The sequence below is a fragment of the Channa argus genome, chromosome 15, assembly GCF_033026475.1.
Source record: "Channa argus isolate prfri chromosome 15, Channa argus male v1.0, whole genome shotgun sequence".
Lineage (NCBI taxonomy): Eukaryota > Metazoa > Chordata > Actinopteri > Anabantiformes > Channidae > Channa > Channa argus.
Genome location: NC_090211.1, coordinates 2,657,501 through 2,768,739, shown reverse-complemented (window position 1 = coordinate 2,768,739; position 111,239 = coordinate 2,657,501). Strand labels below are relative to the sequence as shown.

At 39.2% G+C, this 111,239-nt stretch overlaps 4 protein-coding genes and 1 long non-coding RNA gene across 10 annotated transcripts; 2 read left to right on the top strand and 3 right to left on the bottom strand.

Moving 5' to 3' along the window:
- Positions 1-202: 202 nt before the first annotated feature.
- cpt1a2b (carnitine palmitoyltransferase 1A2b) lies at positions 203-45,853 on the bottom strand. Of its 2 annotated transcripts, none has more exons than XM_067476868.1 (19): positions 45,694-45,853; positions 38,518-38,660; positions 36,404-36,543; positions 31,652-31,829; positions 31,323-31,424; positions 30,988-31,125; positions 30,343-30,420; positions 29,850-29,957; positions 26,627-26,714; positions 26,167-26,362; positions 23,728-23,916; positions 16,942-17,047; positions 15,483-15,599; positions 9,880-10,044; positions 8,993-9,121; positions 7,059-7,214; positions 4,240-4,353; positions 3,961-4,053; positions 203-2,891 (listed from the first exon to the last, which is right to left on the bottom strand). In XM_067476868.1, the coding sequence occupies exons 2-19, from the start codon at positions 38,656-38,658 to the stop codon at positions 2,763-2,765; spliced, it is 2,367 nt and encodes a 788-aa protein (XP_067332969.1). In that variant the 5' UTR covers positions 38,659-38,660; positions 45,694-45,853; the 3' UTR covers positions 203-2,762. The 2 variants fall into 2 exon arrangements, with proteins under 2 accessions (XP_067332969.1, XP_067332970.1); XM_067476869.1 differs by having other exon boundaries at positions 29,850-29,924.
- A 2,608-nt stretch (positions 45,854-48,461) lies between these two features.
- brsk1b (BR serine/threonine kinase 1b) lies at positions 48,462-75,327 on the bottom strand. Of its 5 annotated transcripts, none has more exons than XM_067477821.1 (20): positions 73,980-75,326; positions 73,521-73,615; positions 70,938-71,023; positions 70,487-70,627; positions 68,518-68,634; positions 68,138-68,171; positions 67,843-67,911; positions 67,168-67,314; positions 62,515-62,546; positions 62,113-62,277; positions 60,535-60,632; positions 60,230-60,380; positions 60,038-60,098; positions 57,616-58,222; positions 57,206-57,254; positions 55,265-55,388; positions 55,066-55,167; positions 53,033-53,141; positions 51,381-51,470; positions 48,462-51,003 (listed from the first exon to the last, which is right to left on the bottom strand). In XM_067477821.1, the coding sequence occupies exons 1-20, from the start codon at positions 74,065-74,067 to the stop codon at positions 50,783-50,785; spliced, it is 2,586 nt and encodes an 861-aa protein (XP_067333922.1). In that variant the 5' UTR covers positions 74,068-75,326; the 3' UTR covers positions 48,462-50,782. The 5 variants fall into 5 exon arrangements, with proteins under 5 accessions (XP_067333922.1, XP_067333925.1, XP_067333923.1 ...); XM_067477824.1 differs by having other exon boundaries at positions 57,616-57,886; positions 73,980-75,324; XM_067477822.1 differs by lacking the exon at positions 73,980-75,326 and adding an exon at positions 73,775-73,932.
- A 3,971-nt stretch (positions 75,328-79,298) lies between these two features.
- On the bottom strand, positions 79,299-88,551 carry LOC137100439 (uncharacterized). Its single transcript, XR_010910901.1, has 4 exons — positions 88,379-88,551; positions 86,505-86,653; positions 81,353-81,463; positions 79,299-79,658 (listed from the first exon to the last, which is right to left on the bottom strand). It is a non-coding gene; the product is annotated as an uncharacterized lncRNA (long non-coding RNA).
- Positions 88,552-89,827: 1,276 nt separating this feature from the next.
- prl (prolactin) lies at positions 89,828-93,884 on the top strand. Its single transcript, XM_067478273.1, has 5 exons — positions 89,828-89,986; positions 91,348-91,460; positions 92,089-92,196; positions 92,583-92,765; positions 92,881-93,884. Exons 1-5 carry the CDS (start codon positions 89,944-89,946, stop codon positions 93,070-93,072), a joined length of 639 nt encoding a protein of 212 aa, XP_067334374.1. The 5' UTR covers positions 89,828-89,943; the 3' UTR covers positions 93,073-93,884.
- A 2,856-nt stretch (positions 93,885-96,740) lies between these two features.
- LOC137100437 (dual specificity protein phosphatase 3-like) lies at positions 96,741-101,942 on the top strand. Its single transcript, XM_067478271.1, has 3 exons — positions 96,741-97,030; positions 99,053-99,285; positions 100,027-101,942. The coding sequence occupies exons 1-3, from the start codon at positions 96,855-96,857 to the stop codon at positions 100,233-100,235; spliced, it is 618 nt and encodes a 205-aa protein (XP_067334372.1). The 5' UTR covers positions 96,741-96,854; the 3' UTR covers positions 100,236-101,942.
- Positions 101,943-111,239: the final 9,297 nt, after the last annotated feature.

Below are 111,239 nucleotides of genomic sequence, written 5' to 3'. Positions count from 1 at the left end.
ACCTGTCAGCACAAAGTGATTGAAATCAGTTCCACTTATACAATGTTTGTGTTGTGTATAGCTGCACACTGCTCAGAGGGACCATGACCCCCCTGGTTCTCCATGACTTCATTGAGACCACCGGTTGTAATGTTGTGGCTGATTGACGCATTGTATAACCAAAATATAAATAAGAGATATAGTGTACAAAATACGGATACACTGTGAGTCAGCAAGTATTTATTATTTTACATAACATACAGTACAATCATCATCTGTAAATGCCCTTCTCTCCAAAAGGTTTACAATAGAAACCAACAACAATATTAACTATAAAGCGTGCAATCAGTAATTTAAAATTCATAATACCCATAAATTCAAACTCAATTTAATAGTAAAACCATGTTACATACACTGTACAGTATTATAAACAAAATGTATATCAAAATAAAATAAGATAATGCTGATGTCTGTTAATTGTAAACCTGCTGTTAAATGCTAGCTTTTCTGCTTTTTGAGTCCAGCGAAACTTATTCCAGCATATATTACTTGATAAATTGTGCACAGTAGATTATGGTCAGACACTAAAAATATCGAACTGGTGGAGGTGTTTAAATTCCCAGCTGATACAAATGGAAAATAAATTACATCCATATAAAAACGGATGCACTTGACCGAAACTCATATCTGAATTGCAACTACAGAGTAATTTACCAACAATGTTCAAAGTTATTTTAGTTATTTTTTTAAATCACATTAGTCATTTTTCACCACCTCATTATGACAAACTAGTTAAACTGGTTGTTGTCCATACTACTTACAGTTACTCCAGGAATTTGTGATTGCATCAAATTATTTAACACCTCCCCTGTGAATTCTGCACAACGTTGCAATTTAAAAACAGAAAGACGTTGCAAGAAGCATCACAATGTTATGAAATCGGGCATTTTAGAACACACCAATAAAAGTAGCATGTATATGCATGTTCTGTGCTTTTGTGCAAAGAAGGAAACACTAAAAGGTATACTGAAGGACTACTGGCATAAAATCATAAACAAAGGAGTGTCATCCACTACTTCTAATCAAGAATATGTGTCATAACAAGTTATAAATGCCTTCACAGATACAGTATCATTAGCCCTTATTATCTCATGTACTTATTGGCTTAGCTGAACAGCCGATCTATTTCACAGATGGGAGAAAGTGTTGGGACACGCCACAAAACTACTCACTGACATCCTGACATTAGCCAACAGATAATGGTCAGCTTGGTGTGTCACAGCACTTACACAGTGAGTTTTTAGTTTTTAGTTATATTTGTTTTTAAAAAATTCCACTAGCAACATCAGTGAATGTGTAATGGATGCAGTAGGGATGACTTAACCTGGAAGTTAGAATCTTTCTGGTTCTCTCAGCAAAAATTTAAAGGTTTTATTACATGGGCAATAAAAGGCTAGTGTCAGGCTATAAACAAACTACACCACAGCTGCATGACTTGAACATCTAAATGTCCAATTTGTTATTTGATTTAGTGCACTTAGCTCTTCTAACAAGAGCTCTTCTCCTTCTTGACCTCATTTTAACTACAGACCTTATTTCAGGCATTGAACCAAAAAGTGATTCAAAAAACCTACAGATTTTGTGACGTGGCAAGTAGAAGTGCGAATAAGGGAAATCACTTCTTTCTTAGGATTCATTCCTATGATTCACAATTCACAGTTACATGTGTTGGTGCTGGACTGAGCTACACTGGGCTCCGTATATAAACGTGTTATTATCACTATAGGTGCTACCACTGTCTATTAGTCTCTTAATAACAGCAATCTTCTCTCAAAAAATACATTAGTTTAATATTACTTAATGCTGTAAATGACTTGCCCAGATATCCGGTGATAGATAAAACTTACTGGAAATAACTGAAGTTGGATCTCTCAACGATTAGGACGCCACGAACACTACCGGGTGTTTCTGTTGTAACTAACTCTTTTTGCTTCAGTGAAATTTATTTAGACTGTTTCAGTCTTATCCACCTTCTTATACTGTCTCATTTCCTTAAGCTTTTCAAATTTTTAATAGAGTCCTACATGCTCAAAGACAGAGACTGAGAGACTGTGTATTCTTTCTGCCTACTTTCAGGGAGTTTCATCTCTTTCTCTACTTCCTTCCTAAGTGGTGACCAGTGCTCCTTTCTACTTGCAAACTGCCCATCACAGTTTTCATATTCTCAGAGAAAGTAAGGATCATAATCATTTTTGCTTTATTTTACCGTCTATCCTATGACACGTGGCTTGTAAAATTAAAATTATAAACTGAAGTCAGCATTTTAGTACAGAACAGCCCTTAAATATATGTGGGTGCTTGTTTAAGTGGAGATGCTTTGGTGTTTCTAATGCAAGAAGCCGCATCATACCATTCAAGTGTGGCAACACTGAAGAAAAAGCTTTTTGTTTTTTTTGTTTTTTGCTGAGCTGCAGTTGAAACAATTGAAAGTAGTGCTTCAGTTTGTGGTGTTCTTCTGTATGGGGGTTTGAATGGCATTACAATATGATACTGGTTTTTTTTTTTAAATGATGGGAGACAAAAATAAAGAGCCTCTTCTCAGATGAAGTGGGCTGAGACTTTCCTTGGATTTGACTGGTCCATAGATGAATGGCTTGTGTCATATTGTACAGTGGGTTATAGTTTTGACATCTGTTTTAGACAATGACTTCCTCATGAATTCTAAACACGCATAAGTCCTTAGGCAACTATTTCTCAACACACTGAGATGTTTCAGCCGTACTTTACTGAAACTTCTTCAAGGGGGCATGGGCTGTGCCTGTGTCGGGCAAGGAGGTTGTGGAGTTAGCAGAGAGGAGAGTCATGATGTCTTGCAGAGCTTTACTTATCTGAGCTCCAAACCTGTGGGAATCCTAAAATGAAAAAAAAAAAAAAAATCAATCATGGAGAAGAATGAGCACGTAATAAGGGAAGAGCGGACACAAAAAGTGTGGTTACAGATTAAAAACATTACAGACGAGTAGAGAGATGACAGGATGTGGAAAGAGAGAAGTGGTAAAACTGCAGTTTGGATGATCATTGCACATCCTTACTAGCTACTAGTACAGTACAACATGCAGTTGGATTTATCCTTCATGTTTGCTTTGTCACACCTTCCTCTGCATTCATGTTTTTACTTGCAGTTCTTAGAAGAAGCACTTAAAGTGTCAGACTGATTTACAGTCATGCAGCTATCTAACACTGGGTTGTTACAACATACAGCTACAAAGTGGTAGAATGTGAATCATTCTCAATATAAACCTGATACATAACGAAAGATGCACACATGACGTACACTTAATCTACAATTAAAGGGTTAAAAAAAGTTAATTGAAACTAAACTCAGTTTTTCTGCACCTCCCCCTTCAGAAGGCATTTCCTCAATCACTCAAGCTGTTACTGAGGCTCCTCATAGATTTCTGATGCATCTGAACTTTGTAAACTGAAGAGAGTGATAGGAGCTAATAGCCAGCCATAATAGATGCAGTCTTAACGTTTTTAAATGCATTTTTCTCAGCAAAGGTCAGAGCACGAAACCAAAGTCGACTTAGTAGAAATGGTACAACATGTGAAACAGATGCAAATAACCCATGGCTTACTACAAAGGACTACATTGCTTTTATTCTAGAGAAGCTGGAAATTACTGCTCCACTTTTTTTCCCCTCTGTTGTTCATTCAGTAAGCTCTGGGACCATTATTCTGCACACATTTGTAACCCAGAGACCCTTCCTGCCACAGCCCTCCCAAATTTTAATGGGCTTGGGACCAGCGCACAGACATTAGCTGTCTTGCACAATCTTAATGGCTGGGGTTTGACATGCAGCCATGAGGAGCCAGAGCTCGAACCTCTGACGCTATGGTCGATAGGCAGCTCCTCTACCAACTGATCCACTGCAGCCATAATGGCACTTAAATAAAAAACAGATAAGAAATATGACTTACAGTCTCACTGCAGGAATGTTTGGATGACACGTGGAAGTTGATCATATCCTCACCCACAATGATGTATGAAACCCCATAACCATCATCAGCAACCTAACACAGAGATCATGAGATTAGTATTACACCCCTCACACCCCACTGTACTTGTATGCCTCAGTGTGTATGTGTGTTTACGACCACACACATGCTTCTAACATAGGAGAACATACACCTAGTATTTGCAGTTAGCCCATAGCCCTATATTTGCAGTTTGTGATGTGAAGCGTGCATGTTACTAACAGGTCCAAACCCTCCACCCAGCGATATGTAGTCGGGGTGGTTCTTCAGGTCAAACAGCTCCATCTGCTGAACTGGAGTCTGACTAGTGGAGAGACGCCAAGGTTCTGACAAAACCTGTGAGTAAGAAAGAAATAGAGTAGACAATGACGCAGAACATGGGATATAGTTCTGCCCTGCAGGCAGTGTTCACAATAATCATCACAACACACATGTATAATTCACTTTTCATCTTCAGTGATAATAAAGAGTTTGTGGTTGTCATGTATTTGGAGCAATTAAACTGTCAGTTTTTTCCCATGTACTGTTGGCGTTAGTTACACTTACATTCAGGGTTTACTGACATGATTACATCACAATGTCCTTGTGCTGTGACTCCCTCATAATTTGATCTCCTTTTTTGCAGCCATTATTACAACATGGACCAAAGTGAATCTGCATGACTGGCTCTTCAGGTGGATTTTTAGGTGTTACAGAGTCACTACAGTAATTGTTTGATATGTGTACAGGAAAGAAGAAAACAAATTGCATTGCAACAACAGCAGGACTTAATGTATATAACATGCTAGAACAGGTGAGGGATTTCTGTTAGTTTTTTAGTTTCTAGCAGAATTGCCCAAAGTATGAATGGAAACTTTATCAATCAGAAGAAGACACAAGAAATTTGTTTTGGTCTCCCACCACCAGTTACTGTCCATATTATTAAGACTATACAAGATTCTGCTTATAAACAGAGTGTCTATATGTGGGTGCTACTTTATTATGGAGCACACATAGACTTCATGTGTAACAAAGTACAACACACTGTAGCACACACAAGGCTTCTAAGACAAACTCCCAACCAAGGAAACTAACCTTTAACCCGTCTTAAAAGGAGGGAGAGGGGAGGTCTCCTCCCTTCCTAGATACTTTCCGTTTCAAGCACTTGAACTTTGTTTTTCTGTCACGTAAATGCCCATGTAAATAGAACCCCTGACTCTTATCAGTGTAAATTGTCAACACTCTTTTCAAATTAAACACTAAAGAATATCCAAGTGAACCCACAAGATTCAAGTCTTTTACACCACCTATTCTGCTATAAAACAAAAATGGTCATAAAATTATAACATAATTGCAGACAACCAAGAGCACATTTTTGGAAGAAACTCACACTAGCAAGCAGGTCTCAACCCTTTAGAAGTGATGTCACCACTGGAGCCATTGCAGCCTGTAATTTAAGTCACCAAAGTCACTGGCCCAGCAGAAATAAACCACTGGCTCTGCACGGCAATGTATAAGTGTTCATGCCGCCTGTTTTAGTTGTTCCTGACTGCATTTTCCCATTTTTACTACTTTTTAATTATGTTTTTTTTTATATTTTCCTAATGCCTTAAGTAACAACCTTGCAACAGGCTTGCTTTGAGAATTTGGACCTGTTTTGTCGCAGCAGAATTGCTCTTTTTATTCTGCTACATGGTCCTCACTCAACAACACCACATTGTTTATTCCAGGGATCAGCTGTTATCCAGATGAAGGGTCTTCCAGCTGTAAAGCGAGTAAAGGGAATACTGGGTTGTGTGCTTCATGGCTTCACATTGGTCTCCATTAAGGCGTTCCAGACTTTTTCAGGCTGACAGAGATAAGCAGTAAGCCCAAAGGTTCGCTGTTTTTGTTAAAAACATGATGCAACTCTGGTCACACTACAATCAAGGACATCGAACGGTTAGCTGTTGGTCTCAGACCTTATTATTTACCCTTTGAATTCTCACATTATATTTTAGTCATTGTTTACATTTCCCTGGCTACTAACCCGACTTCGGCACGTGATGTCAAAACACTACTATAGTTGGACTGCAGATCAAATACCCGAGTACCCTTATAATCTCGGGTTAATTTATCCTGTCTCCATTGACAAAACACTCCCCAAATTGATCCAGTATGTGACCTGTAAGAAAAAGGGAGGAGAGGAACCTTGACTCAGCTCTCCCCCTCTCGCCCCCCTGGGATGAGTCATCGAATCAATACTTTGCAGTCACTGATCTCTTAGATCACGTCTACATAAAATGTCGTCCACCTGAGTGCTTCTACCTCCAGTCTTCTATGTCACTATGTTCCTGCCTCTTCTGGAAGAAAGTATTTACAACAGCCCTTTCCATCCTCTTTGCATATCTACCACCATCTTTCCTTCTGCCTGTCCTGAAGACCAGGACCTACATGTCCATTGAAATCGGCATCAATCACACCAATGTACAGACAAAGACAGCAAGTTCTTAGTGAAGATAGAAAGGACCTAAGACCGAAAATGTCAGCATATTTTAGGTATAATTGTGACTCAGATGGACACACAAAATCCTGTGTGGGAAATACTGGGCATGATAAAGGAAATGCAAGAGACAGAAGGGACTAAAGCTTTCAAATCCTGTCAGATGGAGAAGAAACTGCTGTCTGAGAAAAAAGCAAAGCAGAACTGAAAGTGTGCTCCCCACTTGAGATGGTAGATAGTTGTCACATGTGTTAAAGAGGAAAGATAAAGATTTCTTCGCAGCTCTACAGAGAGTCCAGGAGTTAAAGCGCATGTTAAAAATCCTCATACTGAACACTGAGACACTGAGTTTAAATTTGCCAATGATCTTGTTTCCTATGAGGGAAAACAGGAATCAGTCTAAATGAATGCATCAACTCCAGGAGATATTTGATCAGGTCAGGCAATATTGCTGTGAGTGTTGTGAAGACTGTTGTAATTGTTAATGCAGATTTTAGTGCTGATTTTACACAATTTTCAATGATATTCAAAAATTATCTGCACAATATGTAACTGACACACAACAAAACCAAATGTTTACCTCTTTAAGGAAGGGTGACTCAACTCCCAGGTATTTAGAGACCACGTATAGGCAGAACAGGTGTCTGTCAATTCCAGCTCCGGTCATAGCCATTCGATAAAGGTTTTGGTGTCTCTCTGAAGCTAGTCGGAAGAGGCTCCTGCATTGCTCCTCTGCCTGTTAAACCAAATCATTCTTTCACTAAATCCTTAGGAAAAGAAAAAACCCTCTAGAGGTCTCCAGTCTATTTTAGGGCCAACACAGAGAGACATGCAGAGACACACAACCATTCACACTCACATTCATACGTATAGACAATTTGGAGTCATTGATTAATCTAACATGCACCGAAGTACCCAGAGGAAACCCATGCAAGCACGGGGAGAACATGCCCTCCACAAAGAAATGCTGTGGGCGGCCGGGGACACAAATCCCCAACCTCCTAGCTGCGAGGCAGTAGCACTAACCACGAAATGTACATTTAGTTGGTGCACAGCTTGTTTCAACACAAATTAATTAAAGTTAATTTATGAAGGACGTATGCAAACTATTGCACTTTTGTAATGTTTACTGTTTTACTATAACCTTTTTATATACACTTCTGGGCCTTATTTTTACTCACTTCCGATAAAGAACAATTTTACTAGCTGATGGTGCATTGTTATTATGTTACTGTAGGTTTAGGGTCAGTTTGAATCTCCTTACACTGAAATGGCATGTAACCTTTTTATGCAACTGTAAGTACAGTAGGTAATCTAATATCGTTTATGCAATACGTTTTGTAAGACTTTAATAAACATTTTCTTCCATGTGTTCTGGGCATGTGCAGTTTTAATGTCACAGAGTGCATGACCGAGTTCACGAGTTGCAGCGAGTTTAAGCATGTCAGTAATAAAAGGACAGAAAGAACTCAACCCTGTAGAACAGGCTTTCTGATTTAGAGAAAGCATATGATGATTTAGATGTATTTAATGGGATTATGAGAAAATTTATGCATTGTAAATGACTGGTCTAATGAACTTTATGTATGAGTGTGTTTAATACCAACAAAACAGGCAAAGCATGTTTATATTTTCGAAACGGCTGAATATGGCGCAATAATTATTTTTTATTTCAATTATTTTGTTTTCATTAATGTTGGAAGCCAAAATCATAATTTAAGCTGAAACATTGCTGAGAGCTGAAACATTGCTGAGAGGTTGTAAAACTCATGTGGCACCAGCTCTTAGTTTTACTAGAGAAGGTGTCTCACTCTGAGTTGTAGCAATTTTCCATCAGAGTGAAAACCCTCATAACATCTTAGGGTTTACAATCAGTGGAATAACAGTAGCTAGTGCCTGATGATTGCACTTGGTGATAATAAATGACCAGCACCAGTGGTGATCAGCAGCGGTAAGAGCAAGTAATTTAAAGCCTACACTGAGCTTTGGTAATAAGAGAAGAGAACATGCAGATAACTTGTCACAGACACCCACTCAAGAACATAGAAAGACAATTTAAGCAGTAGCAGAGGTAGAATAAGACAAAATTTGCCTGTGCATTATTATCAATGGTGTAACAAATAAAGACACATGCACACTGAAGTTTAATGGGAAGCAGACGCCTCCCTCTACTATGGGCATTACTATAGGTTGCACTACTTTATCTAAAGTAAATGTTTTCCACAAAACACAACACAAAGCACGACTCAATTACTGTGCTCACTTCACAAGAAAGCAATTTAACCTAAACATGATTAATAATTTTACAACCTATTGAAATCATATTTAAGACCTTTTGTGAGTTTTTGGAGGTTTTAAAACATTTTAGGGCCTTCAGATTATTGAAGTTTATAGCTTGCAAGGATCAGCAAGAACCCTGTAAAATTTAATCAAATCCCAAATTTCTATGGCACAAAATAATACTTTTTTTAAAAGTCATATCATTAGGCGTTAAAATGGGTGAGAATGAGTTACCTTTCCACTTTCTAGAGCTTTTACAAAGGCAGAGCTTTCGTTGGAGCAGGATCGTACAGTTTCTGTTCGGCCCTCCCTGAACAGACGAGTCATTGATGCCTCATAGGTCAGGCAGAAGCCACCACGATCCTGGAGTAAGAGAAGAGGGACGGTAGCAGTTTGAGTGCAAGACGAAAGCATTGCAGTTCAATATATTATTTCAAGTTTAGCTAATTATGAAGCCTAACTCAATAACAGTCTGCAAATGCACTTATGATAAGAAGTTCCTATGTTGCGTTAATGCACCATAAAAAATCTAAGGACATAATAGAGAATAAAACATTAAAACTATTTACAATTCAGTGTTAGAAAAGCTGGATTAAAAATGTATTTGATATGTATTTGATTCATATGCAAGCCTCCAGAGATAGTCCTCACTTAAAAGGTTAAATGTCTCATTTGTTGTTTTCTGAATAATAACCAAATGGCAAATATAACACTTTACATAATGAAACTGTATTGGAACTATCTAAGCATTCCATTGCCCGTTCCTTGGCTTCAATGAATGATTATTATCTTAATGATAACAAGACATGCTTAAGTTGTGATGGAGCCATTAAACACACCTTTGGATGCATATTGTTGAGTGATGCTGCCCTTGAGGGAGGGAACTCCCTCAAACTGTGGATAAACATGACTGCAGTGATGGTAGTCAAGACTTTTTTCAACTTTCAAAGTTAAAGTCCTATTTTCTACAAAGGCTTTTATTAACGGATTAGTTAGTTTAAGACTGATCTTAAATTCCATAAATAAAGTATTGAATATATTTGTGCTACAATCGCACCTCTACATATTCGCCTCCAGGCTACTGTGTGTTTGTTTTGGCCGTGTGCGTGACTAAATGTTACCCTGTAGTATGCCAGCTGTAAGCCAATCTGAATAAATGCATCAGGGCTGATGCGGAGCTTCTTGATCTGTCCTTTTCCAAACTCTCTGAAGGGGAACACATGACAGTCCACGTCATCTGCCAGTGCCTGTGCAACAGCCAGGGAGCTGCAAATCTGAGCCTGAACCTGACAGGAAAAAAAAAAAACTTCAAAAATGGAATAAAGTTGGTAATAAAATTTTTATGCTAAAGTCAAAAGCATTGTGATAAGATGTCATCACTGTGTTTGTGCCCGTGGCAACATCAGCATGTTAGTACTAGAGCATTAGCCTTACAACGAATGTTAGCTACACACATATTCACAGTAATCATTTCTCTATTGTTTGTATGTCTTGTCTGACAGCTACACAATAGAGCATCAACCGTACTGTAGTAGAGCAACAGGCAAACACATGTTTTGACATTTTTGTTTGTTTAACCAATACTTAGCAAAAGGGAGGACATTATCCAAAGAATTTAGAGCCAGGAGACAGCAACCAGCAGAGTAAACAGGAAAAAGATTAAGAGCACTCTCTCACTCACAGTAATGTATATTTACTTCATAGACAACAGACTGTTTTTATATTTCATATACTATGAACTCCATTGTCCCCTTCTGCTTTCAAACTCATGAGCGTGTGTGTTTCTATGTTGAACTTAACGAAATTAACAAATTAGTTTTTTCAGACAAAAAACAAAATCTAACTAACTGTTGCTAACTGATGCAACAATCTAACAAACACAGGGCAGACTCCTCTTTCTCTTTTTGGATCACTTTAATTAGTCCAGAGCATTTACCTATGAATTGAATTAAGGCTTTCATAAATGCACAGTAAGATTTTGTTAATGTGGGTATGTTAATCCAATTACAAATAACTGATGAAACTGTGCTTTGGATGTCAGAAGCAACTCCTGCTATAGTTTCATACAGAAATCTTAATTTTGTTGCCCCACTTTATAACTGTTTGGTTTAATGGTTGGTTGCCAGGCCACTTTTCATCCTCTCAACTATTGTTCTTTAATACAATGCTCATGATTTCAGTGACCTGGCATTTTTGTTGTTGTTGTTGTTATTGCTTCAGGGTGTGACTGGCTATTTTTTCAGTTTAGAAAAACAGACCCAATCCCTGTTTTCCACTTTCTCTTTCAGAGACAAACACAATATTCTTTTGTGAATAGTCCGAATAGCTCCCATTGTCCTGCAGTGAAACTGGGGGACTTTTCCTGGTGGAAATAACCTTCAAGCTTAAATCATTTAAAAGTTGTTTGGTTACTTATTAATGTCACAGATTAATGTTTGTATTAACTGATACAATTGTGAACCAGAGAGAGGTGTCGCATTGAAATAAGTGGAAGGAATAAGTGGCAGTGGGAATGTTCCCCACACTGAGTGTAACCATCTAGGCAAACATTTTTGCATAATGAGACTGGTTTAAATTTTTTGGTTGCAAAACTTAAAAGGGTTCTTTTGCAACTTGCTCATCTAGTTATGCCTGAACATTTCACTTTACATATGGCTTTTTCAGATTGTATTTAACTTATTGCACTTTTATTCAGATTATTCTTAAAAAAAAAAAAGAGGGAAGTTAACCATGTTAGTCGATGCTTTTATACTCTAAAGAAGTGACACACCTCACGTATGTGAACCATACTCTGTCCCCAGACATCACATGTTGAACCACTTTAACCAGACCTAGTAACTTTTTTACATTGTTACAACATTTTGTAAATCAGTTTAATTTAGGTTGAATTTTATTTTGAAGAGTACAACAACACACAGCTTCAAGTGGTGCCATATCAAGTTACCCCCTTTTCACCCCTTTTTGACTTTAGCACGAGGAAGACAACATGCACCTAACTTAGAAAAATAAGAACGGCTAAGGCTGAATGTCGGACATTTAACTAGATATCAAATACATATTTCTTCACTGAATTAGCCAGTAAAGCAGTCGGCTTAATTTGCAAGGAACATATTGTTTGTCTTGTTTTTTTGAGTTTACACTTTTTCTTCCAGGTAACGACCAGTGCGATGTACTATGTGCATTTCTGTTACAATGCTGAATTATGCAGTTTTTAAAATCCAGAACCTATATTATGCTTAGGTAAATGTTAATTTGAAAACCTGTAAATCTGCTTCTCCATTAATAAAGATACTTAAAAAAAAAATGTTTTTATATAAATGAATTAGTGTTTACATTTTCTTAAAATCAATAGGTAACGAAATGAGAGATTTCTCTATTAAAATGGCAACAAGTACACATAACGTCCCTTTTAACCCTGGCAGACTAATTAATATACAGATATACATAGATTCTGTAATTTTTTTGCGAAAATGTGAACGCGTAAGTGGGCAGAACACCACCCATGTTACAAGAGAGGTAAAGATTGATCGTGATTAAGAGGCCATTACATTTAAAACCAGGCAGAGTACAGCTTTACCCAAAGCCATTCGATAGACAAATTAATGTTGATAATCTCTGATGTTGATGATGACGACAATTAAACTTACACTTACAGTGCCACTTTTCTTACAATGCCACAATTTTATTATTTTTGTTCTTTTTATGGGTCAATTCATAAAAAAAAAAATGAATAAGCAATAGGGCAAATGCTGCAATTTCTCATCAAAACTAGCTGTTTAAGGTTAGTTTTCATTTCATGTTTTTATCTGTTGAAGAGGCAGAAATACAGAAGTTAAGTGAAAGTGAAGTCAGCATGGTTTCACAGCGCCCATTAAATTTTTTTGCATTTGGTTGTGTGTGCCAATATGTTACTCATTAAGAAGCTGCACATATTCCCATGGGGACAACAGCTTCAACACATGTTTTGTCAGTAATGTATTAATATGGTTAGTGCAGACATGACATGCAATAGCATCAATAGCATGGCAAGATATTCAATGACAAGGCATTTTTAAATAACTCAATACTTGGACCGAAGTAGTTCACAAAGTTACCTGTTCGAGACCCAGACCTAGACATAAAGGAAAAGTGAAAATCCCGCTGTGTCAATAAGGAAAGTTAGCAGTGGGAGCTAATAATTTTATGTGCAACTTAGTTCTGTTCTCACTTAATGTTATTGTATGTTCCTCATTATGTAGCTGTGCTAGTGCAATGTTATGACTTTCTGTTTATAGGAGCTGCATTCTACCTTTGGTCAGTGTGGGAATGGAACTAAATCCAGATGTGTTTGATGAGTCCGGGCTTGCGGTTTATGTTTGATGTCCAGGTCTGCTCCAATTCAACTACAGCTAGTATTAGAGCAGTTTCAATACAGAATGGGACATGAGGGAAAGAGGAAAAATAGCACAACTTCCTGCCAGAGCTTGATAATTTAATTTAAATAGAAATTAAAGCATCTCACCTACATGTTTTTATATTTGGTGACATGAGAGTGAGACAGAACAGAAGACAAAAATATTACACAGCTGCAGAACACATGATTACAGTTGTAACTACAATAATTATTCCATCCGGTTCTTATTACCATATGTTTAAAGTGCCATGATAAATTAATGTCAGAACATGGTGGCGCCAATCATTCTGTATTAACAGTTTATAATATTTTACCACTAGCCAATTAAAATGAGTTCGAAAATAGTAATTTTATCACAGACAATACAATGAGAAAGGCAATAGATTGTAAGATTGTAAAGTGAAGATTTTTTGTTTAAAATGTTGTATATGAGAGAAAGTTTGAACATGCTTTGTTTTAAAGTGTTTGCAGAACTGCTCCAAGGTCAGTTATTGTCTAACAGCAGACCATCCCACACTGTAGTGACCCAGAGTCACTCCATGCTCACAGGTGCTTATCAAAGTGCTGAAAAGGGAAAAGGTTTCCATAAAAGGAGATAAGGGCTGGGGGCAGTAGCCTGAGGGTGGAGAATGTTCTGTCCAGCAACAGAAGGTTATAAAACTAATGTGTGACGTAGGAATTTAGAACTGTATTGGATGAAGACTTGAAACTCTGTCGATGTGCTTCTCTCTTGCAAGATAATAAAACCTTAAAAGACATAATGGATGTTGAAGCTTCTTTACTAATTACACTTGAGGTGTCTAAGACCAGATATTGTCACTTTTGCCATGACATTAGGTCCAGAAATTTTCTTCAGTTGCTCTTTCACAACTGTAGGCACATCCGGAAATAGTTCATGTGAGACGCAATTTCACTTATGAGGGAAAATTTTGTTTGGTCAGGGCAAGAGGCTGTGTGGAGGATGTAGAGGTCAGAACATGCTGCAAAAAGTAAAATGCAGAAATCACAGTGTGCAATACATCAAAGACAGTTTTGTGCTGTTCCCTGAATTTGCTTTGCAAATATCATCCTCTGAACAAATATATATTTTGAACAAATATATTTTTTGTGCTGTCAGGCCACTTTGTGTTAGTTTCAGTTTCACTTAAGACATATTTGCCCGATGAATATTTCTGTTTCAGTCAGATCTGCTGCTGCTGTTTGCAGCCTTTTGGGGCTCTTGCAAAACGCTTACAGGTTTATTTATAGCTGACCTAACACCAAATATATACACAGAAGCCCAGATGCCATGATAAATAAAACAACTTATCCCATTCATAGGTGGATTGAGTGTAAAATAAAAACAGCCTGACAATGATCAGGACTTTAGAGGTGACATGTTAAAAAACTGGACAACTTCAGGAGACAAGAGAGAGACTTTAAGCTATAGCTGCCTCGAATGTTGAGCCACAAGGAAAACTGTTTCATATCTCATTTTTTTTATAACTATTTTGGCACTGCATGGAAAAAGCGATATGGCCAGTGTAATACCACGTTCCAGCACAGCTATTACATAAGAGCACAAAACATAACAGCAGCCCATGAATACACATGTCTATATTAACAAATACTGATAGCCCTGATTAACAAGGCAGGTGCAATCACAGCACAAGAAAGTCAAGCAAACATACAGCCTATATTTGTCAAGCAGCCACAGCGACAGGACAAACCGTTCTCCCACCGATGCCTAATAAGACACTCACTGCTCATCTCTGTATTATGGAGCTTAGATAATGGGTAAACTGCAGACAACCAGCGAATCGTTTACATGAGTACATGAGTACAATTTATCTGAATAAATTGCAGTATTTTGCATAATTTAATCGTGGTAGAGAATGGGGTTGGGATGCAGAAGGTCGTGGGTTCGAATCCCACCCAAGTGTGGCCCCACCCAGCTACCAAGGGCCCAGATAAAGTGACCGGGTGGTGGCAGCAAGGTCTTCCGGCCTAAGAACTCATGCCAAATCAACATCGGAAAACATGTTCCACTGTGGCAACTCCTGAAGGGACAAGCTGAAAGCCATTGTTTATGTATTTAGTTCGATGTACTTTGCATAAACGAACAGACTGGCATCGCAAATAATCACGCAGCCTTTTATGTGTATCACGGGAACGTGAACATTTCTGCATGTCACCAGGCTTGTGTGTGCGTGTACAGGCAGGTGCAGGTAACAAAATACAAAAAATGTTGTTGATTGCTGTCTGGGGGTGAACGTCACAACAAGTGTAGGAGAAGTGTTTGCAACCAATACACTTGTATACATGCCCACACATTGTGTAAGGAATATCTACCTCTGAGGGGATGTTCCAGCCAAGCCTCTGAGGGTGGGGAAGTGAGCGGTCCACCTCTCCTTTACAATGACCATCCTCACTATAGCCCAACTGGAAGGCATCTGTGGCCAGGGTGTACTGGAACAGGAAGACACATGATTATGTTAACATCTTTAGAATGACTCCAACCATTCTTTTTTATGTACCAACCATTTTTTTCTAGATACACTACTGAGACTCGAACAAATGACTTGAGTTGAGACGTAGATGGTACTTTTCTGATCATAAAGGTCATTTTGGAAAATTCCACTGCCATCTAGACAAACATAGATGTGATAACATGATAACACCGAGTTCCATGACTACAATTTTAGGAGTTGCCGCATGGGATCTGAAGAAAGAAAAAAAAAAAAAAAAAAAAAAAAATTCCTTCACCACAACTATAACTCAGGCATACACGTCATTGAGAGTTGACATGCAGCATTTGCACACAACACTTCCTGAGGGGGAAGGAATTATCAAATGACACATTCTTTCCACTGCTCAAAAGACCCCAGTTGTGCTCTTTACAAATATCAAATTTTAAACAAAGCACCCATTCACTTTTGATATTTTCTATGTTGTCTGATACTAAGAAAATCTATATTTTATTCTGTTATAAATGGTCTGCACTTATATAGCACTTTTCTACCTATTAGCACTCAAAGCACTTTACACTGCTTCTTATTCACCTATTCGCACTCACAATCACACACACACTCACACACCGATGGGGGAGCTGCTATGCAGCTGGCCAACACTCACCGGGAGCAACTAAGTTGGGATTCAGTGTCTTGCTCAAGGACACTTCAACATGTGACCAGAGGAGTCAGGGATTGAACCAACAACTGGGAGATTGGTGGACAGTCGCCCCTAATATTTCTTACAGTTGGTATGAAAAAGTTCAACTTTCACTGGTGGATGAATACAGATTTAATAGTATGTTACATACTGATTGTAATATAGCTTTTGTGCAGTTTCTGATTTTGTCTAACAACAAGCTCTGATGACTGCTAACTCAATCAGGGAGCAATATGTCATTATCTGGGCTGGTTTCTCTTTCAGTACATTTTTCTAACACAGCCATTTCTCAGAAGAGAGTCTCATAGTGGAAAAGAGTTACTTTGAACTTTCAGTTCATAGTGATAGTGGTTGGCCAACATCCCATATTTATACCAGTTTTTTCTTTTTCAACAATGTGAAAATGACATTTGTACAAGTGCCTCTTTATTATGTTAATTTTAGAGTTAAGTTTTTGTCCCTTTATATGCCATTTAATGTACAGTAAAAGGGTGCAGGCCTAACCTTAAACTTAATGTATAATAATGCACATTTAGCCAATATAAATGTATAATTTATTGGAAAAGCCTTGCTGTTCCAATAATTTGGGAAGGGACTGTACATTTGTGAGAAAAACACAAGCCCATGAACACACACACACCTCCCAAAGGTGAGCCACAGTCGGTGCATCAGCCCAGGAGTGCTCTGCATTTAGTCCATTCTTCCCATTCTTGTAGATCACAATGGAGAAAGATTTATCAAACCACCTGTGAGACAAAGAGCAAAAGCAGATGTTAGCTTTCTATGAGCACCTTAACATGTACAATTCACTTCCATTTGTATTCCACCAGGTTGCGGATCATGCTGTCCCAGCTTGATATACCTTTTTTGTGTGTCTTTTTTGAACTTCGTTTTTTTAACCTTATTTCGGGGGGGGGGGGTTATTCTTGCTTCGTTATGGTTGCTGACCACACACGCTTCACAATCTTCACCTATTGTCTAAGTCCTATACCATTCTGTGTCTTTTCTACATATAGCGGACCTCTTTTGGATACATGTGGTACATGTTTCTTGGTAAATAATTTTAGTTGCATAAAATAAGCTCATTCTCTGATATGCTGGAGCCGTTGTCACCATTTAACCTGAGAAACAGATTTTTCCTGCAGCTGCTACCATTTTAACAGAGTTGTAGGCACTGGTTGGGAGATGGGGTTGAATTTCAGCCATTGAATGTGGCTCTTAATGAAGGGTTCTAGTCCAAAGAGAGATTGATAGTTTGTAGAGTGTTCACTGTGTGTACATCTGTGCATATACAGTACAGAGGGGATATTGTTCTTTTTAAAATATACTAAACAATGGCTGACTGTGCAATAGCAAGAGCAATTTAGCTTAGAGGTGGAGGAAAAAGGCCCCTTTTACTCAGAAGTGCCACCACATTGGTGGTAATTTTATTAGCCCTTAATATTAGAGGAGAGAGAGATTAATGTAAATACAGTGTTATTGATGTGCTCTGTCATCTCTGTGGCTTTAAGGCTTAGAGCAGAGCTGTCGGAGCCCAGGTGAGATGAAAAACTACGCTCTCACAAAATAGGCTCTGCAAGAAATAAGCCAATAAAAGGTAGTTCAATAAAACACCTGTTAAACAAGCAGAGGCATGCAGCGAAGATATCATTTCTGTCCTCGCGGTCTAAAATCCACTCTTCATTTGTGTTGACATAGAAAGCTAGTTTGCGAATCCTTATCAATATGCTTAAATAAGAGCTGTATGTACAATAACATTCAGCATAATATTGTATCTTAAAACTGAGAAGGTTCTGGTAGACTTTGCGTCTTCAGCTTCCCCATTCCCAAATAGACCCTCCCTTTGTCTTCCTTTCTGGTTTGATTTATGACTGACCAGTTCCTGGAAGCAGAGGATCAGTGACATGATTAATGTCAGGACCATTTTTAATTTCATGTAGATTTTACATCTCAGCGACATACCGAGTCTTTTTATTGTCTTCAAATGGCAATTCCTGCATTACACCCTTTGGAAACTTTTGCTTCTAGCTTATGGCTCCCTAAAGAGCAAACAAGACATGGAACTGTCATTGCAGTGGATGGGATCTACGGGAGAACGCCTGTGTCAGAAGGCATGGACTGTACTTAATTTATTACCATATATTAATTGAGGGCAGACAGGCTGCTTGATTGGATTCCAATGATTTTTATACCAACTTTGTTTGGTGAACATTTTTGCTTGACAATGAGAGAGTCAAACCAACAGATAATACAAAACGTGAGGAAACTTTGAATGAAAATATCAACTAGGAGAATGATATCAGGGTTCAGTCAACCTGAAACATGTTTTTATTTTGCACAAAAGACAGTTTGTCAATTGAAGTCCTCAAGTATTTAAAAGATTCTACAGTCTGGCTATTTATTAAAGTGCTGACAGAACCTGGTACTGTACATTAAAAATTGTACAAATATCTTTAGTTTTGGTTGCATTCAACTCAAGAAAGGATTCACAGCACCATTTTAGTCATCCACCAGAGGAACACAAGATATTTCATTGTTTCGTTTGTTATGGTTTCATTTTTATTTAATTTATGTAATGTTGTTTACAAAGCTGACTGTGACTATATTGTCAGCAAATTTCAAGATATGAGGATTCTCAAACATGCTGATACAGTCAGTAGTGTATATTACTATATAATAACTCTTCATTCTTAAAGTGAGGCCCTCTGACAGCAGCCTCACATGATTTCCTCTCCCTTCCAGGCTCTTATAGTTGAGATTGAGAAGGGTTGTTGGCATTCTGCACCCCCCACTGGTTCTATAGGCAAACTACAGTGTGTCCAAAAGGGTTTCTCTGTTTTTTTAATGCATTGATCAGCCACAACTTTACCCCTGGTGGTCTTAACTATGTATTGTAGGACATAGGTAACAAGCCCACTCTGAATGGTCTGCAGCTGTTTACAGCAAATTTTATTTAACCTTTTTGCTTATCAAGTGAGTTCAGGGTCGCCACAGCGGATCATTGTCCGCATGTTGATATGATAAGCCTTTATTTTTTTATTATTATTTTTTTTATTTATTTTTTTTTTCGCTTTAATCGCTCAAACTTTTTAGGGAGGATATTATGTAAGGTTCAGGAGCAGGACCACACCTTTTAAAATCCCCTTCCTTTCTAATCTCTAATAATAGCTTCTTGCCATGAGCATTAGTGTTTTTGTTTTCCTTTCCTTACTCCTGTACATAGAGTGACAATGGAGCCTGCCCAAAGCCTACCCCATTCCTGCTGTCTCGTCATTATTTTACTGTTCAGGCCATCATTGTGCCATTTAAAGATCTATATTTCCATGACACTGATGTCTGTGATGAGTGTACTGTACATATATTGCACAGTATACTGATATATTGTACAGTATATCACTGGATCCATTGCTTTTAAACTAATAATAGTGGACAAACTGAATATTGTCCTCTTTGCAAGTTTTGCACACCAGTAGCAATACGAGTTATCAATATTACTATTTGAAAAGACATCAACAAATTGATGTAGCAACATGCACATTATTTAATCAGTTGTCCTTGTTGTAGAGCACCAGATCAGTTATAAGTGATCAGTTAAAAAGCAGTTCATCATTGATCAACCGAAACAAATGAAATAATCAGTCACATATCAAAGACAGGGAATTCTCTGTCCTATGTCACCAAAATAATAAACAAAAGGTATATACACAATATATATAAATGAATATTTATTGATCTAATAAAATGTATATGAATGGCTTTAAATTAAGATAAAATGTAGGTGAATACAATAAAATAACATTTTAAGCAGATGTAAAAAAAAAAAAAAAAAAAAAAAATTAGGTAAGTCTGAGTACTAGATAAAAAATATTTTATTTGGATCACTTCAGTTAAAGTTTACCAATAGATTTATGGAATAGCGTTGTAGTTTATCTTACAGTAGGACATCAGCGTTTCAGATGAGCCAGCAACCATAATTAATAATTGGCCACGATGTGACTTTGGAATGGTTGCCTGATTTTACGATTAAAAAAAGAATAAAAGGAACTCAGAGATCTAATCTTAAACTGGCATTTCTGTCCGTTATCATGTTCATGAAGGCAGGGTGCAGCATTTTCATGCTGCTAACTATTGCAGCAAGATTTTTGCATGTCTACCTGTAAACCCAGGTGTGACGTGCATGTTTTAGACAATAAAATGTGCCGTGCTCAAACCAAATCCTATTGAAGTCAGGATAAAAGCACTTGTGAAGTAACATATATGGTCACTAGGGGTCCCCATCATGGCCCAACATGAGGTTTATGGAGACTTCACAGAATTTTAAGAGACCATACGCCTTCTCAATCACGACTTTTTGAGGGTGTTGAGTAAAATCCTTAAGTTTAAAGGAAATAACATTGACATTTTCGGAGTTTTCTAGGGGTTTCAGAATAAAGAGTTTGGAAAATGTAACATTCAAAATCAGATTAAAGTACACATAAAGTATGCATTAGGTTATTAGGCTATATTATATTAGGCTATATATTAAGAACGGATTTCAACACATTTCGTTCAGCAGCCTTGCAGAAGATCAACATGGCATTGCTAAGACCAAAGCCCACATCCTTCTGTTGTTGGCTGTAGCAACAAACACAGAAGTGTCTTCTCAGTCTCCAGAGGATTTGAAAGACACAGTGAGTTTGTTCTTGGAAATGTCCTTGCAGTGGTGGGACAAGTTGTGTGTGTATACTAAGAAGCCAGTAAATCAGAGGAGGCTTAAACTTAAAGCAGGCAACACAAAAGTAAGAAGCTATTAGAGAAAGAATTCACCAGATCCTCCCCCAAATATTACAGATAGATCTTCAACAGAATCATCAATAAACCCCAATCCCTCTTAGAACGCTTTTTACCCATAGATCTCGCTGCACTAACTTCAATTATTACCTCATCTAAACCAACAACCTGTCTGCAAGACCCTATTCCAACTAGACTGCTCAAGGAAGCTTTACCCTTAATAGACACATTCCTATTAGACATCATCAATCTATTTTCAAAAACAGGCTATGTACCACAGGCCCAAGGAAGCTGTAATCAAACCACTACTTAAAAAAAACAAAAGTAGTTGAAAAAAATTAGGCGACCACCTGTACAGGAATAATTTCTTTAAACACTTACAATTAATCCAAAATGCTTCAGCAAGAGTGCTGAATGGAATTGGTGAGAGATCATATTTCACCTTCAGTAGCTTCTCTCCATAGGTTTCCATAAAATCTAGAATTTAATTTAAAACCTTGCTTCTTACATATAAAGCTCTAAATGGTCAAGCTCCCTCATATATAAAAGATCATCCCAGTAGACCACTTCGATCTCAGAATGCAGGCCTACTTGTGGTTCCCAGAATTTCCAAAGGTAGAATGGGAGGTAGAGCCTTTAGCTATCAAGCTCCTCTCCTGTGGAACCAGCTCCCAGTTCAGATTCGGGAAGCAGACACAGGCTCTACTTTTTGAGACTAGGCTTAAATCCTTCCTCTTTCTCCTTCTCTGTCTCCCTCTCTCTGTCCCTTTCTGCAGGTGTCCCAGGCTTTGGAGGTGTGTGTTTTCAAGTGTGCATCTACTGGTCCTACCAATCTGCCCAATGTTTTGTTGTTGCCTTTTTCTTTTCTCTCTCCACTTTCCACTCACCCCAACCGGTCAAGACAGATGGCTGCCCACCCTGAGCCTGGTTCTGCTGGAGGTGTCTTCACTTAAAGGGAGTTTTTCCTATCCACTGTTGCCTAGGGCTTGCTCAAGGGGGAATTGTTGGCTTTTCTTTATACATCTTTATTCTGTAAATTGTAAAAAAGTTGAATTGAATAATGTCTGGTTCATCCTCACACAGGAGGCATTCTCCATCTGATAACAGGGTGTCATATGAAACTTTTGGACACCTGCCACACTCAGGTAAATATCTAAGAAATCAGAGTGCTCTCAAAGTTGGCCTCCTGACACAGAATGCAGGAATGCCATAGATCCAAAAATAGTTATGCCACAGCTCATGTGCCACTGCTTTCGCAGATTTGTTTGGAAATAACGAGGTGTACAGAATCTTTGTGAAATGGTCAATGACAAGGAGCACATCTAAAGCCCTGCAACAACTCAGAACCTATGTACGCATCCAATAAGAGCAGAAATTATTTGCTGAAGTTTGGGTAGGCCAGAAGGAACTGATACAACAGGCCTTGCTTCAGCTGAAGGTATGCCTGCCTTCGCTCATTTGTCAAGTTAGCAGCAGTAAGCTTTTTTTCAAGTTGATGGCACCTTTTTTCTTATCTAAGTGGACCATCTTTGTCTGTTGTAAGCCCAAACAGGGGTTTGGCTATTAAGGGACAGCCCTCAATAAAACCTATTGTAGAAGACTGCCAAAACATTAAAGGAAAGATGTAATCTTTCACTGTGAAGAAACAAGGAACATTGCTGCATAAGGGCTGACTTGAAGAGGTGTGTGATTGCTACTAATTTACCTGGGGCACATTAATGTCACTGACCTGAGAAGAAAATGTCATTCCTTGGGGCCCAGCTTAAGGTTTTGAGCATCTCCAGTAACTCCAATGGCAGTTCTTCCATTGGGGCAAACACCAGAAGATAATTGAGATAAAGCAAATTGTGTTCCAAAGATGTTGAACATCATTCTCAAAAAATTGCTATTGAACTGTTCTTGTGAGTCCTCCTGTATTCATAAAGTCCAAATGGTGATGGAGAAGCTGTGTACTTTCTGTCCTCTTCATTAACCTCCATTATAGTATCGGTTTATGAGATCCATGGTAGAGTAAAGCACATTACCACCCAAAGCAGCTAAAAGGAAGTGGGTGGGGTGTTCAGCCAGGGGAAATCATTGCAGATTCTCATATTACCTTAAATCACTGTTGAATTACGTGATGGTTTCTATTTTCAATTTCAGCTACTGAGCCAGATACTGCACTCAGGAGGTTGCTGCCAATAATAAGGTCATCACTCTGACCGCCAACTACCGCTGTTGGCAAAACTACTTTGCAACCACAGACCTCCACTTCCAAGTCACACGTTCCTTATATTATCGTCTTTGATCCACCACATCTGATCAAGTAACAAAAGTTAGTAATCAGGGGCAAGACAACATCAAATACTGCCACGACCAGGTTTGTGGTTCAAATGAAATCAGAGATCGTAGACACTTTAAGATCAACAACTTGTGATCAACTCTAAAATGAAATAAGATTTGAGCAAATGAATAGCAAGGCGACATACATGTTTGGGAAACACTGCAGTATTAATTTTGAAATTGCCTAATCTGGCAACTGCATGACACATTTTACTAGACCGAACATAGAGTTCACTTGCCCCAGGTTTTCACCTATGTAAATCCTGATTTGTTATGTCAACCAAGAGTTCCTAGTAGTGGTTTTTGAAAATCTGTGTCTTTCTTCCCTTCTCACCTGTTGTAACATTTCCCATGAAGCAGGGACTTGGCATAACGATCCAAGTTTCCTACGGGGTCATCTCCCCTCATGCCTTGCTCTTCTTCATCTAAGGTTACAAAGAATGCTGCCCTCTCAATAGCATCCAGTGACCTCTTGTTGACACCGGAGCTAAAGTACTGCTTCCTTATCTGAAACCACGGAATCCTAAAAAGAGAGTAACATATAATCAGAGATGCAGTTTAGACTTATAGGTCATTAAGAACAACAGTCCATTTATCCATGTAATGTCTTCATGCAGAGACATGTAAGTAAGAGTAAGTAATCACAAAAGACAATTAAAAAAAGAGCACATGAAGGTTATTAAATCTACAGACCTAGTTTTATGCTAGGTTTGGTCATCTCAGAAGACTAGAAATTTTGGAATCAAATTAATATATGGCAGTTAATTGTAGTTAATTTCATAAATGGTTGAGAAAGATAAAAAAAAATATGCCTTAAAAACAGTCTAAGTCTTTCACATGTAGCTTTTAAAAATGTATACATTAGTATTTTTGTAGCGTATAAAACACAGCTGTTGCATATTTTCCTTTTTGATAGAACCATGGTAAAAACGGGAGGCTTCTTACTGCTGCCAGAACTATTTCTTACATCCCTGCATAAACCTTTAAATACAGAAAATAACCTCAATTAACAACAGTTTACTGTATGAACCAATTTAAATACCAATATTGTGATGCCTCACTATCATATAGTTCATACAGACATCCACATACATTTAAAATTAAACATGTATGCAAATTAACTTTGTTATGGCCCCGTTTAACCTGCTGCAGTAGCTCCCGTTATTTTTTTTTAGTGTATTTGTGGTTTTTGTGGTTGTTATCTAGGTGTTCGACTACTTCTTCAAACTTTCTCTTCCCCCATTTTTTCACCTCATCGTGGAAACTATGTCACGTCACATAGGAGCAGACAATGCTGGGGATGCAGGGCCAGACTCAAACAGAAAGCTAAAAAGAGAAAGTTTAAGGCCTCTCTTTAGTCTGTTATTATGGGAAATGTGACGTTCCTGGCAAATAAAATGGATGACACCCCAGTGGGAATATTGATATTGCAGCATTATGTGCTCTACTGACTTGACTTCAGGAGCATATTCCAGACTCTCATTCCACCATTCCCAGCTTCCCCATTTGTATGGGTTGACTGCACATGGAGTGCTAAAAAAACAGCTTGTGAAAAAAAAAGCAGTGTTTGTGAACAACAGATCCCGGACATATTACTGTGAAGGAGCATCTCTGCAGCCTGGACATTGAACTGCTAGCTGTGACCATGCATCCACATTCTCCTGATGTAGCATGTGACATAATTTACACAGTGACCGCTAAGCTACAAAATCAACATCTGAAAGCTTTCATCAGGAGAAGGAGGCATCCACCTGTACTAAGTACACAAACTTCTGTGGGGACAACACCATCAATCCAGGACAGTGAGGTGCTTCCCCAACAATAAACTCTGAATCACCAGAGACCTGAAGGAGCTGCTCAACAGCAAGAAGAGAAACTTCAGGGATGGGGACAGAGACTTGTGTAAGTCTGTGCAGACTGTACAGGAGGAAATTGGAGAACCAGCTTCAGCAAAACAGCACCTTGCTTCCAGGCACAGACAACACCTCCATCTTAACCCCGCAGTCTCCCCAGAAAAAAAATAGTATTCCACCAAGTGGTGGTACTGGAGATGACGGGAAATGTCCTTACAGTGATTATGCTGCTATTAATTTGATGTATTGTGATGTAATGTGTTTATAGTGGTAGCAGAATGACATATTGCAGTGCTGGAGCACACATGAAAGACAATTTTAGTGAGTGTAGAAAAGACACTATCACCTGGCAGACCCTTTTTAGCCATAGAGAATGCATATGAGGAACAGACATGAAAGTTTGGGGTTCAGTGTCTTGCTTATGGACATTTTACTATGCAGATGGGGCTTGAACCACCTTCCTGAACCAAAGCCACCAAACTGAGAACAGTTGGCTTTATAGGCTTTCTAAAACACAGTGGTTTTCCTGTCATTGTCTGATTTTCCTGGTATTTTGCCATAACCGTTGAGCTTAAACTGTGCCAAAACTGTTCTGTTGACCTTGGTACTTGTTTTTAAGTTTTTCTGTAACTGATCTAAAAATGAGCCTGCATGTGACCCATGAGCTAAATAGCATTGTTCAATAAAAATAAACAAACAGTCATTGTGCTTGCTTGATCTGAGGTCATTGGTATCATCAAGTGTTTACACATGCAACACCCTGTGTTTCTAACTCAGGTTCAGGAACACATATCCTGATATCTTTATCAGCCAGACCTATTGCTTCAAGGAATATGCAAAACTCACAATATAATAGGAGTAGATTAATACAAATGACTAGTTTTTAGAAACACACAGTATATACCAGAGCCTAACCCCACCTGTCTCCAGCAGTAAGGGCTCCCAGATATTCCTCCCCAATTTGTGGTGGTGAGTGGTCATCCAGGATCCTTTGTATCTGGTATTCGATCTCCCTGGGAGACAGCAGCCGGCCGGCCTGGTACACCCAGAGGCGGAAATAACGCCCTTTGTGGTACACCGCCACAAACTCACTGTCCTGCCAATGCTGCAGAACATCTGTGGAGGTAAGAAGCTTAACAATGTCACTGATCGTCTGAATGAAGAGGACGTTCGTGTCTGTTTTTGGCTGTCTTCCAATTATTTTACTTGTTGCTTTTATTAAGATATGATCTCTTACAGTATATAAGACTATGTGCAAGGATCTGCTGACAGAATTCCATGTAATAAAAAAAGGTAAATATCTGCAGCTGTGTGTGTGTGTGTGTGTGTGTGTGTGTGTGTGTGTGTGTGTGTGTGTGTGTGTGTGTGTGCATGCATTACCAGACTCCGCTCCAGGAGTACGGGTTGTGTTGAACATTCTCTCACACTGAGCGGCACATAATGGGATGACGGTGCCTGGAACACGACTCTAACACACAGATACACACACATTTACTATTAATATGAACATAATAAACATTTGAAACATGCAGCTTTGCATTATGATGTATTCAATAGTTATAATATTAATTGATAATGTTAATAATTTTAAATTACACTTCTATGATCCCCATTGTGAAATTGTTGGACAGCTGCACAAAGATGATGTCGGGAGTGTCATGTACAAGGACAATTCAACAAGGACTCGAACCACCAACCCTGGGATTTGTATATATTAGGTAAAGTGTAGGCAGATCCCAACAACCACACATTTTAATTGCAGTTTTAACAGAGTTGTCTACAAACAGACCCAGACTGCAGCAGTACATATATTTCCAGGCCAGAATAGGTTAAATACAGAATTTAACACAAGACACACTCTCTAAAACACAGAAATATTAAATGATAACATAATAATTTATTGTATTGATCAATAATATGCAGGATCAAGATAGCTTTAACACCTTTTCATAATATTATACTGATGAGGTACATGTAGAAGACAATACAACAAAATATATAACACAAGAAGAAATAAAACAAAATGCACCGTAATAAAATAGTAGTGGAGCACAGCCACCTATCTGCTGGCTGCAGCCTTTTTGTGTGGAGTTTGCATGTTCTCCCTGTGCCTGCATGGGTACTTCAGTTTCCTCCCACAGTCTATAGGAATTCATGTTAGGTTAAGTCTAAATCTCCTGTAGGTGTGAATGTGAGTTCAAATGGTTGTCTGTCTGTGTATGTATGACCTGTCCAAGGTGTAGCCCACCTCTGACCCTATGACAGTTAAGATCCAGCCCCGCACGACCCTGAGCAGGATAAGTGGTTAAGATAATGGTGGTTAAAGATATTGTGCAGACTCCCTGGCTTGATGTAATGGAGCTCTGGGAGTCCAAGGACCTTACTTTGAGAATCATTCTATAATAAAAACTGTCTTTGTCTCTTTGTACTCGTACTCGCGACCATACCTCAGCCGGTATGCAGAGGTGAAAAATGTGGTTTAAAGCAGTTTTAAAGCAGTTAAAGCAGTTTCTCAAGATTATTTTAAAAATTATTTAATATTCGCAGCTGAAATCTGCAAAAACAAGCTTATATATAGTAACTAGAACATCACCTGAAGTTGACCTTGTTTTACAGCAATTTTACCTTCATGTTCCCGTGAAGACTCTACAGCCCATGTTGTCTGTGCTTCTCCATTAAGGATGGATCACCCCAAATATGTGCTTTGTCGTTTTCTTTTTGTTTTTTCAGAAAGGGTTGCTCTGTTTATTAAACACTGGTCACCGCTGTATTTGTTTTGGCAGAACATCCAAGAATTTCCGTTCTAATGTGACGTACTTAACTGCAATGGACTGATAAGGATTTTACTGTCCAGCAACTTACACTAGAGTATAACTTTATAATACAGTACTTGGTATTGACGAGTAATCAAATGGTAACAGTTTTAGGAATCTGTTTTTGAGCAACCCATTAGGTTTTAGAAGGCATTTTAGATGGCACCTCAGGTCTTAATGAGCTAACGAAGTTTAGACTTGAAATACTGAATTATCACACTGGTCTTTCATCAACTCTTGTTCTCAGCTAAACTACTTAGAAATAAGATTTTCTCTTTTTCTGTCCGTCTACAGCTCAATCTGTAGAGTATTAGGCAGAGCTGAATTGAAAATGAGAAACATAATGCAGGACTAAAGTAGAATCCACTGGATATCCACCTACATTTGCTTATGATTGTCCTGTTTTGCCCCAAAGATTGTATTAGCTATGGTTTTACACTGTCCAGGACAGAAAACAACCAACTTCTTTCCACCTAAGAGGAGAATGAGAACCTCTGCAATATAACACATCTTATCATCTCACATCTTACTTTTCACCCCTTTTTAGCAGACACATGGTAAATGTTATCCACAGTCTGCCAAGGAGTCATGCAACCAGCTAGAAATAAGAATGGGACTCAACTTTTATGTATTATATATCTATACAGTGGCAAGAAAGAGTTTGGAAACATCTATAGTACACACTTTTGTATTTCTATTATCTTTTGCAGGTTTTATTTACCCTTATTAGAGCATAAGTAGAATAATGGTTAAATCAAATACAATATTAGTGAACTCTAATTTTCCAATGTAACAATTTTTCAGCTTTTAAGTTGAAACTGTCAGAAAGGTGATAATTTTACTCCCTGTTTATTACTGAGGTCAACATGGGTGGTGGACTTGTACTGGAGTGCATTAGAAGAGTTTGTTCAAAAATTTTGGCCTCCTCATTCATTTTGAATAGAGTGGCCAACTTTAGAGAAATTTAGGACAACTTTATCATCTTGTGGTGGAATTTTGGGGGCACTGACTTTAAATCAGCATGGAAAAAGTCCCCTGCAACAGTGTGAACAGGATACCTGCTCTGCTGATTGCTAATGGTGTCAGATAGCTGACCCAGGGCCGAGCTAAATGTTCTGCACTTATATAGTGCTTTTCTACCTATTGGCACTCAAAGCACTTTACACTGCTTCTTATTCACCCAGTCACAGTCACACACACACTCATACACCTGTGGGGGAGCTGCTATAATTGCTGTATAATAATTGCTGCTGTAATTCCAGTGCAATGTACAAAGCAGTTTATAAGACAACGGTGAACCCCTGAGGAAGATATATACGCCTGTAACAACGGGTTGTTACACACAAAAACAGACAGTTGAGCTGCTGAATCTATGTGGTCAATTTTCAAGTTTTTACTCAAGTGCTCTGAAGGATGCCTAATTTTTTGCAGTCAGACATGTTTAACATAGAATGAAATTAATGAGTTTATAATATAAACTCTTATAAGACATTCACCATTATTACCCTGAGGGAAATTGCGCCGCAACCAACATATTAAGGTTGTGTGTATGTTTATAATCTTTTTATCCCTTTAGATCTCAGCTTGTTTTCACTGTTTCTGCTAAACATCCTTTCACACAGCGTAAAAGATGTTCAGCATTCCTAGTAAGTCTTGTAAACACAGATCAACTAAATGATTAATTTTGTTTGACTGTTAAGGAAACTTGGCAACCCCTTATCAACACGTCATCTCATAAAACACATTCAAGGCATTAATTCATAATTTTGTAAAATTGTATTTAATCTTACTGGTTTTAGCTCCTCCCGGTTGAGCTTGCGGCGGTAGAGCAGCAGGGCAGTAATCGTGTTTCCTGCTCTGGCTGCCTGCACCGGGGTTGGTGTGACATACAAAAAGTCCTTACACACACACACACACACACACACACACACACACACACACACACACACACACACACACACACACACACACACACACACACACACACACACACACACACACACACACACACACACACACACACACACACACACACACACACACACACACACACACACACACACACACACACACACACACACACACACACACACACACACACACAGGAAATTCAAACAAAAAAAGATGTCAAGATTTCTTTTTTAAGACATACAATGAGAGCAAAAGGACAGTAATCTGAAATTTCATTCTAACTCTAATAATTGTAATAACCAGTTAAGGAACAATAGGAAGCTGAAGCTAGTTGTTGTATTCTATTTAGAAAGACAGCTGGCAGCTGGTTACCATGCCATAGTAGTTACTGTTGACCATGATGGGATTTCGGCTCCTCAGGTAAATGTATTCCTCCCACCAGTCGCTCACCTAAACAATAAACGCGATGAATTTATTCTTCTGGTCATTCAGAACAAAAGGACAAAACATGTATAAATCACAAATAACACATCAAAATGTATATGAATGGAAATGCAACAGGTTATCACTTTACACAGTCATTTGCTTTTAAAAGTTAGTGAACTTGATGAAGAGATAAATGTTGTTTCAGAAAAGCTGCAAGTCCAAACATTTCTTAAACGGTTGTAAAATGACTTCAGCTATGCAAACAAGGAGCAGTTTAATTCCGCATATTATTTAGGCCCAGCATGATCTTGTATCTGTTAAAACAGTTGGGAACTTACATAATGCTTAATTTCCTGTCACCTTACCTCTACTCCTTTCTCTATTAAGCTGGCTGTCTAATGAAATGTAATGATGTACTAAATATCAGAAAACAGCAAAAAAAAATCCCCATAGTCTATGCCAACATACCAAGAGACACTTTGTAGCATTTTGATCACAGATTTTTTTTGACTGACTGACAAAATGGTTGATTACACTAACCTACCTTTGACTTATTGTTTCAGCTCTATTTGTGTGGTTAAATACACTTACATAGTTGGTGGCCCACAGAGCTTTTAGTTTCAGATAGCGTTGGAGACGGTTTCCCAAGCTAGACTCAAACTGATTGGTCAGTTTAGTCATCCGCGTAAACTCTAGATCGGTCAACAGAGGGCGCACTGACTCCAGGTACTGAGAGAAAAAAAATTTGAAGCAAGAGACACATAGAGACACACACACACACACACACACACACACACACACACACACACACACACACACACAGAGACACACACAATTTACATAAATAGAGATCTGCAGAGAAGATAAGCCATAAAAATAACTGTCAGAGCAAGCATCCTGGTGTGTTTTTTGTGTTTTGCACTCACCCTGCTTAGTGTGTCTTTGATGGCAGGAACAGGGAGGTGCGGTAGGGAGGTTTGATAGCTGTACAACAGAGGCTTCCTGCTTGATAACAACCTTAAAAGGGTCTAAGAAAAACAGATCAAAACAGAGATTTGTATCATTTTCATTAACAATTTTAAATGACACTACATGTAAATAACAACATATATTTTAACATTTTTTATGTTATGTTGAGCATAAGTAAAAATTAAAATTGTGAAAGCAGCATGTTATGTCCATATCTATGTCCTTAATAACCTCTGCAGAACGGCCACAAGAGGAAGCTGTGGTACCAAGGAGAAGCATGGCTTACCACCCAGACTTTAGTGGTGTTAGAAATGCGACCATGCTGCTCAAACATCCACTGGTGGTAGGAAAGCAGCAGCTTCAGGCACAACCTAAGCACAAGGATGAGGGAGAGCCACAGCAGAGTGCTGAACACCAGCGCTGACAGAATATTCTGCCCCTGGGCACTAAGGGAGATATGGAAACTGGACAGAGACAAGGGGAAAGAACAACTGCAATTACAGTACATACTATATAGTGTATACGCTAGTAAGAAAAGGACAGATTCAGCTCCTTTTGAGGAATTTTTAATGCCATGTAGAGCTAAAATTAAGACCAAGTTAATGACCTTCAAACAAAAAATCTTTTGACAAACCAAAGTGTAAAGTAAAGATAGATTACATTTATGAAATCTCAAGATCCCAAAGCCATCTGCAGAAAGTATAGAATACAGTATGTAAAGAAGAAAAACACTATAAAGTATGTTAAAAATTTTAAATACATATTGATAAACTTCTGGCTTAACACCTTCCTTAAAGCCCTGCTATATTGCATTTAGAAAACCAATATAAAACATATTACAAATGGGTTATAACAGTGCTCCCAGTGGAAACCGTTGATTTCAAAGTTTGCCCAAATGTACAATGTGTATGTGAATTACACAGGGACAGACATTTCAAATTTGTTATACATGTAACTTCTCTGCCCTACATAATTGATTTCTTTAACAAAATTGAAAAACCAATGAGTGGTTGTGCGTTTACTGCACAATCCTCATCTCACATATCTCACTTTAAAACACAGGTCAATATTATGAAAGTGCAAGATCTGCAGGGTGACAGAAAAACATCAAGACTGGAAGAAAAGAAACATCACTATGAAAAATAGGTGAAGGGAAAAGCATCAGGACACAGGAGCAAAAAGGAAACAAACAATCAAGAATGTAATAAAAACGTGAATATATGCAATGAAATAGTAATATGGGGAAAAGAGGAAAGTGGAATTTGTCACTAGAAAGATGTGTAAAGCCTAAATAAACAGAATGAAAAGATTTGCAAATCTAATCAACCCATTTTTTCTTCACAATAGAACATAAAAAAAAATATATCAGGTGTTGAAACTGAGACATTTTACCATTTCATGGAAAATATTAGCTGATTTTGAATTTGACAGCAGCAAAACATCTCAAAAAGTTGGAATAGGGCGGTGTTTACCATTGTGTAGCATCTTTTTTTAACAACTGTCTGTAAACATCTGGGAGTTTAGGTGAGGAATGTTGTCCCATTCTTGTCTGATGCATTATTCTAGCTGTCCTGGGCCTTTGTTGCTGGATATTTCATTTTATGATGCACCAAATGTTTTCTATTGTTTTTAATGCAATGCAACCTGAGGATCCAAAGATCATGCGCATTCAGAGCGAATGTGGTGCAGATGGTAAACCAGTCATCCACCAATCCCACAGTTGTTGGTTCAATTGCTGGCCCCTCATGTGTCGAAGTGTCCTTGAGGCAGACACTGAACCCCCACTTTGTTGTTACTGGTGAGTGACAGAGTAAATGAGAGGCAGTGTAAAAGCACTTCGAGTGCCAGTACGTAGAAAAGTGCTATATAATAGAGGCCCATTTACTATTTTTAACCTTCGACCCATCATTTCCTCTCTGAAATGCTCCTTTTATACCCAGTCATATTACTGAGCTGTTGCCAATTAAATTAGTTGTCAAATGTTCCTCTTTTATTGGCAGCAATTACTTTTCCATCTTTTTGTTGCGGGGGCAGCTGTAGCTCAGTTGGTAAGGCAGCCGTCCTCAAGGAACAAGCCAAAAGGACAAAAAAAAAAAAAAAAAAAAAAAAAAAAAACACTTTTCCAGCCTTTTGTTGCCCCTGTTACAACTTTGAGATGTGTTGGTGCCATCAAATTCAAAATGAGCTAATATTTTCCATGAAATGGTAAACATCTCAGTTTCAACTTGTTGTTTATGTTCTATTGTGCATAAAATATGGGTTGATGTGATTTACAAATCATTTTATTTTATTTAGGTTTTACACATTTTCCCTACTTCTTTGGAACTGGGTCTGGAAAATAAATATTGCATGTATCTTTTACTGTTTATTAATATAGCTGAGTAGTATAAAGTAAAACCGTGGTGAGGTGTGCTGTAGGTGTGACAGAGGAGTTCAAGGTGGAGGTGGGTTTACATCAAGGATCAGCTCTGAGCCCCTTCTTGTTTGCTCTGGTGATGGACAGACTGACAGATGAGGTTAGACAGGAATCTCTGTGGTCTATGATGTTTGTGGATGACATTGTGATTTGTAGTGAGAGCAGGGAGCAGGTGGAGGAAAATCTAGAGAGGTGGAGGTCTGCTCTGGAAAACAGAGGAACGAAGCTTCGCTGCAGTAAGACAGAATACATGAGTGTGAATGAGAGGGACCCAGGTGGAACAGTGAGGTTACAGGGAGCAGAGGTGAAGAAGGGCGAGTGCAGGCAGGTTGGAACGGGTGGAGAAAAATGTCAGGTGTGTTGTGTGATAAAAGAGTATCAGCGAGAATGAAGGGAAAGATGTTCAAGATGGTGGTGAGACCAAAGATGTTGTTCGACTTAGAGACAGTGGCACTGAAGAAAAGACAGGAGGCAGAGCTGGAGGTAGCAGAGCTTAAGATGTTGAGGTTCTTTTTGGGAGGGACGAGGATGGACAGGATCAGGAATGAGAACATCAGAGGGACAGCTCATGTTAGATGTGTTGGAGATAAAGTCAGAGAGGCCAGATTGAGGTGGTTTGGACATGTTCAGAGGAGAAACTGTGAATATATCTGTAGAAGGATGCTGAGGTTGGAGCTGCCAGGCAGGAGGTCTAGAGGAAGACCAAAGGTGCAGAGGACGGCACATGATTGATTCGCTGTGTTGACCCCTGAAAGGGAACAGCCGAAAGGAAAAGAAGAAGAAGACTATAAAGTATGCCGTGCGTTACACAAACTATTTTATAGTTTGACAATTGTGCTCCAGGGGACCTCATTTATCAGCTATTCATAAACAGTTTTATGCCTAAATCAGGCTTTGTCAGATTTATCAGTTTCTTGTCCTTAAAAATCTGTCCATTTAGAACGTCTCCTCACCAGATGTACCAACAAATTCTCCTGGTTAAACAGGTATAACTATTTATAAATTAATTTTTAATTACATGCACAAACCAAAACACTACTGTCAATCACATAGTAATCACATAATGGAAACATTAAAAACTATCACTTCTGTAATGTGACTTTTATTCGGAAAACAAAATAGAACAAGATTTCTTACCGAATTACAGATGCCATTAAGGCTTTTTTTAATTTGTCACGTATAACGTCTCTTACCAGTTGTTGCATTCATAGTCAGTGACTATCACAGACTCACTACTGTACATTCCCATGTAGAAGCAACATTTAAGCCACAAAGAAGTGTGGCAGTGGTAAAAACACTATTCAGAGGGAGCAGAAACATATTTTATATATCTTTATCCCTAAATCCAGTTTATGATCAGAATCATTCCTAACTGCTTGAACTGAGGACCCCATATGATATTTTTGTAAATTTGTCAATCTAAATGTGTATGTAAATTTCATATTTACATTTACCTATGTATTTTGTTGTAACTGTCGTTGCCCTGTACTTATCTGTAAAGGTGGTAGGAGCCAGTTAGTTGGAGGTTGAAAAGGTAAAATGTCAGGTGGTTGATTAGAGAGAGGAAGGGGCAGCTTGCTGTGAAGCTGCAGTTTTTAAAGTGTTTTTTTTGTTTGTTTTGTTTTAGTTTAAGTTGTGGTTGATTTCCTGTGAGTTTTTTGCCTCTGTTTAATTAATACTTAATTTATTGATTTAATAAATACCACATTTTTGCACCAATTTCTAACTTTTTCAGTGCCAAATAGGATTTCCCATTTACATGGGGAGATGGCACAACTGATTTAAAAAGTCTTTATCCTGTTGTAAAAAGTTCTAATTCCAATTCCAATTGCACACTAACAGAAGCCTCCATGGTGGTTACATTACCCTCATATTGATTTAGGCACAGAAAATCATGAGTTGATTTTGGGGCCGTTTATTGCAGATGCCATGCACCTCAAGCAGGAATGTGATTTGATGCAAGTTTCCATTAGCTCCCGATTGTCAGTTTTTTTCTCCACACACATTTATGTACAGTTTAAGCAGCCAAATAAATAATTTATGTGAACTACACATAAGACATTTTTCAATATGAAGCCGCATGTGAAAGTTTCAGGTCTTTTTATTTTCCACTCAGATAATTGAATGAATCATCTAGGTGGAATGTGGAATGCACGCGCGTGTATCTGTGTGAATGTACGAGGAAAACAATGAGTCAGAGATGCTGTAAAGCTACAGTTAGTGAGTAAGCTGCTAAGAAAGTAGAGGAAAGGTCAGCCTCCACACCCACGCTGCTCCATAATGCTTCCTTGGATTTATATGGTATTTACTGTTTGTCTGTTTGCATTAAAAAAAAAAAAAAAAAATCATATCATTATTCTGTATCACCCAATCTCCTATATATCCCTTAACTTTGTATGTTTATTTCTTTTATTCTGAACAACATAGTACCGTAAGTTACAGCATAAAAAACTCCTTTTCAGTGCTCCCTGGTTGACAAACTGAAATTGCCTGCTAGTAATTGGCTAATATCAGCCAATATCCATGTTACTGTTTTCTGGCCATTTAAGCAATTATATAGTATTTTCTACTTTGGTCATTTAAAGAAGGTAAGAAGCCCCATAGAAAATTGTGTCTGTTTACCTAAGCGGCAGGTGTTGCTGTATCTTGGCAATGAGCCCCATGCTGGGATCCGAGTGCATGTACATGGTGACCAGAACTGCTATGACGACAAAGAGCCATGAGGAAGGGCTTGCAGGGTACACCCCCTTAATTACCCTGTTCTGTTACCACAGAAGAAAGACAAAGAATTATGATTAGCAAAACATGTCCCCCCTCTTTTACAAAGGGTCAGAAAACTGGTTAATTTCAAAAAATCAAGCAACTGTTAAAAGCCAACAAACAAACAAACAAATATACCCTTTAAATTTCTCCTCAAACAACAATGTAGAAGAACAAATTGTTATATTCATTTGACGCAGGGAACAGGGACTCACAAGCCAGGCTAGAAGAATAAGTGAAGAGGTTTGAGGCACATTTTAGCAACAACAACAACAACAACAAAAACAGCTACACATCCACCTATTTACACCTGCATAGCTGTCAGGCCAGCAAGTAGAAGATATGCATGTTGGTACATGTTTGGAAAAGCTCATGATTCCTAACCATTTCATAGTGTCAGGATTTCTACGCCTATAATAATGGATGCGATGCACTACTCAATCAAACCCCATACACACACAAAGGCTTACATCAGGGGCATATACCAACATGACCAAATAACTAAAACATCTGCTACTGTAAATAAAAACTAACTTGACACGAGGTATCTAATATGTTTTACACCATCATGCAACATCTGACCCCTAAATACACAATCTTAAAATAAAATAACAGCATTTATTTATACTACAGTTTTATCAGAAAATACAATATTGGAAATATCAGAAATATCTAAAAAGATGAACTGAAAAAACATGTATGATCCACATTACAGCCACAACAATAAAACTGGTGGTCTTAATAATGTCATGAATGAAAAGGGTCAGCATGGCCACTCTTGGGCGGAGATGTGTGACTGTCTCTACATACACATAGTATCTTCAGACATCTTTAAGGAGTTATCCAAGCAGCTGGACTTGCTTTCAAATATTAAAGGCATTTTATTTTTCGTCCAAAAGGCTTTATCAGTTTTAACTAACTAGCTCACAGTGTAAGAGATATAATCTCTGTTGTTGTTAACAGTTTGTGGTTGTGGTTCCAACTACATTCATGTGTCATTAGGCTCACATTATTCACAGTTTGAACAACAATGAACCCGCCTCAGGAGTGATTAAAGAACTGCATTATATGTGTCTGATCATTTGTGACATTGGCCACTCCCTTGAAGGGGGTCATACTAGTATGACGTAAAGAATAAAAATTCAGACTGATATGCAGTAACATTTGCTTCTCTAAGACTATTGACTGCCTGAATTCTCCAGACCAGGAAAGGGCTGCTTTTATGGAGGGTCTACAGACCTGCTGCTGATCAATTATTCAGGGGCTGATGATTAGAAGCACCTAGCAGCAACTTGCCCTCTTAAATCCTATAGAAACAGTAAGATTTTAGTTAGTGTTGCCCACATTTTTTGTATTGTCCTTTTTCGTATTAAAAAAATAATGAAGAAATGTCATTTGTTTGTCTGAGCTTGTATTTGCCTAATATGAAGACCCACTGTAATCATTGTTTTCATTATCATTTTACATAAAAAACATAGGGGATACTAGTTTTGCACATTATGGTACATATGTGTGGCTTTCTTCACGCCTATTTCAAACTAATCTTTTTTTTTTTCTGTCCAGAATGTGGACATTACAAATCCAACAATACAGTGAGCCACAAACTTCTCCTCTACAAGGACATAACACTCAGCGCAGGAGAGGCAGCTCCTTGGGACAAGATTCAGCAGTCCATTTGCACCTAACAGACAAGGGACTCCTTTGAAGAAACGGTCTATAGTCTGAAGAGAGATAACCACTGGTTTGAAAAAAAGAGTAGTGAGGCCATTTACATCAAACTGGAACAACCCTCTATCAACAGAGAAGGTGGTATGCAACAGTAGTTGTCAAACACATGTAATGCAGTTCTTCTATCACTCCCCTTTCGCATTTGTTGACAGTTAAAACCGATAAAGCCTTTTGGTTTACCGAACAGCACATGTGGTTTCACACATAAGTGTATGTGCCGTACAAAAACACACAAGGATTATCCTCACCCTCATGCGGCTGACGCGTTTCTTCCACGACCGTACTCCAGACAGGTAGATCTGGTTCAAAGCCTGATAGGATAGCTGCAGGTCAATGCCCTCTGGTGTTATGGTGAATTGGAACGCTACCGCCTGGTGGGCCTCTGCCATCTCTATGGAAACACAAGTGAACAAAATCATTGTACAAAAAGAATAAAGTCATTGTGGATAGCTTGGATCAAAAAAGTAATGTCTAAATGTAACTCAGTGTCATTTATGTTTTGTTTTGCTGTTTGTTACAAAAAACAGGACAAAGCAGCTTGAAATGTTTTAGGAGTGATGAGCTGACAATTTATTTCGTATAATGTAAACAGTATCCCTTTAATGTGGTTTTTACATGTCAGCAGATTAAAGCTTCCTTCCAACCAAAAAAAAAAAATCTTGGTAACTATTTTTTTGAAGGACTAAAGCCAAAATACTGTACGTCCTCTGGACTAGATGTCCATAAAGTGGATTGGAATTTGCATTTTCACAGCAGAGCACCTGGAATATTAAACAAAGTAGCCCCCACACCAACTCACTCCACTCACTCTTCACTATCTCTATTCATATTTAAATAATCACTGCAGCAATTATTTATAGGGAACTGCTTACTGTTTTTTCGTAACAAGCAAATGAAACAACCCTCTTGCTCAGCCGCAAGTGTGAAGAAGTGTGAAATGGTGGGTAGTATCTGATCAATCAACTACATTCAGCACTTTGGGCTTAAAGTGCAAACATTCCTGAACCTTCAGAAAGTACGACCTTAAGAGATTTTCAGGAGTTTGAACTCTGTCCAGAATTAAATTTAGACCCTGGTTCCTCCAAAGAAAATGCAGGCAGAGGAACTAAGTTCCACAAAAAGGTTTTAGGTGCTGGTGAAAAGTGCCTTTTGTTGAAATAGGGCTTTAGTCATTTAATATTAAAATGGCTTTGGCTAGCTAGTCCAGGGATGGTTCCTGGACTAGTACTAGGAACTTTCACTTACCACAGCTATTTCATTCTTTGTGTGTGAGTGAGGAAGAGTGAAACAAGAAAGGGAGAAGAATATGAGAAGAGGCACAGGGTTAGAATGGTAATGAACTCACAGTGCTTCTACTTACCTCAGAGAAGTTCCAGCTGATTAGCATTCACACCTATTACCCTTGCACCTTCACTAATATTTAGCTTGGTTCTTTTGGCTCCACTTTCAGTAATAGACATAAATAAATGTCTTTAAACGTCCCTCTGATGTCCCTATATTACAAAAGGGACCCAGATAAAATCTCTCTACTCCTAGCTGGAAAATGCCTCCAGATGACAGCTCTATGAAGAACGTACAATTCAGATTATGTCATTTTGTCGGTCATTCTATGGAGTTTGGAATTATGGTCATCGTTTTGTTCAAGAGCTCCTCCATATGACATCATCTGAACTCCTTATGATGAGAAACTTCTCCGGGTGATGTCATGTGGAGGATTTTTTCGGCTATAAGCAGAGAAATATGTACATATAGGGAGGTTAGAGGGACGTTTAAAACCATTCATGTACATTTACACCCTAAACTAAAGCCATAGGAAGTAAGTTGAAAACTGGTGAAGTCGCCCTTTAATTGTTTACCTATTTGTCAGGATTTTGTTTTCATGAGCAAAACAGATGCTTTGCAATAACATTGTGTTGTACTTGTGCAAGAGCTTCTATGACCATTCTTGTTGGCAAGCTGGATACAATTTTTATGTATTTATTATTAATTATATTTTAAATTAATAATGGCTGAAATTCATGTAGTCTCTTCAGTTTAAAGATCCTAATATTTCGCAAACCAGCTCACTGGCTTACTGTGACACTTGAATGCAACCCTATTTCACAACAGTTGGGATACGGTGTTACATTTTATTTTTTTAAAATAGTATATGCTCAGTTTGCTCAAATTTAAATTTATATTGCTTTTTGATAATTGATGATGTTTACAATAGTGAAAAATATTGACTGACTGTGTGATCATAATCAGGAATTTAACTGAATCAAATAAACAGTAATTCCAGGAATTTGCAATGTTGAGATCACAACAATTAATTCAACCAGTCCCGTGTAAAGTCCTTATGACAGTATAATGTAACATCATAAAAACATTTTTTGGGCTGTCTGTTCATTGTTAGTTACTCTTTGTGTACTATGACCTTGAGTAACCTGAAAGGCTTAAATCAATGGAGACAAATGGTAAATTGTCTGCACCTATATAGTGCTTTTGTACCTATTGCTACCAAAAGCACTTTACACTGTTTCTCATTCAGCCATTCACACTCACATACTCACTCACCAATGGGGGAGCTGCTATGCAGCTGGCCTACACTCACTAGAAGCAATTAATGTGGGGTTCAGTGTCTTGCTCAAGGACACTTCAACATTTGACCATGGATTGAACCAAATCCCCTGGGGTTGGCTGAAAACTGCTCTACCTCCTGCGCCACTGTCACCCACAGTATGACAACGTGGCCTTGAATTTACATTTTCTCATTACATCGTAGTGGCAATGAGTAGTAATTTTAAATGATATAGCTATAAAATGGATTACCACAGCAGGAAATTGAGGAATTTAACAACAAATCAATAAAAATGTATTTATTTAAATGGACATAATAAAACACTTGAGTTTTCTACAGTAGCCAGCAGCAGTGATTAGGCCTGAGAATGTTCACTGAAACTAAACACATAATGTCAGTCCCACTTTGTCTTTCTCATACGCAAGCAGAAGTAACAATGCTTATGCTGCTTAAATGATAGATAATGTTATTGGTGTTTTTAAAAGGCATACAGTTTCAAGGTAAGTCTGGGTTTAGTATTAAGTCCAGACTGGGATACTTTATTATTTAGACTTCAGCAGTTCACAGACAGGGTGTGGACTTACTGATTAGTTACTGGTGTGTGGGTGTGTTAGACAGGAAAGGAAATTATCTTGTGCACTGGGCACAGCAATGCCAAACATTTGTAAATGATCAAGGTATTGGTATATAGAGGATGATGAAATAAAATTATACAACCTAGAGAAATTAGGTCAACATTTAATATCTATAAGATCATAAGCCAGTGCGTGTCTTTGCATGGTTATTAGTTGTGTGTGTGGCCTCCATCATCTTTTCTCTGTCCAGTCAAGCTACTGATTGCTGCATATTTCTCACTTCCCTATTGTGCATGAGTGAGGGGGAAAAAAAAAAAAGGAATATGGGAAGAACAGGGTTAGCATGTTAATGAGCTCACAATGCTTATACCTACGTTACCTCAGAGGACTTCTGGCTTATTAGCATCTACCCATTATTCTTGCTTGAAACTTTACTTGATTATTTACTTAACAGAACCCTGTTGAACACCACCCATTTCTTCACTAAGGGTGGGTATTATTTTTACAATACTGGTGCTAAACTGATTAAAACACTTTTAAAACAGTGCTGATACGTTAAGACAAAAATACACATAACTAACATTAAAAAAGGTATTAAAGTACATCTTTTTCCATTTGTAAGTTTGACCTTCAAATTGAACACCAGATCCTCCTTTCCACATTCTCTGACTTAATTTCTGGTTATCTCTGGTACAGTTCAGGCCTGGCTCAGGTCTTACTTATCTGGATGAACATTCACAGTATCTTTGTGATGCAACTTAACTCTGTCAGCCTCTCCACCAGTGTCACAGGGCTCAGCTCTCAGTCCCCCTCTTCTTTCCATCTATTACTATCATCCACTCACATGGGCTTTCCTATCATTGCTATGCTGATGACACACAGCTATTCCTGTCTTTTACACTGCATGACTCCACTATCTCATGACAGATTTCTGCCAGTCTCTGACATCTCTGCCTTGTTAAGACATTTTCAAGTCAACCTCTCTAAGACAGAACTTCTAGTCTTTTAACCAGGACTTCAATGAATCATAGTCAACATAAGCCCCTTGCGGACATGCACTGGAACTTAGACAGTACCCAGACTCTATCTAGAGTGTGAGTGTGTGTTCATGAGGTCCACTCCCTGGGACTGCAGCAAATCCGGCAAAAACAAAGACCCGAAAGTAAAGCACTCATTCGTTCATTCTTCTATCAGTAAGGGCAGACCTGGAAATCGCTAAACAAATACAAGGAACAGCACGAGATTCTGTGGTATACTACCAGATTACAAGGCAAAACACTGTCACTTCCACACATTTGTTATGTCTTACCCACTGCTTAAAGTGCCCAGGCACCACCCCTTGCCCAATTACAAAGAGTATTTCTTCACAAGTGAGAACGCATCTCTAAATGTACTATCTCCAAATGTTGGCTACATGTCCTGGGGCTGCTAAGAAAAAAACCTACTAAGCCTGGCAAAATTGGAAGAAAAGGTTGCAGTGGGCCAAGCTTCTCAAACACTGGACTTTAGATGACTAGTGTAAAGTCTTATGGACTGGGGAGTCCATAAAGTTTGAAGAGTATGGATCTATCTACATATGTCAGATGTAACCCATAATGCAGCTCATGGAAAAAAATGATAGATGTCTGCCTAATACCATCAGTGAAGCATAAATATGTGATTATCTGGGGATGCTTTGGCAATGAGAGATTGGATCATCTGCATCGTTTGCATCTGAAGAGTCATGCCATTTCTTTTGTGCAACAACCAACATCGGAAATTGAAATTTTTCAGCAAGACAATGGCTTCAATCATTCTTCTTTTTTGTGTAAGGATTGTGTTGAGAAGAAAGTAGCTAATGGAATATTCTCAAACACCAGATCCGAATCCCATAATGCTGTTGTGGGAGAAGCTGGACTGAGGAGGTCAGGACCACTGTCTAACCAGCATAGCAGACCTTTGGGAAGTTCTGCAGAAGGCATGGATGGAAATCAAGCCTGAATGTCTGTAAAAACTAATCAGTGGAATACCACAGCTTTGTCAGGCTTGTTGCAAATGGCAGTTTTTTGATGAAAGTAAAATTTACCAAGCAAATCTGATTTGCTGTAATGTGTTTAAAAAATTTTGACTAGAAATTATTGTTTAAGTAAAACCCACAAAAGATAATAATAGTACAAAAGTGTGTAAGTGTTTCCAAGTGTTTTGCTTTTTCCTATATAAAAAGAGAGAATCAGGAATCAGGGATCAGATTGAAGGACACAACAAGCAAACAAGAGATAAACAAAGAGGGACTGATTTAATCATGCTACTGTTACATTAGCATCATTTTTGTTGAAGTGCTTGATTACTTGTTTATCAAATTTGGTCTCCGAACCAGTTATTTTAGTGAGTGTGCTTTGGTTTTCCATAAATAGTAGCATTATGTTGTTGCTAAACTACCCACCAGAGTTATGTGGTCTGACTGCAAATCAGTTATGTGCTCTTGGGGTTTTATGGTAATGTATTAACCATGTGCTTTGAGGCAGGTGAGAATATGTAACCTGAAATAGTGTTTTCTATTAACTGAGGAAAAGAATGCCTAATATGTATGTATGTGCATACCTGTGTGTTTTTAACCTGCTGTGTAATCTGTAGACTACCCTTTATGACTTGCTTGAACCTTCCATTTGTTACCACTGATTTTAAAGTTTAGGTAGGTGTAGGCTGAAAATCTGAGGAAACCTTAGAGTATTGTACTTTGAACCAGATCGGACAATTGAGTGCAAACCAATGTAGGCTTCCTGGATAAACATCTGTTGCTTTTTATCAGTTAGGTTTAGCTCTAACATTCTGGACAGAGCCATTGCCATCAATTCATCTGTTGGATTTTCTCTCAGTCTATATCTTCTCTAGGTTTTTCCATTTTAAACCATCAGCAGCTGCTTTGTAAAATACACAATTTCACAAACACATTTCACAAATTGATAAGGAAAATACATTATTTATGGACACCATCATTTGGGGATAAAGAAAAACAGTTGAAACCTGTAAAACAGGTCATCAAACAGGTCTGTTCTGAAACAAACAAAAAATATCTTACATTTAGAGCAATGTTAAAGACTCTAGAACAGAAAAAAAATTGAGTTGTTGGTGTGGTTCCCAGTTAACTAACTACAAACAATTTTTCCTAAATAGGGCTCTATTCCTGTGTCATGTTCTGCTGCTTTCACATATCCTTCTGCATCTGATACTGCTCCAAAAGGTACCTTTGGGCATCGGTATGGGGCACAAAGGGTCTCCAACTGAGTCTATGTAATCTGTTCATGGCATTATCTGAGATCTAAAGCACTACTACTCCTGCTATGTCCCCACAGTCATTTGACAGAAGAATGCTAAAGCAGACTTTCTGCACTTCAAAATCTTTCACTGATATTACCAGTATTCCCCCAGACAACACTGCAGGCAAACAGGTTTGACGTGTCTATTTTGTGCTAAAGGCAAAGCACTAATCAGTCACAGTAGCAGACTCACACAGTAAATAATATTCACACAGCTAAAACATTACGTGATGGATATTAGAGCTACAATGTGCTGACAAGAAACTAATGCACTACTGAGGTTACCACTCTTGCTTATTTTAGTTCTTGGTTTTCTTACAGACATCTTGCGTGTGTGTGTGTGTGTGTGTGTGTGTGTGTGTGTGTGTGTGTGTGTATATATATATATATATATATATATATATATATATATATATCACATCAAATATTGTGACCGTATGCAGAGCCATAAATAGCTTATTTAATGTTTGCATGTATTTCCTTTTATGTTCTACGCATCTGTATTAGAATGTGTCGTCTGGTAACGTTACAGGCTGAAAAAGTACGTTATTGTTCATTTATAATTAACAAACTGCCCTTCGATGTAAAACAGAGTACACTCGGTGTTTACGTTCACTGGGAGCCCAATTCGCGTTGTTTAGCTAAAGTTCCGTGCGTCGAATAGCTCGCTCCATCAGCCATGTGACGTCACCGCGTCCTGAGCGAGAACCACCTACATCTGCCACACCAACAAGTACAGGACAGACAACGCACATATCCAAAAATTCCGTAAAAAGTACCTTAACCGAATAAGATGCTAATAGTAAGACTAATGCTATGAGGATACATGTGCTGTAGACTTATATTACTGCTGTTTTACCCAGTGGTTCGTTCTAAGCACCATCTCCCTCCCCGCCCCGATGCCCACAGAGCTAAATGTCCAGAATGCGTTAAACTTGGGAAAACTAGAGAGCCGTTCGACGAAAGTTCATAAAACATAGATCGAAAAAGTACCTGAAGTGTCCTTTGACGAGCCTTCTCGGAGAATAGCTTTATACTCGTGCTTTTACCAGCTCTTCCTGCAACAGAGCGCGCTCAGACAGCTGAAAGCGACTCTCGCCAACCAGCGACAACCTTCAACTCACTGCCAGCCCCTTAAACGTAGAGTGAGTGTGATGGCGAGGCACCCGCACATTCACTTTAAGTAGCGCAGAAGGAAATTACATACTTTAAGACGGTTTAAGAAAGAAAACTCGATTTTATTGTATTGGAAGATGCCGTTGAATAATAATAATAATAATAATAATAATTTAAGGAATAAAAAAGAAATCTGTGACTGAGTTAATGTCAGACTGAATTTTTTGCATCCTGTTTGTGCGATACAAATGACGTCACTCAAGATGACTGCTCGGGCACGTGCAAGCCGCACACACATTTCATACACATCTGCTCAACTTAATTTAAAATTCAGGTTATATACAAACAAACTTCAAGCGGCGATTGTTGGTTTCCCTTTACATAATTGTTTAGTCTGGACTTTATTCTGTAAAGTGCCATGAGAGGACTTTGTTGCGAATATAAATAAAGTTGAATTGAATTGAAAGCTTCTTGGTGGTTTCATTGTACCGTCCAGCGCCCTGAGGCGAAGCCAAGCCTCCAACATATTTGGACATAATGGGACTGTCAAATCTGCGTGGTGGTGGATGGGTAGCACTGCTGCCTCACAGCTAGAAGGTCCGCAGTTTGAATCCACCTGCTGATTGTGGCCTTTCTGAGGCAGTTTGCATGGTTTTCCTGTGCTTGCGTGTGCTTCCTCAAGCTATTCTGGTTTCCTCCCACAGTGCAAAGGTAGATTAGTAAATCATTTTTTTGTCAAAAAAGCCAAAAATATTGGCCACGAATAAGTGTTGTAAAACAATTAAAGGGCAAAGTTTTTATAAGTTGGTCCATGTATATACAAAAATATTACAAGAAATGTTGGGCTAATGCAAACTGTATTGCAAAAATAGTGCAAGGCAAACATAATGTGGGTTTGTTTTCCAAGTGAAAACACAAGAAAAAGAGCCAGATTTATTTCCATTTCTGTTTATTGGTCAGTATTTCTCACAGGCAATAATAATCATTGTCATAATAGTGCACTTTTCCTTTTTTGTAATTATACTACAGACATTTTCTCTTTGTCATTGTTGTCATCATCATCATTGATCGTGTCGGTAAGCTGTTTTCTCTACCCTTCCTCCTCCACACATTTCCTCCTCCCTCAATCAGTTTATGACAAAGATTTCTCCAGATTGAAAAAACAAAAAACAAAAACTATTTCTTCAGTGTGGTGGGGCATGAGTGGAGGGGAATATGGGTGAGACACAAGAGATTATAGTCGTACATTTCTAATTGCAGAGGAAGAATTAGCAATAATGATGAGAAGAAGAGTGGTACATGATTACAGTGTCGATAAAAGATAGTGAATGCTACATAGATATGAATGGCATACAATGAAGACAGAAACAGGCATACGGTATATATACAGTGTATAAAATGTATACAAGGGGAGAGGGAGTGTTGATTATATAAGGGGGCGACTAATGGAACAAGGATGGGTGTTGAGCAAGATTCAAGAGATACGAAGAGGAACAATGTAAGGTACAGCAAATCTAAAATAAATAGGTGGAAGGGTGATGGAAGTGAAAGGAAAACAGGAAGAATGAGGAGGAGTCTTTCAATAGGAGAGTTTTGCAAGCGAGAGAGCATCTCATTCACAAATCTACCAAGGATTGTTCGTAGAGAGTAGAATAGCCTTCTTGTCTTCTTCCTGCAGTACGTATGTTCTTTAACTAGTTTAGCTGCTAGCTAATGTCACGTAACACATTTAATGAAAATCTGACCATTCCCATAAATTAACACGCGCAAAGAATCGTGGGACGTGTTGGGCCGTGAAGGATCCACCTGTTGAAACCTTCATTGCCAGGTGGTTGCCAGGGGAAAGACAATGTAAATAGGATTTCCTTGTCACCTGGGTTTGATGCAATTGATTTCACCCTCTGAATTTAGACACAGCTAAAGTCAATGCTAGCAAGTTAATGCTTAGTGGTATAATGTTTTGCTATGTTGCCTTAGATAGTTCAGCATGTTAGCATGCTAGGATTAGCTTACTGGCTCTATACAAAAGGTGTAACTAAATGGCTGAACACAAATGTTAATTTTGGGTAATGGGTTCATAAACCCATTACTGCACAAATCCAAAATACTGACCTAATAATTGTATTAAGTGATAGTTTACTTAATGTAATATGGAGAAAATGTATTCATGTTAAGAATTTAGTGTTAATCCATCTAGTAAGTGTTTTACAAGAGTTAAATGAAAACATAGATCTTATGGTGAAGCTAGATTATCGCATAAGGATCATAAACCATGACAGTGAATTCTGAGGAAAAACATGAATGTCTGTAAAATTACATGACAACCCATTCAGATATATCTCAGCCTCAGTCAAAGTGATGTCAACAAAGAGTCAGGGCCATTCTAGAGCCAATTTGCTAGTCTGGGGGAAAACACTGCTAATCTGAAAGGTCAACAAGTGTGTGCGTTTCTTATGCACAACACACATGTACACATACACACACACGTATCACACACAGGCGTCTTTCTTTCTTTTGCCCTACCCGTTGATAAAAACACTTCAATGAACACATGCTTAAAGGAATGGACTGTGCTAATAAATAGGAGTTACAGCATTTTGTTCTAACGCAAAAAGTCCTCCACATGAAGCCTTTTTCTGAATATGTGTGTGTGTGTGTGTGTGTGTGTGTGTGTGTGAGAGAGAGAGAGTAAGAGAGAGAGAGAGAGAGCAATAGAGATAGCGTGAACAGAATTTTTTTCAAGTGTAAAATGTGAATATCCCTGGTAACAAACTGTGATTAAAAAAAAAAAAACTAGGAGAAGCATAATATAAAGCTAAAAGTTATTTATGCAGCATCAGTTTCCAGTATAGGAAAAAAAAGTTTCAGTTTCAGGGAAAGCTGTGTCAGACATCTTGGTAGTGACATTTACCTGTCTTCACACATCTCCTGCCCTTCTTTTCACAGATAAAAAACAAATTACACCTTTGACAATGGCAACACATGGCAAACAAATAATTAAATACACTAAATAAATAAATAGATATTCAATAAATATTTCAAACAAAAATGTTTATAATGTTAGATTTTGACATTCACGTGGTTAGGGCCACCCTTTATTTTGCTAGCGGCAAACAGAAAAGTTTTTAAAAAATTGAAAAAAAGAGAGCAAGTAGTAGAAAAAGACGGAATTTAAAGTTAAAAATAAAACAAGCAGCCTAGCATTCTGATGTCTTTTTTTAAAAGTGGTTTAATTTTTATACTTTGCCCCCTTCGCATTATTATGTGTGCAGAGTTTTATAACAGCTATTCATGTCCTTACTCTCATTTTACCCTCTTGTGAAAGTTACATTATTAGCCTCCAATTGCCCTTCTTCATCCCCCACCTATTCATTCAGAGATGCAGAGAGGGCTGGGGCTGTTGTTGAGATTTTGATGCACCCAGAATAGTTCTGCAACTGTTGTCATGCAAAAATCAGAATGGGAAGGGTTTCAGTTACCTAATTGTGGGTCACAAAAGAGCAAAGTATAACTCGATTGACCATAACTTGAATCATAACTTGATTTTAAGTTTGCTGTTTATTTAATTTCATTTCATAGATCGAATTCCTGTCTCAGTTAAAGGATTAGTTTGGACCTTTTTTACATAATTCTCCAGTTCTTGATGCAATATTCACATGGCCATACATACAATGAACGAGATACTGATTGCTGCACTCATTCGTTCTCTTCATACTGGCCCTTAAGTGATTCCTCCTTGACATGACTATATTGTAAGAGATTAGAGAAAAACCATTTAAAAGTTTAGCTCAATCTAATTCTAATTACTGCTATACCAACAAAGCTGTTAACAGTCTGAGTTAGTCAGAATAAATGTGTACTATGTGGCTCATGTAGGCTTAAGAACCTCCTGGCAAGTTGGTGTTTTTGTCCTTCCTTTATACTAAAAGAATAATGTTGCTACTGTAGCTATCTATTCATTAACCTCTCATCCAGTGGGAGTAATCTCTTTTGAGAGACAGCTCAGTGGTGTGAATGGTGTCCTGAAAATGTTGCTAAGTCTAACTAGCTATCCTTTTCTCCTCCATTAAAGGCAATATGGTATCATAGCTTTATCAGGGAAATTCAGAAGTAATAGTGGGAAAATCTTATACATGAGGAAAAGTTGTCTTTTCAAATAGCTGTAGGGCTGCATTATGTTGACCATGTCAGATCCTCTATTCTTCTGCTTTCAGACTCGTTGGTTGTTGCAGTACAGCATTCAATGTGCTAAGTACGTAAAGACAATATCTGCTTTAACGTGTATGTCGAGACTCATCCTGTAATTCAAAGATATCATCATTGTGTAGCTTTGTTTGAGAGTATACATTTGATTTGAGATTGGAGGAATGCAGAAGAGAAGGCCCATTGTGTTTGTCAGATGCTGCTGAGGAAACTGGATGACCATCACGTAGGTCATCCATGTTTCCACGAGCATGTTTTGATGCTCAGAACATGAAAAATTAAAATACCTTAAGGTGCTCCATCATTGGCCAGTATCTTCCTGTGCCAGTTTAACTGACTGATTGGAGGTTTCCCCCCCATATTTGAACCATGTGTTGAATGTGATTGGTCGGTGGAAAGGTCATGTGCTTTCTTGATTTTTCAGAGTGGGTGACCTATCTCTGGTTTTAATCTTCATTGAGACTTTTTGGGACATTCTTCTTTAGACTCATTCCTGTGGGGTGAAACCACCCTTAAAGGCTGACTAGAGATGAGGTCAACTTGTCTTCAACACCTTCACAAATATACATTTCTGTTAAAATCTGCGCTTACTGAGGAATTCTCCTTTATATCCTTAGATCAGCTTCAAGGGAAAAATGTCTTCCTCCTTTATGCCATTGCTAGACAATAATGGTAGGAAGCAAGGCAAAAAGGAAAGAAAAAGGAAAGAAAAATGTGGGAAGGAAGAGAGAATGGCTGTCACCTCTCTTCCTCAACATTCTTTTCAGTGATGAGACTGTGTCCCATTGGGTGATGAAAGGAGTCTGGTCTTGTCTTTCCCCGACCCACACCTTTGTAAAACGGTACTGCTGTTGCTGCTGCCGCTTCCAGTCTCCCCATCCACAGCAGGCTCCCTTTCTACACGATCCAATCCACTTTCAGAATGCCGAGAGTTCTGATGTGAAGGAGTGCTGGGCTGGCGGGAAACCTGGCCATTTTTCTCATCTGAGGCGGGCGAAAGGAGAAATTAGAGTCCAAACAACTAGTGGTACAAGTGGGATGTATGTGTGTGCACACTTGTATTACTCCAGTTGTTTTACATTACTCTACGCCAGTCACATTGTGGGGACTCATCATCATTTTGGGGGAAAAAAAGCAACTCCCTGTTATATAAATGTCTCACATTTTGGGGTAAAGATTTGGTTTCAGGTATGATAAAGTTAAGTTTGGGTTATAGTTATGTAACAGGTAGGGTTAGGTAAGTTGTAATTATACTTAAGTTTAGGGTAAGTCTCAAGGAAAAGACAATATATTACTGTCCTCTTAAGTGATAAAACATAACTGTGTGCGTGTGTGTGTGTGTGTGTTACTTACTTACTTACCAGCTAGTGCCTGCACAGAAGGCTGATCATGAGTACTAAGGAGCTGAGCCTGAATGGTCTCCACTACTCTTTTGAATCTGCGACTGGGACCTGAGAGGAGAGAAATTCAACTCGCCATTGATTTTAGGCTGACTTCGCTGACATTGTGAGTTTTAAAAATCTCCAGTGGCAAATTGAAAATTGACACAACTGATTACATTTTTGACCTGTTCATATTTATAGCTTTTTAATAAATGCAACCATTTTTTTTTTTTTTTTGCCACATGGGTCATCAGGTATCCATATGAAAACTGAAAGAGGTTTTTCTTAATTATTTCTCTTCTTTATACTGACCAGCATTCCTTTATGCTGGTACATTGATCTAAAAAAAACTAAATAAATGCAAAAACGAGCAATGATTGTGAGCATGCCATGTTCGCAACAGCCCAGACACAAAACACGAGTACAAATTTCAGGTAAATGTATGAAGGCATTTTAAAAAGTGTGTTATTAATGGCCATTTTAAATTCAACTCACAAACAGAAATATGCTACTAGCCTCTGTGATGACTGTTGTCATAGCTGTTAGATCTCAAAATCAGACTCAATAAGTAAACTTTTTAATGCATAATGGCACAGGAGGAGGATTGTGAATTTTTGGTCCCTATACATAGAAAGCATCACATGGAGGGATCTTTAAAGGTTTGTATTAACAAGCTGAATATTTAAAGCACGTTAAGCTATTTTCAGTGCTCATATGGGAACCTGAATGTTGTTTTAAGAAACACAAAAAATGTGAACTCCTCCTTTAGGTATACTTTTCATATCAATTTCTGTTTAATATTCATTCTTCTTTAAGCCGTTATTGATAATATAATTGTCTCTTTACTTTGTTAAATGCTGAAAACAAGATCTGACCCACAAATCCAAAAGAAAGCGTCAGTCTGCAACATGGATTGGATAGTTTGTCTGTGCTGTAGACCTCTGTTGTTGCCAAAAAGATGATTCTTAAAATATCTGCTAGAGACAACGCTCCGCTAGTTGACATATTTTTTTTATTCTAAAACTTGTGACTTTTGAAATGTTTAAACAAATACTCTCACCATGATGCCACTAAAGATTTTGCACGTGCACTTTTGACTGGTCCACTTTACAAGGCTCTACATTTAATGGCAACTCAGGGCATTTAGAAGTCATTTTTTTTGAAATGGAGAAACATGTCTATCCGGGGAAGCTGATTGTTTTTGGACATCAATGGAGGTTATAAGGCACAGACAAACAAGCTTATCCAGGTAAAGTAAGAGACACCAACCATGAACAGAGAAAAATCAATGTCAGTCTTGGGTTTGTATGGAGTTAAAAATGTGCTTCATTTATAAAATAACCAAGCTTATCCACTATTATTACACAGATCACATTTAAACAAAGCTTTAAAAAAGAAATTATAGTAATAAAGCAAATTAACTTCATTGTCATAATCATTTTTTACACTACAGATAATTATTGTGCTATTTGATACGTGCTGTCTTCGTCTTAGCCTTAAACACTTGTTGAAGAGAAGACATTGTTTTGAAGGCCAACTGTGTATTTTACCTACGAAAAGAAGGCTTGCATTCGAGGAAGTACCTCAAAAAACCTATCCAGCATTTTATCCTTCTAAACACTATGTTGTACCTGTTATTAAAGTGAAGGTGACGCTGTAGATGCCCATCTCTCTTCTCCCTTCTCCTTCTGCTCGATCCCTCTCTCGCTCCCTCTCTCCTTCAGAGAAAGCAATGTCCACCTACAGAAGACAAAGACCAAAAAAAGTATTAAAGCTTCTACATATGTATCTGCAGTTTCTTTAAAAATTCCGATGGGTTTATTTACGGGAAGTTTTACATATTGTGGCTTCAGCAATGAATCTCATTAACTTGGTTATATACAGAAATTTGTAAAATAAAACAGGACAAGCATCAAACTACGACAGGATATATACTGAACATGTAAGTGCTGTTTGTAATTGTTTTGTTGGTTTCAGAGGTAGCTGTCATTTCTCTTGAGTCTGCTGATTTAATCTGTTTTAATAGAGTTAAGAACTGTAGGTAGAAAGTTTTGCTCTTCTGGTGAAGTGAATATTTGGTCTGTTGTTGGCGTTAGTTTCTCACCTTTGACCTAACAAAGGCACGTAAATTAGTTTGGTTTCAACGAGGGGGAGGTTTCAGCTGTAGCCAATTAAGACCATATTTAAGGCACGTGTTGGGACGGAGCATCAGCCCTTTTGTTCAGCCCTCATTGTGTAAAGTCTACCTGTGTGAGTCCACTGAGCGAGGACACTTTACTTCTAACTTCTTGCACTTTCTCTATTTCTTCACTTTGCTTCACCTTAACCCTTTTCTACTCCAGAAAGCCTGTTTCTTTGTCCACTGTGTCTTTTCAGCAGATCCGTGTTCTTCTCTACAAATGCAGGACCCCACCCGCACACCCTCACCCTGACAACTTTGTCACCAGCCTCTTTTTCTCTTGCCCTGTGGAACTGCCAGACTGCAGTGAACAAGGCTGAATTCATTGAGGCTTTTGCTTCAAAGTCAGCTGTTCAGCTGCTTTCAGCACCTGGATCACCCCCAGAACACGACCACCCTAGCTGCACTCTCCATCAGCTTTGCCCTGTCCCATTATCTCCCCCCATGTCTTCTAGACCTGCTCGTCCCTCAGCTTCTAATCCATGGCTCACGGACTGACTGCATGAGCAACGAACCATGCTTGACGACATATCCACACTCCTCCTCTCTAACCATCTAACCACCTGCCCTCTGGATGCAATCCCCTCCACTCTCCTTCAAGCAGTTAAACCCACACTGATGCTAGCTGTTTCACAACACATATCTCACAACAGGCACTTTTCCAACCTCATTTAAGCAGGCCCAGATTACCCCACTGCTTAACCAGCTTTCTCTTGACCCCTCCCTTGTAGAAAAACACAGACCCTACTCTCTTCTTCTTCTTCAACCAACTCTCAAACTTTCTTTTCCAGAATAACCTCCTCGATGTCAACCAGTCTGGCTTCAAGTCACTCCACAGAAACAGCACTCTTGAAGGTCGTGGAATCTCTGTCAACTGGAAAATCCGCAGGTCAATCTTCTGTCCTAATTCTACTCTTAATCTGCAACCTTTGACACTGTGAACCATCAGGGTGGTCATCTCAACAGCTTCCACTTACCTCAACTCCCTAATTCAGGTCTACAATCCCTCCCATCCACTGCGATCTCCCAACAAACGATGTTTTGTGGTCCCAGCACAGCACAGAAGACAAAACTCTACAGCTCAGTGATCCCACGATGCTGGGACAAGCTAGCAAGCTTTGCATGCTCGGCAACCTCACTGCTGCAGCAACCAAACTGCTGAAAACAGAAGTCTTCTTCACCTTCCTATGCAATTAAATCTACAAAAAAAAAAAAGAAAAGAAAACTTCCTCTACTAGCATTAATGAAACAGAAACACTTCCTCTGATAACATGTTGATTTGATGCTTTCTCCTTGACTTAAATTTTTGCTGCCTTGTACCTCACTTATAAGTCGCTTTGGATAAAAGCGTCTGCTAAATGTAAAATGAGTGAATTCTTCTACGTATAATGAAATATTCTGACTATTCACAGGGAGCGCAAAGATACAGTATTGACTAATATTTAAACAGTGTCAGAGCTGAAATGATTAAAAGTGGAATATTACCTGAAACTTGACAGGCTTCTGGAAGACAGAGGGGCCACCGGAGGACTTGTACTCTGCACGGAAACTGTTCTGAGACACTACACTGTGGCTGAGGGACGGAATCTGGAGAAGTGTAAAACATAGCAAGAAACATCAGATCGTAAATCAAAGGGTATATTAAAGGAATGCTGGAGGCTTAGCTACACTCAATAATACTCACAGACAAAAAGGCATGGACAATGTCAGCCTTGATAGAGCTGAGTGGCTTGTCTTTAATCAAAACAAAGATCTGCTCCTCTTTTTCCAGGCTGATGAAGTTACCGAACCAGGACCTCTTGGCCAGTCTGCAGAAAGTTACATTTACATATTTCAAATATTCATTTTGTAAACTAGTTTATTTATATTTGAAATCCAAAATCGTAATTAAATAAAGTCCAGGATTTTGCCACTGGTCTAAAAATCCTCTACAGTGCCTTGCAAAAGTATTCATACCCTTTTACATTTTCCACATTTTGTCAAATGATAAATGGTTTTCAAAATGTTTGACAAATAAATATCTGAAAAGTGTGGCGTGCATTTGTATTCATCCCCCTTTACTCTGATACCACTAAACTAACATCCAGTGGAACCAATGGCCTTCAGAAGTCACCTAATTAGTAAATAGAGTCCACCTGTGCTTAATGTAATCTCAGTTCTGTGAAGCCCTCAGAGGTTTGTTAGAGAACATTAGTGAACTAACAGCATCATGGAATCCAAGGAACACACCAAACAGGTCAGGGATAAAGTGTGGGAGAAATTTAAAGGTTAGGTTATAAAAAATATCCCAAGCTTTGAACATCACACGGAGCACTGTACAATCTATCATCCAAAAATGGAAAGAGAGTGGCACAACTGCAAACCTACAAAGGCATGGCCGTCCACCTAAACTGCCAGACAAGGAGAGCATTAATCACAGAAGCAGACGAAAGGCCCATGGTAAATCTGGAGGAGCTGCAGAGATCAGGTGGGACAATCTGTCCACAGGACAACTATTAGTCGTGTACCCTACAAATCTGGTCTTGGAAGAGTGGCAAGAAGAAAGCCATTGTCGAAAGAAAGACCTAAGAAGTCCCTGGTGGAAGAAGGTGCTCTGATTAGATGAAACCAAAATTGAACTTTTTGTCATAAATACAAAACGTGTGGCTAAAACCTAACACTGCACATCACCCTGAACACACCGTCCCACCGTGAAACATGGTGGCAGCATCATATTGTGGGGACGCTTTACTTAAGCAGGGACAGGGAAGCTGGTCAGAGTTGATGGAAAGATGGATGGAGCTGAATACAGGGCAAACTTAGAAGAAAACCTGTCTGCAAAAGACTTGAGACTGGGACAGAGGTTCACCTTCCAGCAGGAAAACGACCATAAACATACAGCCAGAGCTACAATAGAATGGTCTAGATCAAAGCATATTCATGTGTTAGAATGACCCAGTTAAAGTCCAGACCTAAATCTAGTTGAGAATCTGTGGCAAGACTTATAAAATGCTGTTCCCAGATGCTCTCCATCCAATCGGACTGAGCTTGAGCTGTTTAGCGAAGAGGAATGGGCAACATTTTTATTCTCTAGATGTGCAAATATAGTATTTGTTTTAAAAAAGGTATTGTTTTCTTTTCACTTCACAATTATGTACCACTTTGATAAAATCCCAATTAAATACATTTACATTTGTGGTAAATTTAAAGGGGTATGAATACTCTTGCAAGGAACTGTAAGTGGGGCTTCTGCCAGCTACCAGGGGGCCTCAATAGGCTTCTCTGCCTGGGGTCCCCCATAGACTAGACTCACCACTGATGATGATAATTTATCTAAGTGATTTTTCTCCTTTGATTTCCTCATGTGGAACACATAGACTATTACATTGTATCGTTGTTGTTGACTTGAAGCTCTGTTGTGTGTTATTTTACTCTTGTTTAACATATTTATTAATGAAAAGCTGAACAGGAATCAGCCTTATATGGCAATTTTAGGGTTGAAGATTATGCTAATAATCTCATTTTAGGTATAAGCATTTCTTCTTGAATTTCTTCTTCATCTGTCTGAAACCAGTAATACAACATCTGCACAAGCAAACCAAAAAACTTCAGAAAAAAATAGATAAACTGAGATTTGTAGACTCACTCTGGACTGGACTCTGGTGTCAAACTGGACATGTCTTCTGATGTGGGGACTGAACAATAGAGAAGGAAGAGAGGAAGAAAAGATTTTCAGGGAGGTGAATCTTGATAGCAGACCATAATTTAATTCCCCGATTACAGAGTCAGACATAAATTAACACAGCCACAGTCTGCAGGCCGGCACACTGTTTTAATGTAATAATAAACTCTCATAATAAATACAAAATTGTTAACAATTGCTATAATAGATTCCATCTCACATGCAAATCCTCTGATTATTTCAACTGCACCTCATCAAGTTCACGCAGATGGAGAAAAATGCTGCTCCAAAACTAATTTAAGGATTTAAGAGTATGTCAAGCTGTAATGGAAGACAGACTTATAGTTGACTTTGTGTTGTTTGGCCTCACTTACCTTGGAGCTTGCGCCGATGGAAGCGCGGCGATCCCAGCAGGTTGTTTTTGAACGAGTTTAGCCTCATTCTCCAATGGGCAGAGCTCGAGGCGGCCAGACCCCCGCTGCCTCCTGGGCTGGAGGGTGGTGTCAGCGAGGCCCCGCCAGCTCCGTCCGCTCTGGAAGAAGAAGACGAGGAGGAAGAGGAGGGGGGGGTAGTGGATGAAGGGTGTTGAATTTGGTGCACAGGTGTGCCCAGCGGTGTGGGCAATGGTGAGCCCTGCGGTGTGACCTGCGACACAGGAGGAGGGGTGGCAGAGGTATTAGAGGGCAACTGGATGTTCTTGGACTTGAAGACAGACGGAGAAGGGAAGTTAAAGAAGCGTGGGATGGGGGACAGGAGCGGTGAGGGGGATGGGGAAGGGGAGCGTGGAGTCTGAAGAGGGAGGGACTTAATGGAGTGGAGCTGGGGCCGGTCAGCGGGGCCCTTGGAGGGCAGGGTCTGGGTTTTTGGGTCAGGCGTCTGGCGACTAGGCCGAGGGGTGGTGGAACTTCCTGATTTGGGGTCTTTGGAGGAGGTCACGGATGTGGAAGTGACTTCTGATTGGCTGAAAGTGAAGACCGGGCTCTGATGAACAGACACAGAGAGATGGGGAGAAGGAGGACAGGAAGGATGGACAGATGAGAGATGGACATGAATTATGATTTATGGGAATAATTCTCCAACAAACCTCAATCAGATGCACCAAATAGAAGATGAATTCAGTGACAGTTAATCTTTGCTTTAGCTTTTTGTGTGTGTTTGAGTGTTTTTTGTACATGTCAGCATGTGCACACAGACTTTAGTGTGAGGCAGCATGACATGTCCATAAAATGAGAATGTGGCAGTATGATGGAAAGGCATGAATAGCAGACACAGTCAGAGCCAGAGTCAGACAAAAAACAAAATCACAGGAAATTGGTTTTTGTTTTGTGTGTGTTCGATGATAAACACTGATATTAATACATTGAAGTGGCTGATAATACATACAGTACATTAGATAGGCACAGCAAAATCAGGCCACAAAACACCACAGTGTCTACTGCACATTGTGGCTTAACAAACACAACTGTCGCCTTCTGGAACCTCTAGACAAATTGTAGTTCAGTGCCATTTAAATCATATTAATTATGGTCTGTTACCAAATAAAGAGGAAAACTAACAGCGTTTGATTTTTATATTATATTACAGCCCCAAGTGCACTAGTTAATACTAAAGATGTAAACTTTTAAAATGTATAGTTTCAAGGCTCATTCAAGGGTGATTATCTGGGAATTATAGTTTTTTGAGGATATGGAAAAAGTGAAAACATATATATTTGGCAAAAAATTTATGTATTTTGTATTTTGCAAAAATAGGTGCACGTTGTTGTGTTTTGTATCCTTGAAGCAACCTAAGCCTAATTTCCCATTATTTCTACCACCCCATTCTATATTAAATTACAAGTCAATTTATTTTTAGCCTACAACTTAAATTATATGCTCATTGTTAAATGTCAAGAAATGTAGTGATTAGCCTTTTTTCGCGATCAATGACAACATGTGCAACATTCACCATCATTTTCCATAAACTCATGTCTGTTCAGAAGATACCACCTGGAGCTGGTTAACTTCCAAGCAGATCCTAAAGAACCGAGAAACTAGAAGAACCAGTTACAGTTATACAACTCTGTCTACAAGCGCCTCAAAAGCTCATTAAACACTTTATATCTCATTGATGTGACGTAGTCATACAAAAGCTGGCTGGCTGCACATAGAAATTAGGTAAAAAATTAATTAATATTAATATGAGATTCAGCGAGGGAAAATTTGATACTTTCGGACTAAGTGAGAGTAGATTTCCTCCTGTTTCCAGCTGTTTTGAGTCCTGGTGCTAAGCTAAATTAACCAGCCACTAATGGTACAGTAACTTTTTTCTTTTCTTTTCGTTTCTCAAGAGTGGATATGCCAAAATGTCCAATTTTTTTCTGCTTGCTAACAACAATGCCTACAATTCTAAAAGAATATGGCTAATGTAGGAATGAGCCAGGTTGTCTACTTATCCAATGGGAAAATATCATACATTAATATAAACCTTTTTTTTTTTTTTTTACTAATTCCCTCAATCAAAAAATGTTAAGGTTATTCCAAAGAAAGCACCATATAGCATTAGTGTGGTCTCTTTCCCACTGCAGTTCAAACAATCAGATGCGGAAAATGAATGGACCGGACAACATGTGCACAGTGTAATCATTTCATTACATGTGATGTACAGTGAACATCACATGTAAAAGATGGCACATAATCCTTATGTAAGTCATCATTATCATTGATTAGAACAGACTACAAGAACGAAGGGATCCTCACTTGGACCTTCTTATTATAGAATACACGTTAAATAAATAAAATAGACGAAAGCACTTACCCTAGGACTGCTGAGAGGACTGGAGGACAGACCTGTGGATGCTCCGCTTACTGAACGAGACCTTTTAAAGACAGAAACAAACCACATGAGTCAATGAGGTCAAAAGATATTCAGTAGTTATTTATCTAATGAGGCAACTGCCTCCAATTTCAATCAAATACGAAGTGTCCTGATACATCAGCGGTAGTGTACCTCTGGCTGTGTGCATTGGTGTCCAGGGCCCTGCGAGGTGGAGTCGGAGATCCCTGTTCGGTAACACTGAGGACCTCCAGACTTTTCCTCTCTGGACGACAGCGGCCATGACGCGTCAACATGGGGGAATCAACTCGCTTCCTAGGAGGGTCTTGTAAAAGAAAAATGTAAAAAAAAAAACAGAAATGGGATTGTTATTATTATTATTTTCATTTTTTTTAAAGCAATAACCTGACATTTGAGCTTTTTATTGGTGAAATGTTCAGTTCTAAAACACGCTAGACCACCAAAGCATCTCTTCTCACCTAAGTCATTTCTGGGTGGCAGATCCTCATCCTCACAGCTGGGGTACCGCTCCTTCCTGTCCAACAGGAGGTAGTAGATCATCTTCTCCTGGTTGTCCCTGCAGAAAGAGATGCAGAGATGAATGGTTAGAAAGGAGAAAAGACAAAAATGTGTTGTCATTATTCTGGAGGTCCAAATGTGAACAATGTTTGGACTAGGCAGGTCAGTAAGTTCAGAACGTTGTATTGTTCTACAGTCCCTGACTGACCCATCTGGATTTAAGCAGCTACACAAACTAAGAAAAAGGTTAGAGCCTTTCATTGGATAATTACTGTGGTAATTAATGTCTCAGCTGGCAGCAAGTTATTTAACCCTAACTCATGCAATAACTTGTTGCTCGTGTCTTAATCATCCATGTAGGAAGACATAGTCCATGGTGGCGGAAATTATGTAACTTAGTATCAGAGGGGTGAAATTATTGGCCTGCATGAACAAAAACTGGGTAAAGATATGTGGAATGTATTATTAAAACCTGGTAGGAAAGTGGTGAGCCGTCATCATCAAGGATTAAATGTGGTCAGACTCTCTATCTAAATAATAATTATAATAATAGCTAAACATGCTCCAATGCAAAATCAGAATGTGTGACTTTTGTTGGCCAGTCAGTGTATAATGAATGAGAAATAATAAATTTGGTCAAGTCAAACACAGTACTGTGCAAAACCCTTTTTTTTTTTTTGCTGTTTTAATCCATGACGATGTATATTTATTTCAAGTTTAGACGAACCTGTGTTGGCATATATGGACATATACCCACATATTGTTACATTTTAATGTAACATGTCAGCAAACTCTTATATACACTTCCAGCAAACATTGAGCAACAATAGTATTTATTTGTTTGTTTTAGTCCTTTTTTGTTCATGTCAGCATATGAACACGAACCTTTGCATGTGGCACCGTAGTTTCTATTGTTGAGTGTGTGACAGAGTGATGGAAAGGTGCGAATAGCAGAGACTGAAAAACAAAAACCTTATCACAGGAAATCTGGCTTTGTGTGTGTGAGACACTGATATTTTTATATTTAAACTGCTGGTAACATGACTGACACGCAAAAATCAGTCCACAAGTGCACCACACTGCAATGATCTCCCATATTGTGATTTAGTGAAATGGACCCTTTAGGAACAGATGGGAACTTTAGAGTTAGATGTTTACTCTCTTTGGCTTCACCACGACAAGCAATATTTTCACATTAAATAGACAGAAGTCATTTAAATACATTTTTAATATAAAAGCACTGGTGTGAGCAGTGAGAAACATCAGGTCAGCAGAGACAAGTGACACAAATGAATGGCTAGTGTCTATGGACACTCACGTCCCTGCTATACCCAGCAGATTTATGATGTGAGGGATCTGCTCACAATAAGACAACGAGAGGAAGAGACAGAGAGAGCTGCTCAGCTGCCAGATGTATTAACCGAATGCATGTTGCCATATTGTTCAGTATGTTATTTGAGTTTCATCACTGGTGCACAGTGATGCACATTATCGTATTCAAAGGAAAATTGTTGAACGGATTTAATGGATTTACTCACTCCTCACTTGTAAGGTCCTGTGTGAGTTTGACCCGGTCTCTGAAGCACCCTAAGGAGTACATGCTTTCTAGAACGTCAGGGTCCAGCTCTGACAAAGACAGGATCCTCTTCAGACACACGCGGCGAGGGGGCGGCTGCTCTGGACATGGCTCATTACGACCACCCCTCATGTAAAAACATAAGTGAATGCATTAGGTATTTAGCATTAGACATGTTTAACACATCTCAAAGATTACAAACGTGCTTGATCCTGGGTCAGTTCCATTCAGTAGCAATAATCTGTTTCTTCATATCAGTGTGGGTAGATGGAGCATTATGAAGAAATGACTAATTAGAACAAGTGGTATGTTGACGGGGTAACTGGTGTGAGAAAAAAAAGAAGAAAAAAACAGTGGTACTTACTGGTACCAGGAGTGTTTCTGTATTGCTTCTAGCTGTAATAGACATAAATACAATATTATTAATTTATATACTGATTTTACAAGTGATTTAACCCTACAATCACATACATCAATAAACATGAAACAATCACTGTATATTACACGTTAACACTGTATAAGAATCAGAGATATTGTACCGAACCAGCTTGGTCGCTTCACACTGAATGTTAAATATAGCTGCTGCTTCGCTCAGTGATTGTTGGAAAGTGGCCATTGTGTTTAAGGAACCTGAGGTAATTTTTGTCCAACACTTTGGTTTATGCACGAATACAAACAAGACTAGTGATATTCAAGTTCAAAAGTCAGTCCAAGTCAAGTCCCACGTCGTTATGTTGTTATGAGTGGCGACTCGCTGTCGTCCAAACTCCTTAGAACACAGCATCTAACGAATTCAAAGCATATACTGCATTATCATCACTCTTCTCTTTACAGTCCTCACATACAGTTTCAGCATTGATTATTTGTTTTTAAGTTAATAACAGTATTTAAAAAGTCCGGAATTGTTATCTTACAAAACTATCTTGTTTTTTTATTCAGACTGCAAGTAATGTTTTTTTCACCATAGATTTATCTGATATTATTTATGTATGTTGTAATGTCTTTTTATATTATTTTCTCTATTATTTGATTGAAATTATCAAAATAGTGAGAAATACAGTCACAAGTACACAATTAAGATTAAGATCCCAAAAGATTGTGTTGTTTCGGTCAATGTTACAACATCCATTAAAAGTATAAATGGGACAGATTTTAATGTTCATGGAGTGATGGGGTTTGCATTCTTCCTTTGGCAGCCGCTCTTGCCTTCACATATCCGTCCTTGAGGACAACCCCAAGCTAATTTTTTGGGACATCCAATGTAATCTTATGCTTCTGACTTTCTTATGTCTTTCAGAGGATGGAGATTAGTGCGATCAGTTTCACTTCTCTGCCATTTCCTCAACTGTGTGTGCTTGGCTACAGGTGAAATTCTCCATTGGGCTGCATTTTTTGTGATTTAGCTAATCCAGCATTTCTTCAATGTGTGATAAAAAAGTCCCAAAAAAGTTGCAGACTTGAGTCCCCATCTCTGGATATTCCTATCAGTTAGCGGATAAAATGTTAGTATGGTAAAAGACAGTCAACATGGTTTGCATCATGCCTGCTTTACATTGCACATAAATGGTAGGTAAATGTTCTGGACTTAGCAATTTTCTACCTATTGGCACTCAAAATGCTTTACACTGCTTTTCATTCGACCATTCACGCTCACAACCACACACACACTCAGGCACCGATGGGGGAGCTGCTATGCAGCTGGCCAATGCTGGGAGCAATTAGGTTGGGGTTCAGTGTCTTGCTCAAGGACACTTTGACACGTGACCGGAGGAGCCGGGGAACAAACCAACGACTGCAGGATTGGTGGATGGCCGCTCTACTTCCTGCCCCACAGTCGCTACATAGTCTTTGTGAGAATGTTTGCATGCTGCCATTTAGCCCATAAACATTTCTGTGCCTTAATCCAGCCCCACACGGCCCCAAGCTGCAGGCTGTAAAGTGGTTCTACTTTTCACAGTTCCTAAAGAAAAGTTTTCCTGCAGCAGTCCTACTTCCCCTTGTACTTTATCCATTTTGAACAAGTCCCCTCTCTGCATTAGAACTGCATTCCATGATGCCCACTGCATCAGTGCTGCACAATATCTCTTGGGGTTGGAGTAATGGAGCAGCTGCAGTTCTGCAAGCATGTAAAAAGTCAAAAGTGGGCCTGCTATGAATACTGTATTTGTGCACTGCAGAGAGGAAAGTCACTTGCAGCTGCACGTAGTGAGCACTTTGCATTTATTATGTTGAAGTGTTGGATCCTACACAGAAGATCCTAAATGATATGAGGATGGGGTAAAAACATGATAGTAGGTTCATTTCCAAGTGTTCAGCTTACTAACCACAAATATGCGTGTTTGAAATTTGTCTCCTTGCATGGTAGGTTTCCATGGAGGCAACTAACATACAGACAGACAAAAACAGTCTGACCTGGTTTCAGGCTCCATTAATCACCAGCTCATCACACAAACCCACAGCTTTAATTAAATCTGCTCTGTTGTAGCTGAGTGACTAACTGACCAGACTTTTTATTTCTCTCCGTCTTTACTTCGCAGTCCCACGCTATGTGAACCACACTATCACAGCTGCCTCTAACTTTGTTACTTCATTTCCACCTCACATGCTCGTTTTGTCCCAGACTGCAATGCAATTTCTAACAGTTCATTCCCTCAACCTCTGCCCTCTGTCTCTTTTCAAGTCTTGCTTTCAGGAGGAGCTAATATTCAGCTAGAAAGGGCTCAATTCCTTTCCTTTGTGTTTTTTCTTTACTTTTCTTGACCTTTTCACCTCTATGCCTCCATTCTTCTTTCCAGTTACTGCTGAAGCACATTTATCTATCCATCCACCTTTCTGTCATCCTAGATCTTGTTTTCTATAAGTCTCTTCTCTTAATAAACTGCTAACTTGCCTTCAACAGAAACTGAAACTCAGGGCAGGCTTTAAACAATACCTCCTACTCATCCATCTGCTCTGTTCCTTTTCTACCCTCTGCAAGGTCTTGTGTCGGGGTCAATTTGTGTTACATCTTAAAGCAAAGCCTGAGGTTGGGTGTTTTCTTTCCTTCCTCCTTCTCAAATACTTAATTCCTGCTTTGTGAACTTTGGAAACTGATGGGCTGTAATGACAGTGGCAACAATTGACCATTTGCAAAGGCCCAAATCTCTGCTGCTACATCTGCCACGCTTTGCTGTTTACATCAATGGTATAGAAGCAGAGTTGACAGTCGACATTCTATGTAATCTATCTTTCCTTAAGTGACTGGTTCTTTATTTTAAAATAGCTAAAAGGCCACTGATTCTGTCTGCAGAACTGAAAAATGTTGCTGACAGATTTAATCAGTTTCAGTTACTGTAGCCACCTAATAAAGCTCAAACATTAGCTGTAGAAGGATCCTGGCTACATACATGATATTATGTTGCACGATAAAGCTGTGTGTCAAGGCAATAAGTCAGCAATGTCACCAGTTGATGATCCATGTAAATAAAACAACCCAGTCTCCCGAAAATACGTTCCTATACAACTAAACTGCTACATTTTCCTTAGAAACGTGATGTCATCCACATTACAGTGAATCTAATGAAAACATGGCGACATGTAACGTAAATTGCGAGTTACAAATAGGTTGATACTGAACATATGAAGGAAATATTACAAGACAATGTATTTTTGGTCCAATCTAGCAGCAAAATATCTAGTTTTTCTTTTCTACTGTAATATGTGAAACAGCGGTACAATGTCCAGTTTTTCTGACTACAGTGCTATTCAAATATTTTATGGTTTAGTCAAGTACAGGAGCTGGTTAGGGTCAGAGGAAAATCAAGGGCTGGTAAATTACAAAAAAATCATTATAAACAAAACGTGTTTTATTTGCCTTTCAAAGACATCCGCAATCTTTCTCTAACCCTAACATCAGTGGTATTCTTGCATGAACCTACCCAGACACAGGACCCAGGAACTGAACTCGGGTCTTTGGCTTTACACCCCTGTGCTAACAGCCACCCTCCCGAACCACCTTGTGGCGGCTCCTTTTCCTTTAAAGTACCATTTCATTCATTCAAATAATATGTTGCATCAGAACTTAATGACTAAGTCAATATTTTTGCTACAAAAATGTAATGAACTTACGGGTTAAACTGGTTACAGTTGACTTTCTCAAACAAGGAAAATGTTTGCAACCCCCTCAAAAAAAAAACTGTGAAAAGGGACTAATATTGCTATGGTTTGCAACGACAACTACATTCCCCCTTAAACCTCCCATAAAGGCACTTTAGAGTTCACCGCCACTGCCCACAAAATCCTTCTAGGAACCAAGAGGCCTCAATGGCCGTCTGGCACCATCAAAGTCTAAATTTTTTTACCATGTACTGCATATGTGTAACCATATTTCTAATAACCTTGTGTATATCAGGAAACTACACACAGCAACAGAGTGGAGTTGCTGGATTCCTCCTCATTTTTAAATCAAGTCCACCAAAATTCATACTTTAACCTAAACTAACAGAGTGTCCGGTAGAAATCTAACAAGTCACTTTCAATGTGTATTTTTTAATTTAGACCGTGAAAAAGAGCTCTCTCTTTCTTTCTGTTTCTGCGCTATAGAGACAGTAAAATGCCATTTTTCATCAACATCCAGTTAAAATCTCTGAGCAATAAACCCAGAATAGGTAGAGCAGAAATCCTATTACTCATCTGCTGCATAAGCTGATTTACAGTAACCAGGTTTCTTAAGTGCATATGAACTTGTCCCACAATTATCTGTGTTTCTGCTTCTGTGTTCAACAGCACCACAACATAGATTTTCCACAAAGATTAAACAGCTAGTTTAAAACAATTTGAACATTACATTTTGCTAAATTGGTTCACTATATCTAACTATGGTTATTATAATGTAATAATGAAACGTGCACACACGTAAGAAAAGGAACTTCTCAGTAATTCAAGTACATCACTGTTTGCTACTTTTCAAATGTGTTGTAATGTCTTTTTAAAGCCCCAACACCCCTGCGCCCCTTCCCATGATCTTCCCCGTTCTCACTGTGAGTCTCTTGTCTGGGTTGACTTCTATCATTCCTTTTAGCAAATCTTGGCAGTCGGGAGGTATGAAATGGGGCATATGGAAAACCCCACTCTTCACTTTCTCCAGAAGTTGTCGCAGGTTGTCATGGTCAAAGGGCAAGGCACCCTAGGAGCAATGAGAGAGGATGGAAAGACACAGAAAGGAATGAATGTTATATGTTGTTACTACATACAGTTACATACATACAGTTTTTTTTGTAAATTTACTCTCTTAGCATTACAGGATGTTTTGTCTGTTTAGCTCAGTTAAATTTTGCCATTTAACTAGAGGGTGTATATTCTTTTTCATGGAATAAACAAGCACAATGTAACATGTTAGTTAGTGTGTATCATTAAAGCTCCTGCAGGGGAATTTAGCTCCTTTTGTGGAACTATGTTTTAAAAGTTCTCTGTGCAGGTAACAACAGCCATATATTTGTGTTTTTGTTTTTTTTTGCTACAGTTCCTGTTGCGGTTGTGTATTGTACAGCCTGCTACATAAAGAGACAACCAGTTCATAAAAATATGTTCTACAAGTTCTACAATGTAAATGTAAATTCACTTGAAACAAATGACAAGGAAGAAGACAAGCAAGTATAAGGTAGAAGATATTAAAAAAAAAATCAATAAAATAATATTAAAATAATGTTCTTACTACAAGAAGAGCAAAGAGGATGACTCCACAACTCCAAACATCTGCTCTGCGGCCATCGTACTTCTCCCCCTAATATACAAATGCAAGGAGGGGGTAACGTTAGGCATGCAAACATGCACACGAATCGTATCCATACAGACGTTCTAGCACAAACAACAGTTCTGCTCCTCGGTCTGGTGTCTACACGGGAGGCATTCAGGTATTCAGCGACGTGTAAGTCACTTGCATTTTTGAAAACAATCAGAGCCCATTATACAATAACTATGGAGTAAAATAGACAAGAAAAGAAACTTACCCTTATGACTTCAGGGCAAGCGTAATGTGGGGATCTATGAATAAGAAGAATGGAATTATTAAATGGTTTAACCAGATACAAACGTGGTGATTCATGTTAAAAACACTCCAGCCTGAGTGTATAGAACACCTGCTCTTTTAACCAAGGAGTAGACTAAATGACTAAACGCAGGTGAAATCTACAATTCCTTACATATTTTATCTCTTTAATCCATTAACTCCTTGATGAAACATGTATTTACGCTTCTAATGAACAAAGTAATTGATTATGTAAAATAGCTCAGCAGGGCACTGAGTGGTTGTTAATCCTAATGTTGATGCATTAATAATGTGTTGCACATATAACTTAAACCCCTAAAATGCAATCAACCTTGTACTTACCCACAACTGGTTTCCAGCAGGCTGTCTCCGACTTGTAGGGAAGCCATGCCAAAGTCTGCTATCCTAATGTTGTTCTTTTCATCCAGGAGGAGATTCTCTGGCTTCAGGTCTCTGTGACTGCACACAAACATAAGCACACGTATACTTGTTTGTACATTTGATACAAACTTCCACATCTATGCCAAAATGGGGCTCTGATGTTTGTAAAATCATAGGAATTTCGAACTGAGAAATGTCTACCTTTAGCCTGATTTTAGGTCACTGAACAAACAGTCCATAGATTTTATCAGTCTAAAGACAAATTGAAATTTATAATATTATTGTATTAAGTTCTTGTGAAGGTACGTTAGGTTACGGACAGATATGAGGCTGGTATTTGCATTTTGCCTGAGTATTTCTATTGCACTTTAATTCCACTCCATTTTCATTATAACAAATTACTTTTATAGATTGAAATTTTACATTAGAATAATCATCAGAAAAAAATGCAATGCACTGTTAAGGCTTCAACCTGTAGTCCTCAAACATTAAAGCCTGCAAAGAAATGGTCGCAAAAAAAAATCTAGAATTCCCTCATGGTGATGAACCTGCCAAAATTTACTGTCTTAACTTTCATGTCCTCAATTTCATTGCATCTGGCACAAATGTCCACTTGAATGAACTGATTAGAATATATGTCTAATCAGTTGAAGTTGTGTGTGAAGTTGCACGAATTTGTTGACAATTTGACTATACAAATTTAAACCTTTCAATCATGACTTCAAGCAGATCTTTAGAGCTTCCCTCAAGGTGTTTCTGAAAGATCACATTTATAAGAATGTGACAGACAACAAGATAAAATTTATATATGAAGCAAAATAAAAGTGAGACTGAAATTCAAGCTCACTATCACCCTGTTGCTTAAAGACAAACAACTAAAACTAAGTTGTAAAAACCCTTTATCCCAGAAATAGAATAACAAAAAAACGTGTAAAACCTTTTTATGCCTTCTCTTGTTCCTTGATCCAAAGTCATCAATTACATCACAATAAGAAATCTGCCCAGCTGTTCCACTACGTCTGTGAATCTGTACTATATATTTATTAAAAACAGCTTCCCACTCAATGACATCGTTTGTACCTATGCTCTGATACAAATCAACAATCTATTTGTTGATGCCACGGTGGGAGGCAGGTGTTTGTTGAAATTCCACCCTACTTGACATGAAAATGGTCAATATTGTTCGTGACTACGGAGCCAAAAAGGTGCAAGCTTCACACTTTGTATTTTGCTTTAAACAGTGAAACACGCTGGATTGAAAATGTGCAAATCCAGGTTATGATTAGGCAGAAAAACATCAGCGGTGGGTTTGGTATGTAAGGTTGAGTCTTGCAAAAAACAACAGTAACAGCTGTCTTCAAAAGACATATCTCTTCATTGTACCGGTGGACGGTACAAATAACGATACAGACTGCTTACAGTAACCTCATATCATTGAGGAGCCAGTGGACCTCACAGTGTTTATCTAGACAGCTCATACCTGCTGTACAGCTGTACCCCACCTGGTAAGTTAGAGACCTTCCCTGGCAGCAGCTGCATACTGAAGACCACAAACTAGAGTCAGGTCGCCTCCTCTGATTGAGCCACAGGTGACATAGTATAATTGATAGAATGTGCAAACGTGCAATAGAAAGTCAACTGCACAAATGAGTCAATACTGGATATTTTTTTGAAGAGGTTATTTATGCAGCATAACTATTTTCTTTTTACTTTCCTGCACAGCTTTTCAATTCACAGCCCTTCAGACAGGAAAACTGAGCGGGTCCCGAACCTCAGGCTTGTTCATAGATTCTAATGTATGAGTGTGGAAAAATGCTAGAAATGCATGTAGTATGTAAGAATGACCTTATTGTGCCTTTAAAGAAAATCAACAAGCAAATCAAAATATGCATATGAATGTACTGTATAGAAGAATTGCTTTCTTACACACCATATGGAGTGACTGTGGCAGAAGTCGAGGGCAGAGATGATTTGTCTGAAGAACTTCCTGCCTTCTTTGGGGGTCAGCCTGCCCTTCTTCACCAGGTAGTCAAATAACTCTCCGCCAGACACATGCTCCAACACCAGGTACCTGAGGGACACAAGGGCAGGGTTAGAAAGATGAAACTAAAGGAGGGAGGAGAAGGATCCTCTTTAGCAGACATGTAAGGAAAAAAATGCTCTCTATGTCCATGCTCATAGGTCATGCAAACTCATACACACAAAAACACACACCCAGTATTTATTACCTATGATGTCATTGTTATTTATGCCCGTTTTGTCTTACACAATTGTTTCCCGTTCAGATTCAAGGTTGTTTCTGCTCTGGCAGAGACCCAGAAGCAGAAAGAGCATTTTTTTTAAAAAGTCAGTGGGAAGGAGAGAGACAATGAGATACTCACAGGTATTTGTTATTCTCATAGACATCATACAGCTTCAGAACGTGAGGGTGCTCTATTAGTTTAAGAATAGCTATTTCTCTCTCCACCTGAATAGACAGAGGGAGGGAGAGATGTGCAGAAAGGTTATGAGAGGGGGACGAAGGGAAGAGAGGTTCAAAATGATGGAGATGAAAATGTCAAAAGGAAGAGGAGGTCAAATATAAGGCTGAGTGAAAAGACAGAGTTAGATAAAATGAGTAGCAAATATAAAGACAGTTCAATGATTTATGTATTTTGGAATTCATTTTAAAGCACAAACACACTATAGAACAGAAGATAGAAGAAAGAGAAGGAAACAATGTGTTAAGCTATGAATGATTTTTAACCATTTGCCTATAAAAGCTCAAGTGCAGGTCAATGGCTAAAGAAAGCTGCAAAAATTATATTTTTGTGTGAACAACGAAGTGAATTATTATGTGTAATGTGAAACTTCTCACTTGGAGAATCAAACCTGCAGTTCCACTTAATTTTACTGAACAAATTTTAATGGACTGTCCACATACTGTTTTTCTGACTAGCACCAATCGGCAGACAGACAAAGTTAGTGAAACGTTTTTGGAACATTTAGCCGTTTAAGGACCAGAAAATTCCTTCAAGAGTTGGTGGAGACCATAACGATGCTAAAGGGGAGCAAATATTAGCCCGCACAAGTGGCCAGAAACACCACAGCAAATAAATAGTAATGATCCATGTTTGCTTGATGTGTAGCTGCTAAATTGCTATAACATATTATTTTCACTGGTAACATATCGATATTGTGTTAACAGCTTGCTGTGCTTCCTCCATCTGGCTGAGAATCAATTGCAGGTTACGACAGTTAGTTATAAACCAGCAAGAATCTCTACAGGTCTTGTATCTTGATCTATTTGGTGTGAAAGTGGATGCAAACATAAAACAACAGTGTGAGAGACTAATACACACATATAGTTTTGTTATTCTTTAACCATAACTTGCTGCTCAGATGCAACAGGATATTCTGAGGGTTCTTGAAGAAACTCTCGTTTGAAAAAGCTTTTCTCTGACTGGATATGAAGCCGTTCAATTGTTACCACCTTCAGGGTTATGTAGGTCACATGTGGATCCTTCTCCCACTCTTATATCATGTGTGTCATTACAGTGACGTGTGTCAAAGTGTGAACAGCTGTTAAACTGCCCGACTGTAGGTGGGCGATCAGTGCTGCCGTAGAGAGTGACGATGAAGACGGCCTCTGGCCAGAACGTGCATATTGCTGTCTTAGGGATAACTATGCATCATAACGGGAACCTTTGGCATAAACCTGACCTGCATGACGCAGACCATTGGGATTCTTTGTTTGTGAAAAGTACTGATGAAAATATTGTTTGCTCTAATTATTACTGACTATACTGGATGGGATGTGAAGTCATATCTTTTTAACACCTCTACACACAATATGAAGATTAAATGCAATCATTATTTGCTCTTCGGGAGTCCGAGTTAACCACATCAATTTGGGTTTGTCCAAACTTAAGATCTTTCAAGTATTGAATTGCATCTTTGTGTGTTCTTGAACAGTGTTTCCCGCTGAACCGTAGCCTCGTGCTCATTCTGACTAAACTTCAGGATACTTACTTGCACAGAATAAGGACTGTGAGTTTCGTCCTGGAGCTGTTACAGCACAGCTTCACTGGGACAAGACTAATGACTCATGTATGTACAGTACATATTGGCATGTGGATGTTTCATTATCTTTAGTTCCTGCAGCCATGTTGTAGTCACAGAGCAGCTAAAAATGTGTCAATGTTAAAAGCTACATTAGTTCTTGCACTGTAGCTAAACGTGCTTTCGCTGGCCTTCCCAGCTGAAGCTTGCAGACAGCAGTTGGATAATGTGGTTGTCAGCACATAAAGTAGGCAGTGGGCAACTTTCCAATACAAATGAGCACTACCGTATAAACCGGAGGACTGGGGACCAGTGGCATGGGAAGGGGTGAAGGGTACTTGTTTTGCACTTGTCATCCGGTCTTGATCAAAAACAAAGATAATGTTCTCATACCAAAAGCCTGACAGATAAGATGATATATGTCCAAGGTTGGAAAGGATTGTAAACAAAAAACAATGTTATAAAGGTACTGAGAGATTTTTATGCACTAATGCAATTTATACTGCAACACTGTCTGTCCTTGTCCCTAAAGTTTTTCCTGTCCAACCTGCTGTATTTTGACTGCACAAAGCTTCAAGTAATCATTCACGTCAGAGACGGCGGTATAAAAAAAAGCTAGTAAAATTATATTTCAGTCCAGTTAGTTACAGCTGCACCAGCTTTCATCCGAGGGCTTAATTTGACATCCTCTCTATTGTTTAGAATACAGAAGCAGTGCCCACACGTTCGACGGCTCCAAGTTACAACACACTGACAGGCTTTCCTTGACAAAAGAAAGACTCCATTTCTATTGCTATGTCTGCCAGCTGGAGAATGTGAGCTTCATAGCCACCACAACTACAGACAGCAAATGCAAGCACATTTGATGCAGCACGCAGATGGACAGAAAGACACATGGATGCACTGATGTCCGGGTGCTGTACCTTCATTAGAACCGATTCGGAGAGTTTCTCTCTGTTGACAATCTTTATGGCCACCTTCTGTCCCGTTATACAGTGGACACCCAACTTCACCAGTCCTGAGAGGCAGACAGCCAGAGGAAAGATGTTTAAATATCAGAAATCATTCATGCAGTGTGAAAAATGGAAGGAAGGCATGTCATAAATTATTCAGAAAGCTTTACTGACAATGATTGTCACAAAGCTCACTGCTCAAACACTATAGAATGACGGCTTACATATTCATCCTGTGATGACATTTCAGAGACCCATTAAGAAGCTTGTAGCACAAAAATAAGAAGACATAGAGGATGACTAAGGATTAAACCATGAAGCTTAATGTGATTCTGAATTGGGGCGCACCACCCTGGAGTCAGCTGATCCACCTTGCAGACGTCCTATTTGCCTTGTTGCAAGATTTGAGGTAGTCTAGGAGTTTCCTACCTGTCTGTCCCTTCCCAAGGGTCTTCTCCAGTCGGTAAGGGCCCACATACTGACTGGACTGGCCCACAGTCAGCTCTTTGCTGCTCATCCTTCTCGAGATGAAATCCTCTTTCTGATATAAGGCAGATCAAGATAGCGCTCGCTCCTGCCCCGTGCGTAATGCTGTAACGCACATCACAGGCGGCTGTACGGCGGTGGAGGGGAGAGGAGGTGGCGGAGGATTGGTCGTGATCTAAAGCCGGGCCCTGCAGACTACTCCCATGCACTTGTTTGTCATGCGTTCAACTCCGTGCTGAGAGTGTGAGCCGGCCAAGTTTCCACTATATAAAGCCTCGAACAAACGATTGACGTCGGCTTGTGTGTCTGTTTTACTACAGCAGCATCCTTCAGAGGAAACGGCAAAATAAAGATTAGAACGAAGAGGACGAGTAAGGTTTGACCGGTGCTAGTGACACAATCCCATCCCCTGCTGTAAATAGCAGTAGTTTAAAGCTGATTGATCCTATATAGCTTATACAGCTGGACAAAAGTGGAGCAGAAAAGAAAGACCTCATTCAGACAGGAAGGCTACATTTGCCACAGATTGATTTCTGTAAGAGCAGTCTCAAATATCCCAAGTCAGAATGCCCTGATTGAATCCATTCTCTGATCGATATCAGGGACCCCCTCCTGGCTACTGCTACCATCCAAAAATGTTTTCCAAACCTTCCCAAGCTGACACATTCCCGTCTCTTCCCGAGCCAGGCCTCATTTAGTCAGGATCTGCCTTTCATCTGCAGATGCGGCGGTGTCCGGATAATAATCTATTATCACAACAGCATCAGCAAGAAGAATGGGTTTTCCAATATCCGGTGCACACTTTGGCTCACCCCCTCCCCGGCCCTGCATCAGGAAACAGAGGAAGAAGGGGGAGAGCATTAAAAAGCTGCCTCTGGCGGTCGTCTGACCGGGCCAGACGAGTCAAATGCTTCCTCGGTCGACGATCAGCACTCGACCCCGTGAATAATCCAGCTTCTTGAAAGAGCAAGCATCCTCAGACGGCCTGGCCTATCCCCTCCCTTCTTCTCTTCTTCTCTGCCTCTCTTTCTCCCTCCCTGGCCGGCTATGCTCATATCACAGCATCTCCTCCTGCAGCCACTAAGAGCTTGTTGCTTCCGCGCACAAAGAAAAAAAATCGCCTTGGTAAAAAAAAAAAGTATTTTTCTGCTGGTCAGAAGTTGCCCCGCATCCACAGGAGTGTGCTCCACTCCGCTGCTGCACGTAATATCCCCGTTTCTCTTTCTTTCATTCTCCACGTCTGACGCTCCACCTCTTTCTCTCCTGCTTCCTTCTCTTCATCGGTCAGCATCAGCATCCGGGTTGCTTCTCCCTCCCCAGCCCTTTGTGTGTGTGTGTGTGTGTGTGTGTGTGTGTGTGTGTGTGTGTGTGTGTGTGTGTGTGTGTGTGTGTGTGTGTGTGTCGCTCCCACCCTTTATGTCATTGGCTGCAACAGAAATCTATCAGGAAATCAGCACCACACAGTTCATCTTAAGAATTTAAAAAAATACACTCAAATAAGACTTAACTCAGACCATAACATGCATAAGCTAAGTTTTGTGCTATTATGTTTTCATTCTCTGTTGCGTTTTGCAGACTCTGTTATGTTAGAGGTTTCAGTTTTTTCAGTATTTTCCCTCACTGGCAGCAGTTAACAGTTTTAATATTTATTATTCTTCCTAACACATCCTCTCCAACTCCATCAGATTGAATAGGAAATGTGCATCAGATCCTTGCTGTACTGAAAGGGGATCCGTCCCCCCCAGGAACTTTCTTTTATTTTGGGTTGAATCAATTTGTTCCTCATCTCTGACTAGTTTCCCTCTACCTGCTGCTGAGAAGTCCCTTCTTCACCCCCAGGTGGATTACCGTTAAGTTTTAGACTCATCTCAGGGTGGTCTGTGCCCGTTGTATGAACACATTTCAGTTTTTAACTTTTCAACATCAGGTTGAACGTGTTCTTAGATCTGAATAACAGGTCACCAGCATATTTTAGGGCCTACTGTATCTGTGAAATGAAAAAAATAATAATACAGCCAATAGCATTAAAACAAATATAATGCTGGGCTCAGATTTTGACACAGTACTGTATCTGTCCATTAGGTTACATGAGCTAATACAGCCACCACTAGTTACTGGTCACATCAGGCTAAATATGCAGCAGCAGAACAGACTAAACTGAGTAACGATGCCCTTTCTGTTCAACTTCGAGTTTACAAGTGGAAAGATGATACATTACGTCTTTAACAGAACAATCATGGAGCTTAAGTGGCCATGATGTTCAGTCAAAACACTGTTTACAGCACATTCCATGACTGGACACTTTCTTTTTCTACATATGCTGTATATATTTTCATTTGTGACTAGTGACTAAAGACTCACATAACTGTACACAATGTACACACTGATACCTGTGACAGTTCACCATGTGTCATTGCAAACTAACTATGACCTGCATTTTTTAATCCGGTGATTATGATATGCGTATGATGTTAATAATTCTGCTTAATCTTCTTGATATCTTTGTGTGTGTGAATATGGCCACACATGTGTGTGATGGATGGTGGTCAAGAAAAGACATAAAATGGTCTTTAAATGGTTTTGTCTCAGAGGAACAGTCTTTACTCTTGTCCGGTGTGTTACATTCAAAACCTTCATCCACAAAATTCCTACTTTTAATAAAGGTACTTGCATTAAAGTAAGTCATTAACAATGGCTGGCAATAGTTAATATTCTTACAAAATGAACAGTGTTTACACTAAAATCTGTTTCCCACAGATGACTCGCTGAAGTTGCGGAAGCTGCTAATGTAAGTGCATTCTCCAACCAACCACATGATGGTGCTGTTATGCTCTAAACTTCAGGCACACTGAGATGTTGAAGTGGATATCAGGAGTTTCCTCTGTGTTGTCCTGTCAGCTTCTCTATGCTGTATGCAGCTGTACACAGACAGTAACTAAATCTATTGATTCCTTTAAGCCATTAGCTGTTCTGTTTTTAACCTCATGGAACATTCTGCAGTAGGAGTTATCTTAGCGTACAGCCACAGAATTACAGGCTCCCCATCTATAGACAATTGGTCTCTAAATGTGGATTGATGTATACATAAACTCTTTTCAAAGTTATATTCAGTAAGAAGTAGAGGGTCCACAGGACACTGTGACATTGACAAGAAGAACTGAGGATCGAACTGTCCCCCCTTAAAATGTAATTGACTACACATGGTGCCACCCCTGTACTTGACATATAATTATAAATTAATATAGAACCTTCAGAAGAAGGGGAACTGACTTTTAGGCTGAAAGGAATAATTATCACTATAAATAATGAAAATTAAAAAAAAAAACTATGTAAATTGGAGGTGCAATGATATGTTTCCTGCACTAGAATTTTGTAGCTGTTACAAGCACGACAATAATCCCTGCAAGAAATAGATTTCTTTTGGTTTGGTTTATTACTATTATGACTATGATTATTATGATTAGGACTATTTAGAGTTGCACTTGTTATAGTGGAATACATAAAAATGTGTGTTTGATTTTTCTTAAACTAAAGATTTTATTGTATATAAACACAGAAGATTTGGTTTACGATGAGCAGAAATGTTTTCAAATTTGAGTGAAACCTTTGAACTGATCCATTTCATTCTAAATGTGTCATTGGTCCTTGAGTATGTGCCCCAGTCTGGCCACCTCTTTAGGGCAATAGAGGTCCTCACTACATCCATCTTTACAATCATCCATGGTTATGAGTAAAATGTTACAACTATTACATTGATGGCCATAACATTTGCTTCACACATTTATATCTGTCAAGAAAAAACTGCAATGACTAATGATCAGATTTTTAATCTCTTGGTTTTGACAGATCTATTTTTTTTTTGTTTAGTCCAATATAATCAGATATCAGTAACAGTCCCCCTATAAGTATTTTTTATTTTAAATGTCAATTTTACTTCACAGAAATGTCACATTTCACTGCATTTGAGTGGAACTACAGCCTATAAAGTAAACTTAACAACATATTGTCTTCAGGATACAGATGTGTAGCATTAACACTGGAAGTTAGGCTTGAAACGTTTTTAAGATACAAACTGGCTTAGTAAAGCTTTTGGCGAGCAGGATTTTTTTTTACTTGGCAGGATTGATCAGTTGTTCATCATCTAGTTTTTTCAAAGCTTCACTTCCACCAACTGTAAAGGGCAGTTTTTCTGCAACTATAACCTCTTAAACTTCTGACATGAATGAAACTGGGAGTGTGATCCCTGACTGACACGAGGATTAAAACCAGTTAGCAAATGCAAAAATAGATGGTTTGATTTACTTTGGTGGTATTCTTTGGTGGTACCCATCCTCAATAGCTTTCCAAAACACACTAGCAGCTTTTCTATGAGCTCTGTATTGACAGTGGTCACAATGCAAAAATGTTGATACTTCATGTTTTCTGTCATCAATAGTCGGGAGCAGCATGGTTGAAAAAAAAAACCCTTATTAGATTTGTATTTTTATCATTTTACCAGAATTACATTCATATTGTTTAGGTGTTGAAAATTAGATTCGGTGGGAGATAATCTAGGTTCCATATATTTTATTTCCTAACACAGATTTACTCTGTGTAACAACTTCCCACCCAACTCTACTTTTACTACTTAACACACACTCTGCTTTTTTTTCCTGCAAAGTCACACAGAAGTTTTGTGGCCTTTCCTCAATGGAATCTCCCTCAGGCATAAGGCCAGATGCCCCCTCTGAAGTGGTTAGACATGGTATATCTGATGTCAAATGTTGAGTGGTGCAGTTTTTACTGTTTGTGAAATCCACACATGCTACATGTACACTCCTAAGAAATTGTGCCTATGTGAGCTCATACAGACTCTGTACAATTCATGTGAGTACAACTGTTGGATTCTAAAATATATAATCTTTTGGGTAGTGGGTGATGTAGTTAGGGCTCCCTCTGGTGAACGTTCGTGGTAAATTCAGTCATACCAATTCTTTGTTACTAGTATCAATGACTACATGATGATATACCTGCATTTTAAATAGGTTATATTGGTTAAGCTTGTATCATAAAAGAGACAACAATCACACATGAAAATAAAATCATTTAAGAAACATGGTTATAGTTCAGTGAAATCTCATCAGAATAAAGAAGCAAAAAACCTCCAAGACTGGTGACTACTTTTAAAGTATGACCAATATATATATGACCATGATCAGGGTTTGTACAGAGCTAAATGGTGGAAATCACATTTTGAACGGCAAAAGAAAAGAGGCGAAATAATTTATACCAATTATCTGTTACTTTATTTCCATTTATAAGTATTAATCTCAAGTCACAAATGTACATTACAGCACATCAGCTGTCTGCAGCTGTCTGCTAGTTGATGGACTGTATGTCAGCCATAGAGGGGGGGAGGGGAATAGGGGTAAGACTGAGGGACACCAGATAAGCCTACACCATGAAGAAGGAGGGGGGGGCCGGGCGGCTATGGTTGAGTTTGGGATCTCCCTTCAGATCCCAAACTTAAGCCCGACTCAACGCAAAGTTTGTTCGCGATCATCACCGTCACTTTCATCAATCCATCCAGTGCTGTGGTGCAGAGGGGAATGTTGGGAACTTGGATGAGTCAGTGCAGTGGACCTGGAAGAAAGGAAGAAGAGGCAAGATAGACATGTGGTTTTAGGCTCCATGTAAACTTGTTGGGCATGGCTGTTTAGGCTTGCACAGGATGACTTGTTAGCTACTGCTGCTAGCCTTTGCTGGGCTTGTGAAACAGTCAGACCTTTTAACTTGCTCAGTGCATATTTAGTGCATATAGTGCATATAGAGAGACTTTGATGATTTTTTTTAATTAATGTCATGCAAATAGAAGCAAGTCATTGTTGGTTGCACTGTTTGTATGGAGACAGGTGAAAACATGATGATTAAGAAAAGAACCAAAGATGTCCTTCAAGTATGATGTATGGACTGCAATAATATGTGGCTGAATGTATGAATGTTATCTGGAGGAGTTTTTAGGCAAGAAGCTCACAGTAAGAAAGTGAAAATTAGTGACGTGGCCCTTTAACTGCAGTTTCAGCCATAAAAAGGGTTTTTCAGTTTAATAGTTTTTGGCTTTATTTCCAACCAAACAGTTAAACTGAGGCGATTCGATTTTCATTTGTGCTGTACTGAAAAAAAGCATAAAAAATTCAGCAGCAACATCTCTTCCCAGAAACAGCTTCTTCACTGGATGATCCCATTTCACCAAGTGATTGTCCCCGCAGTGAAAAGAAAAGCAGAAGGCCTGTAAAATGCGAAAACAATCAATGTATTCCATGAGCGAAAGGCCTTTTCTCATCCTTCTGTGTTAAATAATCTATTCACTTATTTCATTATAATTTATTAAAAATAAAAAAAGGGGGCACTGCCTTTAAGAATTGGCCTTTTCACAGCAGACTTTTTAAAGGACACTCTCATCTATTTTGAACTTGGTTCTTATTCTGGTAGTACATGTACATAAAGGCCATTAAACTTCCTTAGACTACCCTATATAAAAAAATGTCTCCTTCTGACTGGAAAATGCCTCCAGATGACATCACTTCAGTTTAGATTTGCTCATCTGTTGACTATGGACTATTTGTAGTCATATTCAATCTGCTTTTCCAGAGCTCTTCCAGATGACATCAACTGAACTCCTAATGATGAAAACCTCCAGCTGGTATCATCTGGAGGATTTTTTCAGCTAGAAGCAGAGAAACATTTTAATACAGCAAATTTGAGGGGGCGGCTGTAGCTCAGTTGGTAAGGCACTCGTCCACGGACCACAGGCTCGATCCCCGGTCCTGGCTATATGTCGACATGTCTCTGGGCCAGACCCTAAACCCCTTACAGCCCATTCCCCTCCCCAGCTGTGCAGTGCCAGTCCAAGCCCGGTAGAAACTGGGGAGGGTTGTGTCAGGAAGGGCATCGGGCGTAAAAACTGTGCCAAATCAACATGCGGACAATGATCCGCTGTGGTGACCCTGAACTCACAGGATTAGCCGAAAGGACAAAAAAATAAAGTAAAAATAAAAATTCAGAGAGAACTTTAAAAGCATTAAAGTAGGGTCCTTGGCATATGCACCACTGTACCTCATTTTAAAGATGGATAAAATACTGTTGTGTAGCTCAAACAGCTGTTAGTGATGATGCAACATGACCAGAATGTCAGCTGACTGCTCCCTGTTGAGAAAACTACTTAGTGTACGTTATCTGGGAAGAAGTGAATAAGTGAGAAGGGAGTGATTTCAGACACGGTCCATCTCTGTTTTATTCAAGTTCCCCAGTGTTGACTTTGAATGTAAAATACTTACATTGGAGGAGTTAGGGCAACTCCTCAAGACGTTTCCTCTGCTGCACTTTTCACACAAGCTGCGAAGGCCTCCATCAGATCTTTGCAGCCATTCGGTCCCTTCTCTGCCACACTAAAAGAAACACTCATGACCATTAGATCATAGTTGAGATAAATCATACTTTTATAGCTTAGAGCATTTAATTTCACATGTGGCATTTCATTGCCGCCTTCTCACGCTTATTCCATGCGACTCGGAAGAGGAAAATGACAAAGTAATGAGGGAGAGAAAGTGCGAGAGGAAAGTTTGCCAGTTTTTGTCAGCAGTATTGGATCTGACTATGTCCCAGTCCAACTAATTCAGTGAACAAAACGGAGGCTTGTTTCAGGTACGTAAAGATAAAAAGACAGCAAGGTCTTTGCAAAGATTAAAAAAAGAAGACAGAACGAATGAAGGGTGGGACAAATAATGGGATGAAAGTAAAAGACAGGACGTGAGAACGCGGTCTAAAGACAATATTTCAGGCGCCCACGCTGAAGCAAACACAGCAGTCAACGCTGTCACAGTGCATTAGGGTGATGGAGCGAGAGGGAGGGAGGGAGGAGAGGCAGTGAAAGAGGGTCAGAGGGAGGAGTGGGGCTACAGATCAACCCATCTGTTTGATAGGACACAAGAGGGAGGCGGGAGGCTGTGTGATATTTTAGAGAGAGACAGAAGTAAGAGGCTGAGCCTACAGGGGGAGGGGATTCACATTACATGACTGGCAAACTCATCCTCTGGCTCCTCCCATCATTTTGTGACATCTGAACATTTCCTCCAATCCCTCCACAACCCATCAAAGAGCAGCACAACAGTTTCCTAACTGTATCCATCTAAATGGGCCATCAAAATAATGGCAATGTTAAAGCAGCCAGCCATTTTTCAAAAGACAAAATCAGCCTCCCAGCACCTCTAAAGCTCACACATGACAGTGTCATATCCATTTTAATATATCAGTTGAGCTACATAGGTCGTCTCTGCAGTTTTATCTCTTTGTAATATGGCCGACCGCCTGTTAGTGATGTAACACACAGCTGGCAGCAGCAGATTATCAGTCAGTGCTCGACTTTGCCAGAATGGAAGAGTGTGTGAAGAAACCACAAGGGTTTTTGTCTGTGCACGCATGCATTTCTAGTGGTGGGTTGGAGGGAGCGTATGTGCCTGGACAAGTTGTCAGTGTTTGATGCACTGCGCTGATCACAACATCTGGGCAAACAGGAAGAAGAACCCCTGGGGGTGTGTTGTCAGGTAATCATCCAACAGCATCATTAACATGCACACTCATGTCCTTTTAATCTCATTTGCTAATGAAACTGAGCAGACTGAGGTAGCTGGAGGAACCTTGCTGCTTTAACAGAAGTCATGCAACTCATGAAGCCTCGTGAGCTGACTGAATGTAGAGGCAGAGGAAGGAAATGACCAATGACATCACCACCAACGCAGTCATCACGCAATCCCCTGAGACAAAACATGAATCTAAGTGATCGAGGTCATGTTACAGGGTCACGGGGCAAAGCTGGGTTGTCATGGGAACACAAGGCTTAACTCAGTGCTAATCTGAACCCTATTACGTCATCATAAAACAACGCTTCTAAATTCAGTTTATGGAGCAAATTATTCACTATAACTGGGAGTTACTGTAGTAAAGCACTAGTTGCATCCTAATGCTGTGATGTCAGCATGTCTATGTGTGACTCATCACCAATCTGTTTCCACGAAGGAATGACATCCTCCTTTCTCGGACACATTGAGAAAATGAAGGATGAATTATTTAAGCTGAGCTGGCTGTCGTCCTTCTGTCCTTTGGGCTAAACATGCATAACAAATTATTGAGCAGGTGCTGGAGCAATAGATGTAGATGCCAAACATTAGACAGGAGATGTGAGATCACACTCACACACAAAATGACACTAAAGGCAGACTGTGCCATGTTTCTGTATCCTGGCTGCCTTACATTGGTGATTCAAAAGGGTTCCGGAATGTGACCCCATAAATGAAGACATCGGTGATTTTCTGAGTTCATTGTATTGTCCACAGTCACCATACTGACAGTAGCCTGGATTAGCTCGTTTATGCCATAGACTTCCATTGTTGTCCAAAAACTACTGAAAAACATATCAGCCAAATACAGTTATTCCCCAACATGTGATCCACATTGTTAATATGTTGACCAACCCATTTTGAAATAAAGAATTTTAATAGTTTTTGGGCAACAATGGAGCTCAAAGGCACAGACAAAAGCCCCAAGGCTGAAGAATCGGTTATGCTTAGAGTAAGACTATGGGAAATGAATGTAAGTCAGTGTAACATACACACACAGCATTGAGTCTCTTATAAATCAGAGGTTGTTCCTTTACAATATTTGAGGAGCTATAAGTGAATATACACAAGATCATCCTTTATGGAAGCCTTGAAATGGACATACGCACCACTTTATTGGAAACCGGTTGTTGATTGGTTTGATCAGCTACAGCGTCCAATCATAAACTGCATCACAAAACCAGTGCAGTTTTTTCTAAAGTACGCAAATAACATAAGCTAATAATGAATTCCTGCTTTCATTTTATTTATTTTCAGATCTACCATTTGGTCAAAAGCTGTGGATCTGGACAGCTGATCCAGCTGAGCCAGTGGGATCAGAAACAGACATCACTGCAGATGACGGTTTAGAGAAAAGGACGTCATATGTCTCTAATAACACACTTCCTTAAGCTCCTCTATCCTCACATTATTTCCTTGCATCTCTTCATGTTTCTTCGGTGAGAGGGGCTAAGGAAGAAAAGATAAGAGATGCCCACCACTACAAAATGAAGGCCCAAAACCAATACTGCCTTCAAACATCACTCTAAGTGTTAATGCCAATCTGTTGCTTTCTTGACTGGATGAGTTAAAAGAAGCAGGTGTCAGGTGCAGTAACATGATTCATGGCAGGGAACATGTTATGGTATCCTGCACATACATTCTCATTTGAACACACTTGTATGCATGACTCTCTATAAATACTCATGGGTTTGGCTATTTATTACACACAGAGTCAGCCATGTTGAAGCTGTCTCAAAGTGTAGATTAGTTAGAATAAAATTGGAAATACAGACATTATGTTCTGATCAGCTCTACAATTTTATTCAGGATCTGGTAATAAGTACAAGCGTCCATCACATAAGTGGCCACACTGATTTAAACATTGAGACAAGTGACTTTCATAGTGTCATCCTTGCTTTATCCTGCTTGCTTTATCCCATCACCAGCATATTTTAAAGATGCCTGTTTAAATGTCATCAGATTCAGTATAAGTGCACACTTGTCTCTTAGAGAGTGTAAATGTCTAATGGAAAAGTGAAAAAAAGATTCCAAAACACATTTGGACCCAGTTACTTGACAAACATCTTCATGTGCATAGATTAAGGCTGAGGATCACCGGTGACAAAATGAACCAGCATCTGCTAATGCAACACACCTGCATTAACTCTTTTTTGCCTACTTGGGGTGGCTGAACAAACATGTGAACACACAAACACTCTGATCATCTTTGTGGTGGATATGGCAAAGCTGTCAACAAACAGCAGCTTGTAGCTGTAGCACTCATTTAAAGTCATTTTTTTCCCCCAGTCACCATGATGAAGCTACTGTATAAGCACAATATTTTCAGAGCTTTTTCTAGTCACTCAAAACATTTCACTTGCAAAATGTGTTGTTAGTTACATGTCGCATTGCAAAGGAAGGTTAAGTATTTTGTAAGCTGTGACCGTCAGCTGCCCTGCTGGCATCGTAACATGTGCTGTATGGCTCTATCTTCCAACATAAAGTACTCACCTGAAACTCTTGACCTTAACCACTTTATCACCAAGACCTATTGTTGTGTACTTTGTACACTCAGAGTGCCGACCTTGGCCAGAGCTCTCCATGTAGGCCTACAGTATCTGTGATTAAACAGGCTGCAGTAAACAGCATGGCTCAACATGCCTTAGAAATATTATTTTAAGTCAAACTACCAAGTCTGTGAAGTCAAATGGAACGGACAAAGTTGGTTGTAGAACCATCCACGCCTTAACCCGCTGGCTTATCTGCAGGCTTCACACAGCCACCCCAGCCTTATCAAGACCTGACATTCTGGTTAGGAAGGCTTGGTAGTCTTCACTATCTATGTCATGGGTTTAATGACACCGAATAAGAGCACAAAAAAAAACCTAATTAAACGAATGTAACTACACTTAAAGCTCCACTTTGATGACCATCCACCAGAAACTCAATAGAGAAGAGGTGTGGAGAGCTAACGTGCAGAAGCCAAGTAGCTGGGAACTGTTATGTCATCGCAGCTTTCACTGAGCTGTACACACACACCAATCATCCATGTTATCATGTGCCTGCTGTACCTTCTAGGGATACATGTAACAAAAGCCCGAACACATGCCTGAGTTGCTGTCCCTGACCGATGACAAAAGCAAAAGGAGGTACAAATGGAACACGCTAACTCGAGGGATTCTGGGGAAAGGGAGGCTGGTGACGCAAGCAGATTCCCAGTCTTCATCCATGCATATGAATGTGCATCACACATCACCTTCCTGCCACATATCATTAACCCGCAACTCACTCTCCTCCACAAAGACTATCCCAAGTTTTCATAACCCTTTCCCCCCTGCACCCTGCTAAGACAACACATTCAGTCACATTCCAACATGCAAGGCTTCGTGCTCCCTTTTTGGTTTCCGGCGCCAACTACAGAATCCACCGAAGAGACTCCATTTTAGATGGGTGCATGTTAGGATGCTGATGTCTTTAATTCATTTCATCGCCATTTCCCCCCTGTGAGATGTGTGTAACGTTAAATCTGCTGGATTTTGAGTAGTTTAGGTTCTTGAAGCCCTCAAACTGCTGGTCAGGTAACATTAAAGCACACTGCAAATGATTAAAATCATCAAGGTTTTGCTCATTCGGCTGTTAAACATCTCACTGATCACAAATGTTTGAAGGCAACTCTAAAAGCCAGAGGACAATGTATGGACCATTCAGAGACAGACTACATTGCTCACAGGGTTTGGGGTCATGATGAAGAACCGTTCTTCACTTCTATGGAAGAAGAAGAAATGCACATGTTCTTCTTACAGTTCTTTGCAACATGCACACCATCACCTACCATTTGTCCAGGTCAGCCTTGATGCCAGCACAAACAGTGGGGACGGGGGCCTCAGTGGGGGCAGCGGTGGTCTCAGAATCTGACATGTCTGTGCTGGTTCTGTGTATGATGAGGGTGCGTGTCCTGTCCTGTTCCTCTCCTACGAATGCCTATGGATCCCAGGGCCACCAGCAGGCAGAGAGACAGACAGAGACAGAGACAGAGAGAGAGAGAGAGATGGTAAAAGAGGAGGGAGCACAGGAGGAGGTGGGAGGAGATAAAACACGTGAGAGGGCAGCACATGCGTGTCCACAGTGGGCGGAGACATGGGCAGTGGGGCACAAGGGTGAAGAGGCAGTGACCCTGAGGTGTTCCTGAGGGTCACTGCTCGCTGATTAGGAAACATTGGAGGGTGCGCGTTTGAAGGAATCCAACATTATCTGTCGTGAAATTGTGCCACCTAGTGGCTCATGCAGAGGTTACAGGGTCTTGAAGCTTGAAGGCTTGGGGGTGGTCATCACTATAAAGCACATAAAGTAGTGCGATACCTCTTTTTATCCTGTAGCATATCATAAAATAGACAGGCTAAAGAATATATATTTATCAATATATATTATGATTTATTTACTATGTGAACCTAAAACTTTTGAATTTCATCATCATCATCATGTAATCAAGTAGACGTTCAATAACTAGTTTATAATACAGTCTTCAATTGTCTGTGTGTGTTTGTGTGCATGTGTTTGTGTGTATGGGTGTGGCTGCGTGAAAGTGAAGCAACATTGGAAAGAACTTGATTATGTCAGTTTAGTGTGGATGAGTGAACCATTCAAGCAGTTCGTCATTTAATTAAGTGTCAGTTCAAGTTGAATAGTTATGGTGTAATTACTTATGAAAGTTCTGTGTCACAATTTTAAAGGAGTCGTTCTGCATGAGTAAACCAACTAAAGGTTTGAAGGTAAGGAAGACGGGTTTATGAACATATGGCCACTACTTCCATCAAATAAAATTCACGTAAATGTCTATGCGACAACCTGCACAAGACGATTTCAATTATGCACAACTGCAACATTAAATGCACACAACCAGCCCTGATTGCGTGAGCACAGACCCCACATATTCGTCAACTCCATCACAGAGTTAGCGTTTACTCAGACTGCATTGATGTTCCTCTTCCAAAACATGTAATGTTAACCCTAAAATAACTTTAATTGAGCTCTTGTTAGCTGGTGTCAGGTGATGGATTCTGAACCCGCTGCAGCTGGTAAAGACACGAGCCTGTGGAGTATGGGATATGATCTAAACCCTCAGGCTCATTCCAAAGAATCATTGCTGAATAATTGTAGTCAGAGCAATGAAAGCTCTCTTTAGTTTGTTCTGTTTTCCTTGATTTTCTTCTTAAAGCTGTTCTAAATATTGACCTCAACCCACGTTAACTGACCTGTGCGGATTGCTAAAATGGGCCTTAGCTACTCATTCATATTCGAGAACCAAATTTGTGCCCAAATTACATTTGCATCAAATGTCAACCAATTACCTCAGAGCATGGAAAAACCTCCACTTTCCATTTCTTCCAGAATTCATGCTTTCTCATGCATAAATTACCCGACACAAAAGCCAAAAACCAGCTACAATTAAATCATGCGATGGAAAAAAAAAGGGTATGTATGATACTATACGGCACTACGCTGTTTACCAAGATACACTGACCAAATCAAAGATGTTTCGTCAAAATGAAAGACAAAAATGGATTTCTGTGAACCTCTAAAGAAGTGAAAAGCCCATCGAACACCTCCCTGTGAGGACAAGAAGGGACACCATGTCCTCGAGTGGCCACCTTTACAGTAACCCAGCACATGAGCTTGAATTGACACAACAATACTGGTAATTCTTACCTATCTGCAGAGGGGAATGTCCTGGTCCTGAGCTACAAAACTAAAACAGTGCGTCCACCAGAAAATGCCAAGCAGGACTTTAATGTGCTACAACTGGTCCGTAGTGGATGGGTTCTTATTTAAAGCGAGTGTGCGGCTCTGGTTTATAGTTGTGTGTACTTGCTGTGAGTGCACTGCCAGAGGCTGAAAGTCAAAGAGGGGAGGAGGAGGTGGAAAATTTAAAAGGAAGTTTGAGACAAAAGAGCAGACTATAAAGAAGACATTCCTGTTTGAGGTTCCATGTTCTGGTGCGAACCAAGCTCGGTTATTACTTGGCAACTGATTTGATTAAGTATAAAGTTAAGGTATTTTTACTTTAATTATTTCCATTTCTCTTTTGTATTTTACTTCATAATCTGACTTCAGAAGACTTCACTGCTAATATTGTCATTTTACTGCACTACATTAATTTGACAAGTCTAATTACTTTTCTAAACCAGGTTTCCTAAAGGAAAACAGAGTATAATCATATAGTAAGACCTTATTGGCCCTTAATGTAAGTGACACAGTACTGTGTACTTGAGCAAATACTTATTTTACCTAATATAGTTTAAATCCAGTTATGTTACTTATAAATGCGTGTTTCTACTTCTATTTAAATAAATGATCAGAACACTTTTCCACTGCTCAATTTTTATATACCTGCCAAAAAGCAGGCTGCAAACAAACAATTGTTTTCAGTTCAATAGACCTGACAATTATTTAAACCAATAATAGATTTAGTACATAAAGTCATTATTTCCTGAAACCTAGGTAATATATTCTATTAAACATCAACTATCAAATATTATTTGCATACCAATCAGAAGGACCTGCATAGAAACTAACACAAATCTTATAAGTCCACAATGAAATAAAACACACATCAACTTAGGTCACTCTGTAACTGTGCAGCCCATGCTGACACTTTCTATTCATATTAGCGTGTCTTGGAAAACTTGTCTCATCTCATGGAGATTTCTTACCTTTAGGTTTGAGCAGGTGATGGGGAAACTTCTGGATAGCCATAGTAACCATGGACTTATACAACCATCACCGATTTAACCTTCATGTCCATGATTTCATAAAGGATGAGGACACGTCACAGCATTATTACAAAACATTATGTGAACAGTGTTTTTATTCATTCACGTAATTAAATCAGGAAGGACACACACACACACACACACACACACACACACACACATATTTGTGTTTATCACCTTGTGGGTTTTTTTTACATTGACTTCCATTCATTTCCTGAAGACCTACACCAACCTTAAATCAAGTCATCGTTTTAAAGTTCAATCTTTCTGTAAGCAAGGTGTTGTCCTCCATGACCTACAAGCAACAGGACAAGACCAGACACATACATAAAATAATCGACCTGTGACTTGAACTGGACCAATCAGCCTCAAATGACCTTTCTGCATATTTAAGCAGCTCGAGTGGAATAACTATAAAATAGAGACAAGATGGAGCAAGAGAGAGGAAGAGCAACGAGAAGACAAGGTGAAGCCTGACCAATAGGTAATAAGAGAAGAGAGATGGCTCACAGAGGAACCAAGGGAAGCAAACTCTTCATGACGCGTGAGATGAGCTCCGTTTATTGATTTTGTGTATATGTCAATAGATTACAAATTTTTTTGTGTGCACTCTTTACTTTACTCTTTACTTTACAAAAATATGTAGAAACATATTTGTTTGTACATTTACATGTTAGGTTTGTGCATATCTCTCTTGTAGTTTTAGTGGAACCAATATAATTTTTTTTGTCTGTTTTATTCTTTGTTTTCTTCCTAGAGCTGCATTGATAAATCACAGGGACTTGTGGGATTTGGTGTCTGAACATGAAAAAAAAAAAAAATTACTAGAGTCAATGGGAAGATGAGCAGAGTCTAGAGGAGACACAAGGTTCTTATAAGGAAGAGTGAAGTATGCTCCCGGTAGAGTAGACGAGTCTTGAGATGCAGCGAGGTTGAGCTACTTGAAGATAGGGTAGGGGAACGGTGGGAGGAGGGGGACACTGAGGAAGATGTAGTGGTCTGGATCCGTAACTTAGAGGCAGGCCTGGTAGTGGGCGTGTGGGACGTGGCCGTGGTGAATCTCCAATCCCTGATAGTGAAGAGAAATCCAAAATCCCTTTACTGACTCATTGCCCTAATGCAATGGTCTCTGTGGAATAATTTACTTGGTGAAGTCCTTGATACAGGTAACTTGAACACATGATGGATACTAGTCTAGTCTAGCGTAGAAGTAGATAATCACATACCTTGGTAAAAACGTAGACGTGACGTGATAAATCTTCACCTTATTAGTGGTTACATGGGCTTGTGAAAAACCTGATCCCTCATGGGCAGATAAGAGTGCTCATCATCCTGGTCCTTCATTAGCAGTTACTCACATTACCAAAGTGAGTCAGATCAAAAACCTGTTCCGAACCGTAGACAGCAAAGATAAAAGCCGGAAAGCTGCGGTAAGAAAGCAGACGATCTGGCAGCTTGGTGAGGGAACTGAGGAGGTATATAAGCAAAGGGGTGAGAGCAGGTGAAATTGCGGCTGATTAGTAAAGCGGAGAAAAAATGTGACGGGACCAGGAACAGGAAGTGGCTGCAAAATAAAAGTCTTGAAGGGGGAAGTGACGTTGTGGATCCCTGACAGTTATATCAGTCGATATAAGCTTGACACAGTCACAGTGCTAACATCTTCTCCACTTTTTAATGATAATGTTAAGGTTTCCAATTTTAAAATCTAGTAATGACTGAGCTATTAAACATAAAAGTAAAAAGTGCAGGATTTTTTTAAATTAAAAAAACATCCTCCATTCATTTAGAAAGTAGCCATCTGTAATTTGTTGTTCAGAAAGCATACGGTGTGCTGAAGTGGGGATTAAAAGCTGTGCTTGTGTTTGTGGGTCGGCTGACTAAAATACATTTTTCCATGCTCCACAGTGTTGTATATGGTGGCATCATGCAGCGCTGTCCCCATCAATGACCTGCTCGACCGGGCCTCACAACGCTCGGACAAACTACACTCTCTCAGCACTATGCTGACTCAGGAGCTGGTCAGTGTGTTTGTGTGTGTGCGTGTGTGTATTTAGATTATCTGAGAGAATAGTTTTACCTGAAACACATAGACTGATTTTAGTCTAGTTTTCACATTCAGAAGAGCGGGAATGAAATGCTACATGAGACAAAGGAAGCTGTACGATGGATTGGACTATCGAATGGTTCTTTTCTATGATTTCTATGAATTCTATGATTCTGCATGAGGTAGCGCTCATACATAAATTTTGAACCCTGCAGACAGCCATTAGCTTTATTCATATTTGTATCACTATGCACAATTCTGAACATTGTATTTGACTTTAGTTAAACATTGAATTTATTTGCCAGTTAAGACAACACCGAACAGAACCATTTGTTCAAAGAGTGACCCCAGGCGAGCAGGCGTCTGTTGAAATTGCTCTCCTTTGTGGAGGCTGGTGTTGGGCTGGTCGGTCACAATTGAGGTTAGGCACAAAGACATCAGGGTTAGGGGGTGAATTGGTTTGTAGTTTAGCGTCAAAGTTCAGTTTTCGATTTCTTAACATTTGACATCTCTGTCATACGTCATGCTCAACAAGCTCTGCCTTGTTAAGCACATGGTTGTGAACGTACAGTGGGCTGATTACCCTCTGTCCCCCCCTGCAGGACTCTCATTTTCCTCCTATAGGTCGAGTGCTCATGCCCCGGCCCTCAATGTGCCACACCTCCTCTTTACAGACCCCCAATGACAAGGAGCAAGCTCTTCAAGTATCAGTAAGTTACTGTATCTCTTTATATTTACTTTCTCCCTCTGTGGCTTTGTTTTCATTTATTTATTTAATTTCATTTATTTGCTGCCTTCGCCTCCTGAGGTACTTTTTGCTCTGATGTCTGATGATTATTATTCCTTCAAAATAAAAGGGCAAAGATAACTCTTTTTTTTTTTTTGGTGACATCATTGAATTATTGCAATGAAAACTTGACGGAATCTTTCATGAATATAAACGCCTCTCAGATCTTACCCCAATAGAGATAGTAAACACAAAAATCATTCTACAAGAGCCTTATCTAGACTTTCCAGCCAAACACATTTAGTGACCTCTTCTGGTAAAACATTGGAATCACAACATCTTTACCTGTTGTCGGATCTTGTCCTTCAGGAGTCAGACCTGCTGTCATTGGCTCGCTCTCTGCTCCAAGCCTGGGTGGACCCCCTTGAAGTCCTGTCCACCAATGCTAACACCCTGCCACACCCAGCCCAAAACAGCATATTCAACAAGATCCAGGAGCTGCAGGAGCACTCCAAGAACCTGGAAGATGGCCTAGATATCCTATCTGGCAAGGTGTGCAAGTGTGGAACAAAAAGATCTGTGAACAAATGTAACTTTTGTGCTCGTTCAAAATATTAAGATGAAATATTGTGTGTGTATTTAAAACTATTTTTCTTTCTTTCCTTAGATGGGTCCAGCAGCTCAGACCATCTCATCACTGCCGTACAGCGGTGGCAACGACATCGGCCAGGACAAAATCTCAAAACTGACCAACTTTCATTTCCTGTTGTCCTGCTTCCGCCGGGACTCTCACAAGATTGACAGCTTCCTAAAAGTCCTGCGCTGCCGGGCAGCGAAGTTGCAGCCAGAGATGTGCTAAAGAGCGAAGCGGGCACCTTGTCTCTGAGGGGTGGTCTCTCTGAAAGCTTGTTTTACCTACAAAGTCTAGTATAGCACATTGAAGATGAGGAAAAGGAGGAGTTACAGGGCACAAACAGAAAATCCCTTTTGGATATAGTTTTAATGATCTTTTACTCATTGCAGTACACAAAACTTTTACTGCACAATTCTTAATGCTAATGTAGAGATGCTGAGATATAATAAAAACACAAAAATGCATATTTCCAGCCTTTGTGGATGATAGATTTCAGTTGTAAATTTATTAAAGAAGCAAAAGCAACGCAAGTAATTTCCATCTCTAATAACAAGTTAAAATAGGTGAAGACATTTCAGGAAGTGTATGTAAATTTAAAGCCTGAGTCTGTCATCCAGCCTTAGGCTCTTTCACTTCTCCAGATGCTTCCAGCTGGTCTGGGGTTGAGAACTGACCACACTGTGGTCTCAAACTGTCATGTGTCCTGTGACTCCTCATCATCTTTTCCGTCTACATAAGTTTCATCCCCTCCCCTTGAAGGCAGGCACTTCACATATTGACTTGGAAGCTCAGCTGGAAGGTGATATATGAAATTAGTGCCACCAGCTGCTCTTTAAGTAATTTTTAACACAGGGAAACAAGGCTTCAGGGAAGAATAGCTTTATCTTCCTAACTACTGCTTAACTGGTGGAAAGCTGCAGCACATGCATTTTGAATTAAATTACAATTGCTTCAAAGCATTATAAATGCAAAGCCTTTCAAATTAAATGCTTCTTCAAAATCCATATCAATAAAATTCATCTATTGCACAGTAAAAATCTTTGACTCCAGTTTTTTCTTCTGGCGAGCAATTGAACGAGACTGTCCTCCCAAGACATAAAGTAGCCCCGGTTCCATCGCAAATCAACATCTGTTTATGTTCAAGTGACAAGAATGTTTATTAGCAGCTGTAGTCATTATGCCTTTTTTCCTCGAGAAGAAAAGAAGGATGTCCGGTGACATTTACTGTACAACAAATCCTCATCAGGAGGTCATATGGAGGATTGATGGGTAAATAATTCCCCTTTTTAATGGCCGTTATGGTTGTTCTCTTTTAGCCATGAACATAAATAATAACATAATTTTATATAATAACTTTAACCACAATCATCCACAATGAAAAAGGTCTCCTTAACAAAGTAGTGATTTCAACTTGAACCATCATCTTTATCATATTCTGAACAACTCAACTTTGTACCTAACCAATCCATAGCATCGACAGACCTCAACATTTCTTTATTTTTTGAAGAATAAAAAAAATAAGTAAAGAAAAGTTGTGATTTGCCTTAAAGATGGCCAGTTCCTTAATGTCCCATCATGTGTAACACGACTGTTTAAATGGACAGTCTCTGATAACCTCCTGACATTACGTCAGGAAGCTGGAAGTATTCAGCATTCAGCAGGTCTCAGGTGATTAGAGAACCTGTCAGGTTTACTGATGCAGTGTTGGAGTCTACTAATGTATTTGCTAACTTAACTAATATGTACAGTTAATGTCACATAGAACAAATTGTCAGCCTAGTCCAGGGGTCTCAAAATGTTTCACCCTAAGAGCTAATTTTGGAAAATGAAAGTGGCTGAAAGCTACTCATGTTTTGTAAAATCTGGGGTCATCATCGACGACCAACTGAGCTTTAAGGACCACATTTCCTCAGTCTCTAGAGCAGCAGATTTCCCCTCTACAACATCAGGAAGATCAGACCCTACATCACCGAATATACAACCCAACTCATTGTACAGGCGCTGGTCACACCACGTCTTGATTACTGCAACGCTTTGTTGATGGGGTCACCGATATCCACAATCGAACCCTTGCAGATGATCCAAAATGCGGCAGCTCGCCTCATTTTTAATCAGCCAAAAAAGACCCATGTCACACCACTCTTTAGATCTCTACACTGGCTTCCTGTAGCTGCTCGCATCAGGTTCAAAGCTCTGTCTCTTGCTCACAGGGTGGTTAACTCGACAGCTCCTGCTTACCTCAACTCACTCATTCAAGTCTACAACCCTTCCGACGAGGGCGACTGTGGCGCAGGAAGGTAGAGTGGTTGTCCACCAATCTCACAGTTGTTGGTTCAATCCCCGGCTCCTCTGGTCACATGTCAAAGTGTCCTTGAGCAAGACACTGAACCCCAACTTAGTTGCTCCCGGTGAGTGTTGGCCAGCTACTACTTTTTAGCGCAATGATGCCACGATGGTGGAACGAGCTACCAAACGCTGCACGCTCAGCTGACTATCTCCTAATATTCAAAAAACTGCTGAAAACTGAACTCTTCTGCATCTTCCTATGCACTTAAATCTCTTAAAAAAAAAACTTTCTGCTCTCTTGCACTTGCATCTCGTGAACTGTGAACACTTTTCTGATAGGACTTTGCTTTGATATTTTCTCCTTGACTTAGATTTTTGCTGCCTTGTACCACACTTGTAAGTCGCTTTGGATAAAAGCGTCTGCTAAATGACTAAATGTAAATGTAAATGTAAATGTTGTAACATTTAGTTTCATAGATTATTTCAACCGAAACAAACTGATACACTGCTTTCCTGAACCTTTACAAAATGTTGGTTTCCAAAACTCATATTTTACATTAAAACATCACAAACAATATTTTTTGTAGGCCCCAAAGAAAAGCTTGACTTATCTCACTAGGGACCTTATCTCGTAATTACGAGATACAGATCTCCTAGATACAAGTTACAGAACTATGAATCTCGTAATTACAAGTTATGTTTCTTGTAAATACAAAATCCTATTATTAGCGACATACTGGAGACCCCAGACCTTGTCAGACCTTAAATGCTGACACAGTCTCCCTTCCCATATAATTTACAACCCTAAAAAAAAATGGAGCATAAAGAACTAATCAATGAAAAAAATCTACTAATCAACTAATCTCCTTGTGATGACATTTCTGAGTGGGAACACTTTTGACTTAATTCCATCCCGAGAGACTGACGTTTCGGACCTTAATGCCTCACACTAGTTATGTCAGATCATGTCCTCACTACAATGAGAGGTGACACTAACTTGTCCTCTTAGCAGTAGCACAAATGTTGTTACCACTCGATTTATTGTTCCATCTACTTTAGTTTCTTTCAGTGAACAACTGCTGGCAGTTGTAGCTCCTTTCACTGAACTCTGATGTCACCTTAAGTGGCCAGTGGTGAGTCTGTACTGAGTTACAAACACGCAGCATATTATTCTGGCTTATTTAGTTACAATAAATAATCCTTCTAAAGAATTTTATTCTTAATCCAGAGTCACTAAACAAGCATTGACCAGTCTCTAATGTCCCATTCTTCTCCAAAATGCTGGAAAGAGTTGTGAGCCCATATACTACATGTCCCTCCACTTGAAACACTGAAACTTACTTTGTTGCACCATAGATCACGTCATACTTCTAAAATGGAAAATACAAATTGAGTTTTATACAAAGCAAACACAACAGCCGTAAATGACCAGTCACCATTACAGATGTGACTGATCATTTTTTTAAATCACAAACTAGATTTAAAAACAGAATTGAATCCTTTATTTATTCACATAAATAACAACTTGACTAACGTTTTGAAATAATGTAAATGAAATTAATCTCCGTGTTTTACGTATTGATCCCACCCCCCGCTGCCCACACAGCACCGCCCCTGGACGTACTTGGTTCCTCAGCACTGAGCAGCTCGGTGTTCAGAGCCGTGGAGACCCACACCCGTCCGCCCTCTTTATCCGAGTTCACGTCCACCTGTGGTCGGGTATGAAGGACCAACCCAACCCACAGGTTCAGTCCGCGGCTCCGATCCGTGTGGACGGGCCGAGCTTCGAGGTGTCGCTGCAGCAGCTCAACGATCTGCTGACGGACGACAGCGGCTTTTACAGCTGGCCGACCAAACACTTCCACGAGGTTTCCCCGAGGATTTACGTCGGCAACGCGTGAGTCACTGTTGTGATAATGTGGATGAAGCTTTTTTTATTATTATTATTTTGGGAAATTTGACATTCTGAACACAGGAATCCATCCAATCAGGTCGCAGCATAAACAACAACAAAAAAAATCTGTCTAATTGTTTTGACAGTAATTCTCTAGATCTAAATGTAAACACCACCAGTTTTAATCATTATTCTATCATTAAACACTGTATTAATAAAGCTTGTCATATTTAAGCTGTGGTAGGATCATACAGGCGCTCTGGAACAATCTAGAGCTGTTCTTCATACTGGATGTCAGGACATGGACCAGGAGTGTATGTATGTGTATATTTAAATTGGGTGAAACATTAAATCACAAGTAACTGGTGGAAGAACTGGGTGCCCGCAGGACCGCAATGGTTTGAGGACAGACAGTCATAGCTTGTTCAAAAGATGGAGGAAGGTTGTAAAAAAAAAAAAAAAAGAAAATGCAAAAAGAGCAGAGACAGAAGATGCAGGACTGGAGCTTCTGTTCAGCCTGTTGAAAGAAAAAGATCCAAATGATGTGCTCATTACTCCACTGATAGCTGTAGTTACATAGTTAACTTGGAAATTATGAAATGACTAAATTTAAAAATATAATACTTCACTTAAGCTTAAAATGTGATATAAGATTCTGTACAAAGCTCCTTGTTTTATGTCTAAGCATCTTAGAATAGTGTGAAGCATAAAGAGGTGAAGTTATTCAGAAGATGAAACATAAAAAAACTACATAATAAAAACAAATGGGTGGATTAACTGACTGAACTCCACAGCCAATCCACAGATTGTTCCCCAGGTATGAGGTGAGGTTCGCACTGTGTGATCACCACGCCCAACACAGGGCTGACACACAGATACAAACAATCATTTACATGTTTTTGGATTGAGGGAGGAAAAACCCACAAAGGGCTCACAGCCTTCAAGCCACAGTGTTGTCAAAAGCCTAAGTTGACAGGCAGCAGTGTTAAACATCTGCGATGTGCATTCATTAGTATATAGTTGTTCAAAATGCAGAAAGCCGCATGAACAATCCCTTTTTTTTAGAAGTCAGTCACAGTGCTGATACACTGTAACAAGTCATGAATAGTCAGCTGTAAACACTTTAAAACATTTCATGAGAGAACACCTTAGGGTGCCTCCTTAGACAGAGCACTTGTCTTCACAAATACCTGCACAACATTTTCTCAGAGCTGCTATTTGTGTCTGACCTGGATTCCCTGTGTTGTGGAGGTGTGAAGTGGCTCTCAGCGTGAGGAGAACTCTATTTATAGCTCTGAGGTGCGAGCAGTGAGAAGTAGCACATCTCTATATATATATGTCTAAAAGAACCAGCATTGGTAGTTAATTAATGAATTAGCTCCTGCTGTGGTGGATAAAATCCAGTGATGTTTGAAACATCTTTTCGTCTCTACGAAGGGCAACCAGCATTTGCAGGGATAATTAGGATTCGTTGCAGTGCAGTGGCTATTTGGGACGTGTTTTTCCATTTAGTTCTGAAAAGAAAGTGATTCACTGTCAAGTGGAAGAGAAAATACTGACCGAAGCCTCTTTTCTACAGCTGTATTAAAAGAGCACTGCTCCACTTTTCACAAACAATAACCGTCTTACGAGCAGCAAGTGCTCAGATTGTGTAAACAGTTTTATTGCTACAGTTGGTTATTACTGAATAAGCTGCAGGGAAGAAAGCCAAGTGCAGATAAGTGCCTGATGAGCAGGATTACAGTTTGGCATCTAGAAGGAGGTCTGGGCAGACAATCAAAGCCAGGGAGCAGGTCACAGACTGGCAGCAGGGCAAACAGCACAGGCCACAAGCAGAACAAGGTACAGAGACACAGGACGGGAAACAGGACAAGTGAGGGGCAACTTTATCAGCGCTGGGAAAGGATGGTGGGGTGAAAGTGGAAAAATGGGGTAAATCTTAGGATGAGCTCCTGAAGACGATAACCCCTCCAACGCAATAAAATTAGTAGCATGTGTCCAACGGTATTTATCTTTGTTGTGCAGGTTTGTGGCGACAAACGTGTTGCGTCTGAAGCGTTTGGGCATCACCCACATTCTGAACGCGGCAGAGGGAAACTCATTCATGCACGTCAACACTAGTGCTGAGTTCTATGCCGGCACAGGTATCATCTACCACGGAATAGCAGCCAGCGACACTGACCACTTCAACATCAGCGTTTTCTTTGAAGAGGCAGCGGACTTTATCGAGAAGGCGTTGGCATATAAAAACGGAAAAGGTACGAGAACATGCTCTGGATCCACCTTGTGTCACTGCCAGTACTTACTGCACTGTAGGTTCTATGTGCTGAATATACACCGTAATCAGGGCACAGAATACAAAATCTGGCTTTGAGAAGTACAGACTTGGATTAAAGGTCAACATTAAAGATCCACTTATATCATAAATTTCCTCTAAACACATGAATCAAAGGACTGTGTGTAATGTGCAAGTGGTCACTCATAGTGGAGAACACAGACAATTACAACTTGAATTTGTTGTTTCCCTCAGCTTTCAGGATATTTTAATCATTGTTTGGGTTTTCGGGCCTTTAGAAACCGATGATTACAATTATTATTATTATAATTGTAATACTACTAATAATAATAATTATTATTATTATTGTTGTTGTTGTTCCAATTTCCAACACTCTGGTGTTAGAGATCACAAATTCGCTAAGAAATTTCTACAAAAGACCAAAAGAAAAAAAAAAAATCTGTTGGCAGCTAAAGAAGTTTCAATTTTATTTTCAATTTTGTTATTAGTTGTGCATCATGTTTGAGATGGGGTTGAATTTAATCTTGCTTCATTCCACTTCACTAGTGAATGAAAACCGTATCCAACACCAACCTGTGAATAGCTACTAGTCTTCCAGCATGTTAACAATTGTTTTACAGGGTGATAATGTGACTCAGATGCTATGTGCTGGATACACTGAGTTTGATTGTAGTGGAACATTTGCTTTTTGTTTCTCCTGCAGGTAAGATCTATGTTCATTGCAGAGAAGGCTACAGCCGCTCGCCCACCTTAGTCGTAGCCTACCTGATGCTTCGCCAACACATGGACGTCCACAGCGCTCTGGCCGCGGTGCGGCAGAAGAGGGAAATCGGCCCCAACGACGGGTTCCTGCGGCAGCTCTGTCTGCTGAACCACAGGCTGGCTGCCGAGGGGAAGTTCTGGAACAAGTGAAACACACAAGACTGTCTGGAAGAGAGAAGAAAAGCTGAGTTCACGTCACTTTCTTCTAGTTGTTCTACAGCTTTAACAAGCCGCAGATCTGCGAGGGAATGTTCTGGTGACGAGAATGGAAAATGGAAGATTTATTTTAGACTAAAGCTGACAGCACTGAGTGTATGTACACAACAAAGTGAAACATTTTACCCCAAAACTGGTGACATGTACAATGTTTTATCTGTGCTCAAACTAACACATCTCTTCCAGAGACACTGTGGTGTTGTGGACTTCGTACATTGTGATGTGAAAATCAGGTACATTACATTCAGTAAGTGTGTTTACATGCTATCACTTCTATTCTGAATATTAGATTATTGGACATTTAAAGAATATATTTTCATGTTCTGTGTAGTTTGGTGTGTTTTCATACTGGGAACTATTCCAGAAATCAGTATGGTTAAAAAAAAAACCTTGATAAAAAACTCGTGATATTGTCACAATGTTCTGATCTAGCCTCAATATTTCCCTCGTCTCCATCCCTCCTGTCATCACACCTTTCATCGTCTCCTCATTCCTGCACACACTGTCAAATCTCTCAGTCCCACGTGGGATTTCAACAGGACACTGTGATTTTTCATATTGTATTAAATCTTCAGGGTAAAAAATCTCAAATGTATTTTAGCAAACTGCACAGTCTTTGCAATCGTGTCAAGAAACGTGGCACAGAAGTGTTTTCCCTGTTAAAAACGTGTCTTGCTTTATGGTCATTCTACACTGTTTTACATGGTTTTTAATGATAAGCCAGTCTGATGTTAATGGAACGGCAAGGAGAACAGACAATATTCTGAATATGAACGTTACAGCAGCCAGTTTGCTTAGAACAGGAGGGCGGGAAACATTTATCAGTCTTCATGCGTCTGAAAGGTTAAAAACATACTTTATCTTAACATATTTTAATTTTTACAACAGTATCTAATATGGTGTGTCCATATTGCCTATTATTGAGCCTTGCAGATGAATGTTGTTATATTTAAAGAAATCTAGGATTACGGTTTTCCTCCTTTAACTGTCTGTATGCTAATTAACTAGCTGCTATTCGTAGGGTCATATTTTGTGTACTGACACAGTCCAGGTCAGTATCCTAATTTAACTTGCATAAAGTGAATAAGCATATACACTTTAATTGTTAACTTTGGATGATGAGGTGTTTCACATTCTTTCACTGAGCAGTGTTTGGATTGATATTGCAGTACAACCTCTACATTTTTTATTCTCTCCACCTGATCTGTCAGGTTACTGAGCCTTGGGAACTACACCCAATTCATCAGGCCATTGAATGGAACTGAAAATTCCTGATTGTAAGAGTTAAACACTGCCAGAATGTGAGATATGTTAACTTGTAACTTGTAACATCTTTGCACATTGGTGTGTTTTTGTCAGCGTGTTAGCAGTTTTATATTGTACAGTCGCATGCTTTATAACAGGCTTGTGTTTCTTTGCCTTTGTTAACAGCTGGTTAACTGTGTGTAATTGTTGTGTGGACATCATATGTCACAATGTGCATTATTGAGCCTGTGACTTGTGAGTAGGATGTGATGTAAGTGCTCATGTCAGCGGGTTTTCATTGAGTCCCAAAATTTCTGACACTGCTTTTATGAAGTGCACTTTATCTAATGACAGTGGTGATTGTCATTGCTCTGGTTTCATACGTTCAGTAATAAACTTTGAAAAAAAACACAAAACACAGCTGATGTTTTTATTATCTTGGCTAAACTTGGCTGCTGCAGCGAAGGTACTGTGTCCATACATAGCACATGAATTATTGACTGATGCCACAGTGTCATTGTCCTGCCTGTTAGGAGTTCACAAAACAGTAACTTTGAAGATACGGCACCTAATCCTGACTTTTAGGGAAAGTCAGTGGTTAAGAATCACTTTGCCCTGTAGAGGGGGCAGTAAGACCACTCTGAGCGAACCAGTGCCGACAATTCCAACTCTTAGGCATATACATGCATTAATACGTTACACGTAATATGTGTGTGTTCACTATAGCACACAAAGGCTAAATTACCCTGAAGGTAAAGTTCTTAAAATTGCACCTATTCCTTCTACACCAAAACAACAACCACAGCAAATAAATAAATAAATCAGGAGGCTGCAGCTGCTGGATGCTGGATGTCTTCTGCACTTCTGAATAATTCATACTCAGTGCAGTGGAGGTTTCATCATGAGCTGTCCCAACAGCATCATGGCTGCAGTGCTGGGTTCTTGTTGTTTTACCTCCATGTCAAATAAATGCAAAATAAAAATTCCACATCGTATTTTTGGTGAAAGTTCATATTAGTGACAAATAAGCCAAACATACCATTAACATACCATGCTGATGATTATACTTTATAATACATATTTATTGATGAACTTTTGGAGCTCTCATCTTTCTAATTTTACTTAATATACATTATAAATCTTGTGCCTATTCACTTAGAACACTTCACACTGTTTGTGTTTCCAAGAACAACGCAGGAATTTAAGATTTCAATCAATGCAACCTTGATTTTTGTAATTTACAACTTAACGCCATTAAAACCTGTAACACCCTGTAGATGGTTCATCTTAAAAACAAAACACACCTCTCTTGTTTTTTCCCCCCGCGTCACTTCATATTTCAAAATCCTCATCATCCTGCCAATGGCCCTATTGTTGGGCACCTCCTCCTCTTTTACTACACATGTGTGTGTGGATGTGTGTGCGTGTGCTTTTCACTGGTTTTGAAGGTTGAGCTTTAGGACAAGACTCCTGCTGTTGTGTCTTGTCCTTGTCTTTATCTGCCTGTTTTGCAGCCCCCCCCCCCCTCCCCCCCCCCCCCCCCCCCCCCCCCCCCCTCCACCTCTCTCTCTCACCCGTCTCTGTCCTGGTTGGACACGTCGAGTTCACACAAGGACATGCCTGTTAGGAGAGGAGGGTAACTCCCTTACATAACATCAGTCTGCACGAGGAGCCATGTGTTTCGGAGTGTACATGTGCGAGTGTTTGGGGGGAGTCAGGTGAATGCGTGTGCAGTGAAGTGTGAATGAACTGTGTTTGAAACTGTTTATTTCTGACTGGTGCTTCCATTTTTAGCCTGTTAAACCTAACTGACCCCCCGCTCTTACAGAAAGGGACATTTTTCCCAAGCATTCCAAATGTGCAGATTTTGGGAAAATGTGTATTAAATTATATTCAGAACTGAATGTTGAATATCTGAATATTTATTGAATTGGAAGAAGTCAAGAATTATTGTAGAAATAAACAGGAATGAGCATGAGCTGACACAAAATAAAGTGTCTCACACACCAACACAGCTGAGGACATGTAAGTAAATATAATAATGCAGGTATTTGGTTTGTCGTCCTGTGGAACCATTTAATAGTAGTTCATCTTGAAGGTTTAATCAAAATTCCGCTGGAATGCACGCTAGTGTTGCTGCGATACTGGACAAGGCAAGTGAACAAAGTAAATGCATGAGCTCCTGCTTTCTGGATAACAGGCACTATTAGGTTTACAAATGTCAACTGGCTTGACTGAATCATTTTTATATTAAAGATGTGCATATAAACATATGCTTTACATGAACCAGATTACTTACATGGTGGAATTATCATAAGTAACCATAAAATCTCACATCTGTCAAGCACAAATTCGCCATAACTTAACTCTCAACTCACCAATGCTACTATATTATTATTATTATTATTATTATTGCACCATTAACTACACAATAATACATTCACCTCATTTACTGTATATGATTTACTCTCATTAATCCAATATTGTATTGTTGTATTTAAGTTATCCAACAGACGACTATGTAAAGATGGGTACAGTATAAAACATATATAAGTATTATTATTACTCAGTTAAAAGCTTACCGTCATCAGTTCTTTTAGTTTGGACAAAACCAGGCTAGATGTTGTTCTCTGTTACTTGTTTTTGAGCCTTTTCCAAAATATCAAAATATTCCTTTAAGGGAAACTAAAGAAGACAACTGGCTCCTAAGGCAAAAAAAATCTCTGCAAAACATGAAAGTACAGACATGATGATAAAACATGTTATGTAACCAAATCATAGACAATTCGAGCATAAATCTGGGTTTATAAATTAGATGATCTGAAGTTGAGCATGTGCTTTTCTTAGAATTCACAAAATGATTAAATGTATAAGCAATGTCAGTGAATGTGAGCAGCAGCATCATATACTGTCCTATTTTTGGAGCCATGCTGGGAGCACTTTTCCTTTAGTAGAGGGGAAAAATCTGTAATGGATGTGCTGGTCTGTCAATGTGTGTCTGTGCAATAGGATGAGTGTGTGTCAATGTGTGTGTGTGTGTTTCTCTCTTTCATTTGCTGAGGACACAGACACAATCCACGCCTGTCTGTGGCATGTCTGCTCTGTGCCAGCTGTGCCCTTCTTTGTTGTTTAGAGAGGGGGGGGGCGACTTTGGATTGGTGGAGAGCGAAGCTGCTCATTGTTACATCATCTCCTCCACAACAACAACCCTTAAATGAATGTGACATCCGCAGCCTCAATGTTAGAAATTATTTAGTAGTCTTCTTCCAAATTGAGTATAAGGGCACCACAGAACAGTCATTCAGACAGTATAATTACTGGATATACAACACTACACTACTTTTATCTGGGATCTTCAATTCAGAAATTGGCAAATTAGACTTTTTACATTTAAAATTCAAACCAGATTTCATACTGCAAAACGTTTTGTTCTTTACTCACCGTGAGGCTTCACAACATTGACAACATCCAGTAGAAATACCTGTGTCAGCCGACACAGAGAATGAGATGTGGTGAGAACGACCAATGCTTAACGACCCTAATTCTATTGAGCACACACTGTTTGTAATGACTAATCTCTTCTATCTGTGTCTAATGCTTGAAAAAAAAGCAAAAAAAAAAATCTAAACTAAAACGTCTGTTGTTGTAGTCAGTTTGTAAATGGCCATTTAACCAAACCTGGCAAAATTTTCAGGTTCAGTCATGAAGAGGTGTTGCTGCTGTAGGTGTTGTAGTCGCCCACGTGGCTCCAAATATCTCAACAATCATTCATGATCTCCAGAGGATGAATCCCAGTGATGAGCCATCCCATGTCTTTTCCTTTGCTGCTACCATTTTGACAACTGTGTGACCAGTTTCAGCAATAATTAAATGATTGGCCATAACATTTGGAAACGCGTGTACAGCACATGTCTCTTTTGCTATAAATTACAATCCCATCCCTTTCATGATGCTTTAATTTAAGCCATCATCAGATTGAAATTTTAATGGTTCTCAGTATTTCACCCGAGTCTTGATCCTCATCTTCACGGTCAGGATGTGCAGAGTTCAGTAGGTGATGATTCTTCCCGTTGCAACATGTGTGACTTGTCTTGTCATGTCCATTCAATTCTAGGCAAATTCATATCAAATCTTTTTATAATGCTGAAAATGAAAGTCACATAGCCACAAACAGCTTTGAGCCACATTTATCTTACTGTGCCGTGAATGTTTCGTCCCAGAAAACAGGACAAACAACAACCGTTCCCGGTAAGAATTATCCAAAATGATCGAAAACTTTCATCTGGAGAGCTTGAACCCCCATTCGTCATTCAGTTTTACATTCAACACCGTCCTGAAAAAACGATGGCTACTTCGCTTATGCATGGATTCACATGATGTCTCTCATACTAATTAGGAAACAAGAGAGGACATGACGTCTTAAACCTTTCTTATTCAACGCACAATTTCTTGGCCTCTCTTAAAGTACATTGGAAACAAATATAATTGAGTAAGTGCTGATTTTTGCATTTGAGATGATGAGAAGGCTTGAAGAGATAAGTGTCTCTAGCGTCACCATTCTTGCTTTTTGATTAATGTGAGCCTGAAATGTAAGTGTGCATTTAAGTACTTCATTTGGCTGAAGTGCTCAGCACAGCCTGACCCCTGTCCTGGTGAAGCTTCAGTCTCCTCTTTGTCAGGGCAGAGCACATGTAGATGAGGAATAAATATCTACTGTAGCAGCTCATGATAATTACTCAAAGATTTTTCTTTACGGACATAATAAGTGCAGCCATTTTTTTTCCAAAGCCACAATACTGTCACAGTGATATATCGTAATAGCTAAACATATCCTTTAGGCAATTTTACTAAATGGACTCACCCTGTATTATTTTACATCGTTTTTCACTCCAGCATATATCTGGGAAATGAAAAGAGTTCAGACATGATTTCTGAACTTCGGTGTTCTGAAAAATTCTCTGCAACGATTTCCATAAGAAAGAAAAAAAACTAGAGGGTCCAACTTTCATCAACCATTGGGGATTTTCCATGAGACCATTCTCACTTCCATAATCTGGCACCGAGAGATATGCTGAGGTTTAAGTTGCAAAAATGCCTTTTTTTTAAATTGTGTAATCTTTTTAATGTGTTTCGTATTTTCCTTTTTATGGTGAGGCAAAATACTTTGTACAACATTGAGATTACAGCTGTTTATGACAGATTCATACGTCACAAAATGAGCAATTGAAGGCTCAATTTTCTTTTATTGACCTAGATCAGCTTATCAAGTGATACTGCTCAAGCAACAGTGGCAGGGTGTAGTTAATTCACTTTCAGTTCAAATAATTGAAAATTCATGAGTAAAACCTAAGATTTCTGTCATAAAAAACTAAAACCTTTACCAAAATAGCAAGCTATTAACTGTACTTAATAATAAAGGCATTTTCTTTTTAAGAGGGACTCGTGAGAATCTTTTAATTTTAACACAAAACAACAGAAACCAAATGTATTTATTTAACTGTTTAGGGTTGTTTCTTTTTAATAATTCAGTCCCTCTACAAATTTGCGTTGTCCTCATTGCCAAACTTAATTAAACCAATCCCGTGCAAATTCTTGACGACCCTTCACTGTGCATCAAAAAAAAAAAGTCAACAGTTATGAAAATGTCCATAATATGCTAGAGGGACTGGTAAAGAACCAATTTTTTTTTTTACAAGCATACCATCCCCAAGCATCTATTAATAGTACCAGTATGAAGTTGTCCTATAAATCGAATGTTTTGTTTCTTGGGAATCTTCCATTGGCTCAATTTAAACTAATGTGGAAACAGACATCAGATGTTAAGATTTGTGCAATGTAGCTGCTAAGGATTTAGGATACAAGATGAATACAAGATACAAGAAAACCCACATGCGATGAAAATGTAGTTGCTGCTCAGTTATTTTGTTATGAATGCAGTTACAGGTAAGAATATACCAAAAGCAATTTACACCAATTACCAGTCAATCACGACCAGCATTACACTTATTCCCTGTTGACCTGTTCACTATATGTGTAATGTAATTTTCTATTTTAACTACATGTTATCAAGAAACCCTGTGAGCTAGTTAGCTAATTCAGATAATCTACAGGTTAACATTGCAGCTAAACCAAGACTAAAAGGGGGTTAAATGTCAGTTAAAGTAATTAATTTTATTAACACATTACAAGAAAATATTCCAGCAGCTACTGTTTTTAGTGGTTCCTCTAATTGCTATAACAACCTAATGTTGGTGGATGATCCACTGCTTAATTAAAATTATTTTTTATTATTATTGTTCCTGTGCCGTAGCCAATGGTTGTGCTATAAGCTAAAAGACAAAGAAGGCAGAAAAACTCAAATGTAGGCTCTAAAAAGCTAAAAATCAGTTTCATCAAGTCTGAAAAGTCAGTGAATCCAAATGAATGTCCGGTTTGCAATAATAAAACGTTAGAGTTTGAAAAACACATTTCACATAAAATGGTTCCAGCATACACACTAAAGCTACAATACAATTTACATGGGTCCATCGATAAAAAGATGAGACACACATCTTTTTATCGATAGACCCATGTAAGTGAGTTCTTATAATGTATTTTAATACTAGAAAGCCTATTATATATCTCAGAACTGGGAACCAAACCACTTTAATAACCAATAGTAATTTTTCAAATAGCTGAACTGAAGGTGAACTGAACCTTGGGCGACATGTGAGCACTAGTTACCACTGCACCAACAATGGAAGTGCATATACAACCATTTTCTCACAGTAAAGCATCAACATAGACAGACAGACATTCACTTACCAAGAAAACCAGATGCAACTTAATAACAATATAAAAACCCATCTCTTCCTTTACATCACTAACAGTCCCTCAAACCACAAGTCTTTTATAGACACTCTTTTTTTAATGTTCATATTTCTGTATCACGATAATGAACTTCATCCATTCTTGAACAAGCAGAACAAAGAACACATCAAAAACAACATGAGTGTGGGATTTCACACCGTGTCTTTAATTGTACAATTTCAGTATTTTACATTCCACATGTGGACATATTCCTCCAGGGATTGTCATCTTTCTCCACCAAAGTTACTGCGTTTGGGGAAAGAAGAGTGAAATAAAGACAGAAGAGGGGCCGGGGTAGGGGATGTAAATTATAGAGAGAAGGACGTTACTGACTTGTACAGTGTTTTTCTTTTTCCCTGGTTACGTAATAAAGGTGGTACTATTTGATTTGTGGAAAATAAGCAGCATGAAAGCTGACCTGCTTTGGATTTTTGTGCGATGCTTCAGCTTAGCATCCAGTTCACATTTTAGTTCGTTGTAAACGTAAAATATCTAGAATCTAAGAAGCAGAGAGAGAGAGAGGGAGAAGAACTCAGTTCTGTGATTGTTGTGCAGAAAAGATGACTTTCCTGTTTGTTCTGCAGGTCGGCAAAGAACTGGAAAACTTACAGGGTAATAATACAGAGTGCAACTTTTTAATGGGTGGCATTTACAGCCATGCACTGTTCAAACATGCAGAGCTCCTGTGTTCCTGTTTGCATTGACAAGTAAGGTCATATTGGATGGATTGGCCCGTCGTCTGAACATAGCACTATGATAGCGAGCATTGATTTCCCGGTAAAAATGGCTTTTAGGTGAGAGGGATGGTTACTGAATGTTGGTCTCTCTCTCTCTCCGCGCTATGCTGGTGTAGCTGATCGTGGCTGAAGGCAGTGTGCTCTGCAGTGCTGGTATGTTTGTCTAAGAGAACAAGGGGGCGTCTTCTCAATTGGTCATTCGGGTAAAAGAGAGAGACAGACGGAGAAACCTGATCTCATTTTTGTCATCCTACAATAGGATAAAAACATTTCCTGTTAAGGTACATCTAGTGCCCTATGAAGTGATCGAGAGGTATGCACAAGGTGGGTGAACTGTGACGGTGAGCTGGTGATCACCACAAGGCAGACAAGCAAGCATCAACATGCATCGCACATCAATACAAGTGGGCACACTTTCAGATCAGGCAGCCTCTGCTGTATGATCCATGATCAGATTTCAGCTGGCAGCATAAAATTCATCCATTGATATAAATAATGCCACATACAATAAGCGTAACATTTAGTCCATACTGTATGTACACTAACTTGGCAGTTTATTAGATACACCGAGGTAAAACTAGTGCACTCGATTCCGTCCATCCAGGACTTAGCAAATGTCTTTTGTGATTGTTGTGGCCTAAAACGCATTTCGCAATGTTTTTTTTGGCATTATTTACAGTCAAATTGTGGAAAATTGCAAAAACAGTATAATTTTCTTGTAGAATTTATTAAAAATCAAAGGCAACTTGTTACAACGAGAATAAAAATTTCAAGCAACACATTCAAATGTCATGTTTTTACTACAATAATGTTACCTCAACCAGGCTTATTTCATTCAACTCATCTTGATTGTTTTTAGCACATGCAATGGATCTGGATGCAACAGCCTCCGTCATAATTTGTCCTCATGTTTCAGAAATTCTCCAGGATTGTTTTGTATTAGAAAAGTGTTTCTCAGTTGACTTTAGTACCCATGTTTAGCTGTTTCTCACGGATATAAATGAGGTGGTGATAACTATCATTGTAATGCAATACGATTGAAAGGTTTAGCTAATAAACTGCCAACTGACACATTCATACCCATTAATAAATGCTTACATATGCTGTATAGCGTTTATTTGTTTTACCAACCTTCGTGAGGCACAGTAACACGCCAGCAGTTCCCTGTCTAAGCCATGACTGGTTGGCTGCTTGGCTGCTTGGCTTTCATACACACTGGCGGTGAGCAGAGTACAGACCAATTACAGCAAACCTGATGACAAGGGACGTCAAACTTGTGCTGCTTGATCATCCCACCGCTGCTGCCGCTCTGTGTGTGTTTTTATCCCTGTGTAACCAGCGTATAGATTAGCAACGCTAAAAGAGGTCGTGCCTAAAGGCCATGTCACAGTCCTTGATGGTTTTAACAGTAAATCAAGAGATAACGGACCCTGTGTGACATTATGTGTGTGATAGATTTTAGAGAAAATTAAGACTGCTAAAGACAACAGGACAGATGTGAGCGAAGGGAATAAAGGAAGAGTTCGGGGCTACTGAGGGATACAGACCTTGTGGTTTTAGTGCAACAGAAAAAACCTGATTTGTAGTGGAGGGTAAGTCAGGACATGGTTGTTGGAGCTTATTTCAGCACAGTGTTTAATTTACATTGAGTTGCTCATGACGTTTGTCAAGTGATTGGGTGTCCGTTTCTGCTGTGACGGAGAGGGAAGGATCTGAGGGTGTCCTCTGGGTCCCATTTAGATGTGGCAGTTTGCTCTTAGCTTGGCCAGCGTCACTGCCCAACACCGTCTGCTGCTTGCTCGCCGTTTCCCTCCCCCTCTGCCGAGATGAAATTTTATCCACAGGGGAATAACTGCTGATAACTTGGTTTTATTTATTCCCACTCACCACCCACAACATTTTGTTGTGCTGACCTAATCATGCCAAAATGGCTCCCGGTTTTGAGCTGGTGTTGTCCCCTGACACAAGTCCTTAAAGTTCAGTCTGCACACTGCGATGTCAAAAAATTCACCCCCTCCTTCGCCATTTCGGGTTCTTACATTAAAACGGAATCTAAAGTGACTGCTGGTCCCATGAGGTGTGTGAGAAGAATCCTGCTATTTTGACG

What these genes read in the sequence shown, in the direction of transcription:
- cpt1a2b (XM_067476868.1), bottom strand. Translation starts at nt 38,658, where the DNA reads ATGGCAGAGGCCCACCAGGCGGTAGCGTTCCAATTCACCATAACACCA. An exon ending in CATGGGAAATGTTACAACAG is followed by an intron (nt 17,048 to 23,727) that starts GTGAGAAGGGAA and finishes TTTGTCTCACAG; the next exon opens with GTGGTTTGATAAATCTTTCT. An exon ending in CTGTGGCTCACCTTTGGGAG is followed by an intron (nt 15,600 to 16,941) that starts GTGTGTGTGTGT and finishes TTCCTGTTCCAG; the next exon opens with TACACCCTGGCCACAGATGC.
- brsk1b (XM_067477821.1), bottom strand. Translation starts at nt 74,067, where the DNA reads ATGAGCAGCAAAGAGCTGACTGTGGGCCAGTCCAGTCAGTATGTGGGC. An exon ending in CCTTGGGAAGGGACAGACAG is followed by an intron (nt 73,616 to 73,979) that starts GTAGGAAACTCC and finishes TCTGCCTCTCAG; the next exon opens with GACTGGTGAAGTTGGGTGTC. An exon ending in CCATCGGCGCAAGCTCCAAG is followed by an intron (nt 57,255 to 57,615) that starts GTAAGTGAGGCC and finishes TCTATTGTTCAG; the next exon opens with TCCCCACATCAGAAGACATG.
- prl (XM_067478273.1), top strand. Translation starts at nt 89,944, where the DNA reads ATGGCTCACAGAGGAACCAAGGGAAGCAAACTCTTCATGACGC. An exon ending in AAGCAAACTCTTCATGACGC is followed by an intron (nt 89,987 to 91,347) that starts GTGAGATGAGCT and finishes CATGCTCCACAG; the next exon opens with TGTTGTATATGGTGGCATCA. An exon ending in TAGATATCCTATCTGGCAAG is followed by an intron (nt 92,766 to 92,880) that starts GTGTGCAAGTGT and finishes TTCTTTCCTTAG; the next exon opens with ATGGGTCCAGCAGCTCAGAC.
- LOC137100437 (XM_067478271.1), top strand. Translation starts at nt 96,855, where the DNA reads ATGAAGGACCAACCCAACCCACAGGTTCAGTCCGCGGCTCCGATCCGT. An exon ending in AGGATTTACGTCGGCAACGC is followed by an intron (nt 97,031 to 99,052) that starts GTGAGTCACTGT and finishes TTTGTTGTGCAG; the next exon opens with GTTTGTGGCGACAAACGTGT. An exon ending in GGCATATAAAAACGGAAAAG is followed by an intron (nt 99,286 to 100,026) that starts GTACGAGAACAT and finishes TTTCTCCTGCAG; the next exon opens with GTAAGATCTATGTTCATTGC.